The following is a 144179-nucleotide window of genomic DNA, read 5'->3' as shown; positions in this document are numbered from 1 at the left end:
AGATTTGGAACCAGAACCAAAACCAAACAGGTATGGTTATTTCCAGTATCAGAAAGGGGCAACGTAGCTAACTGAAGAGTCATCTACGCTAATTTCTGAATATTAGATTGCCTTTAAAGATACAGGGAAAACCCATGTCCCCAAAATCAGCCTATAAAGTAGCATCTGTGAGTTTCCGAATTCAGAAATAAATTTTAAGTGCCCAGTTTGTGAATTGATGGTTTAAAATTAAATAAATCCATCAGTTAGACTAAAGCCATGGTTTTAAAGCAAAACTTCTTCTCCCAAAGCAGACTTTCAGTGAATTTGGCTAATCTGGAAGATATCTGAGAGTGTGAGGGTCAGAAAAATTGTATTAATATGTTCATAAGCATACATCAAAACCAGGTTCACATACTAAATTGTATAACATTTTAAGTCCCTTGTGAATGTTAAAAAATTCAGTCACAACATTTTTTTTCCTCTTTTCCACACAAAAAAAGACCAAAAAAAAAAAAAAATCACACTGTTCCAATAAAAATGCATTCAGAAAAGCAAGGCAGATGTTACCTTGCTAGCATTTCACAATCCACAAACCACAAATGTTTCTGCATTTTATCTGACAATAATAATATATTCTCCTTTTATTTTCAGCTTTACTAAGTCAATAAGAGTCTTTTTAGAATATCTAAAATGAGATAAGAACTATAAGCAGAAGCTGATATTAGATGCCAAGCAATGTTGGATGTTTGTACAATATGACTTGCAGATCAATACACAACTAATATTTTAGAGTAAGATGGAATATAGAAGCTGTTTTGTTTTTCTGTTATACCTCCTGTTATGTTACTCTTATTTCTTCTGTTTTTCAGGAGAAAGTCTTTGAAATGGGATATAGCTTCTTCTGATAAAAATCCATATAAAACAATTAAAGTTTATGAAACTAGCCAGTTTCTGTTTGCTACATGTGCAGCTCAAAATGAGCTTTCCAATATTATTTTTTTTTAATTCAAAATTAAAAGTAGGCATCTTGAAGTAAAGGGTTTATCAGCAGTCTGTCTTAATTTTCTTCATCACCTGCTGCAATGACGTGGAATGACAACACTAAATATTCTTTTTGCCTCTATTCCTCTTACTCATCTTTTCAGTCAAGGAAGGCTGAAAAAGGAAATAAGAAAAGTTGACAACAAATTCACAATTCTTAGGGCTACCAAAAAAAAAATAAAAGAATTTTCCATCTGTCCTAACAGCTACAGACTTTGTCAGAACCCTGGCAGGAACTGTAATTTTTACTTTCTTTTTTTTCTTATTCAGTGGAATATTGAAGAGGTCCATAATTTACCATGATTGCTTTAAGAAATGATGCTGTGTAATGAAACATTCTGGCATTTTATTCTTTGAACACTAAAGGAGTAGGAAGTATTGTGGACTACCCATGCTTAATGAGAAGTAGTATATAATAATAGATCTGAAAATTGCTCCAAGAAAATTTTCAGAAAAACAGAATTATTATATGCCTCTGTTGAACATTATATAAGAAATTAACTCTATTCCTCTTCTTTTGAACTTCACTGCCTGATCACAAACAAAAAGGACAGGAATAAAATTAACCCTGATCTGGAAGCCAAATGCTCTTGTATAGGGCTGTGGGTGGAGGTTCAGTTAAAAAGCAATACTGCATTTCTAATAAATGAAAACATATCATAAGTATCTTTGATTTTTCCCAGTTTACATGCATAATTGAGCAATCAAAAAATTCTATCTAAATTTCTGTAACAATATTTTTATATTCTCTCTTTCTCAAGTTCAATAAGAATGATAAAAAAAGCCATTTGTGAACACCACAATATTTTGTACCTACAGCTGCAAACACCTCTTTCACAGTGAGTTTCTACAATCTCTATTGACAGCAAATTATGTTGGTCAATGTATAATTTCACCAAATTTGCAGGAATATTTTATAAGATTATTTGGTCACCTGAAGGCAGACAAATCTTGCCTTTTGTGGTTTCCTTTAGCATGAATATTTGAAAGGCTATTTTGAATGTTAGAGATAAAAATGTTTTATGAAAATTTTGGGAGAATGGGGGTGTCAGAGCACTCTTGGAGAAAAAATCTGATGAATAAAGAAACAGAGAAGTACTGCTTTCAGAATTAAACCAGCATTGTTCTAAAGTCAACAAAAGCACTGGGATGTCTAAATGATATATTGCTAGTCAGAATACTTTGTGCTACAGTACTTCCACTAGATGGAGTTAAACATACTAATTAAAAAGCTAGGTCAGTCAGGGCAAGGTTTAATTACCTTTCCGCTACAGACCATTTCTCTTATATTCACAAAGTATTATCCAGGGTTTTCTTTAATGCAAGCTTCAGAATAATTTTTATCATACTCAATAATAATGTATGGCAGTCACAGGAAGGATCATACTATACCAGTTGGGAGAAAAGATGACATAACAGGAAGGCATTACTTTTTTTATTTTCTTTCCTTTCTCTCATTCTCCCTCCTTCGTTGCCTAAAAAAAGGTGACAAGCTTGTGCATATATACAAACCAAAGGCATAAATACCTATCTTTTCAAATATATATTTACCCACAAATCCATTAAAGGTCCAATTTTTTATCTTTAGTACTTAGCTAATAATATTTTTAGTAAAAAATCTCTCTGCATCTATTTCTGAAAACATTCAATTTTTTTATCAAGTTTTCCTTCCTAATGCGCAGGGGCAAAAGCCTTTGTGTCCATCATCAGACATGATGTAGTATCTCCAGTTAGACTGTAGAAAATATTCAAGATATCCTGAAGCCTAATTTGATTTAGAATATAACTTCAAGTGTCTTTATGAAAAGAGTGCAGAAATGAAAACTTATATTTTACTATGTTCTTAAAGAGTAAAAAATATTTACCCCATATAAACAAGCTTGATGTTTTTTCCCTGCAACAAAAAAAGTTTTTCCCTCTACGTTGTTTTTTGTGTTAGGAAAAAAAAATCTCATTTCTTACAGAGGGAACCCCACTAAAACTGCTGGTGTGCACTGAATAACTGAGGTCTTATGGTACCAAATCCAAAAGAGGACCATAGCTATTATGCTTATTGTGCATCAGTTCCCAACATTTCATTGCACAAGCTGTGTATGTACCTGTAATGTCAAACAGAAATTTTAATCAGACTAATTCTAATTAATATAAACCATCAGAAAAAAAATGTTTCCTGCTTATTGTTTCATGTTGCTGGCAGGAAGTACAACTGACTTTTGAAACTACAAATAATTGAACTTATGTATAACAGCTCAAGGCCTGAAAGGAGACAAGGTAAAGATTCCATCATATGCATACTTTTGACTCACTTTTTTCAGACTTCATTTCAGTCTTTTAACATAAGTCTACACCACTTCATATCAAAAAGCATTATAAAAAAAAAAGGAGCATTTTTGCCCTTGGATGTTGGGTGTACTGCAACGGCAAGGAACCAACGTTTGATACTATCAAAACATAAAAAAAAAACCCCAAAACCCAAATAATAAAACCCAGCTGAGTCTACTTGGCTTTGTTTTGGAAAGTTTGCTTTATTATGTGTACTTTTATAAACCTGGGGGAGGATAAAAGCCCACTGAGATAATAGGTAGACAATCCAGCTTGCTGAAGATTCACTACATAAAGGATTATTTATTAAGTCTAAAAATTGATTAGATTTCCCAATTAAAAACAAAATAGAAACAGTAAGCATCATATGAAGTAATTAATTAAAAGATAAGCAAAATTATTCTCTTAAAATTTCATGAGGATTAATGCTCTGTGTTCACATTTCTTAACATTTACTTAGTAACTTATCCTTGAAGTAAAAACCTCAATTTTCAGGCAAGATAAGTTGTTACTTTTCCCATTTACAGTCAGATAAATAATAACAAAGGCTAAATAAATAAGCAGACAAATATCTTATTGAAGATACAGACCTGATTAAAGATATTACTTCTATTTGCACTACAGGAATTTTTACTTCTATACCTCTTGCAGCATAAATTATTCTGTGAGTAGTTCAAAGTCAAGTAAATTAGTCAAATTAGCTTTTTGGTATATATACTTAGCCAGCTGACTTCATGTAAATGAGGTTACAGGCTGCTCGTGTGATCCTTCTATCACCACAGCTGAAGATGACAGGCAAATGGGTGATGTTAAAAATTTTACCTGAAGCAGCTGTTTGCAAAATGAGCACTTGTTGATGGCAAAAGGGTGGGTTTTCACCTTCATTATTCTGAAATGTAGAGATAAGTGGCTAAAAACTTTCAGTGTATAATGAAGTCTAGAAATCTTTAAGCTCTACATTTGGCTCAAACATGCAAACAATCCCACAGCTTTTTGACTTCATGCACAGGCTGAAGCCAGTGAGTGTGATTTGAGAATAAAAAATACTCTTGGTGGAATCAAATAATTCAAAAGCAGACTGAGACATTCTCAATAATAATGTAGGACAAGGGAAACCAAGTGTAAAAATATGACCAACTTAGGATGTCCTTCAACGTTTTGTTGCAAACATACTCATGGCCAAATTAATATTTGCTGTCCTATCCAGTTTTCCTCTGTGAAGGTTAAGTTAGAGTTTTCTGTCTGTGTTGTAAAGAGAAAATCCAGGTCCTTTGTTTCCATCAGGTGACAATTCTCAACCCTTGAGCCCTCCAGTGTAATTTACATCCCCACAAGTTTAAAAAAGTCAAAGTGAGTGCAAAGGAAAATCAAAGTATGATGCTGCCTGATGTGCACTCTTCTAGATGCAAATAGATTGCATTGCAGAGCAGGATAAAATGTGATAAAGGAAGACAAACCTGCTGAAAAAAAACTTTTTTTTTTTCACTGAAACGTAGGACTAGTATTTACACAAAGGTTCAAGGTGTCATGCCTTTTGCACTCACAGGTAATGGTGGAGAAAAAGATTTAGTCCAACAAAATCTTCCCAGTTTCCACTGACAAATTTTAGATTTACAATACAATTGTAAATTGTAGCATTTACAGCAAAAGGTAGAAAGAAAACTCCTTCTCAATCTTAAATGAAACAGCTCAGTAGATACTTAAGGGCCCAAACAAGTCCAAGCGGTATCAAATTCTACTTGGATAGCATCATACAGAAGGCACTGAAGGCTTTCTTGTCATAGGGAATAACAGATAGAGAGCTGAACATCTGGGTCTGCTTCAACTCCTGGCCTTGCTACAAACTATCTGATTGACCACTGACAAAATGCTTAAACATTGTACAAAATGGGGATTATTCACACACAGTATCACAGTATCACAGTATGTTAGAGATTGGAAGGGACCTCGAAAGATCATCTAGTCCAATCCCCCTGCCGGAGCAGGAACACCTAGATAATGTTACACAGGAATGCGTCCAGGTGGGTTTTGAATGTCTCCAGGGAAGGAGACTCCACAACCTCCCTGGGCAGCCTGTTCCAGTGTTCCGTCACCCTCACTGAGAAGAAGTTTCTTCTCAAGTTTAAGTGGAACCTCTTGTGTTCCAGTTTGGACCCATTACCCCTTGTCCTATCATTGTTTGCCACTGAGTAGAGCCTGGCTCCGTCCTCGTGACACTCCCCCTTTATATATTTATAGACACTTATAAGGTCACCCCTCAGTCTCCTCTTCTCCAAACTATAGAGACCCAGCTCCCTCAGTCTTTCCTCATAAGGGAGATGCTCCACTCCCCTAATCATCTTCGTTGCCCTGCGCTGGACTCTCTCCAGCAGCTCCCTGTCCTTCTTGAACTGAGGGGCCCAGAACTGGACACAACATTCCAGATGCGGTCTCACCAGGGCAGAGTAGAGGGGAAGGAGGACCTCTCTCGACCTACTAACCACCCCCTTCTAATACACCCCAGGATGCCATTGGCCTTCTTGGCCACAAGGGCAGAGTGTTGGCTCATGGTCATCCTGTCGTCCACTAGGACCCCCATGTCCCTCTCCCCTACACTGCTCTCTAACAGGTCGTTCCCGAACCAATACTGGAACCTGGGGTTGTTCCTGCCCAGATGCAGGACTCTACACTTTCCCTTGTTATATTTCATCAAGTTACTCCCTGCCCAACTCTCCAGCCTGTCCAGGTCTCGCTGGATGGCAGCACAGCCTTCTGGCGTGTCAGATTCATCTTACCTTCTAATTCATCTTACCTTCTAATGACTACAAGGTCCTAATTCATGCATTCCTTAGGCTTTAAAATATGTTATACTGAGGAAAAATTATGACTTATAGTAATTGATTTGTTCTGTATTTTTTTATATGTGTAGAGAAAAAAAAGCATGCATAAGGGTATTAAACAGTTCTCTGAAATATATTAAATTTGTTTTTGGTTTTCAAATGTCTTTGGGTTTTTAGAAATAAACTGTTTTGTTTGGGGGACTCTTACCTGTTCATAACAATATAAAATGGACATGAATCTAACAGTAGGCATATATAACAACTGGTACTTAGGTTTTAAGATACAGCCATGCATTTTGACATTTCATATATTGTTTGCTACGTGATCACCTGTGGTAGCATCCACAAGAGTTAAGCCCAAAATGGTATTTCCAGGCATAGAGAAACTTTGTAATTAAATATGGTCAAGATACTGTGCTCAACAATCTTACTCTTTTCTAGATGGTTGGACATCTTTAATGACTACTCATCTTAATAATCTTAATTTTGTCTCCTAGTATTTTTAAAACAATGGCTGCTCCAACACCAGGCTGCATTTTCTGCCCTTCTGGATTCGGTGCTAAGCCAGAGAGAAGAGTGCCACCTAATGATCTGTAAGTAAGGACAAGTTACAGCTGGTATCTTTTGGTTCCAAGTTTTTGCATCCTCCACTGCCTGTAGGCTTACTAGAGATTCAGAGGTGGCTAGCTGATTTCACAGTTTGCATTTACAAACACAAATACAGAGCTGTTTGTATCTAAGAGCTGAATGGGGAACAGTGATCAGCTTTCCATTTAGCTTTCTAACTGCAAACAAGCTTGAAAGCATCTCAGCCTGCCTTTGAAGGTCTGCTGAGTGCAGCAGCCAGGGAAAGGTATCAAGGGAAAGAAAATAAAAATCCTGAAGTATCATAGTTTGCTTTACTAAATTCATGGGAGTTAGGCAAGAAAATAATGTCAGAAGGGAAGGGCACATGAATGAGGAAAATATTATAATGTAATGGTAGCTTTATAAAGAAAAGTGCTTCTCCCATCACAGATCTGAGAGTTCCTTGGTGGAATGAAAAGATAAATACTTTCATAGTACATTCGAAAAATGCATGTAAACTGCAAAGTTGTATTCAATAGGAGTCATATTTTTATGTATTGAGACATTGTAGGGGGTGTCAGTCATACTAATATATGCCTTGGGTGGTTGAATATTCAAGCACTCCTTGCTTCCAATTGCACTAGAGGAATGTGTTAATGAGTCCGTAGAACATAATCCTGTCATATTTTAATGCTATGTTAATTTAAATGCCTTTTGAACAAATCCTGGGGCTAGGAAGATCCATAGCATGGAGCCAAATGAAGTCATGCGTTTTGTCTTGATCGCCTGTTCAAACAAACCTAGTTCTCTTGAGTGAGAAATTTCTGAAGACACCTTGAAGAAAGGAAAGCTACTATATAGCTACCTTACTCTCAGCTACCTTGTCCTCAGGGATGGGTGATAATGAAATTGTTCTACTGAGGATTATTTGGAGATGGATTGAGCATGACTTTTTGGCAGCCTTACTTCTTTCACAGAAAAGCTGAAGGACATTTTATAACTTCTGTTTGTTGTGTGTTGTTAGCTAATAATTCCAAAGGAAAGAAGAGGAGAAAAAGGATTAAAAGCCCTTCACTTCTCAGAAGCTCAATTTCAGCCTTTCAACAAATGCTACAACCCCTCTTTTCAAAATGCACCTTATATTATAAAAATGAAAAGACCCTTTCTGGCTTCAGCCTTCCCACTGATGAGTAGGCATCACTGCTTAACTGGGCTAAGAACATCATGAGTTATACTGTGCTCACTGGACAGTGATAATGATTTGGCCAAATCTTTTTCTTGTAAAGAGAGATTGCCTACTCAGGGTTTAACTGACACAGGGAATACTTGGTTCCACACTGGTGCCATCAAATTCTTTCATTGTCTTGAGTGTACAAACAAGGATAGTGATTTCATCCCCTGCCCCGTCTCCTATATTGAAGCTCCCAAAGAAGTTGTAAGTAAATGCAGTGAACCATAAGAAATCTGAAAAAATTTCAGCTCCATTTTAAATTTAGAGAGCTGAACATGGGACTGAAGACATTTCCAAAGACAGCAGCAGTTGCCTTAGTTTGGACCTTTCCACCATCAACATGGAGTTCATGGAGTAGTTCTGAAACACTAAAGACCCTCTTGGTGCACTGCACAAGCCCTTGTGGCTCCACCTGCAAATACAACAAGCACTTACCCTGTAATCCACTTTGGGTCCTTACCTAGTCCCATATCTTTCCCTATATAGAAAGCTTTTGCACATTAGTGTCTTCACAGAACTTGTTGCACACCTTTCTGTGACAAACTGTCATTTGCAAAACTGCAAAAGGACAAACAGGGACAAGAAGCTGCAAGGTTCCCTATGAGTCCGGCCAGGCAGAGCCTGCAATTCTTATTGTGGATGAAGAAGCAGCATTGCTGTAGTGCCTCCTGCTCTCTTCTCTCCAGGATGAGAGAGATGGTCAGGGACACCAGCATGAACATCAATTGAAAAGCAGCCACTCTTCAGCCTTGGGATGGGCCAAGTGGCTAGCAGCCACTGTTCATCTCTCCTCTCTTCTAAGAGAAGTGCTTCCTGCTCATCTACTCAGGTGGACTGATGAATGACCATAGGTTGTATGCTGGACTCCCTGATGAGGACCTTCTGAGACATCCCATGCTCACAGATTAAGCAGTTTTACACTTTATTCTCTGTCATTGGCTTAAGTGTGGCTTCCCATTTTCCTGGAGCTCATTTAGCCCAAAGCTACATAGTAAATTCTCATGAGCCTGTCGAGGGTGCTGTTTCCAAAACTGAAGTCCTAAATTCTCCTTCAATATAGAAAAAACTGAAAACCTGTTCAGCACTTTGTAATAGATTCAGTTCTGTCAGAACCAGATTCAGTACCCACCATGGTGGTATTGGAGTGCTACACATCCTGCCTGTACTTGGGGTTTCTGAGTAGCACACAGTGATTACAAAAAAATACTAAGGCAGAACATGCACGATATTGCTATGTATCCTTAGGGTATGAATGGAAAGTGTCAGCACTCTCAGGACTCCCAGATTGTGCTGGAAATTTAGATAACAGAGATACTGGGAGGTTCATCAACCCGAGAAGGCAACGGATGCAAATATATCTGCTCTAAATGCAAGTAATGGGGAAGACCAAACTTCAAAATCATTATCACTTTGTCCCAGTTATCATGTCACTTCAGATTTGAATAATTTGGGACATAAACTTATGAACCATATTCTGAAATAATGTCTTGCACTTATCTTATTTTCTGTCTCCAATTTAGCTTTTTTTTTGGACAGATGACAAAATAAGTCTTAAATACTTTGATAGGTATTGCCAGCAGATGACCTGAACCCTCACAGCATCTCATAGTCATATTTCACCTGTTATTTTCTATCAGCTTCTCACACAAAGAAATGAGGAATGTCTTTCTAATTGTGTTCTTTCCACTACTTTTCACCATTAATTGGCTGAAAAATCAAACTAGCTTAATAAGATAAGGAGAGAGATGTGTGCGTGCTTTCAGAGTTCAAAAAGTAAGGAGGAAGGCATAAAATTTTCAAATGTGAACTAGGAATTTCCTTGATTTATTTTTCTATTTTTAGACCTTTTCTCCTGATGAGAAGCATACACAAATTAAAAAAAAACAACACTTTTTTTCCCTTCTTCTTTTTAATAGAAAAGCCTCTAACTTAGTTTAAACTTGCTAAACTTGCTATGTCTACAAACAAATCATAATTAGCTAAAAATCAATTAGTGACCAAATAGTTGTAACCACAAGAAAACAAGTAAAGGACATTGATTAAAATTCAAAGATATTTTAAGCTCTTTCAGTGACTTCTTGACATAACAAACAAGTTACAACCTTAGCTTTGATGTCTTTTTGTTCAGTATCCGTTAAATTGGAAGTTTATTGACAGACTATAGCTTAGTTAAGAATTTGTTCATGCCATGTCACATTGTCCTTTAGATGAGGAGGGAAATTAAGGGAAAGATTTTTAATTAGGGTGTTGGTTTTATTTTTAACTTGGCTCTTATGGACAAAGGTGACATCCCTGGTAAAAAGTGAGATCCTTTTATTTTGTAATTATCTTTGAGAACATCTGCAAATATGGCTGCAGGAAAAAAATTACAGGACAAGTGTCAAAATTAATAATCCCAAGTAATAAAACAGCTTTGAAGATTGCTAGTTTCTTCACAATGAAACAACAGCCATCGATGCCATTAGATGCCAGTATTATATCATATAGAAGTATATAATCTTCAGTATCATACCTAGTTAATGTGCAGATTCCTACAGTCTGTCACACTCCTAATATTGCAGTGATCATGTCTGAAGCTAGATAAATATTCTGAGTGCAAACGCCAGTTCAGTCTGGAAAACAGGGAAACAAAAATGTGACTTGATAAATATTTCTTATTGTCAAAGCTTTCAATTTTTTTCCCTTGTGCCATTGAATACTGCAACACCTTGTCACTTAGAAGTGAGAAACAAATTAAAATAGATTTTAAATCATTAAAACATACTAGCTAAAGTGACATAACACTGAAGAAAAGTAATAGCTGTTGATTATTTGACTACCTCCTGAGAAGTATGCACAAGTAAGAGATGCACAAGTCTTTCTCCATTTCTGGGTCTATTTTCTATCATCTCTGATATAGTTCAGATAAGTGTTTAGAATAACCAATAAAAGTTAAAGCAATTTAAGTTGTAAATTTGATGGAAATGAGGAACAATCCCATACAAACCCGTGTATTATTTAGTACCTGCTTTTCTGAAGCAAACCATCCATACAATGTGCTTTAACAAATATAACTTGAAATAGATGTCTTAAGCTGGTTTGTCTTAACTTCCTTGCACGCTCTGTGTAAACAAGCTGCTAACGGAATCTTAGTACAGAAGCTGAGGGCAGAATTAATGACATTCCCGGGCCATAGATAATTAAAACAAAAGAAATCAGGGAAAGTGTATCAAACAGCTTGTTCATGAAAAGAGAGTGACTTCAGTTTCTCCTGTAAGGCTTTGACCATCAAGGCAGATGTAATCATAAGGTATAGCAAGAGATCTATTTGTGAGTTTTAAAAAAAATATATAGCTTTATTTTTAGACCTGACAGCTATTAGTCACAATTCCTCATTTGCTCTTCAGGTGTTTAGAGATTTCAGGATTATCAGTATTGAATTGTTATTTTGCAAAAGTTGTTGAATGCCTATATAGGTATGCTATTATAAAGCACCATAAAACCAAAAGAAAACAGAAAAAATGTTGTCTTTTTCTATGTTCCTAGGCAAGTGAGTAGCTTTTTAGCAACCCCTTGAAATCCTTGTATTGCATGCAAGGGCACAAACATAGGATATATAATTTTTTTTCTTTTTTAATCTCCATAAATTTTACTAGTATTTCTTGCCACCACTATTGGAAAATAACCTTTTTTTTTTTTATTTATATGTAATGCCTTCTCTCTAAATGCACACACTCATCTCTACTTACTATTTTACATCCTCTTCACATATTAACATCAGGAATAACCTCACACAGCCTTAGGCATCTGTCATGTACCTTGTATTTCCAAGCTTTTCATGCACTTTCCTGTCTAGCTGAGAGGGTGAAATAGGTCCTTTAAAGATGAGATTCACTTAAGATGTCTACACTGGAATGACCTGAATCATTTGAAAACAGTCCTACTTCTCTCCAGTGCCTATAAGGTCTCCAGATGATGATCTCAGGATGAAGATGACAGCACCCTGAATGCCTGAAGTTATAGAAGATTAGTTCTGCCCTAATTACCAGACTTTTAGCATCACAAATTGCAGTGTCAGAAAAATTGTTTTAATTTGTTACAATACATTGCAAAGTTTTCTTGCTATTCATTCAGACAAATCTTTTAAAATCGATTTAAGTAACTATTCAATTTGTGATCTTCTGAGAGAGAAACTTAGTAGTTTCATGGCTATAAATGATAGTCATGCCTCTATTTAAAATAGAAAACTAGCTTAAAAATGTTTCACATTTTCTCTTAAGAAGCTGCCTTATAATTTCTTTTATATCTATATATTTATATAGATAGATATATATTTGGACTACACTGTAAGCCTTTGTGGAAACACCTGAAGCTATTTCCATCATTACTGATATAGCACTAAACAAGGTTTTGATTTGTGGAGGAGTTGGGTTTGGTTTGGGGTTTTTGTTTTTTGTTTCTTTGGGCCTTTTTTACCCCCAAATTTGCTTGGTGGTTTTACTGTAAGTATTCTTGTTTTAAAAATTCATAAAGATGCAGTCAAATGTAAGTCATAGATTAAAGAACAACCCAGCAGTAACATCTTAGTCATTTATTTCAGTGGTTTTACTTTCAATGTAATGTCAAACCACAAAAAATAAATATGTGAGAGACGTGGGATTTTGGTGAAGAACTGCAGGGAAAGGAAACAGGAGAAATAAAATAAATGACCTGAAAAAACTCTCTCAATCTGTAATCCTTCAATTTATCATTAATGCTAAATCCTTCTCTATTGTATCTTGGTGTATCAGCAAGAAGAGATCCCTACTACATAATATGAAAATGTGTGTGACATACTGTGAATGTGTGGACCAGAGATAGTAAAAGTATTGCAAATATACAAAGTGTTCATTAACACGTGAATTCCAAACCCACATGTCCTGAGAAAATGCACTGCTGCTCTGCTGTTTCTCCCAAACCTAGGTATAAGCTAGGTGCGGTCATAAAAAACATGTATATTTTCCCATTAGTGATTTATGCAATTGTTATCTTTTTTTGGGGTGCGTTGTTTTCTTTTTTTTCATTTGGTTGGTTTTTTGTTTTGTTTTTTTTTTTTTTTTTTTTTTGTGAATGGGATATTGCAATGAAGTGTAGTCAGCCTAGTAGGAATTTGAATTATCCTTATTATAACTTTATGTAGGAGTCATAACAGCAGACAATTTTGCCTTTGAACACAAATATCTGAAGTTGTCCTTCCACCTGCATGCACTCCATTCAAAATTGAGAATGTGAATAGGAATAATTCCCAAGAAACTGGGTTTGGTTTATGGTTTTGTTTTGGTCAGGGGCTTTTTTTCCACTATTCTCTTTGTCTTTGAAACATAGTTAATAACAAAGATTAGACTTTCCTAATTATCCTAATAGATTAGGGTTGCATTAAAATTAACAGCTTCTTTTATAATTCATGTCTTTTGCTCAACACAGGTGCGATCAGATTAAGGTACAACTTGGATACAAGGCTGCACTAATACTGTACTGTACTGTACCACATTGATCTTAAGCAAGAAAGGAGATAGAGGTGAGTTTAGGTACTTATAGTTTCTCCCAGAACAAATCTATGCGTAGTGGAATTCTTAATTTTGAACTTTATTCCCCAAAAGATGAGGGGCCCAAACTCAAAGCATTTCCACACATCCAGCAAACCTGGCTCTCCGAGGCTTTAACATGGCAAAGGATGAAGCAAGGCTACAGGCATTTTACAGTATCCATAAGTCTGATGCTCCTGACAACTGTCTACCAGCCAACAATTTTTTTGGGGATGTTCTAGCAAGTTTGCATCCCCTGCATTCATGTTTATTTTTTTGCAACTGCACTTAGGCAAATTGAAACAACATTTTAAAATGTTGAAATAACAGTATACACACAGAGATATATATCAAGATAACAAATCTGCTTTGGTTCAAGCATCTCAGTAAATTAGACTTTACTGCATCCAAGACCTACGGAATTTTGGGGAAACCTACCATAAGTGCCTTTGAAAAATTCTAACTGAGGTGTTCTGCCTAGTCCTTACTGTTAAACATGCTACAGTTATCAAATGTATTTTACCTTTAAGAAAAGCTACACAGGTATTAACTAACTAAAACTCATGACTTCTATATACCAGGAAAAAAATGTATAATTTAACTTTTACTCTTAACTTCTTGGTCAGGCAAATTAGCCACAAAAGTGAACATGCTTTTCATTGAACAGGTCAGGATTTGAAGTAGCACCTTGGTTTTCTTGATTGTCTTGATTGGTTCCAGTGAAGTCACAGTTTCCATGTAGCTGTACTACAGAGGTAGAAAAAACAAAAAAGCTTCAGATGTACTGCAAAAAGCCATTATACAGCAGGACAATCAAGACAGTACTAACTCAGATAGCATATAAACTTTAGAAGATTATGTTTTTATCTCACTGTAAAATTTTGTGGCTTGTATATTGCATACTTCACAATCTAATGACCCATTTAAGTCCATGTTACACACATATGGATATATGTCACTATATTTAGACCTACACTGTGAAAAAGTATTTGCTGGGAGAATACACACTGTTCTGAGCAACAGCCATGCTCATCTGCGGACCCTGATTCTTTGAAAACAGCGGCCATCAAAGCCAATGGCTTGATGGCTTGAAGGTGACATTTTTCCCAGTGGAGTAGCATGTGTTGAAGCAAAACTTCAGCAGTTCTTGGTGGACCTACCTGCTATAAATTTTATGGTTTCTGTTTTTTTAAGTTTGGTAACCTTTTATTTTCAAACATGGCATGTCTGGTTGGGATTTTTTTTTTTTCGTTTGTTTTCAAAACAGGATTTCCTCTAAGTACTGACATCCATCAGAGAAATATGTTACGTTATGAATACACTTAAATTATATACAGGTAAAATACCTAATGTATTTAACTATACTGTATGTTTCCCTGGAGCGTGGATATGAATTGTCAGTACCTCATAGACCTCCTTTTCTTGTAATCAACCTGAATTACTCAGAGAAGAATTCTCAAACCTTGATAAAGTCCAGTTCCATGGACTGAAGGGTCTCAGAAAATGGGGGAGAATGGGATGCAGCTGTTGAGCCCTTCCCCTAGCAAGTATCTGTCACAGGGCCTGCGCAACCACCAGCACTGATTGTGAATCCTGCTCTTTCCAGTTCTACAATATAAAAAGAGCGCAAAAGTGTGTCAACAGGACAGATTTTACACACTGGAAATAAGAGGGTGAGAGAGCAACAGAGAGAGATCTTTCATCTTGTCAATGCCTCCTCATCAATATTCAGATCACATTGCCTTCATTTCAGACTCTGCCACTCTCCTCTGCCTTTATTTTTTTCTTGTTCTGATTCATCTCCACTGCCGAAATCAAAACTTTCTCCTTTGCATTTACATTTGTCTCTCTTCTTTCAGGAAATGCTGCATCACCACTGTTGCTCTCATGAGGAGTAGCTTGTTGCCCTCATAAGAAGAAAGAACACTGACCTTTCAAACAAACTAGTATTTTTAAGATAAAGCAAGTCAAAACTACACATTGAAATGGAAGTTATGTTTCTTCCAGGTCCACAGAACACAGGTATAAAGGAGTGTTCTTGTAAATCTTGGTAATTGCTGGCCTTCCATTTTTCACTGCGTGCAGCTTGCTTTCTGTTCTATCATGGATGTCCTGTAACAATCATGCTAAAATTGTAGCATTTCTTTATGCTGCTTCTTATTTCAAGAGAATATTTAACATAAGAGTGGGAAATCTGCATTTCAGACTGTAGATAACAAAAGTCTGACAAAATCATTTATAGATTCACATCAGGAAAAGCTGGCACCCTTATAAAGCTGTGTGAAGCTTCAAATTTGTTGATGTTGTAAAGCTGTCCTGTAGCCACATAGCATTTCAGTAGTGCACAATACTCTCCCACTAAGGCTGTCATGTTTCTCTATAGAGATGAAGAAAGATTCAGATAGAAACCCCACAGGCATGTTAAAAACTAGTTTTCTTTAACCCCTTTACTGCTGATACATCAGAGGCCCTGCCATGCTGCCATCACCCACAAATGCATTTTTTTAGTCACTCCAAACCTGAGGGCATGTTAGGAAGGTTTCTGTCCGATGAACAACATTTTCAGCCTTCATGAAATACTAGCAGCTCTGCTAGTAAGGTTACAGCTTGTACAGCAGGAATAAACTAACAATAAAAGAACCCAAACAAACAACCAAACAAAAGAAAAACACAAACAAACCCAACCCAAACCCCCATGTAAGCTCCATGTGAAAGTGTAACCTGCACCATTTTGAACTGACTTGTGTACTTAATACAGCTCAGTATTTATTAACAGTGCCGGACAGACAGAACTGAAATTCAGCCTGTACTTAATGCTTTTTCAGGATCTCTTGCCCTTCTTCCTACTGCATTCATAATATCTGCTTACTTACACCTATAAGAAAGAGAATTTAATCAATGCAAGAATTCTTACCTGTTAGCAGTTTTTACTCCCTTTTTAGATAGAAGTACACAGCAGTGGAAACTGAAATACCTGTACACTAAACCCAGGAAAGTGACATTCCTTTCCATTTGTTTCCAGATTCTTTGTTGCATTAACTCTGCATAAGGTGCATTAACTCTTTCAATAATGCAAACTTTCACAGTCCATATAATGTAAAAGCAAAAAAACATGTCCATGGAGTCAGCACAAAGACCCAGCTAGCTCACTGTTTTGTCTCTAAAAATGACTAGAAGAAGTCTAGGAAAACGTGAAAGGAGGTTGTAGCAAGGTGGGTGTTAATCTCTTCTCCCAAGTAACAAGCGATAGGACAAGAGGAAATGGCCTCAAGTTGAGCCAGGGAGGCTTACATTGGCTATGAGGAAAAAAATCTTTACTGAAACGGTTGTCAAGCTTTGGAACAGGCTGCCCAAGAAAGTGGTTAAGTCACCTTGCCTGGAGATATTTAAAAGATGTGTAGATCTGGCACTGAGGGACACAGTTTAGTGGTGGAGTTGGCAGTGTTAGGTTACTGGTTGGATTTGATGATCTTAAAGGTCTTTCCCAACCTAAATGATGCTATGATTCTATAATCTTTCTAATCTCCTTTACAGTCATTGTAACAATCTTAGATAGGTGGTCCAGAGTGTAGCTGTAGTATGTTCTTCCCATCCACATATTTCAATCAAGGTCTGTCATACATCTAATGAAGATTTGATTTTCTCCTCTTTTTTTCCATTGTGTGCATTGTTCTTGTCTTGCCCCCAGGTAAATTATTTCCACATGCACAAGCTATACCTGTATCTAGAATTCTGAATATCCCCTGGCATCCAAATAGGAAAATTAAGCTGCAAAACATTCTGACTGCAGATAAATCCTAGTATCTTATATTAATAACTGGGATAAACCTTTGCAGCTGCTAAATTGGGTGTACTTGTAAGCTCGAAGTCAAGTACCTCTGTATGCACACATATGTGCATGTGTAGGAGACAGAAAATCAGCTACACTGAATAATAAACATTTCTAAGGTTAATTAAATTTGACAGGTATAGCTTTATTGTAATTGATTCATGAGCTCTGTGAGGTAGGTAGTTCACACAGCTTTGATTTTAGCAACCTCTTATTCTGCTTCATGACTTTCCAAAAGGATATTTTTATGAAGAAATATTAAACCAGTTAAATTTTAGTCTGTTCTTGTCAAAGTGTTTACATCTACACAGACAGTTTCTGGATTTGATTTTTTCAGTCACACTGATATATGAAAGTTTAGTACTTAATGTACTTCAGGATGGAAGTAACCATACTTCTTTGGGAATTTGCTGTGAACACCTTATTACCCTGCTTCTAGCATCCATACTGTTACACTGACCTACACGACTTCATGTTTTGATGGGTTTACTTGCACCAAAGCTGCAGCAGTCATTTCTGTAGTGACTGGTTGAGTGCTTCAACAGAAGACCCTGCAGTCAAAGGAAGAAAATTTGTGCTATGCACCCATTAGCTACATGATGACCACCTGAACCTCATTCATGCAAAGAGTACCAATAGTACATCTCAGAGTGACAACAGGCATGTTTTGATAGATGTCTAGGACTGCATAACAAATATTTATTAAACTGTTTATAATACCCTCTATGCATACCCAGGCACCTATGAGGACCCGACTGTCCCTGATCAGCCTCATGGCTCCCAGATTCACCTTGGCCTAACTCCAGCCCTTGCCTTTGCCTCATGTTTGCCAGACAGCTTGTAGATCTCGGTCATCTTCCTTGTCCAGGCTTGGAGGGATGGTGCTGCTGGAGGAGGTCCCAGCCACACTGTCCTGCTACTGCCTGCCCTGGTTTGCCCCACTGATGCTCACCTTGGCCTGCCTGTATGTGGGCAGGGAGACATAAAAAATCCCCTTCCTCCTAAGAAAATATTTCATTGACAGAGGGGCTCGGTAGGCGGGAGCAGGTGGTGGAGGAGGTGTGGGGCTGGGGAACAGTACAGCGGGAAGGGAGCTGTGGCCCATGGGATCTGCTCTCTTGGCACATAGAATCACAGAATGGTTTGGGTTGGAAAGTACCTTAAAATCATCTAGTTCCAACCCCCCTGCCATGAGCAGGGACACATCACACTAGACCGGGTTGCTCAAAGCCCCATCCAGCCTGGCCTTGAACACTGCGAGGGATGAAGCATTCACAGCTTCCTTAGGCAACCTGTTCCAGTGCCTCGCCACTCGCACACTAAAGAATTCCTTTCTTATATCCAACCTGAATCACCCCTGTTTAAGTTTGAACACATTACCCCTTGTCCTATTCCACCTTCTGGCAATTTTTAGAATAAAAAAAGAAAAACTTAACAGAAAGACTGAAAAACAGTTTTTCACAAAGCAGCTGGATGACTCAGGAAGGATTTACTTGCTTTCTTGATCTCTCCACTATTTTTTTTGGGTTTTTTGCAACTCAGATCACATTTGTCACTTAATTTTCATATCTGTGATTGGCATTTTCTCATGACAAAAAGTGAAATTCCCTGCACTGACAGTTGTAAGAAGTCAGGAGGTGTATTATGCAAGTATTGCTTTTGCATTTCATCAGCACTGCTTTTCTAACCCCCTGTTGTTCAGTTCTTGTCGCTGCTGGGCATACGCTGCTGGCCAATGTGTATTACTCCTAACTTGGGTCAATTGTTCTTATGGAATTTTTGTCTAAATAATGCTTATATTTAAAATCTCTAATTTATGATATTTGATTGGATAACGGTAGTGCAAGACCTGCTATAATGGCTGTTGAAGTAGTAGGAGCCTTTCTATTGACTTTATTTTGAAAGTAAACAGATCCTCAAAGGAAAATAATCCCTTATTACTGCCTACCATTAGATCTTTGGAAAAAAAAAAGAGCAGTAACTCTGAAACAAAACATGAATCTTTTTTAATGCATGACTGCACCCCGTCTTTTTTGTTTTCCCATTTTGTGATAGAGTACTGTTTAACTAAATAGATGAGGTATACGGTCTAAGTAGCTTATGGATGGATATTACCTTCTTTTGATATACCCTAATGAGAGACTAGAGGAACAGCAAGTAACCATTTTTCTACAAAATTAAAAATGTGCAAGAGATGTGCATCTAACTACCTTGACATTATTCTTTGCTAAATGAGGTTAAAGCAGTGAGTTGCAGGACAACCGAGCTATTTTTTATTTTTTAATATGTGTCTAATTCCATCTTCTTTAAACATTAAGAATCAATGAAATGCATGTTTTGGAGGAATGGCTTTCTGAATGAACGAATCCTCCCACTCAAGTAGTAACAAGATATTTAGCTTTTATGTAATGTCACTTTTCATCTATAGGTGTCGTAGTGCTTTGTTCAGGCCACCTACAACTGATGCCTTCCCGACACAGGAAGGCTTCTCTCAACTGCATAGAAAGCAAAGCCCTGGAGAACTGTGTATCAAATAGCCTGAGCTGTCTGGCATGCTCGGCACAAAGCTGCTGGATTAGTCACACAAAAGTAGTACCAACAAGAAAAGCATAGTAAAACTGTAGCATTTGGGACAACATAGCTCAGCAGTGAGTACAGCACCCTTATACTTACGGAAATGTGTATGTAGCTCAGGAAGAGAGAAATATAATTGCATTTAAGACTATAAACAAGAATTGTTGTGATTAAATCTCTTCATTATGAGATGAGTATTATTCCCTGACTAGATATTACTCCTCAGAGTCAGGCTCCTCTGCAAAGGAAATTGCTTTTGAAATTTTCATAAAATATGGAATTATGGATTATTCTTTTTGAAGTATTTGCTCTCTTGAACACTTTTGCCTGGATTTATTAGAAATCTGGAATATGTAATCTACAATATATAAAGCACATAACATAAATAAAATGTAATTTTATATAAATTAAGAATATAAAAAAAATACACAAGACTCAAGGAGAATCAGAGAAGTTAACCATATAGCAGTTTGCAGGTTTTACCTTGTTCTCTTTGAAGTAGTCCAGACTACTTAGTCATGACAAGCAAAGCTGTTTTTTAATCAGATAAATGCAATTGTGCTTGGAAAAGGGAAAAGAAAAAGAAAAAAAAGATAAAATGCTGACCATTTTGCTTTACTGAAACTGTTTAGCAATTAGATTGATACTGCCGTTTACAGAATTCAGATGTAGATTTTTACACGAGCAGGGCTTCGGTCTGGTGTTTTCAGTGGGGGAATGAAGGTGTATTTTGGAAATTTGGGGTTTCTTTCCTCATATAAAAAAAACTATGCTTGCTTACCATCCTGTTAGATCTGTATCATGTTGTAGTTCTATTACACGTGCACACTAAACAAGAGAATGTGTAAGTGCTGGTGTTTTGTATTGCTTAGCCTTTTTCTCTCATTACATTTCTTAAAAATTGGGAACAAATATACAAATGGAAACACTGTTCAATATCTGAAGTCCACAGGTAGGTAGTGAGAAATCAAGAACCTCTGGACAGACTTGCCAGCAAGGTAAACACAAGGCCAGGAAGTTTTAAGGGCACCATGCAGCTAAGGCATAGTATTAGATCTTGGATGCTACCCATCTGAGCAAATTGAACTTACTAACCAAAAGCATTCTGCATGATGTTAACACTCTTCAGAGCCATATACGCTGTCAGCTCTTTCATTTTAAATATGTATTACTTTTAGAAAAGGGAGTTTACTTCGACTACATTGTTTTCCTCTCCTTAAGACACATTAAATGGGATAATCCTTTTAAAGTCACTTAATGAAACATAGATGAGAATGTGGTTTGTGCCTTTTCCTTACTTCAAGAGACATGATGCCTCAAGATTATACACACAGAATAATAGAATGAGGGAATGGTTAGGATTGGTGCAAGTACAAGCACAACACTCATTGACATTACCCCATGCATTGAATGCCACAGAATTAAAACAATGTTTAGAAAAAATAAGATTATGCTTCTCTCTTTGATAAAATATCTTGAAAACACTCAAGTCATGATCAGGAGAAAGGAGACCCTCTTCTATATTATACATGCCATACTTATTGATGGGAGGACAAAGCCAAACAGAGATTCAGTATATGGCTGAGGAAAAAAGAGATCTAAAATCTCTTTACCTGTGTCTGTACAACTGCATTGCTACTCACAGCAATTCCATGATTGAGAAATGAACCCAAACCAGTTTCCTCAACCCAGGGGTGAATTTAACCAAGAACACAGGCGGTTTGTATTCTGCACATGTGAATGGTCTACATCCTTACTGTGTTATTAGTCTGGTTTCAGCTATTTTAGCAATTACATTGTATTTTGTTCACATCTTTTGTCTTCCACCATTTTTCATTTTCCCTTTCTTCTGCCAGACCCTTAAGCAGCCTCTCTGGGAAGCAACATAGCCCCATGACCGCTATATACAAACATCTCACAAACATTAACTTTTTATCTTCACTGCACCCTTGTGAATAAGCACAGTGTTAATTCACATTATAGAGAAAAGAAACAAAAGGATGGAGAGATTACATGACTTGCATATCAGTGGAAGAGAAACCTGTAAAACACCAGGAACTGAAGGCAAGTGCACCGAGTGTCTGGCTGACATGTTAACCCCAAGCACCACCTTCCTACTCTGACTACTGCAGAGCATGAACAGCCTCAAGCACTCATCATTCTGTCCAGGAGCAAAGACTCTTGATATCATGTAATGGAAGTGCCTGTGACGGGAGTCTGATACTGCTTCTCAGTGGTAAGAGAGCAGCTCTCTCAAAGGATAACAGAGAGAATCAAAGTTAGAAGCCTCTCTCGCTTTCCCTCTCTCCCAACCAGCTAGGATGCCTGGGCTTCTAAATCAAGCACCCAAACCAGCTCTCTGAAGTAGATAGGATGAGTCATTTTGCTAACTTAAAATGCCCTGTACTGATCCACAAAGAGAATCCCAGAAAGTTTTTCATATGTCTTTTAGCTACCCTCTCATATGGATCACTCATCATAGTAGTATCTGAATGCCTGGCTTAACCAGTCACATTAATTTCTGTGTTTTAAAATTTAATTTTGATTACTAGTTACTGCATTCATTTCTGGTTTATTCTACTCTTTTATCCAGCATGAAGAATGGCATTCTTTTTATCATAAGGAGAGGTGGTGTGGTGTGTGAGCAAGCTCCACAAATTCTGCAACAGCTCCCACCTCTCCTGCAACCCACTGACTCTGCACGGCACGTTATCTATCGATAATCCTTTATCATGTTCCATAATAAAATCACACTTTCCCACGTGCTGCTTTTCTTTCCTCTCTTGTCTTCTCTTGTAAGATGTTGGGGGTTTAACAACTGTAGCAGTTCGGATTCTTCTCTACAACCCTGCAAGGAAGCCAGGATGGATTTATTGGTAATGGAATGTTGCCTAGTCTCTTTGTCCCTGTTTTGGGGAGTACCATTTACACAGACATAAACAGATACACAACTGTATATGTTACTTCACAATGCTCAGACACTTTCTTCTCCTCCACCCTCCCACCCCATGCAATAGGTTGTAAGAGTAGGGAATGCCTCTTGACACAACTGTCTACCTGAGGACAGCCAACTCCATGTATATATTCCCAAAGTGCGTGAATGCAGGGCTAGTTCTATAGAAGAGGGGATGTCTACTCCACCTGCACCTTTGTGCAGGCATGTGATCAAATTTATTGCGGGGAGTGTCAGAATTTTAGAGTTAGGTTTTATGGAACATTTGTTTAGTATTATAAACATCTGCAAATTACTATTTATTTCATGAAGTAATTAACATTCTTAATTAGATGCACCTTGCAGCTGCTGTTAATTGGCAATAATGCAGTTACATTTGGCTACATATCTTCAGAAGAGCTACTGAGGAGAAGAGGGGGAAAAAAAATCTGAAGGGAAGGAAATAAAACTGTTCCCACACAGTTCAGAGAGTTCGCACAAAGAAGATCCCATGGCAACAGCGAGGCCCACAGTTTGCCTTATAAAAATCCAAGAATAGATAATGTATCATCTCTCCTAAAGCAACACTTCTCTTCGGAAACCGGAGGGGAACGGGAGGGGGGGGGGGGGCGGACGGACATAAATAAATTAAACCCCATTCGGGAATGAGAAACAGGCTGACCCCCGCGCATGTTGCGCACCGGGCGTTCAGCCTCCCGCTCCCTCCCCGGCCCCTGCCTCTGCCTTAGCTACAGCCCCTGCCCCGGGCGGGCGCGGCCCCAGCGCGGCGAACCGAGGCGGCGCGGACAGGCGGGCGGCGCGCGGGAAGGAGGCCCCGTACCGGGGAGCTTCTCCAGGATCTCTTCGAAGGGTCCTTCCCTCCTAGCTCCCTCCCTCCCTCCCTCTCCCAAACACCCACCCTTCTCCGCCTCCTCCTCATCGGCGGGCGCTGGCGGTGCGGTGCGGGCGCGCAACCCGGCGGCGTCCATCGGGTGGCGGTACCAGCAGCTGCCGCCGGCGGGCGGCCCGGCGGAGGACGCGCTCCGCCGATCGAGCGCGGCTCGTGGAAGGAGGAGAGCCGTGCGTACGCTGCAGTTCCTCTGCTTCTCTCCCTCCCGCTCTGCCTCTGCTCCTTAGGATATTTTGGGTGGATTGTGGTTATCAGTCAAGACCTCCTCTTCTTTGCTGATCACTTGTCATTCTCACCGGGGATTAGTATCGTTCGGGGCAAGCGGACAACCGATTTTTTTCCTCTTTCTTTTCCCTTTGGAGATATTTTCCCCCCACCACCCCCTCTTCCTTTTTTTTTTTTTTCCTTGGCACGGCGGTGCGGGTGCTAGGACCCGGCAAGCAACCTCCCCCCGCCTCGCCGCCCCCTTCTTCCCATCCGCAGCGCTTTCCCCATAGCCGCCCAGCACCAGTGAACCCCGCCGGACTGCTGCTCACTGGATACTCGTGCGTGGCAGAACCCGGATCCGGCCCTCGGCGGCGGCGTCGGGGAGCAGGGTGCGGAGGTGCCCGCGGGCGGCGCGGGGGCTTCCAAGCAGGCCGCCCCCTCCAACACACCCCCCCCCTCCGCCACACCTGGATGGTACCTCCCGCCGGCGCCGCGGGCACTTTCTGAACTAGGAAGGAAGGGGCGACTCGGGGGGGGGGGGGGGGGGGGGGGGCGGGGGGGCGCCGCCGAAGTCTGTATGGAATTACCTGCGCCCGCGGCGGGGCTGGCAGCGGTGGATGGATGGGCGCCGCGGCACTAGCGGCCAACTCAGCCCCAGGAGTAAACACGGGGCTTCTCCGGCCGAGTACGCAGTGTGGTGACCGGCACTCGCCTTGCTGACTGATCGCACAGGAGGGATATTGCGGGAGACTCCTGAGGGTAAGGTCATTTTATCCAAGAAAAAGCCTGGCATTGCTAAACTTGGTGGTGTGGGATTGAAATGATGGGTACTTTCGGGATTGCTGCATTATCCTGATACGAAGGGCTCCAGCCGGTATTGGCAGTTGAGTGGAATAACTGCAGTAGGTCTTCTGGTGAGTGATTTTTGAGATAAAAATATCCCCCTCCCTCTCTTGTTCTTGCACCTTCTTGATTTGGGAAGGAGTTTTGTATTCCCCCCCCCCCCCCCTTTTTTTTTTTCTTTTGCCTAGGTTGTGTTATTTTTGACTGAAAAGGTGATAGTGAAGAAGCTCTCCGTGATGGAATCTAATATGATGATCGGATACCATCCGCTGGTTAAAACAAGTGTTTCCAGCTCTGTGCAGCATTCTGCTGCATTTCATAGCTGCAATGGAGGGAGAGAAATCCTGCTTTTCAAGTTGTCAAACTTTAAGGTGGCGATCCTTATTGATCGTGGTACAGAGCTCTGGTGCTGAGGGTGTTAAATGCCACTGGTAATTCGGGTTACAACTGTGCCTGTAAATCCTGCAAGGCAGTTATGAACTGAGGGACGGTAAGGAAAAATCTTGATAGTAGAGAAATCTCGTTAATGCCACTAGCCTGAAAATATCTCATCCAGCTGCTTTTATATTCCCCCCCCCCCCCAACAACTTACCTACTGAAACCTCATACCACGTGTATGGGAGTTGAAGATTTTCAAACAGAGATGCTATCTTTGGTATTTCATACATACATGCATCTGGCTGAGGGACTGTGTGTGAATTAGTTCCTGCTAGTTTTGTGAAGCGAGACAGGGAGAAAAAGGAGAGAAAAGATTGTCTTCTTAAGAACAGAAGCGAGCAAGGGAAGCTTCTAAAGATTTAAAGGGATCCAAGCAATTCACACTGGTAATCTTTCTCTGCACGATCAGTTCTGATAGAGAGAATGGGGAAAGGTTGAGGCAATCAATTGTGATGATGTTGTGCAGTGCACCACACTCCAACACTAAAGTTCTGTAGTGTGTGCGAAAATACATACCCTTATGTACTGCTGCTGGGTTCATGCATAATGGATGGAAGAAGATATGCAGAGCTATCTGTAGGAAGATGGATGTATTTGTGCAAAGACGGCGATTATGTAACTTGATTACATCAGTGGCATTAGTCTCCGATAGTGGAATAATATGCTTATATAGCGTATTGATCACTTGGGTTAACTTTGTAGTGCTTCTGGCAGCGGGGGATGGAGACTTGGGCAGAAGAAGAGACATCCTTGCTCTGCTCCTGACAAGGGTCTTGCCTCTCGCAGGAAGCCTTTTTCTGCCTCAGCGTGCTCCTGGCGGAGTTTCCCCGGGACAGCATGCCCAGGCAGGATGAGGCTGCCACACCCGCGGAGAGGGCTCCAGCGAAGCAGCCCCTGCGAGGAGTCTGCACAATGGTACCATTCAGCAGGTCCGGCTGCGGGCTCCTTGACAAGGTCACTCGGCAACCTGGGGCTTCAGTGCATGGCAACAGCTGAGCGGAGGAGGAACAAACCCAAAATTAAAATCGATCCTCCTCCCCTCCTCGCTGTCGCCTGCCTCCAAACGTGGTGTTCTGCTGACCCCTCTTCTAGTGTTAAGGCAGAGCTGGTGCTGCTTCACCCCGAGGATATTTAACACAGGTAGGGTTGTCTCTCGGTGTGTGCAGTGACTGCGTCACAGCTTTAGCAGGATGGTACTTTAGTATTTTACAGTACAGCATGACTGATTTTAGAAAAAAGTATCGTCAGCTCTAACAGCCTAATCCACCTGTTACTTTATGGGGAACCTAAAAGGTGGTCCATTAACACGTTTCAAGCATCTTAGAAATGAGCAGAGGAAGAGCAAAGGTGTGACAGGATTCACAGCGATTTAACTTGGATGGACTTTTCACCAGATTATCCACAAAGATAGTAGTATCAAGATATACTTTATCTTAATAGGCATTTTAGAATCATAAATCCCTATTCCTGTCTGTTCGGGAGGCGGGGGGTGAGTACTTCTGGAATACAGTTAAGCTTGTAAGGGCACTGCTGAGGCCTCTAACAGATGCATTTTCTGAAAAAATATAAGCCTGATGAAATCTTAAGTCAGGTGAAATGAGTGATCGTATCATCACTGGCCTATGTCCTTCCTCACTTCACTCTGAATTTCTTCCAGAAAAAATTCACTAAAATGCTTTTCAGTTAAGAAGAGGTTAGGGCACAGTGGGTTTTACATCTCTTGATAAATGTGATCTTCACATACCTACTAGATTTAATGAACTATCAAACTCACAGTATTTTTACCATGGAACAAGCCTGAAAAATCATTTTTACCTCTGCTTCCCCTAAAACATCAGTGTTTTGAAGTTGATTCACCATTAGTTCATAACTATTTTCATATTTCTGGAGGATAAGTCTGGGCAAGCACTAATAAATCCTCCTAATGCAGTATAGAGTTTGACATTCATAGAGTATACTGAGTAAATTGGAAAAAAAAAAGGATATGAAGTTAACTCTGTTTTCATCCTTCAGGGGTCAGAATAACACTATGGCAACTCCTGTGCATTGCTACAGCTCTTACAGTTTTCAGAAATGTCCATAGCATTCTCTGTTCCACCACACATAATTACAGGCATGCTCTTTCCTTATGGGACTTCTCGTGACACATGGGCAACATACCTGTGCCACCCATCTTAGAGGAATTGCTACAGAAAATGTTATAAAACTGGTACCGTAAAAGAGTAGGCATTGACAGTGTGGGAATATATCACATGGTACATGTAAGCTGCCATGCAGCATGCAAGGGTTTGCAAATTCAGGGTAATAGCGAGCAGCCAAGCTTTATTAATAGATTAATTTCATTATAGTTAGTGATACCCACTCAGTAAAAATAGAGGGTTTCAGCTCCAATGCAATATCTGTTCAGTTTGCACCAAATATAGTATCTTTGAGAGGAAACTTTCTTTGCTGAAGTAAAACTGTAAATCAGTTGGACAAATGAAGAGAAAATGTGAAGAGAAATATTTACATAAAATATTCCCAGGCTCCAAATCTCAGACCACTGAAAGCAGTGAGAGTTTTGCCACCCACTCCTCGCTAGCACTGAAAAGCCGGCTTTTAAAGAAGACAGCAGTGCATGAAGAATAATCTCAGTGCCTCCCTCTGAAAGAGCAGGCTTCTAACTGTCATTATCACTGAAGACAGTAGACTTGTTTTGCTGCTGATAGGAAAATTTGAAACATATGGGGCAGATCTTAATGAAGCTTTTCTACTAGTGACATTTTTGTAATATATTCAGAGTACTTTCTGTGGCTATTATATCAAGCCCAAGTATTGGGAAACAAAGCACAAAAAGGATAACTGACTGAGGTTTTCATTTGGTATGTTCGCACTTGCAGAGAAGTGTTTGGATATACTTCTGTGTTTCATAACAGCTATGATCTTCAGTGGCTGGGAATCATCTTATTTTTATAGTGCACACTGCATGATAATATATGGCAACTGAAACATCCAGGATCTGATTAATATGATTAAAAACTAGCAACTTACCTAGTGATGCTCAAGTTGTAAAGATTAATTATAGCGGCACCATTTGCAAAGCTATAGATAAGGTTGTGTCAGCATTTCTATTATAAACCTCTATCTTGCTGCCATCCGTTGTGTCAGGTGTCCGTGAAGTAAGAATTTACAGTAGAGACCATAATGGTTATTTTGGATTGCCATCATGGCCTGTCAGGTCAGTAATCCATGTGTTTCTTTAAGTCTTTACATGCACGTCTTTACATGCATGTCTTTACATGCACGTCTACATCCGTTGTGTCAGGTGTCCGTGAAGTAAGAATTTACAGTAGAGACCATAATGGCTATTTTGGATTGCCATCATGGCCTGTCAGGTCAGTAATCCATGTGTTTCTTTAAGTCTTTACATGCATGTCTACAGCAGCACCAGAGCAGCCATCATGCTATATCAGTTTAAGTGTATGCTTGTTTTATTTTAAAATGTAATTAAACATGAGATCATGTAATTAAACATGATCACCACAATGACTCAAGAGAATCATTTAATCTACTGTTTTTCATGCACTTTTGTATTGTTTTCATATTAGACAAACAAGAAAACCCATTTCAAAAGCAGCAATGAATTTACTTGTGATAGCTTCAAATTAATGCACATTTGGAAGAAAGGTCTTCTGGAGGGGGGGAGAGAAGGGGGAAGAATGAAGATGAAAGGTTGTGGGGTCTTTTAATATTAATATTCAGGCTTTGCATGTTCCTCTAAGGTAGTCATATATGGAACTCCATCTATTGCAAAAGGGAAAAACCTTGTGTTATTTGCCAAAGCTATGTAAGACCAGGGCAAGGAAATCGGTTAATGCTGGTTCTCTGTTTTAGCACTGGATACTCTGTTTTTCTAGGTCTCACTGTACCTGTGCATTATAGGTACTCCTAGGTCATTTCATGGTGTTATACAGCACACTATTTATGCCTCAATAACTAGGTCTGAACAAATGAACCAAGGACATCAGTCTTAACAGCTTTCTGTGCTTAGAAATTTTGTGTTTGTAAGAACAGCACACAGACAAACAATAGTCCTTCAGTGGTCATAGCATCAACTGCAGCAGTTACCCACAGAGATTTTTTGTTTGTGGATGAAGAAGGAGAAAGGGAGGAAATGAAAACATCTAGATTTTTGCCAATGCAGTAGATACTATTTCCATTTTATTTTTAGTTCAGAGCATAATTTAGGTAATGCTCACTGTAGCTTTTGGAAAGGAATACAGAAACCTAATTCATGCATTGAAAAGACCAATACAATTTATACAAATCTATACAATCAGCAGGCAGGCAAGGGGTTGTACTACTTGGCGATTGGTTGGCTAGTGGCGTCAGAAAGTTTTCTGTTCTCTGGTCCTTCACAGCTGTCCTCAGTGAATAGTGCATTGTAAAAGAGGAAGAAGATGGAGACTAGCAGAAAGGGTTAAAAAGGGGGCAGAAAAGCGCATAAATATAAAGACATTGGAGATGTAGGTTCTGTTTCTTCAGAGATGGGATATATTTCTGTATTCATTTTGTCTGCTCTCCACTAGTGAGACCTGAATGCTTAATGTTTCTGTGGTTCCCAGCTCCCCCTGCTCAAGTGTTTTGAGAATCCTGAAACTCTTCAGTGTGAGGGCCATCACCTTTCCATTTTCATGCATGTTTCAGTCGCACAGTTGAGACTATGATCTTTCTTCTGAGGAAACTTGAGGTACTTTTACATAAAATAATAAATCAGTAGCAGGAACGTAAGAAAAATAGTGTTACCTGTTGACTATTTCAGAAGAGACAGATATATTACATAAATCAAATTCTCTTCTAGCAAAGCACAAACTGAGTGGAATCTCACAACACTCTTGCAAGTGTACTATGAAATCACAGTAGCGTGCATCATTATAATGTATGGGGAAAGGCATGTGCTGGTGAGGTTAGGAGTGCGTTTAACCGCCAGTGACCTGTCTGGGTTTCCACACCAGTTGTCTCAGAATGAGAATTGCGATGTCTGAATGGTGTAAGGGCCCTGCATGTATATTCATCCCTGCCTACATCCATTTATTTGGCAGTGCATCTTTACCAGATTTGACTCTGAACTCAGTGGATCATATGCCTCAAGGATAATTCCTACACCAAGAAGATATGTTGGTATGATGGAAGACTTGGGATGGAGCCACTATGTCTGCAGAGGGATGTGTTTGGCCAGGAAGCTTTTGTGTGGCAGTGATCCCTGGCAACAGTTTTAGACCTGTGTCTGTCAGGTTGCTGTTCAGTGTACAGAATTTCAGGATAGCAGCAGGGCACAGCTGTTACCATATAGCACCTTGCCATTCCTGCATCCTTGATTTTTCTTCAGTGCTTTCTGCTGTCTCCTCCCAAATTAAAACTTTTTTTTTCCTTTTTTTATCATTTTAGAATAATGTAACTGGAAATGCATGGTATTTCCTTTTCAGCAAGTTATGTGCATGACGGAGATATGTGTTTTTGTCGTATGTCAATCTGTCAGTAAGATCTGCATATGTGTTACACGTAGAGTTTATTTTATTCAACGTCTCCTCTTAGGAAACAGAGAAGGCCCGTGAAGTTTCTACTAGATATGTGTTTGGGGGGTCCCCTAGCTGAAGGTGGTGTGCTTATGCCAATGTTAAATCAGGTTCACTGGTTGGCACTGTTTCTGTACATATATATTTATATATATATGTATATTTAGTTATGTACATGCACAAATGCATATGCCCACTTATGTATATACATACCTAAGTATTTATTGCCATACATGCACATTTTCTCACATACATACACAGGAAGACTGAGAGCAAGCCATTGAGAGACAGTACTCTAGTTATTTCTTATACTAAATGTAGGAAACATAACATCATTCAAACATACCATGAGATGGTAGATGGGTTTGAGGGTTGATTTACTACTAATATTTTTTTTTTAATTATCTGTAAACACAGTTTATTTGAAGACAACACAGATTTATTTTGGAAAGCCAATACTATGTAAGGACTATTAAAGATACCAGTCAGGGCTATATGGTATCATCCATAATTTTAGAAATATACATGGTAACACTTTGGAGGGTGCAATCTGAATGTTTCTTGTATACCTCTCCAACAGAACAACAGGTACTCTTGAAAATCCCTAGTCCATTATTATAGAAAGGCTCAGGAGTGTTTACTCAGTTCATAGTAGAAGGAAGCTATGTATATTAAAAAAAAGAATGCAAAATTTTTAGTATTTCTGTGTAACACTTGCCTTACTAACTAATGACTGTCATATTCAGTATGAATAATGTGTCTGTCTTTGGTCACTTCCTATCCAGAAAGCTATTAAGGAAGGAAGGAAGGAACAGAGAATGACAGCAAAAAGAAAAACCTTCACATAAAAAGAGTACCATCTGAAGAAAGATATGAAGGTTTTGTTACTCAGAAAAGAGAGGAAGATATGATATTGAGAGCAGGGGAATACTGAAGGCGGCTGAAAGATACTTTGGATGCTCTTATATATTGTTTTCCTGATGACCAGTAAGATTTAATTGTGACTAATTGTCCTGGGTTCATCAGTAGCAGTCATTTTTTCTCCTTAGTAGCTGGTGCAGCGCTGTGGTTTTGACTTTTGGCCTGGGAACACCACTGATAACACTGATATTTTTAGTTACTGCTCAAATGTTTAGTCTGGCCAAGGACTTTGTGAGGCTCATGCTCTGCCAGAGAGGAGGGGAAGCCTGGAGGAAGCAAAGACAGAACACCTGACCCGAACTGGCCAAAGAGGTATTCCATACCACAGTATTTTATGCCCAGGATATAAACTGGGAGTTACCTGGAAGGGCTGGCTCACTGCTTGGTTGGGCTTGGTATCGGCAGGTGGTATTGTGTTCTCTTCCCTTGTTATTTCCCTTATCATTATTATCATTGGTGGTATCAGTAGTGATTTGTGTTGTACCTTAGTTGCTGGGCTGTTTTTATCTCAACCTGTGGGAGTTACATTCTTTCTATTCTCCTCCCCATCCCTCCAGGAGCAGGGGGGTTGGGGGTTGGGGTGGGGAAGAAAAGGAGTGGGAGTGAGCGTGAGGGCTGCGTGGTTCTGATTTACAGCCTGGGCTTAAACCACGACACTAATCTAAAATGAGTAAAGGGGAGCACTCCAGTATAGTTCACGCAAATGCTTTGTCTCCTACTGTCAAGGCTACAGTGAAGAAAAAGGTTTAGTAGAATAGAATAGCTTAAGTAAGCCCATGAATAAATCATAATTTTAGAATTTTGCATTGTAATAACTAGATAAGAAGATTATCAGAATGTGTAATAGATAGACTGGGAGGCTATCACGTTGTGTGCCTCAAGGACCAAGCTTCCAGTTACAGGGTAATCAGTGGATGTGCGTGTCTGTGATTTCTAGTGTTAAAAGATGCTTCTTCCAAAGGATTTGCTACTGGCTTCTTTTGGAAGTCTGCCGTCTGACTGTATGGACTGCAAGTGTGTTCCTGTGACCATAGTTCTTCACTACCTATTCTGTTTCCAAATCTGGCAACTGCGGTACTGCTTAATACTTTATTAGTGCTAACTGAGCAACTGAATTTGGCTGTTTAAGTCCTCATTACTGAAGTCCTGATCCAAAAGTTACTGAAGAAAATGGAAAAATGCCCTTGGTAGGTTTTGGTTCAGTCTCTAGCTTTATCATCTAATTTCCTCATTTTTGTTAGTTTCTATGAAAAAAAAAGCGTACGCTGCTTCTTATCTTAAATAGGTTACTATTGGTTAAAAAAATCAAATCCTGTAAACTTTTGTAGAATTCAGTAAAGCTTCACTTTGTTATTTACAGCATAGTCAGTCTCATCAATTTCCATCATTAGAAGATATGCAACCCTAGTATTTTGTTTCTTCATAGAAAGGAATGTCTAGATTTTTAAATGCTTGTTAGTCCGTCTCTGGTACTTTTAATTGCAATGATAGAAAACTCATTAAGCCCTTTAAAAATAATTACTAAAAATATATGCAGTATTGGTGTACATTCTCAGCTAGTTATTTCTAAAAATTGGGCAGGTTAATAAGATTACAGATATATTTTAATGTTTAGTTTGTTTAACGTATCCCCCATCCTAGTGCCTCTTCAGTGCTTTATAATGTATATTCTATTAAAGGACAATCATATGGCTCAGTGGACAGACACTGTGCTTCTATTTAAGACTGCTCACAAGAGACCTTCCTTAATTAGTGTTTTCTCTGCATTGTGTCCCTTTGTAGTAGCACTTAATGCTTAATTCTACTGTATTAGCTTATGTAATGTATGTCTTTTATTTCTTCAGCATCCTAAAATTAGTTTTGTAGGTCTGGAACAAAGATAGAAATAATTAGGGTAGGTAGCAAATGAAGACGGGTTTCCACAAAGGCTCGCAAAACCTCAGACCCTTTCTATCATTACTGTAGGGAGAGGTGCTTCCAGGGGCAGCTGAGAGCCAGATGTTAACTTTAATGATGTATCACTATAATGTTTCCCCTTTCTGAATGTTCCTGGTAGAACAAAGAAACAAGTCCTTAGTAATGGATTTTGAATACTTCAGTGTAAGACTGAAAGTAAAATTCAAGATGAATGGCATTTAATTCCAGTTGCTGCTTTGCCATACTACTTTCCCAGCACTGCTGCTATTTAATAAAATTGATTTGAAGTTATTGGACCTCCAAGCTCTAAAAATCAGTCTGTTTCACTAGTTCCAAATACTTCTTCTCTGTAAAACTTTACTAGATTTATCAAGTTTTATATATGTTTCCTGTTTCTAAACTCTGGAAGACAAACCCACCTTCTGCTTGTCTTTTGATGTGTTTTATCTTTTATAATATAAACTCTTAGTTTATGATTTCTATTATATATAGAGGAGTGTCTGAGGAAGATTTAATGTTAATTTCTTCTCCTTACCTTAATGGAAATTCAATGCCAGCTGTTGAAAATTGTGTAAAGTATTTGCTTTCCTCCCGAAAAAAGGTAATTTTCATGTTGGTTAGAGGGTGTTTTCTTTCATAATCTTTTTTTTTTAATTAATTTTTATTATTATTATTATTATTATTATTTATTTAGAACTTTGATTTGGGGAGGATTGGATCAAAATATGACATTTTGCACCAAAATTTTAAGGAAATGAAAACATTTTCTTTTCTGTTATCAGGCAAGTTCTTAGCAGAACAGCTAACATCTTTAGATGCTAAATACAATATGAAAATAGTACTGTAAGTCACCCTACTGGGGGTGGCTGGGTCAGCTGCAATTTTTAGTAGTCAGCCTTTTTAATTTAAGGTTACCTCACTATTCATCTTTTTCCATGTTGTCTGTATTGTGTACAGAATATGGATGGGTATGAATCAAAGGTAGTTTGTGGTTTTGTTTTTTGCCAGGGTTCAGATGTAACCCACCTAGTTACCAGGACAAAAATATTAATTGTAATAGGTCTTTCTGGCTTTGATGACAAACTTTGACCCTGTGTTTGCTCCTATGCATCAAATCTTAATACAGTGCCCAGAGAATTGTGGGAAAGACTACGATTGGTCTCGGTGTGTAGTGATTTATAATTTTAGCAGCAAAATTCTCTTATTTCAAGTGGTGAATTTGCCTGTTGCAGGGCCATCACCTGTTGTGTGCTCATAGGTATTACTGGGTTTGCGAAGAGCAGCTTTTCCAAAGGGAAAGCTGAAGCAGGGAAGTTGCCGTTTTGCTGGAAGATAATCCTAGAAGCAAGGAAATCTCTGCTTTCATACACCAGACCTCTGCCACTTGTTTCAAGTCTTGTTACTAGAAATGACAAGCCGTGCTCAAGTGCTGTTCTTTGGGCTAATTCCAGCTGACGGCTTTCGACCATGGCCTGACCACAGAGCTCAGCGGGTACGCCGGCAGCATTTCCCCTGTCACAGCTAGCCGCAGGAATATACCCAGCCAGTGGGCTCTGCGCCCGCCGCAACCTGTCGCCTAGAGGCTCATGGTCTCCATACCTTTGTTTAATACAAGACATTTTTCTCTTCTCTGAGTTTTGTTGATTGGTGATAATCAGAGCTGATGCTCTGGTGTTTGCTAATTGGAAATAATACTAAGTGAAGCAAAAATAAACTGATTTCACACAGAAACTCCTGTCAGAGCTCTGTGTTACATCAAGAATAAGCTTAGAGTAATTCCAGTGAAGCTGTTTCATTCAGCTTGCCAGATTGAGTCCAATATGAACCTTCAATGTAGATATTATTCTGCTAATTTTAATGAATAAAGATCACAGACACATGCCTTATTCAATTAACGTAGCAAAACCCATTGTCAGCCAGCAAAGAAGTACTGTACAGCCACTCTAATGCAATCATAAGAGTATACTTTATGGCTGTGAGGATATAATTTTCTTGTTAAAAACCTTTGATGTTTCTTTAAATATATAAAACCACAGGAAATGTGTAAATAAGGCTTGCCAGCCATCTCAAATGCCTCATATCAAAATTAATCTTTTAGCTTTAATCTGTGTTTATTTTGGTGTCTTTCAGGTAATGCTATTGTATATATATATATATATATATGCATATATACAACTATAAGCAGAGGTATACATGTATGTAAGCAGAGGTGTCTCTATATGCACATCTGTTTTTGCAGAATCATAGGAGTCAATACTGAAAATACAACTATAATGTCAATTTTCAGATGTTACATTTACCTTTTATCTTTGTATTTACACAGTTAAGGGGCATTTAACCACAAGAGTTTCACTTTTCTTATGCTTTAAGACTACATGTGTTTTTCCATCTGAACTCCTTCATGCATTACCACAAGAGCTGGTTCAAAGTTTCTTAAAATCAAGGAGTCAAGAGACCACCAGGCAGCCGAACGACAGTATCTTGACATGTGCAAGATAGGCTACTGGCTCTGTATTAGTCCTGAATTCATAATTCAGAGGGAATCTGTGTTTTGTGAGGGAAGGGAAGCTGCAGGCAGTACATCTCATAGGTTGGCAGGAGCTGTGTGCTGTGTAGATAGGTTTACATTACAGTAAGAGTCAAGATTTTAACACATATTTTGGTGTGCTTAACAACGCACTGATACAGACAATGAAAACCATTGCTTGAAAGCAATATATATATATAGTCAGACTGATGTTTATCTAATAATGAAACCTGAACATGAAAACAGACATGCGAATATAATGCAGTCCACCCAAAACAGAAATAAGTAAATTTATTTTTTATTTGGCAGGGACTGTGGTTCTACCATCCCTGCTTTTATTAATACTTTTGGTGCTGTGATTTTAACCCTGCACAGTGCTCCCATATACGCTTTTAAGCTTGAGCTTTATTGTGGTGAATGAGAATGAGTAAGTTTTCAGTTAGAGACAGTTTCCTATAGCATTATCTTGTAATTTTTTCTACCAAAATTGGCATCATATTCTCAGCTTAAAAAGGAAATTTTTATTTTTTATTTTACTGGAAATTTGTAGTCTAAAGGTTATTGCAGGATAGAGGAAAAATAGAAGAATAAGATGATGTTCAAATAATACATTTTTTTTAGACCCACAAACTTTTGATTTTGTTTTAAGGATTATCTACTAAGACTTCTCCCCCCCCCCCCCATCTTCTCCCCCCTGAAGACAAGGGAAAGGAGCAGGTCAGAAAAAAAGAGAAGTTTTTGTAATTAAATTTCGATACACATTTCTTTAAGCCATAACTTGTTTTTACATGCAAATTGTCTTTTTGCTTATCTTAAAGGGCAGAGAGTCCCCTTTACTATTTAAAGCTTACTTTTAAAATAGCTTCGTTATGAAGATGCCCAGTTTTTGTTCAGTCCTTATCAAATAAAATAATTTATTTAGTTTAATAAAAATTAAACAAAATGTGCTGTCCAGCAATTCTCACTTTCCTGTAGATGTTCAGAAATAGTTAAAATACAGAAGAGTATCAAAATAATATGTAATTCTAGGGGGTTCCAGAAAATTTAGTTTATGGAAGTGAAAAATGTTATAACAGAGCTGTTGGTGTTTGATATATGGAATCACTGATTTCAGCAGGAGGTTGTTTTGTTGATGTCTGGAAATCTAGCTCACTTTTACTGATTCATCATATGTATGGGGCATAGCTTTTTTCCATGAGCAAATGGGGACTTCGTTTTCTTTGGCTGTTCATGCCTCATTTTTAATGAACACTAAATTTAAGTTGAAAACAAAGCTGTAGGGGAGAAAATACCCTTAAATGATCTTGCATTTTGTGTGCTGGGATATACAAATACATGAATTATCTTTAGCAATGTGGAATCTATTTAACTCTATCAGTTGAGACATTCTAATTGTCATCAGTCCCTGGCAGTGATGGTGACTCCCTTCTGCATGCATCACTTATGTTGTATGGCAGTAGTGCATTTATGTAGTATCTTATTTGTGAGATTTCATAACCCAGATGGACAATTAGCTCTACACCTGCCAGTTAAAATAACAAGAGCTCTGCAATTAGATTGTGGGGCTGGTTTTGGCAAAGTTCTGCATCTTCCTGAAGGTAAGTTGTGGACTGGTATTGCCACCTTGTCGTTTCATTCCTGTGGTTATGTAGGCATGTGGAAGGCTGCTTTTGGATGGATATTTATGGCTATTAATAATTAAGAATTTAAGAAATCCTAGGTGTTGGTCAGTGGCCTCTGGCATGACTTTGGGTTGATCACATAATATTTCCAGTGGCATATGTCATCCTTAGGGAGAGATCCCTGCCTCCTAGGCCAATGTCAAGCCTTTCCTTAACATCAGCTTACAAGTGAAGAAGGGGACTTGGTTGGGGAAGCTGTCTCTCCACGGCAGCTCTCTGGCCAGGCGCTGAGAAAGTGGTCAGTGTGCTCCAGGCTGTGAGAGGCAAGTGGTTGAGAGCAGTTCAGAGCTTGGCACCCATCTTCTTTCCAGCATGTTGGCCAAGACCACAATATTTATCATTTGGCCTTGGGTCCCTTCTCAGCCACCTGAGGTGGTCCCAACACCGAGTTGTTATTATTACTGTTGTAATTTTCTGTTGGTTTTGGGGGTGTTTTTAGTTTTGATTGCTTGAACTGCAGGCTCTCCCCCTCCATGATAAGCTTAGGGATGGGATAGTATCAGAGGATGGTTCAATACAGACCAAACCAAGCCTGTCATTGTGGTATTAGAGGCAGTCCTTGGAGTGAACTGTCTTCCTTTTCTGTTGACTTCAAACAGAAGCCAGGAATGAGCTCGTGTTAAGCAGTGTAGGTGGTCTGCATGAGGGAGTTTACTCGGGGACTGTATTACTTGGCAGTGCAGGCATATTGCCTGACTTCAATTCCCATGAGCAGGATGAGGTGATTGATAGCACTTCTCACCTCACTGGCTCACTAAAGGAATAGATACATTAGAAACTGTGAGATGTTAAGATATGGTAAGATAGGGGGTTTTGCAGTGTGAGGAGACCACAAAAAAAAAAAACTTCTGTCTGAGAAGATGGATGGGGGTTTCCCTCAGTAAAGCATTAATGCATGCTGCATTCTTCCTCTGAATTGCAAGCTAATAACCACAGGTTCTGCAGTTGTTTCTACGGATTTTGTTATGTAGATGGTACTTTTTAATTATTACATTGTAAAACTCATGAACGTATGAAAGGGAAGAGTGAAATGGAGAGAGTTATTTCATAACTAAATATGAAAAGCATATTTATAAACATTTTTTCTTACACTTTGGAAGTATGTTTGGCTTTATTTGTGTTTATAGGATGCCTATGCCTCTTTTTTTTTTTATTTCCCGTTGAAAAGCCTCAGAAACCTGACTCCCATCATTAATATGCTGTTGAGACATGTCAGCACAGAGCTGTGCACCTTTCCTCTTGCCTATTTCACCCTGGCAGGATGGGGAAGTGTGCCCCTCTTGCTTGTAAAATCAGGACTGGGAAGGCAAATGGGTCTCCAATGCAGGTTCCCTTTGGGGCATCCCTCTGTAACACAGCTGCTCTTCAGAAGTAAGCTACAAAACTGCTTGCTGTGGTGCCCTCCTTTCCACAAATTGTCCTGCTAAAAAAGGGCTGATGAAATGAAGGTTTGGTAAAACAATTTTCTTAAAAGGCAGTTTGACACAGCTATATTTCACATTTGTAGGAGGACTGATATGTGCATGGCACTCCAGCAGATCATGTTTGTTCAACAGATTTCAGTTAAGGGTGTTACTGCTTTTAAAGGCCAAGCTGGACTTTTCCCATGGGAGATTTTTTTCTTTTCCTCTCCATATATTACTCCATACGATTGCTTTATACAGGCAAAATGTGCATCTACCTATATCGTTAGAAAGCTTTTACGATTAAGTTGTGGAAAAAATTCTTTTACCTTGCCCTGCCTGAGTCAGCAGCAGTGTCCGCTGTGGGAGGAGGCCAGCATTGTGTTTAGGGTTTGGATGGGATAGGGATTGTACTATTGGTGGAGGAATTACTATTATTTCTTTCTGTTACAAGATCACTCATAATCACTCGGTTTCCATTTCCCTCCATGTTGTGCACAATCAGAACATACTGCATGCAACTTACAAGAGAGAGAAATTGGATGGGGGCAGCTGGGGAGTACAAGGTAATAGCAAAACCATATTGGCCACACTATTGACAGTAGCTGTCAGTTGCCACTTCTCAATTTTTCATAGGCATCACAGTAGAGAAGGGATTTGAAGGAATGGAGGTTGGAGTTCACTGTCTTTTTAGTCTGCTTGAATGATTGAGGAAGGCTATAAAAAGCCGCCTCTGGCTTAATTTCATAGCAGCCGATTCTTATGAAGGGCAAGGTCTGTGCAGGAAGAGCAGAAAGCTTTTACTGTGCCAGCCCACCTGCAGATGTCACCTAAGAAATAACAATCAACAGTTCAGTTTTCACTGGCCTGTCAAAAGTATTAGCTTGCTCAAAGTCATGTTGATTCTTTAAGGTGATTTTACCTATAGAAGAAGAAATTTCTGCACAAATTCCCACGTGCTTTTCATAACTCTGTGGCATAAATCTTTCCACCATCAGTGAGATCTCAGCACTTCAAGTTTAGATAACAGAAAGCTGAACTGTCACTGAGGGAAGGTAAGCATAATTTCATATTACACAGTACTCAGAGTATTTAAATAGAATACTTAGGCTCTTAGTTTGAATTTGGACTTTTGACCTCCTATTTAATAAGCAAGTTTTAATCTATTTGAATTTGAAGGATATTTAATTTTTAATATAGACTTTGTGTGATTTTACTTTCTTAATAATAAGGTCACATGGTCCCAAATGAAACACCTTATGACAATCAAAATTGAGTATATGACTTTTATCACTCAAAATTAATTGTGAGAATTGCTCATAGATCATGATGTCTGGTTCTGAAAAATGCATTGACCTATAAATTGTCTTCCAGTAGCCATCTTCAGACGAGACAGTAGTTACTAAAAGAAATTTGTAGAAAGGTGTTTTATGAATGATGGTTGTTAGCACATTAAAGAATAAAGAGGCTATTCAAGGCCCCTTGTAAAAGTTTTTTTTTTTTTGTTAGATCTTAAAAAAACCCCACAACTCTAATATGACTTAGCATTATTCACATGAGATATATTTAATTACTTTTTCCTGTCTAGTTGTTTCCATGTAAGACAAGACACTGGTGAAGCATGCACTAACCACCACATTAATTTACAGATACATGTTGCTGCTGCCATATTAATTTTTACTCAAATGCAGCAAAGTTGTTCAGCAGATCAATAATTCCTGGAATGAGTTATCTTTGTATTTATTTTTCAAGATCTATTTTACAATGACTCATAAACTTTAATTGTGAATTGTTTTGTAAACGCTATCATGTGCTACTCAGGATATACTCCAGTTCTGAATATAAATACCCATCCTTAGGAGCAGAGGACAGGGCCTTATTGTTGCGCAGTCCCTACTCCCTCTTAAAACACTTTTCTTTTGGATTTGTCCTTCTACTCTAGTTTCTGCTTTCAAAGCCAAAATAATTGCTGAACAGCTGAGATTTAGTGCCTTTATGGCACTAAATGGCTTTTATTCCGACTCATGTCTATTCCCTGATCATATAAAGAAAGCAGTCATAACTTCCCTGGTACTTATCACAATAAACAAGCTCAAATTTTCTATTCTGGTTAGACTTTTATTCTTGTTATGTCCTTTAGCAGCTGTCTTTGCACTTTGTAAACTGAGTTCATAAATTTGGAGAATATTGGCGAGAAGCCTCTGCTTTATGCCAGAATATGTCTTGCTAGTGCCATATGCAGTAGCTCTCCCACATACCTGTCTTAAAATACAGATGCTAAATTTGCAGCTATTCAGTGAAATGCCATTTAGATTATTATACTTATTCCATATGGTTCTTCTGACATCCAACATGTAGCAGTGTTTGCTTTATTGGTGGTCTGTGGCTGTCTCAGCCAATTTTTAATGCTTCACCTCTTTAACTTAAGTGTTTATTCAATGCTGAGAATCTGCCTAGTAGCCAATCTGAACGTAGCCAAAAGTATTGCTCTCTCTCTGTTCTTGTAAGCATTCTTAACAGTGGTCTTTCTTCTCGCAATGTGGGAAAAGACATTAATTGTTCATAGCTTAAGCCTGCTTAAGAATTAATCCTAGTACTAGGTTTGCCTATTTCAGTGCTGTTTCATAGATACATTATACGTGATATCATGTAGCTACTAGTATATAGGTACGTAAGACTGAGCAGGTCAGTTTTACTCGCAGAATATTAGTACATTCACTGGATCACTGGAAACAGAGATGTGAGTGAAGCAGAGACCTCATAGAGTATGTCTTATCTTACCATATCAAGACACTGTATTTCTGATTGGTTCCTATAGTTATCAAATATTCAAAAATTCCCTCCTCTCAGTGGTAAAACCATGCCAGCAAATCTGGCATTCCAATGCAAATCTCAAATGAAGCTAAGAGAAATTTTTATTATTATTATTTTTTTTTAAATTTCAGACTTACAGAAATTTCACATGGCACATGTTTAGTTAGGACAGGTAGTACTCAGATACCTCATTATTAAAAAGTGAAGAAATAGAAGAATAATGCACCTGGCATGAAAAGAGTATTAACTTTCAAAAGAAAGGAAAGTCATGTGGTGGTAAAGTGTAATATCAGCATGATTTAAGTATAAAACCCCGAGTTGTGGCTGTGTTTTGATAGGAGTAATATAAATTAGCTTTTCTAGAGTATTGTGGCAAGTGTTGTGTTTAGTATCCTAAATATTTTATTAGCAGTTCTTTAGTCTTATGGCCTCATCAAGTACCAAATTTTTGTTAAAAACCCCTCCATCTTACATGCAATTAAGCTTCACTGAGGATGTAAAATTAAGGAGTAGCCAATGTGAGTTAGGGTCATCAATGGCAGTGACATCTGTCAGATGTAAGAATAAAACTATGTTAGGAACCCTGGCCCTTACTACATCATCTCAAATTTGCATAACCCGTGTTAAAAAATCCAATTATGTTAGGCACTTAGTGTTTCAGAATGGCCTTAAGTACAGGAGTAAGACTGGGGGGGGGGGTCATCTAATTTTAAATTGCAGGATTAAGGTGCTGGAAACCATTTGGAGAAGTGGCCGTGCTGAATACAGCGGAGCCATGGACCATTCCTGGCCCCTGAAGCCAAGTGGCTGGGCCAGGCTATACTTACGCTCTGTCATTTGTGGCCCAGAGGGATAATCCTGTGAGGAAGGCTTCTGTTGCCGTTGCCTAAAACATAATTATTCAGTTTTGTGAGTCTCTTGGGGTTCTTTCCAGTTGAAGATACTGGATGTGATGTGAAGGCATTGTGTTGTGTAATGGGGGTGACGTGCACCTGATGAGTGGCACATCAGGGCAGGGAGATACGAGTTCTCCCAACCCAAAGCCAAGAAGGGAGTGCGCTAGCAGAAAAGTAGTGGGGACAGCTGCAGATCCAGTGCTTGCACTTTCTTCCTGGCTTCATTTCATTTAGCAGTGGTGCAATCGGGAGTCTAGCTGACTGTAAAAATAAAATACACAATTAGTTTAAAAAGGACTACAGAGCACCAACCCCACACCACTTACATGTCAGAAGCTCCAAGCTAATAACTCACAACATCCTATAATTAATCAGAATAAAAAAAGTCCCAGAAATTACAATGTGCCACAGAGAAAGAGCAGGAGAAATCAAGGACAATTGGGGATGTCCTAGGATATATGTGGTGCAGCAGTGAGAATACTGATATAACATTCTTTATTAAACTAAATTAAGAAGTTTTAAACAAGAAATTACTAAAGATACAGAAACAAGTCCCATGTTGCATAAAAATGATACCATTTTTCTTCATTAATGTGTAAGATGGGAAAGGACAGATAGGAAAAAACACTCCAGAAACAGTATGTTCTTAACTACATCAGAGCGACGAGAGCCAAATGAGACATCTAGATGGGAAGCACCTTCGCAGGCCCTTCTGTTTCACTACTGGGCACACAGCAAAAATTGCTATTCTTATTAATCTCAGGTACATTTAATCAGCTAGGCAAAGATGTATTCGTCCTGTCACAAGATATAATAATTGCCCAAGGAAGCAACAACGGGAGAAAGGATTGCTTTGAGGCTGCTACTGCAGAAGTGTGGAGGAGCTAGCTAGGGCTGAAATAGTATTTCCAGGAGGGGAATGCCAGTAATTTTTCACGCTTATGTCTTCTCCTCCTTCCCTTAGTTAAAGCAGCTTTGCCACGTGCTGGTAGTAGTACAGCCAAGCCAAATGAATCTCTCCAGGCACCACCTGAAAAATAACAACAGAAAGAAATAGATGTTTGTTCAGTTTTATTTTTGATTTTACTTTCCATTGCAGAAATTGATATCATGGATTTAGTCAAGTTAGTAAGTGCAAGGTTATCACATTCATGGCATTTACACATCATTTTGAATATTTTCAAGGTAAAAACTATCCACATTTTCATATCACTAGAGAAAAACAAACTACATGGAGAATACAGAAAATGAGTATGTTTCCCCAAGCAGTAATTTCACAATATTTCTTTTCCAGCTTACAAAGATGAGAGAGGATTTATATTGCTCAATGAAATAAAAGTTTAAACCACTCTTGTAGACAAGAAGTGAATTCTTGTATTGTAGATGAACTGCAATGTTTTCTGTACATGAGATTCTAAATGGAATTAATGCACTTTTCTCTCAGAAACAATGTCTTCAAAATTCATAAAAACAATGAACAGACCATTCTGAAGAGCAACTATGAAAAAAATTATTGTTCTGAGTGCAGTGGGCTGACCCTGCCTGGATGCGCTATTACTCCCCTTCCTCAGCCGGACAGGAGAGAAATAATGTAACAAAGGCTTGTGGGTCAATACAAGGACAAGGAGAGATCACTCACCAGTTACTGTCATGGGCAAACCAGACTCAACTTGGGGAAAATTAATTTCATTTATTGTCACCAAACCAGAGAAGGGTAATGAGAAATCAAACCAAATCTTAAAACACATTCCCTGCACCTCTCCCCTCTTCTGGGCTCAGTTTCATTCCCTGCTTCTCTACCTCCTCCCCTCCAGCAGTGCAGAGGATGGGGAAGGGGCTGTGGTCAGTTCATCACATGTTGTCTCTACCACTCCTTTCTCCTTAGCAGAAGACTCCACGTTCTTCCCCTGCTCCAGCATGGGGTCCCTCCTACAGAAGGCAGTCCTCCACAGACTTCTCCAATATGAGTTCTTTCTACAGGCTGCAGTTCTTCGTGAACTGCTCCAGTGTGGGTCCCCCACAGGGTCACAAGGCCTGCAGCAAACCTGCTCCAACATGGGCTCCTCTTTTCATGGGGCCACAGGTCCTGCTGGGAGCCTGCTCCAGCATGGGCTTCCCATGGGCATTCTCCTTTGGGAGGGAACACCCTCCTTTGGGCACAGCATGCAGTCTTCCACAAGCTGCAGGGGGATCTCTGCTCTGGTACCTGGAGTACCTCCTCCCTTTCCTTCTGCACTGATCTTGGTGTCTGCAGAGTTGCTGTTCTCATATATGCTCACTCCTCTAGCTGTCTGCAGTTGCTGTTGTGCAGTTTTTCCCGCTGCTTAACTATGTTATCCCAGAGGTGCTATCACTGTTGCTGATACATTGGGTTTTGGGCAGTAGTGGATCTGTCTTGGAACTGGATCTATTGGACATGGGGGAAACTTCTGCCACCTTCTCACATCTTCTCTACCCCTGTAGCCCCTCACCTCCAAAACCTTTCCATGCAAACACAGTACAGCTGGGTCAGAGTGAATGTTGCTATGAGCTGAATTGTGATTAACCTGAATGTCACAAAAAAGTTTTCAATTACATGAGTTGCACTGGGCTCTGTCCACCTTAGCACTCTGGTTTGAAGCAGTAACACAGTATTGAAACAAATTTGTTGTCTGTTCCCACTTCCTAGGGACAGCTTTTGGAGACTGGCTCCCTCCATCTCTGCACCAAGAATTCTGATCCCCATGGGGCACATGTGGATTTAAACCCCTGACTGAATCTCCAAACAGCCTTGAGCTGGTTTCAAGGACCAGATTATGTCTATTCTGAAGTGCAGTCTACTGCAGTGTAGAAACTGGGGCTTCCATGCCACATGATTTGATTTAATTATTGTTTCACTCTCATTGCCATGAATTAGCAGATAAATAGGGGAGTGTTTTCTTTTTTTTTTTTTTGTTTTTTTTTTAATGAAAACAGGAAAGACCAGTGATAGGAAACCAGAATAAGTGAAAAGAAGGCAATTTATGGGTGTTGTGGTTTAAACCCAGCCCGACAGCTTGTTCACTCACTCCCCCCCTTTCCTTCCTCTTTCTTTCCTTTCCCCAACTCCTGGAGGGATGGAGAGGAGAACCGAAAAGAATGCAATTTCCACGGGTTGAGATAAGAACAGTTAAGTAACTAAGGTATAACACAAATCACTACTGCTACCACCAATAATAATAATGATAAAGGAAATAACAAGGGAAGAGAATACAACACCTCAGCACCAGCCAACCGATAGCTCACCCCCCCCAGCCCAGCCAAGCACTGACCGATACCTCGTCCACCCCTGCAGTTCTAGCCCTTCCGGGTAACTCTCAGTTACCTCCTGGGCATGATGTGCTGTGGTATGGAATACCTTTTTGGTCAGTTTGGGTCAGGTGTCCTGTCTCTGCTTCCTCCTGGCTTCCCCTCCTCCCTGGCAGAGCATGAGGTTCACAAAGTCCTTGGCCAAACCAAAACATCAGTGTTATCAACTCTTTTCCCAGGCCGAAAGTCAAAACACAGCTCTGCAAGGCTACCAAGAAGGAGAAACATTACTGCTACTGCTGAACCCAAGACAATGGGGATAGTGGTAAATGCATGAATGGTATCATGTGTGGTAAAAAATGATGTGAGTGAAATGAAGAACCATCTTTACCTTTATAGAAGAAATTAGCTTTCTAGTAAAAAACGAAAGTGAGCAATAATTAGGAAGTGCTTTCACCATTCACATAATCCATTAAACTCATCTGTTAACAAATTAAGTAAAACTTTAACAAAGTACTGCCATGTGGGCTAGACTTTTTAAAGTGCTCAGCCTGAAGTTGGTTTCTAGAGATGCCATTGGTCCTGTTAAAACAGGAGCATCGACTGTGTGCATGAGTGTTCCAGCCTTCCTCCCCCTTCCTGCCTTCCTAGGTTAAAGGAGGTTTCCTCTTCTTCAGCTGGTTTGTAAATCTGACAACCAAATTTTTTTTTTTAAGTTGGAACTGCTTACTGAATTTGACCTAGTTTTGCAAATAGTTTTAAAACAGCTGAAATCACATTTTGGCATGAAAAGAAAGAAAAAAAAAATTAAAAAGCAAGAGGAGATTTACACATTGTGTAGCACTATTTTATCAGGTTTCACAAGAAATTCATTATATAATATGGCCTTTTAATCCATAATGAGATTAAAAATAATTTTTTTCCCATTTTCTGCTTTCTTCTGGGGCTGGTTCAGTACATATCCTGGTGTGTGTGTAGCATTGCATTATTTAGTCAAATCCTCAGATAGTGAACAGCTGTTTGCTGTTTTGACCTGGAACATTAGAACGATAGCACTACAAAGGCAACAGATTTTGGCAGCTGTAAACTGTGTACAGCTGAACTTTGATATTTGCAATTAATATGTTAGTTGCAAAATTGCATTTGCTTATTTTCATTTCTGACTGCTTTTCAAGTAGCGCCACTTGTTAGGATCTACTAAGACGTAAGAAATTGTGTATGCAGTTACATAATATGTTTGGATTTATTTGCATTATATGTTTCATATCCAGATTTAAACTTGGAGACCTAAACTGGTCTGTAGATAAGGTCCATATGAATTTAAGACTTTGTCAGTGGTCAGTGCTGTCTTAATAGAAAATGACGTCATGTATTAAATTTTAACTTTTCTCCAGTAAACGCACATTACATGCATGATTTTTTTCAAATGGCCATTGTCCCTGTTATTTCAATTGCAGTAATTGCCTTACTGGATATCATAAGCAGAATCCAGATGCAATTGCATTAATTTAATGCTATTTTATGCATAAGAATTTATTGACAGAAATATTGTTTGCTGCCTAACTCTAAAATGCCATTTGTCTTAATAAGGTTAGTTGACGGTCATTCTTTTACTGAAAGGAAGCTGGGAGAAGAGATGTTAGAGTAGAAACTGGAAGACGCTGACTTGAGGAGACTTCGCCAGCTGCATAGACAAACAAGGCTTACTTTATTATTCCCTTAATAAAAGCTATTGAGCCCGAGTACATCGTAGTTTCTTGGCACCCCATACCCTGTGTGCATGGAACATCCGATTCTCCTGTTAAGTGGTCTGTTCAGTTACACTTGATTTCTCTGGCCCATTTTTTGTTGCTTTCCAGCCATCCTAGTCTCACTAAATAGATTCCTAAGCAACTACTATAAAACTCTTTCAAAAAAGAAAAACATCCAGAAGGTGGGCCCCACTCCTGCCCAGTACCGAGCAGTCTAAATTCCTGTGCAGCCCTGCAGGAAAGGGGTGTACCAGTCATGCTGGGAACAGGCAGGAGCTTGTTTGAGTGGACGTGGGTTTAGCACTGCATGCCCTCCTGCCTCTTGCTGGAAATCAAATTTGCACGCGTGTGGGATAGCACCAGGAGCTAAAAAAGTCTGCTCTGTGTGTGCCTTTTTGTTTGGTTTCTGAAGAAGATTTTGCATTAGTTAAACTGTATTTACACTGGCCAAATGTAAGTAACTTTACCTGGTTCATCAGCTCTTGAGCCTTTTTGTACTGCCATGTATATTGTTTAGTACTGTCAGGGTCGTGGATCTCCAGTATAATACATTTCCAACTAGGAAGCTGACCCATGACAACCATTTTAATAAGTTAAAAAATGCTAATTCATGGTGACAAAAAAGGAAGTTACTTTTTGAAAGTCTATTTTCGACAAAAGTAAGGAAAAAAATTGAACTATGTGAAATTCACGTAGTATAAAAGTGTAAACATATTTGAGTATTACACAAAATATTAAAAATAGTTCTTATTAAATAATAAATATTGAAATATTAAAATATTAAAAATAGTTCTTATTAATAGTCTTCTTTGTCTAGTTCACAAATTAAAAATTTAGAATCCATGCTTACCTAGTTCATAGCCATTCAGAGAAAGCTATGCCATATTTGGTCAATATTCTTGAAAAAGGTTGATGAATATTATGCTTGGAAATGACTGATCTAGAAAGAGGTGGTGAAACAAAAAATAATACTGTAGCAATCTGAACTTAGGCAGTATGTCTTACTTAATAATTCATAGTTAACTTTATTTTCAACTGTAATTGAGTTTGACTGTAATGATTGAGCAGAACAGGGGATTTTGTTGTTGTTCTTCCTACATGTGAAAGAGTGATTCTACAGGTTGCCAAGTGCTCCAGCTTTTATGCAACAAAGCACATGCTAAAATAATTAATTGAAGCCTTCAGGCATTCTTTGTGACTAGAGTTAAGCAGATAAAGACAAATTTTGCTGGGCAGAGATATGAATAGATTTCTCAAAAATCATAACCCTAACATTTATTTATGTAGTTAATATCCTAGAATAAGCTTATTTTATTTACTGTCTTAGGATGAGCCATTTGACAGAAACACTTTTTTGACTTTAATTGGTCAAGGATGGGGATATGCTTGCTGGTTCCCTGTTGGTATTACAAAGCAAAGTAAGTGACTTGCAGTATCTGATCATTGAGAAAACTTTTTTCTTTTGCTTTATTCAGATTGGAAATATCTTTTCAAAGACTTTCTCGAGCAGTTCTTACATTTTATATTTAAGACATTTTATGTTGAAGATGATCTGTTTATGCTCTCAAAAAATAGGCTCTTGCTTCAATATGCATTATTTTATAAGTTTTATTGTTTATAGAAAATAGACAAGGAAAATCAATCGCCCTTGATGAAACGTGAAAAGTAATGGAGACTTGTGTTCTACAGAACTACAGAGTTTATTTTAAATTCTGTTTCCAGACCTCAGAAGGTGACAATTTTGCTGATTTAATCTGCTGTGACTTTTTTTTTGGTGCATTGAAATGTCTGCTATAAAGTAACATTATTGAGAAAGAAGATATAATTCAATTTAAAATAAATAAAGATTGAGAGTAAGTTTTGAATAGTAGGCCCAAACAAAAGAAAAAAAGAATTGATTTTTGCAATAGGAAAAGTGTGAATTTCAATATTTACTGTTAGAAAACAGAGTAAGTGAATGCTTTTGTGGCTTATAGGTTCACAGGCCACAGGTTCACATACCTGCATAATCATATCCTGGTACTTTTTTCGATGTGCATTTGATTATGATAATTTTTTAAGGCTGTTTTTTTTTTTTTAATCTTAGGGTTTTTTTAAATTTCATTGGACACTGTCCTGGGTTCAGCAGTAGCAGTCAATTTTCTCCTTCTTAGTAGCTGGTGCAGTGCTGTGTTCATGACTTTCAGCACTGATAACACCAATGTTTTTAGTTGTTGCTAAGTAATGTTTAGTCTGACCAAGGACTTTGTGGGTCTCATGCTCTGCTAGGGAGGAGGGGAAGCCGGGATGAAGCAGACAGAGACAGGACACCTGACCCAGTCTAACCAAAGGGGTATTCCATACCACAGCATGTCATGCCCAGGATGTGGAACTGGGGGCAGTTACCCGGAAGGGCTAGATCACTGCTCTATTGGGCTAGGTATCAGTCGGTGGTTGATGAGCAGTTGTATTCGCTTCCGTTGTTATTTCCCTTATTATTGTTATTGGTGATAGCAGCAGTGGTTTGTGTTATACCTTAGTTACTGGGCTGTTCTTATCTCAACCCATAGGAGTTACATTCTTTTGATGCTCCTCCTCATCCCTCTGGGAGCGGGGGGTGGAAGGGGGGGTGTGGGGTGAGAGAGTGGGCTGTGTGTTTTTCTTTAGGTTGCCAACCAGGCTTAAACCATGACAGACACTGAGATGGTTCAGGTAGTAATGAAATATCTAATACTGAAGTGCAGTCCACAGTGTCATGATTACTCAATTTCAATTAATCAATGGTAATATGAGATTATACCCTTTATGGCAATCTCTCTTTACAGAAACTGCAGCTGAAGCGTTTTAGATTGGAAAGAGGGCCTGGACTTGCTTCTTGTGCTCATTTATGGTATCTGAGGGTATCAGACTCTTTTACATAGTATCGAAGGATAATGCTGATTAGAAACTAGCAAAACAGGTCAATTTTAGTTCATCTGAAAGTTCCACAATTGTGTATAACCCATGTTACCTTTACAGATAGAGCAAATTATTTTTCCTCTGGCTTCTTAGGAAAGTCTACTTTCGTCTGTGACCTTTAAGACATGAGCAAGATACCTTTATTTATATAGCACGGAACCTTTTAATTTTACTTGCTTGCTATTGTAGAAACTTTCTTTCACTTGCATATCCTGTTAAAATCTTTAAGGAGACTTGCAATTAGTTCTTCATGATGGTTTTTGCATCTCTGCACTGCAACACAATTTGTTATACATCCAAGTTTTACAGATGTATCTATATTTGCTGTTGCATTTTCTATGTAGACATATCTCCTTCCAGAGAGATAAGCAAGGCAATGAAGCAAGGTAATGGTAAAGGAAGGCAAAGTGGGAGGTGAAGAATTGATGACCATGCTGTGTGTGCCTCTTTCCCTCCACTTGACAGTGTGACAGAGGGTGGGCTAAAGGCAAACAGTGTCATAGGCTGAGCTGAAGGAGACCAGGCTTACTCCTCCTCCCACCACAGCAAGAGCATCCCCAGGAACTCTTTGGAGCTCACTCTTAGTATGGCAGATGATTTTTGAAAAAGACAGAGGTGTTTTAATTAAAACAAAATACAGTGTGTTATGTATCATCTATATATAGATTGTGTAAATACGTTCAGCTTTTCACTTGATGTCTTTAAAAACAGTGAGGATCATTACTGTTAACATACGAGTATCAGCTTGGCTTTCATGTTTTGGCTCAGAGCCAGTTTTATATGTTTTTAATGATGTTGCCAAGTTCATCAGGTTCTCTTATGTAATGGAGGTTATTCATATGTATGAGTGGTTACAGAGCCAAGGCCTGGTATCTTCACTAACACCCAAAGCCTTCCAAAACAGATTTAATGGCATGACTCATAGATGCAGTGCCTCCAGTTTAGGTTCTTCAACAGTCACCTATGTAGCTGAAGATATTTGATAATTGATGACATTTAGCAAATGAGAAGTTGCCTTTTATTCATGTAGTACAAATCAGCAAGAGTACAATATTGAGATTTTGTATTTAGTGAGTTTCTGTTTAGCTTGTGTCAATGGTAAAAGAAAAAAAAAAGAAGAAACAAAAAGATAGCTGTTCATTCTTCCCAATAACTTAAATGGTCTGCAAGATTAGTGCAACAGTATGGCAGAGAGTTCTACAGGCTATTTTTTTTTTTTTTGAATTGTAGGCTGGATTGCCAAAACAGCCTAATTGAAATTCATTGGAAGTTAGGTTTCTTTTATTTAGGTTTAAATTGGTAATGTTCAGAGTGAAAGGTATCTGAGGATGAGGACAGACTATTTGTATGGAGCCTCTAATGGTGGAGAAGAACCTGATGTACCGACAATGCAAATAGTAATATTTGAAGAAAGAGGGTAGTTTTATATATGTTCTTTATACTGTTATTGGTATTTTTTAAAAATAGAAAAAGTGAATTCAAAAATTAAGCACCTTTAGTTGAGATTCTCAAGCATTCAAACACGCTCACTTAAAATTTCAAAAAAGGAAAATGCAAGGGGTCTTTACAATGATCTCCATAGAATTTTTATTCTGCATCATATGTTTACAGCTGAGTTATCAACGAAAATATATAGCAAAAAAGCAGAACAGGTCAAGATATCTATGCTATCACAGAGAAATTATAGCAACATGCACTAAAATAATAATGAATCATGATGCTTCATTAGTTCCAACTTTATTACACTACTGCTTAGCAGTGTTTCCTGTCCAGGAATATGCATGTTTATCCTATCATAAATAAAGGTTCAAATAAATTATGTTAAATATTTAGCAACTGATTTAAAACATCTGTGATGTTTCATGGAGAACATGGGGTTCAGCCTTAACCTTTCTTAAAAGGCCTGCAATCATGTAATTTTTGAAAGGTACTTTAGCAAGAGTATTAAAGTATACTATCTCATAATCTTTTCCTAAATATTAGTTGGTTTTAAGAGAAATCGCTTCACTGTTCCCCTACTTGGATATTTATGCTAATGTTTTCAAAGCATTCAATGTGCCATATTACAGGATACAGTCTTTCACTTCTTTTGCTGTAGGCATATAAATCAAAGCAGTCATGCACACAGAGTATCATGAAACTGATGATGCAAATGTCTGGAAAGAGGGAGACATTTCTTTTGTTAATGCCCTATGCTGTAGGGTGGTACTCTCACTGGAACATATAGCATCATAGAATCACAGTACAGTTCAGGTTGGAAGGGACCTTCACAGCTCATCTAGTTCCAAGCCCCTGCCATGGGCAGGGACACCTCCCACTAGACCAGGTTGCTCCAAGCCCCATCCAACCTGTCCTTGGACACTGCCAGGGTTTGGGGCATCCACAACTTCTTAGCGCAACCTGTGCCAGTGCCTCACCCAGCCTTACAGTAAAGAACTTCTTCCTAATATCTAATCTAAATCTGCCCTCTATCAGCTATCTATGACATAAAGTTTATCAGGACTTATGTTATCTTCTGTTCTTTTACCACTGTGTATATTTCAAATAGGTGTCTGAGGGCAAACGATATGTTTCATGTCTTCCGAGAAGATGGAAAAAATGTATAGCTAGAACTCCTAGTAACTGACAGGTATTAATTTCATGAAAATTTCATGCAAATAATAGGAGGGACTTGTTCCCCACACTAGTAAAATAATACTTTTCTTCAGCATTCAGGAGTTTTAGAAAAGAAAGTACATTCTCCAGGCTGCTCTGGGTTACACAGATCACATCAAAATGAAAACAGAAAAACTAAAATCCTTTTCTTTTCCCAGTGTTAAGCCCCAACAGTTATAACAGGATTTTCAAGAGATACTCAGATAAGGTGGGAATTAGCCTCCCCCAAATGCAAACATTTATAGACCAATTTTCAAGGAGAAAATGCAGCTTTTATTATTTGCATACACATTGTGCATTTATTGCTTGTTTGGGTTTTTTCTTCTTTTTTTCCTTCTTTTTTTTTTCTCTCGCCACATTTAAATCATTTTGCTTTTTATTTTGAGCTTTCTAATTGTTTCCCTTATGAAAAATATGTACCTTTCCATACCAGAACCCATCAATTGCAAATATTGTACTATCTTCCATTAAATAAAACTTCAATTTGAACATTTGTTAACGTTTTCCTGTCTCCCATACTATGGCTAATTTTGGATTCAACATATTAAAATTTCACACTTACACTGTTTTATGCAGAATAAATATAATTGCTAATGTGGGGAATGAGGCTGTCAGTGCAGTTTTTATAGCTTCCATTAAAGAATAAGGATTTGTAAATGCATTAGGCCACACCCTTCTGCACAGGAAGGCAGCTCTCCAAGGATGGCATCCCCATAGCTTGGTAAACATCTTAGAGGATCCTTTGTGCTAACACAGTTGTCATCTTCATGGCTATTAAGGCTTGAACCTGTAAACATGATACATTTTTTTACAACTGTAGATAAGAACTCCACTTTGCCATAAGGGGTAACATTTTTTACTTCTATTGATTAAAAAGTTTCTCTAACAGAACGGCTTATTTTCATGTACTCATCTAAAAGAATTACAGTTAATATCTAACAAAATGTGTGCTTAACTTTCTTTGCATTCTGAAAAAGCATTAGCATATATATGAAGGAAAATGGGGATATAGGTAGATGGTAAAATTAAAAGTATACAAGAATCTATGCATACACGTAATGTTTGCAGAGAAAACATTTGTGAAAAAGGTAAGATCCTTGTAAGCGGCGAGGAGAAGCAGACAGGCCAACCCAATATGGGTGATGCTCAACTTCTACTTTATTTGTGACGCAGTTCACACATATATAGGAGTGGTATTCAGCCACTCCTCCTTGGCACAACAGTATTGGTTAGCCCCCCACAGCTTCCTCCACATTCTCCTCCCAGGTCCGGTCTCCGGCTACCTGTGGGGGCCACCCCCTGCCTTGCTTGCACAGTCCTCCAGAACTCTATGGTTCTGCTCTTAGAGTCATTCTGCAACAGATCCTGATAAACCTCACTCTTATCACAGAAACATAGGATGGTTTAAGTTGGGAGGGGCCTTAAAGATAATCTACTTCCAAGCCCCCTGCCATGGGCAGGGACACCTTCCACTAGATCAGGTTGCCCTGTCCAACCTGTCCTTGAACACTGCCAGGGATGGGGCATCTGCAGCTTCTCTCGGCGGCCTGGTCCACTGCCTCACCACCCTCTTCATAAAAAATTTCATCCTTGCATCCAACCTGTTTTAGTTTAAATCCATTCCTCCTTTGTATCTTTTGCTCCAAGTGGCAACATTTCCTGTCCTTGTACAGATAAGTTAGAGGATCAAAAAATAAATTAATGTTGGGTTGGTTTGGGTTTTTTTATTAGTAAGCCAGGATCATGCTCAGTAATGTATCAAACTGATCTTTGTTATTTATTGAATGCTCTGGCTTGGATCTGTTGCTGTAAGGAAGGGCTGCCTAAATAGTAGAGAAATTTCAGTAATGTGTAGCTTTTCCAGAATTCTTTAAGCCAGATCAGTTTAGTCTTACTCTTAGTGTTGGACCAATCTGTGTTTGTTCTGCAAGCTTAAAATCTCCTATGTACATGTATTTGCTTCCTAGATCTGTCAGTTATCTGGTACTACAAATACCATGTTGATATGGATTAAGACAGTAGCAATAGTAATTTTTTTCTAGAGAAATAGTATATTTTTCTAGAGAAGTATTTTAATCTTCCTTAGATAGATACTGTACAAATAGTGAATCTTCTACAACAGGCTTGTCCTTTGTCTTTATGTATGTCACCTTTGCTGACTTTGCTGAGACAATTTTGACTACTTTTCACTTCTAATGGCATTATAAATTCAATATAGTTCAGGAAAAACCATGAAGTTCTATTCTAGGCCACTGAAATTAACTTCTGGATAAGATACTGTTACAAAATCTGCAGAAGATGGTAAATGAGGAAAGGAAAGGAAAAAAATAGATTTGGGAGATGTGGAGGAAAGGAACAGCCTGACTCTCGGGTTCAGGAATGTGTGTGCAGGGCTGGCAATTCAAAAAGCCATGTTTCTAGTTTAAATATGAGAAGTTGACCTGGAAGTAATTAGTAAGAAAATTATATTACACCATTTTAATGACTTTTCACACTAGACATATATTTAAATTGCAAATGCAAGCAGCTGTTACCTAGTTACACTAAATTAGAAAAAGAAAAAGGTAAACTGCATATAAACATCTAAGCCCACAGCTACAACTTTCTGTGCAGAGTTCTAAGGTTTGGAGTACAGGTGACTCATCTAATGTACTTCATTCATTTACTTTTTCATTCTTTTTTTTTTTTTGCTTATTGTTTAAACATTTCAAACTCATCTTCTCAACTTTCTTGTGCGGATATCAATTGTTCCCACTTCCAAAGTTATTTAAAACATGCTTTTCTTTTATACACACTTGCTAGCTAGGGTTCCAGCATTTTCTTGTAACATTTACCTTTTGAATAAAATACACATTCTGAATGGAGAAATTATCATTGCATCTCCAGGTACTTTCTGCAGTAATGTCCACTGATTGCTTGTAAGAGCAAAGATGATCAACTGCACTGACTCAACAAGACACCCAATTATACTGCCAGATGCTTTTATTTTTACACAGTAAGAGGATCTTTGTGGACCACTGTTTTATTTTTCTCCCAGAAGGATTTTCCAGTGTACCTATAATTCCAGAAATGAATGGTGTATTACATGCTTAAAGAAATTCCTGGGAAGACCTGGAGAAATACAGGCTATGCTACACAGAAACATTCTTTATGAAAGTACTAAGCTTTCAGCATGTCCTGAGTTCAGCAGTAGCGGTCATTTTTCTCCTTCTTAGTAGCTGGTGCAGTGCTGTGTTCATGACTTTCAGCCTGGGAACAGCACTGATAGCACCAATGTTTTCAGTTGTTGCTCAGTAATGTTGAGTCTGACCAAGGACTTTGTGAGCCGCATGCTCTGCCAGGGAGGAGGGGAAGCCGGGATGAAGCAGAGACAGGACACCTGACCCAGTCTAACCAAAGGGGTATTCCATACCACAGCACGTCATGGCCAGGATATAAACTGGGGGCAGTTACCCGGAAGAGCTAGATCACTGCTTGGGTTGGGCTGCGTATCAGTCGGTGGGTGGTGAGCAGTTGTATTCTCTTCCCTTGTTATTTCCCTTATCATTATTATTATTGGTGGTAGAAGCAGTGGTTTTGTATTATACCTTAATTACTGGGCTGTTCTTATCTCAACCCATGGGAGTTACATTATTTTGATGCTCCTCCTCATCCCTCTGGGAGTGGGAGGAGGGGGTGGGGGGGTGGTGGTGAGCAAGTGGCTTCCTGATTCTGGATTAAACCAGGCTTAAACCAGGTTTAAACCAGGACACAGCATTTGTGTGAAAATATAATTCTGGGGAAAATCAACAACCAACAAAACCAGACAACCAATACCCTCTTCCCTCCCCTTCCTTTCTCATGATAAATATATATTACCTAATAATTGTTGTTTTTTCTTCCTGAAAGATGACAAAAGCACTCATTGTCTTTCATGTCTCACTGTATGGACACAAATCACAACAACTTTCCTAATATCACCCCAGAGAAGTTATTTCTGTGCTTTCTCTGTGTTTACAAACTAAGAGTGTTGCTTTTCCTGACACATATATTACTCTCATTCTCTAAATGCTTGTTACAAATCCACTGATAATTCATCAAGTGTGTGTAGTGGATGTTGCATATTTGAGACACGGTTGAACTTCTAAAGGTTGTGTTTATTCATTCACCTCTTTGGAAAGCTCATTGCCAAAGTTTGTCAAAAGCCTTTCAGACCTTCCAGTTGGTGTGGAAATATCACTGGGTTACTAATGCATTCTGCTTTTGTTGGTCTAGTTAACAAATGAGAAATGTACAACTCTCGTATTTTGTACTTCAGGTTGATGCTAAAGCAAGAAGCACAGAGTAAGCATGTTCTAAAAAGTAGACCATGTCTTGTTGAATGCTAAAAAGTAAACAAACATGGACTGGAAAGGTATTGGTTGAATCATTTTTCTATTCAGTTGGGCATTTTTTCCTGTATCACATATAAAATTTTTAAGTATTCACTCATGATTCTTACTATCCTCTATAAAATTCAGTTTTAGTACAAGAAATTCTGTCACATTACACTAAAGAAGACAAGGAGAAAGCTAGATTTCCACATCTTTTAGAGAATTTCTAGAAGCCATTAGAGGTATAATAGTGTATAATTATATAGGACTGACAGGAGTCAGAATCAAGACCAGTAGATGATGATATGCTAATAACATTAAAAAAAAAAAAAATCCTAGTTGTGTTGTTGTTTTTGTGTTTTGTTTTGTTTTTTTTTTGTTTTTGTTTTAGTTTATGCTCATTAAACAGGTCAGCAGCCATGTATCAGTGTAACAAACAGAGGAATGTGTAAAAGCTCCCTATTTGCAGACTAGCCAAATGATTTGTGTGTCACTGTTTTAACTTCCAAGCAAGCGTGATGTTTCTTGTACTTTTTAGAAATGGAACCAAATTCAAAGTACTGGCATGAAAAATACTTCTAAGAATGCTTAACCAGGAAATAGAAATTAGCTCTGCCTTGTTTACCTGGAAGAAGTGTCTCTTAGATTTATGTATTTACTCTCTTCCTATAAAAGTGAAGGGTGTTTTTATCTTACAGTGTCTAGCAGCAGAGCAGTGATTGCATAGCACCACACAGAAGGCAAGTGTATTCTTTTTCATGCATCATTTAGTGCTCAGTGCAGTGATTTTGCAGTGAGTTTGCATATCCTTTAAGTAATCAAGGTATACAGAGAGAAAGGAAGAAAGAAAGAAAAACATAAAAGAAGATGAAAGGAAAGCAAGGAAGCAAGCAAGAAAAGGAAAGAAACTTCAGCAAATCAAGTAACTATTGAAACATTGAGCATCATTGACATTGTCACTCTCCCACACTGATATCAAGTGTCCTCAAGTTTCAGACATAATTTGTGTCCGGTAATGCAGAGGGGAAAGGAAATAACAGCAGACAATTACGTTCAGGCCTTGGTAATTTCAGCTGTTGTATGTATCCCAACTTTTATGGGATGGGATTTCTGAGACAGTGAAAAGCTGAATGGAGGAGAGGTCACAGTCAGGTCTGTAGCAGCCTCTCACAGCTCTACAAGTGCTATGCTCTTTCATTGCCTGGGGGATGACCAAAGCAATAGTGTCTCCCTTACAACAGTCTGCCTTCAAAATTCATTGTAACTTTAAGGTCATTTCAAGTAGTGCATGTTAGTTCTTCCTCAGCTATGAAACCTACTCTCTGGTCTTCTCATTAATGTCTATAGTGCAGGCTAGCAAAAAGGTGACTAACAGAAGAGCTATTATTTCATTTGTTTTGACTGAAGACACTGCTTTAAATTATTTAATTTGATCCAAGTTGTCTAGGAACTAGCAGAATGCTTAGAAAAGCTTCATAATGTTTCAGTTCAGATTAGACAGTAAAAGAGACATTTACTTTTTCCCTTAAATATGGATATATCAGAGAAATAAAATAGTGTGGAAACAAAGAGCATGCATTACAATTTTCTGGGGAAAAATCCTTTCTTTTCCCTGAAAATGTTCTTATGGAATTTAATGTGTAACAGTTTCGAGCAATTTTATAGGTGTTTAGTTAGATAATGAATAAATGGTTGGAGTCATGGAGAGCTGAATATTTCAGTGTATCCGCCTGAGGGCTAACAGACTGAAAGAAAAAGCTTCCCCAGTTGGTAGGTCAAGATATAGTCATTCGACCCAGTAAAAGCCCTGGATACTCTCTGTACCTAAATCTATAATCCTAAAACCAAGAAATAATCCTGAAATTGGGAGTATTACCTAACAATTTACAAACATATCATGTATTTTGTACTTTGAGTTTTAATCTCCTTTGATAAGCACTTTTTATGTAATGGCAAAAGCCAATCTAATATGTTTATCTTCTGATGATCTTGCTGTTGTCTTTACTGCTAAGGAGCCATGATGCAGCAATTTCTTTTGGAACTGTGGTTTGTTGGTTTTGTGTTTTTTTTTTTGTTTGTTTTTTTTTGTTTGTTTGTTTTTTTTGTTGTTTTTTTTTAATGTAAGGTGAAGAATATACCAAGCCACTATTTAAAAAATGGCCTTAGGCTAATTTTGAAAACTAAATAAAGGAAAACAAAAGTAGGTACTAAATGGATTATTTTGAAGGGTATATTTGAAGTTACTGTAGAAGCGCTATGGTTTTAGAAGACTTTTTTAGCTTCATGTAACTATGAGTAGGTATGTATCTAGCACATAATGTATCTACATCCTGAAGTAGTATTTTTTAATTATTTTAAGAGAAACTGGTCACATGTCCAGTATTTAATTTTGAACTCTTTATAGGAGTTTCAATAGTATAAAAATAAATCCATTTTTTCTTTTTTCTTTGGGTGCTGATGTTATCCTGCCCGATGAATAAATTTAGCAAAGAAAAGGCTGAACTTTTCAATGCTTAAAGGTGATCTCAGGACTTAGAGGAATAGGGACAGAAAGATTCAGTAGGTGGCAGTCTTTCCTTCGAATATTATCAGCACCAAACTCTCTTAAGTTGCTTCTGAAAGCTGTTGTGTTTTAGAAGGACTTTAAAATAAAGACATGCTCTCAGGTGGTTAATGTAGATTGTATGAGTTGCTTTAGAAAAATAGTGCTTGCCAATTACTATGTCAGAAAATCACATTCTATTGACTTTCATTTCCTCAGTTCTTTCAGTTGGGTATCATTCTTTTTCCAAAATGTGGAGAATTTTTGTTCTCTTTGACACAATGGCATTATCTTTCAATGCAGTTATTGCAGTGAAGTTGAGAAAATGCAGGTCCTTGCAACACTGTAGTTCTGAGACTATATTGGCTGTTTCTAAGATCACAGAAGAATTAATGGATTAGAGAAGCATGATATTTTTGTCTGGATAGGAGATTTACAACCTTGATTCACCTTTTCTTAGCAAAAAAGAGTGTTTGCCTCAAAAGTAATCAGAGTGATGTGACATTTTAAGAGTTGAGAACCACTTCTGGTAACTAGCAGAAATTCAGGCCCAAACACTTTGGAGATAATTCATATTCTTATTTAACTAAACAAGATGTAAAAGATAGTATGAATATAAAGACAGGATATTTTGACTGACCAGATCAGACACACAAATCTTTAGTGCCATTAGCACTAACTGATACATGTATTCTTGGAAGTGAATGCACATTTGCACACAAACAGCTTTGAAATATCATCTGTTAAGTTTTGTTGTCTTCTGTCTGTTCATACCTTTACCAGTGGTAAAAGAACAAAAGAAACATACAGTTTTCCTGCAGTGATGCACATTGGGATAAGATGTGACCTAATGGAGTCTTCTAAGGGGAAAACAGAAACTCATCAAGGAGTACATGAAGTGTCAGTGTACAGCATAATCATATTCCCAGCATGGCTCTTGTGTACCTCTCTGTCTAGCTCTCCTGGTGGTTGCCAGCGTCAGACTGAATGTGACGGTTGGGCATGCTCATCCATGACAAAAGCTTTTGCAGATTTGCCATACCATTTCCTTATTGCGTTCATTTTGTACTTTACCTGAATTACAACTTCTATACTAGTAGTGCTAAAGGGAGAATGAGCTTCATTATATGCTCCCATCTCTTTTTCTCTTGTAGGCATTGACATAATTCTTCTGTTGAAGAGCAGTTTTTCTCTAAAATCCATATTGTAAAGATGGCTCTCTGTTCTTTTGATTTTCAGCCCTATCATTTCAAGAACAAATACACTTGTTCCAGTGACAGTATGGTTTGAAGTGAGATATATTCCTTCCCTTAAACAATTAGTATTATATTAACTAAGTTTCCATGCTAAGATCTAATTTTTCCCCTTCATATGAGAAGAATTACATTGAACTGAATAAATGTTAAGGCTGGGTTAGTCCATTTTTATTCCTCGTAGTTGTTGTTCTAGCAGCAAAGGATGCCTCTTGATTTCCTGGCCACAATTTGTAAGAACCAGACTTTTTTCAAAATAATATACACTATATGATCTGTGTGGTACTTTCATACTGTAAGAATTGAGTTGAATATACTTTTAGTGCCTTTTTCTTTGTACAAAGTGGTTATATATATCTCTTGGCACTGTCTGGGAAATAGAACTAATAGAGGATACAGAAAGCCAGTTTCTGAGGTCTACTTCATATAATGCTGTGTAGCTCTCAGTGACTGACACTTAGATTTTGGATAGAGGTTAAGAAGCTGATCTTGACCTATAGGACCCAGTACAATTTTGGGCCTGATTTCAGGGCTATACATGTGGTATGGTTACAGCTGAAATTAGTTTCCCTGCTTAAGAAAGGATAAGGTGGTGCAAGCTATGATCTTTTAATCATTGTTATTTAAGGGTAAGAAGGAAAGGCTTGCTTACTAAGGAATTTGCTCCCTGAATCTTTTGGAGCCTGTATCTGTTTATACGTAGGACTCAGCAGTACCTTGTCCTTTTCTCAACATTTTGAGAGAGAAGAAGACGTATTTTAATACGTTGCTTTAGGGTGGTGCTTTATTATCATGAGATATATTAATTTATTTTGAGGGAAAACTGTGATTTACAGTTTTTTATGTTGAGCAAAGATTCAGAATATGTAGTATGGTTTCCCATCCTTAATGGGAAACTATTAACTAAGGACACATAAAGAACATGCAATTCCTGCAGGTAATCCTGTATTTCTTCCCATTATTCTACTCTTTGAGGGAGCAGCTCTCAAATGATGCTGTTGTTCTGAGCTGGGCAAGTAAAACGGTATGTGGCTCCACTGTGAGAGAGATTTTTATGTTGAGTGGACCTTTTTTCCCTATCCTCCATATGATGACTTCTACTGGTAGACATGATATTCATAACATTCTTCTTTCTTTCTTGAAGTTTTCCTTCCTTTAATGCTTTCTTTCCTACAGAAGGTTGGACCAGATGATCTTTTGAGGTTCTTTCTAATCTGGCCTGTTCTATGATTCTGTGGTTCTAAGTCTTGAGGAGAACTATGGTAACTAGGCCGAGAAATTGGATAGACAGTGCCATTACCTGAAGTTCAGCTGTGATATTTGATAGAACCTGGTAGAGAAATGAAGGTAGGGTGGCTGCCCATGGAGGAGAAGGTGAAGGGGGGCTCTTAGGTGCTAATCAGCTGCCCTTTTGTACCTGTCATGGGATTCCATTCACTTGAACATTAGACATGAAGTTAACACTTCGAATACAGACCGGGCAAGATACTGGAACAGAAAGTGTTTGACCACAGGAAAGAAAGGTGGGCCAAGAAGAAGCAGGATTTCAGTGAGGCATAGTCAAAAGAAGTGGATGGCAGGAAGAGACTGACTTAGCAATACCATTCTTAAGAGAATGTATAAAAGGCTGATGCTTAGGATACTTGATGATGTGAACTGGCCACCTTGTAGTTATAGGGGGCTTACTTGTATCCAGATACCTTAAGTAATTTTCACTCTCAGCAGTTATTCCCAGCATTCTCTGAAGAAGCTGGAAGATGGGGAGATGTAGCTAGATATTTTGCGAATTCTGCTGTTTGGGTGCCTGCCTGCCCACTCCTTTCACAAGCATTTCCCTGTGGCAGGCAGCTCCCCGAAAGCTTGTAAAAGGCTTGAACTGTTTTACAAAATGCACTTGGCAGAGGAAAAGTGCTTTCCATCAAAAAAACTGGAGCACCGTATTTTCCCAGCTGCTCTAAGGCTCCATATGTTTGCTTCATGGCTATTAATGCTACTCCTTATTTCTTCAGGGGACTTCACAGACATAACCCTCAGTAGTGATACTTGTACGCAGATAAGGAAACTGCTGGTATGTGGCAGTATTTCACTGGGGTTAATGCCAGGGTCAGCCCTGTCAAAGTAGCTGACACAAAGTGCCTCTAGGAGTCAAAGACCATCAGTATTACCAGTCACATTTGACACTATAAGACCTTGGGAGCAAGATTTGCAAATCTTTCTGACTTGGTCAGCACAACTGAGATTCAGAACACCAGAAGGGTGTTCTTCAAATGGTATTTTAGATGTGGTCATTTCAATTTCTATTAACAATATCTGTAGAATTTAGCACAGTAAAATTGCACAGTGTATAACCAGCTGAATGTGCCTCCCCCATGCCTCCAGATCTTTACTGGGACAGCTGTGCGTCAAGCAGCCAAACCATTCCTCCTCAAGGTGAGAAAGGTAAGCTTTTGTGCCCCAATTAGTAGTACAGACAACAAACAGGAAGTCAAAATGCCAGGTGGGGAATAAGGTGCTGAGCTCAGTGCTGAGCTCAGTTTCAGAACTCTCCCTGGTGGGTGGCAGAATGACAACCCCCAGGAAGAAAAAGGACAAGCAGAGCATGTGGCTGAGTCAGGGTTAGTGGCAATTGCCCAGGATTTAGAAGAGATAACAGCCTGGAGTATATAGACAAAAACAATGTGCTGGAAGGAGCGTTGACAGAAGTCTCTTAAAAATTTGCTATCAAAACCAGACACACAAATCTTCTCTCTCTTGGTAGACTTTGAGACAATATATATTGTGTAAGGTGAAGAGGTCAGATGTCACATACTGGCAGTCAGTGGAAGGGCTAAAACCAATAGGACACCAAGAAAGTATGGGGAGAGGTATCTGCAGGCAGGTAAATTTGTCAAGGTTTTAAAGTTACAAGCCTCTGGTTGCTAGAGCATTCATTTCTAGAATGACACTGCCAGGGGTGCCCACATCCATTTGTTGCCTCTACGGATTATCAGTAAATAATAGCATTAATTTACAGCTGCTTAAGGCTATTACTCATCATTCATTGATTTGGCTACGTTTGCAAACAAAAATTTGGGTTTTGGGGAAATGCATTTCTATGTCTGTTCTGCTTCCTATGGAACCTGACCATGGTTTTGGCTTTTAATCTTTTTGAATGTCAGATCTTCAGTTAGCATTCTGGGAGAAGGGCTGGGCTCACTGCAGTAAGAGCACTTCGGGAGGAGGAGGAAGGAAAATAGAGAAAGAAGATGACAACTCTGAGGAGCCAGCACAGAAGCAGATGTCCAGAGCAGGGTTGCATTGAACACTGGATAAATCCCACTTCCTTCATGGTGCAAATGAAACATCTGACTTTCAAGCTGGAAAGCCGTTAGAAAACTCTTTGCCAGCCACGGAAGAGTGGGGCATTTGCCTGGTAGTGTCATCTCACCAAGGCAGTGTGTGCAGATCACTGACTACAGCTGTTGCACAGGGATACATTGTCATCTTATTGTGACCAGAACTAGGAAGGTACTCATAAAAGGCCATCAGTAAACAAGAGAATTAGAGGTGGTTTTCTCCATTTTATAGCATGGATATTGTCCTCTCAAAAAATTTGTTCTCTTTTTCCTAAAACATAAAATAGTGATGTGGCTATATGGCTACATAGGGCTGATGAGATCACAGCTGTATCAACTCCCTCATGGGCTGACAGGACCACTAGTATTTACTGCCGCGAAGTACTATACTCTGACACAGAATTTCAGTGGTATGAGAAAAACTTCAAAAAGCTAACTGGTACAGAATTAAGTGGGAATTCCTGGATTGCTTTGTGTGGGTTACGTTAGTGCTATATTTCTTATCTAGTCAGTGATGCAATTGAGAGAGGTAGGTACTGTGCTGGATGAGACAGATTCACTGTCAGTGTGACAAACACGCAATACTAGATTGTGAACATGGCTGAGTACAACAGTTGTGTGCAAAGAAATATCCACTGTATTTGGCTGGGTAAATTTAGTAATGATGGAGTTCATGTGTCAGGTGAACATTAGCAAAATTGAATCTCTTTAAATTGTGTAAGGACCAATTGAACTTAATAAATACAAGGAAAAAAAGAACTGAGGTTGTCCAAGCATAATAGCAATAAGGGGGTCTTTCTGTGCAGTATAAAATGCATTTGAGCTGAATGACAAAGGGCCAGACCTAGGAATTGAAAAATTCAATAACAGGCTTATGAGCTGAGATACAGACAACAGAATAAAATGTTGTGAAGTTGGGTAGTGGACTTTAAGTTTTGCTCAGAGGAGAGGAGAAGAAAGGAGAGGAGAGGAGAGGAGAGGAGAGGAGAGGAGAGGAGAGGAGAGGAGAGGAGAGGAGAGGAGAGGAGAGGAGAGGAGAGGAGAGGAGGGAAACCTCAGGAGACACACAGATCAGCCTTTAAGCTGTGTCTGGCTTTTCAGTATGTCATCTATACTCATTCCATAAGGCACATGAATGCATGTCTAGCATTATAAAGTTGCAGACTGCAATATAGCCAGACCTCAGTTTCTGTCATTCAGTGCTTGGGTGTCTGAGTCAATGACTGTGTAGACTTAAATTTAGTCACATAGAAAAGCGTATTTTTCTCAATCAATTTTCTAATGAGATTTTTATTCAATTATTTAAGACTGGCTAAACCGGATAAAAAATAATTTGAAACTGTTGTAGTTTGCTACACATATTAACAGACCAGGAAAAACAACCAACCAAGCAATCAAACAAAAACTCTTTATGTATTTACAATGAGCTATGATACTAAGAGACACAGATATCCACAAGAAAGACACAATTACGCACTAATACATTTTGTTTTCAAAACCAGAGTTTTTATGAAAATAGCTTGCAGAACATACTACAGAGGTATTAATCTGTAGAATTCGTAATTTCAATAACTAAATCAAGAATAAGATACTCAGAAGATAGAATTTGCTTTAGAAATGTAGGAAGGATATCTTGAAGGGTAATAGCGACATACTAATGAGAATGATGAGTAATAGTGTGAACCTAGTGAGATCTAGAAAAGCAAATTGTCAGTCAAGCTAGGCAGCGCTATAAAAGCCCAACACAACAGCTTTCAGTGTGTAGGTTCACTGTGCTGATTCTCAGTAGTTAGAAGTCCTGAGGTACTATACAGAAATGAGATGGATTGTTTCAGCAGTGGTACATGGGTATTTTAGGGCCTCTTATTCTTTGTATTGTGGCCCTGCTGCCCCACTGTAAAGGAACATTACATAAGTCATGTAATATGTAACCAAAGGCCTTTATAGGTTGACATAATGTTAATATGTAAAAAACACAGGAAATAAAAAATCAGCTAGTGGATTTAAGCCCAAGGAAAAAGTATCAAACTGATATAACTTGAATATCTCAAAATTAAGAATAAACAAGTAATGTTAAAAGCTTTACTTGGAAAACTTTGAATTAGATTTTTGTAAGTCTACTGACATGAACATGCTTTATTGGTGAAGTTTTACTGTATTTAGGAAAGAAGGTGAGATTAAACTTACAGTCAAAATAAATGCAAAATCTTGGAGCATATTCTCCTGGAAATCATGCTAAGGCACATGAAAAACAATGAGGTGGTTGGTGACAGCCAGCATAGCTTCAGTAAGGGGAAATCCTGCCTGACCAATTTGGTTGCCTTCTATGATGGGGCTACAGAACTGATGGACAGAGGTAGAGCAGTTGATGTCATCTACCTGGACTTGTGTAAAGCGTTTGACACTGTCCCACATGACATCATTGTCTCTGAATTGGAGAGACATCAATTTGATGGATGGACCATTCGGTGGATAAAGAACTGGCTGGATGGCCGCACGCAAAGAGTTGTGGTCAATGGCTCAGTGTCCAGCTGGAGACCAGTAACGAGTGGTGTCCCTCAGGGATTGGTGTTGGGACCGGTTTTGTTCAACATCTTCATCGCTGACATGGACAGTGGGATTGAGTGTGCCCTCAGCAAGTTTGCCGATGACACCAAGCTGTGTGGTTCGGTTGATAACCTGGAGGGAAGGAATGCCTTCCAGAGGGACCTTGACATGCCTGTGAGGTGAGCAGATGCCAACCTCATGAAGTTTAACCATGCCAAATGCAAGGTCCTACCCCTGGGTCGGAGCAATCCCAGGCACAGCTACAGGTTGGGCAGAGAAAAGATTCAGAGCAGCCCTGCAGAGAAGGACTTGGGGGTGTTGGTCGATGAGAAAATGAACATGAGCCGGCTTCAGTGTGCGCTTGCAGCCCAGAAAGGCAACCGTATCCTGGGCTGCATCAAGAGGAGCGTGACCAGCAGGTTGAAGAAGATGATCCTGCCCCTCTACTCTGCTCTTGTGAGACCTCACCTGGAGTATTGTGTGCAGTTCTTGTGTCCTCAACATAAAAAGAACATGGAACTGTGGGAACAAGTCCAGAGGAGGGCCACAAGGATGATCAGGAGACTGGAGCACCTCCCATATGGAGACAGGCTGAGGAAGTTGGGGCTGGTTAGCCTGGAGAAGACAAGGTTGCATGGAGACCTCATAGCGGGCTTCCAGTATCTGAAGGGGGCCTATGAGGATGTTGGCGAGGGACTATTCATTAGTTACTGTAGTGATAGGACAAGGGGTAATGGGTTCAAACTTAAACAGGGGAAGTTTAGATTTGATATAAGGAAGAAATTCTTTACTGTAAGTGTGGTGAGGCACTGGAATGGGTTGCCCAAGGAAGTTGTGAATGCTGCATCCCTGGCGGTGTTCAAGGCCAGGTTGGACAGAGCTTTGGGTTGACATGGTTTAGTGTGAGGTGTCCCTGCCCATGGCAGGTGGGATGGAACTAGGTGATCTTGGGGTCCTGTCCAACCCTAACTATTCTATGATTCTATATGATAGAAAAAGAATTGAAAACAAACAACCAAAAATAGATAAATACAAGTCTTGCTGAGATTATCTTTCATAATGAAAAACTGAATGAATTTGTTTGGAAAAAACATGGTAAGTTATTGATGGTACATAGTGCTCAGTTTTGAAAAGCTGAGTGCTCTCTCCTGTCCCTGAGTGAAGTTGAAAGCAAATAATACAGCCATTACTGTGCAAAATCTGTTTTTTTACTTCATGCTGTCACTGCTCTATTGAAGCTTTCTTTTTTAAAGTGTTGGGTGACCATGTACTATTGTTGCTTCATGCTGCTTCAGTCTGTGTGGGTTTTTAGCTTCTATTTGATGTGCTATCTGATGTCTCTTTTCCTGCTTCTCACTTAAGTCATTTTACTTCTTTTCTCCTCAAAGAGATGTGTATCTTGATCACTCTGCTAAGCATCAGAAAAGTTAAAAAGAGAAGGCTATGAAAAGTCACATGCTGGATATTTGCTTATATCCCTTCCACTGAAAAACATACTTTCAAAGTGTCTTGAATCACATTTAACTATCCAAACCCATTTGCTCCACAAATAAGTCAGGCATACAAATGTACCTGCATTTGTGCATGCACGTTTGCATATATCTGGTTTAGGTTGGTAGATGCAGCTGACCCACTCCTGAGATAAAAAGCCTGTTAAAAGCAGAAATAATACATTTGACTGCTGAAGTGTTAAAGCAGTAAACTACAAAAGTCGTGGTTTAAAACCAGGCAGAGGGCTCGTTCACTCACTCCCCCCCCTTCTTGCCCTCCCCCTACTCCCGGAGGGACGGAGAGGAGAATCGTAAAGAATGCAACTCCCACGGGTTGAGATAAGAACAGTTTAGTAACTAAGGTATAACACAAATCACTACTGCTACCACCAATAATAATAATGATAAAGGAAATAACAAAGGAAGAGAATACAACACCTCACCACGAGCCGACTGATAACTCCCCCCCCCCAACCCAACCAAGCACTGACCAATACCTTCTCCAACCCCGCAGTCTACCAGTCCTTCCGGCTAACTCCCAGTTACATCCTGGGCATGACGTGCTGTGGTACGGAATACCTCTTTGGTCAGTTTGGGTCAGGTGTCCTGTCTCTGCTTCCTCCCGGCTTCCCCTCCTCCCTGGCAGAGCATGAGGCTCACAAAGTCCTTGGCCAAACCAAAACATCATTGTTATCAGCTCTGTTCCCACGCTGAAAGTCAAAACACTGCACTGCACCAGCTACCAAGAAGGAGAAAAATGACTGCTACTGCTGAACCCAGGACAGCAGTAAACTACAAAAGTCTTTTGCATGCTAATCTGAAACATAGGCTAAGGGTTAATGATTATGGGGATATTTGAAGTTGGGTCAAAAAAGGGCTATTAAGCAAATAAAAATATCACTATGAAGTTAGTTATTGGCATAATACACAAATAGGAAAATAAATTAACTTTTCCTGGTAAAAAGCAAAACACTAATAGCTCTGACTGCAAGCAGATAGGCACGCTAATGCTTACAACACTCCAGTGGTATACATGAGCCCTGACCTGAAAATGTCTTAACATTGAACCTCTGTTGAGGATATAGTGCCAGAAGAGTCAAGCTGAGACACATTATGTTCCTGTCTTCTGAAAGTGAGTACATGGGAAAGAAGCAGAGAGAAAGTGACCTAAATTAACAGCTGAGTTTTGGGTTTTCTGAAGTGAAACCACTGTGCACTAATTTCTGCATTTACCTTTCAAATTAACTGGCTAAGGATACTCAAAAATTACAAGGATTAATTAAAAGGGATACTAAACACTCTTTCCTGTCAAGTATTTACATCTGGGATGGTTGGCCCTTCTGGCACAGTATCTCAATTTATAAGAGCCAGCATAATTCATTCTTTCACGTAGGTATGTTGAATATTCTGAAAGTGAGATTCTTACATTTTAAATAATATTTAATTCCTAGAGTAAATGGCTGCACAAAGGGAAATCTTATATAGCTCTCAGGTGGATTTGTTATTTCTGGATGACTTGAAGAATGAACAGGAATGTAGATAGTACATTGGTAGCAGTAGTGTGGATTCAGATTTTCAGATTCAGTCTGATAATACATTTTGTAATATCATCAGTGTTATGCCAATGTTATTATTTTCTCCTACCTTTCTTAAAAAGGAAAGGATTCTATCTCTCTGTCCTCAAGGTAACAGTAGATTATATTTGGTTGGTTGTTTTTTTTTCTTTGGTTCAAAAAACACAACAACTCAAAACTTCCCAAACTTGTGTGCACCCTCTGTTCTGTGCCAGCTGTTTGAGAGAGCTTCTTAGTGACTTTGCTGCACTGCTGATCACCTCCTCAGTGATCTTAGTAATGATACTGAACTCTGTTCATTCAAAATGAAAGGTTCCTTGCTTTGGTATCTGAACATTGTGAAGCAATATACCTTAGAGACAGACTAAGATTTTTTTCCAGCTGGTGGAATGGCAATGTCAGGTGTTTGACACACACATGTCTTCACCTCATAATCTTTTCTCTTTTTTGTCAAATATATGCACATTTGAGAGTCTATTCAGATCAGATTAAACTAGGCGATCACTTTTGGGCTTCAGAAATAATACAAGAAGTTAATCTTAAACTATTAAATTCAACATTCTTATCACTTGTAGTGCTGTGCAGGTAGATTGTAAACTATGGGGTGTAAAATGACTGCACAATGAATGCAAGGAAAGGGAGCTTGACTGTAATCAGCATCTCCCATTTCCTTGAGGGTAGTTGTGTGAAATACTTCACGCACTGCTTCTTTCCACTGGAATTGAATTCTAGGTGTTTCACAATTTTAAACCTTCGAAAGATCCACAGAAAAATGGAGGTGATTATGTTTTTTTTTATTGTGATGAACAGGAGGATTTAATAATAAATCAGCTCTTCTTCCTGAGAAACAGATATGACAAAGTTTGAAGGCAATGTATTGAAATCTCCAAACTCAAATAATGTTCATGATGCCTGATGCTGCTTAAGTCATACTTATGAAAGTCTGAGAGAGAAGAAATATTTTTGTCATATATTAAAAATATGTGGGGTTAAGTAAATTCAATCGGATTTTGAATGCATTAAAAATTGGTATCTAAACAATTTATATGAGTGTATTTCAACTTAGGAAGTGTGATGCTATCTTAGTTATAATACTAGACTGTTTTTGAATTTGACACTTGTTCCTATATGAGTAAATCATTTATAGGAATATTCAGTGATTAGACAGTATTGTAAATAGCACAAAAGTCTTTTTTTTTTCCCAAAAAGAGTACAAATGCCCTGTATATATTTTTGTCCATCTTTATTGCATTTTAACACTAACAGTTACTGATAAAGCAAGGAAGATTTATAAAGTAACTAAATAAGTCATTTCCAAATGAATAGATAAACAGTTGGATGTATCTTCTCCATCTCTACATATCAATATTTTAATAAATGCTTAGAATATCACATGATTGTAGTTTAATTATCACAAAGTTCATATATAGAATTGGATATATAAAATCTTTATGATACATGCGTTGTAGACTTCTAGAAAACAGAAGTGCTCCCTAGGTAGAAACATTTAGAGAAAACTCTTTAATGTGTTACTCAATTCAAGAATAAGTAAGAGTGTTTGAAAGCAAACCTGCCTCAGTAGAGTGTTTCAGAGAAGTAAAGTTTAACAGATGAAGTAATTGCATGATACTCAGTCCCTAGTTGAAAGCATCAGAGCTGTAACATGCAGGATAGATTGTATCAGGTGGGAAGATATTTTTTATGAGTAGAGAAAAAAAAGTGAGATAACGAGATCCAGAGTGCTTGCTGGAAGACATATGAAGATTTCTGGTGCTTTGCGCAGTAGTAGATTACTCTTGTAGCCTCTTGACTGCTCACATCAGTTCTTCAGAAAAGTGGGCTGAAGTGTTTCTAATACTGGATGTTTATGTATGTGTTTGTTTGTATACACCTTTGCATTGCCTGACTTTGAACCGCTTTGAAATTTGATGCACAAGAAACAAGAAACCCTCTAACTTCTGGGGGTGGGAGGGGTCTAGGGATGAAATTTAATCATAAGATACAAATTGCAAAATAATTTAGAATCCTACATTTGAAGTGCAGTGATGTACTAATACGTCTTTGGTTAGTGTATGGGAAAAATGACTTATTTTGATCTCTGTATGAGGGCTGGAGAGGTGATGGCTCATGGAAGATATCCATCTCTAATTGATCCTTTTAGGGCAGGATGGAACTGGCAGAAGTGTCTTCAAAAAAAAAATAAACTTTTATTTTACATGATAGCAAAAAAAACAAAACAAAACAAACAAACAAAAAAAACCCAAATGATGCCTACCCTTGTCACTGAAAATAGAGAGCTTCATTTGCCAAATTCTGAAAGATGATCGGGGTAGACTTAAAGATAATGTGAAAGACTCCAATAAATGATTCCAAAAGATCATCTGGAATAGACTAAACTGGCATTATTTACATGAATATGCATCCTGTCAAGGTAAAAACTTTGTTTCTGGATATTATAAAGAAAACATCCTTTTATGTAGATACAGAAGTATATAACTATTTATCCAGACAGACAGATATTGCAAAAACCTGTGAATTTTAGTGATTTCATGACAGACTAACTAGTAATAATGTGACTGTCCTTCCACCCTGAAACCTGTAGTTTCTGAGGGCTGTAATCATCCGTGCAGGATGACCTCAATAAGCTGGAAGAATGTGCTAACAAGAACCTTATAGCATTCAACAAGGGCAAATGTCAGGTCTTGCAACAGGCTAAGCGCAATGCAAGAGTGCAGCACAGGCTGCGATCTACTCAGCAGGGGAGCATCTCTGTGGAAAGGTATTGAAAGTATGGGTACAAAGAAGATGGGGACTCCCATTTGATAAGGAGTCACATGAAAAAGACAAAGTTTGTTTTGAAGATTAGATTCTTTGGGGTTCTTCTCATGTGTTATGTAAACATAACATCTACTTACTGGAATAAAAATGACAAGTTATTTGCTGTGTTATTTGGAAGTGTTGGTGATGAGTGACATATACTAAAAGAGGTGATACCTGACTTAAGGCCAATTACAGGCCCTTAGTGATGTGGTTTAGTGGTGGACTTGGCAGTCCTGGGGTAATGGTTGGACTTGATGATCTTAAAGGTCTTTTCCAACCTAGTTGATTCTATGATTTTCTGATTCTAATCAGATTCATGGAAGAAAAAAAGTGATCAATGTCTAATGACTGACAAAACCAGATGAGGCATATTCAGAATGCTAAAAAAGTTGCAGCAAGCTTTTTGAGTTACTAATATATATGACATTTCACTGGCGCTAAACAATTTTCAGGGTTACGAAGAGCTGCAGTACAGTGAAAGAAATACTCAGTGACCACAGTATTTGAACCCCCTTCCTTAAGGTAGGATATAATTAAGGTGAAGAGGTACAAACTGAACAGAGAGACTCATGTTTAATAAAGCTTGTGTGTAGGTGTGTGCATGTGCCTGTGAAAAGGGAGCAAAAGGCACAGGAGATATGTGGACTTTAAAGAGCACAGTGCATTTTTGTGATTCAGTGCTGCACAAAAGGCTTGTATGCCAGGCCGGGAAGTATTGTATCAAGGATGAACTGCTCTACATCTAGGATAACTTAATGGAGACGTATTTCATTCATAGGTCTGAATAAAAACTTTATTGGATTGTAAGCATAGAGAAATAGAAGATGACTGACGAAATGTCAAAAGGATGAATATTACAGTCATCATTTACCTTCCAGAAGAAAGGCAAGAAAAGCTGCATTGTTCAGCAAGCTTTGTGCTTCAGAATAGCTAAACAAGCATGGTTGGCAGCTGAAATACAGGTTAGGCTTGGCTGGATTCACATCGGAACTCAGATTTGAAGTGCTCATTTGTGGGTTTCAGGGTTGTCCCCAGTGGGATCACGAATAGCAAAGAGAATAGACTTTTGGTGTTATTCTCACAAAAGATTAGTATGTTCTCAGATTTGAATATAATTTAAGCTTCTTAACTATGCACGTCTTCAGTAGGTTATGAAAACCAAACTGAATTTCCATCACCATTATGAGCTCAGCTATAGGTTCCTATTCTCACACAGCAGTGTGCATGAGTGAAGTCATCTCTGGAAAAGTTTTGTCACAGATTATTCAAAAAAGTAACATATGGAGAGGGAGAAGTGGGAGCGAAAGAAAGAAGTGTATTACCAGGCAGCACAGTGATAACAAAGATGTATAAATTTTACATGTTCAAGAATAATTAATATAACAAATAAGTCTTCATGGGGAGAGAAAGGGAAAGAACTGTTCTGACCAACACACATTTCCACAGAAAGATGCACTGTAGCACTTTTAAGCATAGAAGAGCTTTAAATGAAAACAACAGTTAGTTTAGTTTGTGTGTTTGGTTTTCTTTATGTAAATCAAACATCAAGGAAATGTATTCAAGATTTATACAAAGAGAGAGCTGTAGAGAAAAAAAAATAAGTGTCTGAAGCTCATAAATCTCCTTTTGGTGGAAAAATTTGACAAGAAATTGACACAGGAGTAAAAAGCCCCTTGATAGCTACCTGTAGCTCAAAAATTGTTACAAAAAAGAACCAAACATGTCTACTGCTACAACTGACTTGCTTCAGCTTATAGCACTCAGCACCCTGGTGATTCTGTGTTCATGAAATCAGATACATCATTCTCATTAAAATATTTTGAAATTTATATACAATCATAAAACATAACATATGAATGTGCTGTTTCATGAAGAAACAGAAAAATAATGGGTTTGGATTTGCAGTATGTTACTTGGAGAATGTCTTACTTCTCAGCCAGAATTTTCTCAGTACTTCTGAAGTTTTCAAGAGGTACTGAGCATTCAATAGTAACGGCAGCTCCAGTCAAGAGACAGAAGAGCTCAGTATATATCAGGATTCGGCCTGGTTTGAGTTGCAAAATTCAGGTGTTGGTAAGGGTCTTGTTTTTTTCTTTTTTCTATTTTTTTCCTATAGCAATAGGGAATAACAGCATCACACTTTTGAAAGTGTCTGTAAGGAATAGAAATTAGTCTCTTCTCCCTCTGTGAAGACTTTCTGTACATGTGTCATATACTGATAACGTTTAGTCATCATTATCTCTGAGCAAGTGTTTTCAAACCTTTGATATCTTTTAATAAGGCATAGTGCATTCTGTATGAGGGAGCTGGCAAATTTCAGGTGCTGCAGTTACTCAGGAGGAGAACCAGGGGAACAAGAGAAGTACTGGGGATTAAAAATCAAGATAAACAAGAAAGACATTCTAGGCAGAAAAGAAGACCACTCCTGCATGGCATTGTTGATTAATAAACATCATAATGTTCTCTGGAGATACTTACCTATTCAAATGTGGGATCATTTAGGATAGAACATTTTAGTCATTTTTGTTAACTGAGTGCATCAGAGTGCTAATTAGGTGTGTAAATCCTTTGCTGCTATAAAAAAAGCAGACTAAGGATCCTCAATCTCTATTACAAGCAATTTTGTCCGAGGCAAGGCTGTTTTCCATTTTGGTTGTGTCTTTCTCGGCCAACGTGTTTATTCTTTCTTTGCCTCCTTGAAAATACTCTGAAAATATTCAAATATCCAGAGAAAGATCCAATCACCAGTTAGTGGAGAATGTCCTACTACTAAGTGGTTGATAAATTTGAATTAAGTTATAAATACATACAGTTTCAATCTTTTATACTGTTATAACTTACTGTGCTCATAGGAGGTGATAATAATTTTCTCGTGGTAAATAAAGAATATTAAACTGATTCAAAAAGATAATTTAGACATTGTGTAATGTAGAATTACTTTGTATTATGCATAATTACTCATTTATTAATGTAAAGAGTAATTGAAAATGTCATTGGAATTAATGAAATGCAGAAAACAAAAACTTTTTATGCTTATCTCTTTCTTTGTATAAACTATGTATTTGGATACATGTTCTATGACTTCATGTTTTTTATTGAAATGTTTCAAGTAGTAACATTAAAATCACCATTGCATAAAAGTGTTGGATTTTTTTTTCCTCAGCCTTTTAATTAAAATAGTTCATACATGGAAAAATGAAAAAAAACAACCAACCCCCAAACAACCTAAATCCAAAATATTATTTTTTTTACCAGCCCTTTATTGTTTTTCCAGCTCTTCTGTATACCTTAGCTGAGATCTGCTAAAATGCATGACCAGCACTGCGTGGTCAGTTGTAAATAGCATTGAACAGACCAGACCTGTGAAGTCTGCCTAGAACAACATAATCTCATGAGCTTGACCCTGGAATGCTGAATCATAAATTCTCATCTCCTTCTATGGAGTTGCTGTGTATAGGTTACTTGGGTTGTTTAAACCACTCAGAGTTAAAATAAAAGATAATAAAAAAATAATCACCTGCACCAGCTCTCTTTATAAGGTAGAATAACAACCACCTGTCTCATAGGGTTACTGTACAGATTAAGGAGTGAACTGTAGTTACCTACTGGATGTAACTGTAAAATATAATTCACAGAAATGTAAAACAGTTCACAGTGGAGCATATCAATGAACTAATAAAATACCCAATTCACTGAATATATGTATGACACCATTTTTAAGTTTTTTTCTTCACAAAAGGGCTATAACTGTTTTTCTTTAATTATTTTATTTCAGTTTTGGCATAATTTTGAGTTTACCACTCCAGCTGCAAAAAATGATTAGTGAACCTGTAACTAATTCATGTAATGGTACAAAATACTAATGTATAAAATAGTGTGTAAGCACCACACTTCTTTTACCATGCTCAACAGAGGTCAGGCTTTCCTGGGAAAAAATTTACAGTATATTAACTTCCTGGTCATTGAGAATTAATTATGAATTAATTTGTCTTCCTTTGCCTTTTCCTAAACCCACTACAACATTAGATGTGCTGCTACAGAACTGTGATTTGCAATGATATAAAGGAGTGCACCAGACTTCTGGTTGCTCTTTTTCTTCAAAACTGTAAGCTGGTATAGTTGTAATTTAATTAGCTGAAAAGAATAGTTTAGCATATCTTATCTGTTTATATTCAGGAACACAGTGAACATCTTGCTATCATTAACAGAAAAATACTGATTTTTTTTTTCCTCACTATGAGTAATCTTGCCACTTCCATAATTAAATAATTAATTTTTTTTTTAGTCTCTGGGAAGGAAAATACAGTGTTTTTTACATCTTTTCAATCCTTTGCAAGGTCTGAACTTGATGGTGAATCAGAATAGGTTTTCTTCTGGCACTGTTACTATCTAAATAGCAGTGAGGTGGATAGTACTACAGGAATGCATACATTCCTTTTGATGTAGCTTTAAAAGTTTGGTTGAGTAGGGAAACTTGAAGGATTTCCTTCTCCTTCTGTTGTGTGTAATAGCAAGTTTGAAAACTAGCCTGTCCCATGTCAGCTTTGTCATGGCAAGGAAAATACATTCCTTCAGTCTTGGTCTCAACCTGAAAACTTGCTATGAGTTTCTTGTTTCAACAAATGCAGTGCTGTGCTTCTCACTTGATTGGAATCTCATCTGCTTTTCATTGCCTATGAAAATTTGCTGTAGATCTGCTCCCTACTGCAAGCTCTACGCTGTTTCCCTCAAAAGTCTCCCAGCTCAGATAAGCAGCAGCAGGTTTAGGAAAATTTTAGCTCCTGTAGCAGTGTAGTACTGTCCACACCTCTAATACAGGCCACCTGCTTGTTGTACCTCCCAACCAGGTTTTTCCAAAGGAAGGATGTACAGACAAGCTCTCAGGGAGCCAAATTGTCCTCTTTGGCACTGGAGTAGAGTAAAAGGAGCAAACCAACAGCCTGCATTTGGCTGTTCTATTCTCATCTTTTCCACTGGAATGAAACTTACAATAGAGGTACAATGAACTGTAAGCAGGCAGCTTGTTATACTAAATGCTGTACCATCTGATCCAGATGCAGCTTGTTATACTAAATGCTGTACCATCTGATCCAGATAACAATTCGCTGTGGATTGCTGTTTATAACACTGATTGACACACCACCTCTGAATTAAATCTTGCCACTGACATCTTGCAGGACCTAACCCTTAAAATGCCTGTGACACTGTACAGCTATGACTAAGCCTTTCTAAGAGAGAAAAGGTCCAGAGGCTGCCAGCACTGCCCATTTACCAGGCCCCACTGTTAGCTGACTGTGTTTTCCTGATAAAAGTCTTGGGAAACATATGGAACTTCCTGTATTTCTTATTTTCCTATTGGGGTGGGTGTCTTAAGTTGTGAGAAGGTATTTCAAAAAACAGAGTTCAGTGGGAACTGGGGATGCACAATTGGGGTTTGTGCTCTATTCTCTGGGTACTAGTTTAAATAACATGTTTAAAGGCTTTCTGTGTTCTTGCTCTTCTTTCCTGAACCTCAGAAACAAAGACAGCTTTTCACATAGGTAGAAGTCACTGGGAAAGAATGTAAGTTTAAAGTGCACTGACTCAGGCCTTTCAGAGGTAGAGGAAGGAATGAAATACAGTGCTCATATCTTTGTGAATATATATTGGGTGAAGAAAATCTGACAAATAATAACAAGCCCTCTCCTTGCTTGCCTTAAGTGCTGTTGAGGTGATGTATTATCTGTTCTCAAGAACTTTGTTCTTTTGCATATATATAAGCTCTTCCTAATGAACAAAGACTGCATCACTCCTAATACTGTCTACTGATCCTTGCCGTCCTTTTGCATTGTGTGCTAACCTGCTGCAGTTTAAGATAAAGCTCTGTTATTCTAAATCACTCAAATAAAAAGTGAAACTGTACAGCAGGGAAATGCAAAAGACGAAAATGTTTTAAATAAGCTTTGTCTGTAAGAATTAAGCTTGCAGATCCATCCAGGTGTGTGCAAACCCCTATGCAAATTATTGAAGAGTGCAAAAAGCCTTACAGGAAGCCTTAGGCTGGCCTTACCCCCTTTTGTTGTCAGTGATGAGCATGGCAGATTGCAATAAGCTGCAGGCTTAGTTAAAAAAATAAAAATTTTTAGTGTAAAGAAAACATTGAAGTAGTGGCAAAAATAAGGAGGAAGTATGTTTCCCTTCAGGGAGTAAAGCTGGCTAGAAAGTTACCCGTGCATCATGAACTGATGACAGAAAGACCATGAATGCTGACTGACCTGGAAAAAAGGCATTACTTCTAAATTCTCTGCTTCCTCCTTCTGCTCCCTTCCATCCAGCTTCCACCTCCACAACCTGGAGAGGAACTGGAGGAAAAGGGAAGGATATCTAAACATGATTTAGGAACTCAGTGAATTAGCTTCAGTTACAACTCTAAGTCTTGAAATGCTGAGGCTCTGAAAAAGGGAAAACAGTATGGAGAGAACAGATGTCATCCTCAAAAGGACAAAATTTATAAAGCCTAAATGGAGGCCAAACTATGTTTATGAAAATCTGGTGACAGCTCTTAAGCTGTAAGGAAAGAAAACTAATTGCATTCATTTGTTTGCTTTTCAATAAACTTATCCTTAAAGCAATACCAGGCTGTATGTGGATGACTTCTTATACAAAAAACAGATTTTATATATATACAGAATGTGTTTTCTCTATATGTGATTTCAACTATTTCTGTCTCCATCAACCACTGCAGGTTGATGTTTTCAGATTCCAGGTTTCATATTTTGAGCAATAACATAAAATATGCTAAAGAAAATGCTTAGAGCACTCATGCCTCTACAGGTACCATATAAAAATCTGTTTTGGTTCCAGGAACTGAATGAAATCATTATGCTTTGTATTGCTTTGATCTCTCTTGTTACTGCTGATTCTCATATTAGAGGAAAGAAAACTCTCTATAGGTTTATTGTATTGAAAGACTAAGTTTAGAAACAGGTGACAGTGGAAAACATTAAGGAATTACTGGTTTTGCTTGCATGTCAACTCAGAGTACGGCTTCTTAGTTGGTATGACTTTTATCTCCAGTTTATGCTACAGAGTGATATCTGATAGCCTGGACAGTTACTGCTTATTAAAAATTGCTTATATTGAGACTATCTTGAAAGTGAAGATCACTTTTAGTAAGTCAATGCAACACTGTAAGTTAAAAAATAGTCAAAAACTACATAAGTTTTTAAATATTCTAGTATTGCTATTCTTTAGAAGAGGAATCTGAAATTTGATGTGTGGTTTCCTCATTCATAGCATGTCCTATGTGAAAATGCATATTACATTTTATCAGTCTACATATGCTACAGAGCTACACAGACTTCTAGCATTCTAAGTGTCTGAAAAATGTACTGACGCTTCATGTTTATAGAACATTTTTATGCTGACCTCACGTGGCAATTCCTTGCAGTTCCCTCCAGGAAGTCCTGCATTGGTTGAAGATCTAGGCAAGGATATTTGTGGTAACAGAGAAAAACTGTAGTTGTGTAGTGGCAGAAGGAAGGGAGGAAATACAAACAGTATGGTAGATGGAGACACATGAGATCAGTAGCAAGTACTTCTGGGAGTATGGACGGAAGTACAGAAGACTAAGAAGTATAGATGGCAGACTAAGCAGGAGCTATGGATGTCATAAAAGGTTAGGGGACAAGAAAAATATTCTATAAATAATAAAATACTTGCAAGTCATGGAAGCATGAATTATGAATAGCTGCATTAAGGAGCTGTAATATGTACTGGTGAAACTCATGTTGCTACTCCAGTAAATCTCTATGAAGAAGCTGGCTACTATGTACTGCTGCCTTTTACTGCCTTTTTGATATAAAGTTCACTGACTTGATTATTCAAGGTTAGGATGTTTCTATGTCAATGAAGTCATTGCTTCATTCTGCCTAAAACAGAGAAAGAGTATAATTTTTTTGTTGTCAAAATCTTTTTAAACAACACCGAGATTTCCTTTTAGCCTGAATAATTTAATCTTACACTGTTATACAATATAGACAATTGTGCAATCTTCATTTGCATTTAGTATCTATATCCATCATGGGAAAAAACGTTACATGTTTCTAAATAATTTTTGCATGAGATCAGTGGTTTTACAACAAATGTTGGTTTTACAAGCACTATTTACATGGTTTTGGAGAGCCTGGCCACTGAAGTAAGAAGGCTACATTTTGTATAGTGCCCCCAGTCTGCCTCACTGCTGGAGGGATTTGGAGGGAGAATTTGCAGGGGTGCTCTGGTGGGAGCTTGAGAGGGGTACTGTAGGGAAGCCAGGTAGTTGTAAGAGGTGATGCTGAAGCAGCAAGGTCAGGTAAAAATGAAATAAAGCTTAGAAGCATGTCCTTGTTTTCTACTTCTTTTTTCAATATTCATTTCAGACATTGTGTTGGTGAATTTTTAGTAACAGTCATCTTTGATGCATGTTGATAAAGCTATCTGTGAATGACCTGATAAACTCTAGAGTATTCAGTCCTTAGGATACAGAAAACATAGGGTTTACTGAATTTGTCACACAGCCATAGCTCAACTCAGCTCAGCCTGGACAGATTGAAGGAATACTAAGCTGGAATTTCATTCCACCCCATCACACACACTCAGCTACATAGTGACACTGGGCTTTTTTGTTTCTCAGCTGCTCCAAGCTGGAACAGGAAGTGTCATGGAAGTAACAAGGCATGTCTCACAAGGGGATATGAGAGTGCGAGAGGACTGGGAAAATAATGGGTCATGCAGACATGAAATGATAGATGTGAATTTAGATGTCTGGAGACAGAATTTCTCCAGGAATTGTAAGAATTCACTTAGGAAATATTTTTATTTGCCTTTTGTGTGTATCAGGGAGAATTGGAGTTCTTTGAGGTGTTCCTGGTATTTGTTTCACTTGCCTTTGTAGAAGTGCTTCATGACAAATATTTAACTTCTGCAGAGAGAATACAAATTGTTACATCCTAAGTCTTAAAAAAACCCACAAGCAAGCTTTATCAACGGACAAGGGAAAATAAGACTTTGGGGAAAACCCTGGAAAAAATGAGAGCTATACCCCAATGCATACTAGCTTTTGGTTCTAATTTTTCTGTCTGACTGCATCGATATTTATTTTTCGCCTTTCTGTTTACTCACCTTGTGTTGCTGTTTCAAGGTGAGAAGTTTACTTTCTGTTGAATGCTATACAGATTTTCCCAGAGAAAGCACTGATTTATTCTGTGCTAGAGGGACACCATATTTTTAGTTTAATTTTCATTTAAATCTTTTGCTTTGTTATCAGTGGTAATCTGAAAGCTGAATAAAATCAATGTACACAGAAAATTAAATTATTTACTCAAGGCTCATTCAGTGCTATCTGTCTTACAAAGATTCATAACGTACACATCAGATATGTCTGTTTCCCTTGCCTAATTGCTTTCAGAAGCTTTATTCCTGTCTCCTTGATGCTATCATATTGTGCCAACTGAATGCAAAAAGAACATATTTTGTGCTAGTTTATATCCTCTGATATCTCACTGATACAGGTGGAATTCTGGAGATCTAAATTTGTCTGAATAGCTTCTGTAACAGTAAAGTGTTAGAGAATATTTTTAACATGTTTGAAAAAGTATCTCTGTGGTACAGTTTCTGATAACATGGTAGTTTCATGTAAAACTTCTGTTTTTAGCGCATCTTCACTGTTTCAAAATAAAAACTTACACTTCTGCATGCAGGAGATGTGTTCCCAGGTCTACTCTAAAAATGTATGCACTACAAAGAATATACATTCTGGGACTGATTTGCCAATGCTCATTCACTTGTAAAATCTTTACTTGCACAAGCAATCCTGTTGAAGTTAAAACTCCCAGATACTATATCATAGATTATATATAATCATAGATTCTATGATTCTATACAATGCAATTACTCACATGCTTTAAAGCTGCATGGATCTTGATGACTGTGTTCTGCCGAAGAGCTAAAGGCTTGCTTCAGTTGCATCTGATAAAACCTTCCAGCTGAATGCTTCCCTGCTGTGAATATATATTTTGAAAGCTGACAAGTATATAGCTTAAGAAGTAGAGAGCCAATTATAAAACTGACAAGCAATTTTTATGAAAAAAGCAAATCTAGCTTGCTTTTAATATTATAACTCTTTTCAACCTTTTAGAATGTTGCTGTTTACCTCACTTTACAGCATTTATTCTGAAGAAAGACATGGTGATTATAGATTTCTTGCTGATGGTAGGAGAAAGAAGAAAGAAAAAATGTGAACATTGTCAATACTACCCTTAGCAATGATCTTTGTTGTCGGGGCAAGAACTGAGGTCATATTTGGCACTTAGCCCCAGACCGTTCTGCAGTAGTGTCTGTTCCAGCATGGATTTTACCAAAGAGTTCTGCTCTTGAAACTCAAGACAACTATTTGCAAAAGAGCAGTGCCAAAGCTGAATTTTTTAGTCTCTCAGGGACAATACATAGGCTGGCTTCATTCTAGGTTATGTCGTGTTACAGCTTCGGGGTATCTACTGTATGTATGCGTACTGGGTATATGCACATAATATGTCTTCCCTATGATACTAACAGTGATTAAACCTTAAAAGTGAATGGTGGACAATATATTGCATTAAACTGGCTTGGCTTTGCTAGGATAGCTGGCATAAATTGGTTTTACTATGTCAATAGTGGCTATTAGCTAATGATATAAACTGGCTTTTTGATGTGCTTCACATGCAGCCTTACTTTTAGACAAAGTTTCTGACTGAAGAAGAAATGGATTTTCATTTTTTTTTTCCTTCAAATTATTTAACTACATACCATACCCTCATCTTTTACTCACAGTAGTTAAATGATTCTTAGAAAATTATAGATTCAAGAAGTCTTTGAAACACAGTTGTGCTTATGAGTGAGTGTATGCATGACAGGGAGTGATGCGGGTAATGAGGGTATTATCTTTGTTATTTGAGTAAAATGGGTTAATGAATGGTTTCCCCACAAATACCCCATTCTACAAGCCAAACCCATGAAGCATTTCCCCTCAGTGTATTATTGTAATAAGCATTGTGTTTTGGAAACTCCAGTTCTCCTTGCTGAATTTCTCTCCACAGTACAGTGGGATTTTTGGCAGGAGTTAGCAGGGAGCATATGGGATCTCAGTATTAGACAGAGATGTGCTGCTGATGGAGGAAAGTACTGAGCCCTTGTCTTGCAAGGGTATCTTATGATGCATGGGAGTTATGTTAAGGTATCTAAACACTATTCTTGATGTGGTCAGTTGCAAAAGAAGGATAAAGAAATACATCAGACAAAATGTTATGGAAATTAATTTAATGTTTTGCTATCTATTTATGTTCTGTAAAGTCACCTTATGGAGTGTCTGTTGTCTTTGCATGTCTATCTGAATCAAATGTTTATTACTTCACCATAAAATGAGCATGTGCTTCAGCTTACATTCTAGCTCACAGAAATTTCTGCAACTCCATGCAAGTCAGCAGAATAGCACAGACTTATACCAGTAGCACTGTGACCCAAATATTTGTTAAGCTAGTACATGTTACCTCATTAGATGTACACTTTCTCTAGTGTATTTTTAATATCAGCTGGCTGCAGCATGTTTTCTGCTGTTTAGCCTAGATACCTATTTAGCAGGCTATGTAATTACTGCTGTATGTGTCAAAAATGTCCTAAGGTGATAATATCTTGTTCTCCTATTTCATTTACCCCTACAAGAAAAAAAAAAAAAAGTTTTCACAGCAAGGATCACTTGATTTGTGTTATTCAGGGAAGCAAAATCTTTTGATACAGTTGACACAGCATCATTTTATTTTTAAGTTACCGTAACTGTCCTTGCTAGTCTGCTTTAATTCTGGTAAACTACCTTTTCTTTCTCTTTGTTTGTGGTTCTGAGTTACCAGCTGGGCTTAAACCACAACAGTGTGCATGTGTAACACTGAAGAAGGTGCTGTCCTTATCTCATGCTGATACACATCAAGAACAACATTCCTAAGGTGAAACTTCCATGTTACAAATATTACAATGGTGAAAAAAATCACAGAATCACAGAATGGTTAAAGTTGGAAAGGACCACCATGGGTCATCTAGTCCAGCCTTCGTGGTCATGTAGAACACATTGCTCAGGATTGTGTCCAGTCAGCTCTCAACTATCTCCAGCAACCCTCTCTGGGCTTACTTCCCTTTGCCTCTGTCACTGCTCTTCCTAATGCAGCACAGTATACCATTGACCTTCTTGGCCACAACTGCATATTGCTGCTGACTCATGGACAACTTGTTGCACACCAGGACCCCAAGGTCCATCTCCTCAGAGCTATGTCCCAGCAGGTCAGACCCCAGCCTGTACTGGGACCTGGAGTTATTTCTCTGTAAATGCAGCACCCTGCACTTGCCTTTGTTGAATTTCAAAAGGTTCCTCTCTGCCCATCCTGTCTAGATCTTTCTGAATAATAGCACAGCACTTAGGGGTATCAGCCACTCCTCACAGTTTTGCATTGTCAGCAAACTTGCTGAGAAGACACTGTATCCTTTCATCCAAGATGCTAATGGATAAACTATTGGACCCAGAACTGGCCATTTCTGAGCACTGCTAGTTACAGGTCTCCATCTAGACTCTGTGACACTGATCATAACCCTAAATGTACCCTCCTGCTCCATGTCTCATGCAGTACTATTACCTGCCTCTCTTTTCCTGTTCTACCCACAAGTGTTTGTAACACTTAAAAAAAAAAACCACAAAAGGACATAAATTAAAAGTTTCTAGCTTCTATTAGAGGAATTTAGTAGTAAAAAATTTGCTGTAACATAGGAAGGAAATACTGTATAAGGATAGTTAAACAACATTGTTTACAAGCATCAGGTCTCATTTATTGTTTGTTCAATACAAGTCCTTTATATGTATTAAAAATCATTTGATACTGCTTTTTCTGGTTCATCTGCACTGGAGAGCTTGTAAAATGTAATTTGCCAAGCTCTGTGACTGTCAGAATTGCTTAAGCAGTCTTAGCATATTTTTTTTTAATGACAGCCAGCCACCTAGCTTCACCAAAATACTACTCTATCTTTTTAATGGTTGTGATGTTGAGCTCTATCTAGCTGCTGTTAAAATATAAGTAAATACCGTAGGCCTGCAAGAATAATTTGAGAAAGAGTATTTATCTTAACCCATTCTTCTTGCTCTATTTTTCTTTTTCTTTTTTTTTTTTTTTTTTTTTTAAGAAGATAAGGTGTGGATACTAAACAGGAATATTAAACTGTGTGTAAGTTAAAACACTGGAGAAAAGTTCATTGTTTCAACTCTGTCCCCACTGACAGCTGTATCAGCTCAGTTGTCTACTGCTTCACCTCCACTTGTGCATCCCCCTAATATCTTCTTTAGGTCTGCAGCTTGACCAGGGTGATTTTCTGGTCTGAAGTGTGGTGCTAAGACCCAGTGCTATGTCCTTCCTTACATCACATTTGATACCGCTGCCAAGTACAGTTCATAGCATGAATACAAATAATGCCATTAAACTAGAAAACCTTTTAATGATTGCTGGCTATTCAGTAGGCTTAGAAATTTAAGCTAACACTTAATTACAAAAAATACCATGGTTACTCAAAGTTCTAAGCCCAGAAATCATTTCAGGACAATGTGGTAGCTTTCTTTTATAAAGTGGGTCACTGGTGATTTTATGAAAGCTTACCCACGTAATATTTGTATTCTTTTTATTGCTATGTACATGAAGAAGTACAAAATGTGATCTGGCTTGTCAAAATGGTATAAAATTATTTCAATTTAGCATGGACTGTCTAGGAATAAGGCATACCATGGAGGTCATTCGTAATTCCCAGGAGCACACTTGCTCTGAGTTGACAAATACATACTTTTCCAGCCCACCATTCTGCTCTTTGTAATGTTTAAAGAGCAGATTAAAAGGACATGGCTTCTCTGTTGCACCAAGCAAATTCTGAGTATAGATTTTTTCTGTACTCATTCTGGTTTTTATTACGAGCTATGCTTTTTGTCACCGAGTATCAACAAAGTAGAGAGAGTACCGCTTAGCTTTCCTTTTTACACCTATATAGTAAACATTTCCTATCTAAAATGTACAAAATATATGTACTTTGTAACTAGAGAGATGTTCAATAAATCTTAAAGTGCAGAAAAGCTTTTTAAGGTCATAGAGAAACATTGAAGGACACAGTTTTAAAATTAGTAACTGATGGGTGCACATGTAAATTTAACCAGAAATTAAAACTAAATCCTGCTGTGATCCTAAACTTGAAGCTGAGTTCACTATTGATTCATTTTCATTTCAACAAGCAGGAAAAGGGAATAAAAAGTTTGAAAAGAAATTTGGCTTTTTATTATTATTTTGCTAAACATAGAACATCTTTCCTAAAGTCACATGAGAATTTGGCAATTTAAAATGAATTTAAAAATCCTCTTCCATTTGCAGAATAGGACATGTACTCAGGATTAGGTATAAAAGGTATAAATATAAGTTCAGTGCTCATTCTTGGAGACGCCTTAGCACAGCCTGCAGGGAATTATGCACTGTAGTGGAGGTTCCCTGCAAGGCTCAGCAGGTAGTTCTCCTTAGGTCCTTAGCAGATCTGACAGATGACATCCTTTCTTTATTTAATTTCTTTCTTTCCACACACACTTAATGCATTTCTAAAATCTAAGCAAGAATGGGTAATTGAATTCTTTGTTTTGCAATCATTACTTCATCAAAACACTTTTACAATCTTGAAACACATTAGCTTTTAATTGAAACTTCGGATAATTTATTCTCTCTTGTCCACTGTGCTGTAGCACTCAGAATTTATTAGGCTGGTATTAAACACCAAAATCGTGTTTATTCCATCACTTCCTAAAAATATAGATGCAATTGTAAACAAAGAATTCACTCTTTCATAAATAATTGATTTAGTTGAAAGGTCAGGGATTGTTCTGAATGTCATTATAGCAGAATTTTTCAGGATTTTCCAAGTTTGCCCTTGTAGAAGTCATATGCCCAAACACTGAACCACCTGACAGCTTGCAAAGGTTTTATTGCTCTGATCTTTTTGAATTTAGACTCCAAAATGACTCACTGTTTTTTTTTGCTTTTAAAAATAAGTGATGCTGTTTGGCAAATGTATTTTTCTATGAGAATGAGGTCTCTAAGTGAGTTGATTCTCAGAGAAGAGAACATGCACATGCCTAAAGCATAAAAATACAAAGGCATGGTGCACATCCTCTGTGAAGGTTCAATATTAAATCTCCCGGACTCATTTCAGTTCCTCATAATTGCTGTTATTTGGAATATATTAAAATAAGATTAGCTAGTATTTTGCAACCTTTGAATAAGCATGAAGCTGACAAGAAAAAAAAAAGCTGTGTGGGTTTTTTTTTGTTGTTTTTTTTTTTTAGACTGTATTAATTACAAAAGGTGGTCATGACAACAAAATAAAGTCCTTGAGGTTTTATGTCTGTGCTTTCATTCAAAGTGGGTAAATAATTTCTGGTGGAGTTTATATAGGTGTTTGTCTTCAGAGATGTTGGTAAGCATGCAGATTACAGGAATAAAACAGGAGTTCTCATCTTCCGGGAAATGATTTGCCTTCAGAAAGGGGTAAGGGAAAGAAAGCACGAAGGGGGATCTGTTAATCCTAAAACTGGTCTCTTTATATTCTTAGAAGTGATATGGTTAAGATGAGATATAATCTTCTGAGTAAGGAATTCAGATTTTATCTGGGGGTGGTAGTGAGAGGGTGATAGTATTAAGTAATCTGGCTCCTCTTCTTGCCTGTTTTGGTAATCAAACTGTGATGAGAGTAGGATTACAAATTGAAGCCCTTTTGTTTCAGACAATATTACACAAGCATCATCTGTTGTTAGGGAGATAGTCATCCAGGGAACAGTCATTAAAAGATAGCATGATGTCTTTACCAAATTCAAGCCCGCAAAGACTGCTTTGTTGAAAGCAAAATGGTCCCTTCCCGTTTTATTTTAGGCTTCACTAGCATCTGCTCCAATACATAAAACAGCTAAATGATTTCATGACAGTATTAATGAATTTAAATGAGAGTTGCAGTCTGCTTTTCTCCAGTCTAAATTTTCAACTAACTGGGATGAGCAAAGACTACAATTTGAGTCGTCGTCCCTTATATCTATAAAACTCCCATTGATGATCAGGCATATTCAGAAAGAAAAGGGAATTAACCTTATTGAAAACATTGTAAACCAAAATATTTTAAACTGGCAATAGTCACAGGAAGGACTTTCTTGGCTGTAATACCAATTTTTTTACGGGGGGGGGGGGGGGGGGGGGGAGGGGCAGACAAAATTGTTAGTGAATTGGTGTGAATGATAAATCGGAGATGATACATATGAATGTGATTTTTAACTCTTAAAATCAGAACTAACCTTTACTGATGACATTCATGTGGAAGAAAACTCTTAGGATAAACCATTCAACCAAAATCTTAGCTAATATTTAACTAATATATTTAACTGAATGTCCAGCAGCATACAAACTGTGTATGCTCAGTATACTTCATGTATGCAAAGCTTCCATTCAGTTTGCAGAGTTCAGAGGAAGAGATGCATGAAAAATTTCAGCTAAAGTAAATGCAACACAACAAAAATCTTGTACATTTTAATTCTAATACATATTTTTAATACTTCAGTACTAATTATTTCAGTAAAGGGATTATTCCATTAAATTATTCTGGGAAAGTTTTTGTTGTTTATTGGCATTGTAAGAAAGTGTGGAATATTCTCATAATGCTTCTTGTAACAATAACAACTTCAGACATGTTGTGAGTCTATCCTCCATCTAAATAGATGTTTATAGTGATAAGCAACTGTTAAATGTCTTATTTGAGTTGTATATATTATTAGAAATTAAAAAATAAATCTGACCTGAGAAGCATTCTGATTTGATCTTATTCATACAACTATAAAATTTCTTTAAGCCACATCTATTGGAAAATACTTTGTCTCATCTACTTACAAATTGGAAATACTGTAGATGAATAGAACTAAGATTATTTAGTTTGTCTAATAGGGGTCTCATTAAGCATGCCCTTAAATTAATGCTAAAGGGCTTTGCTCAGTTGTTCCAAATGAAATAGAACCGCTAAGTAGGTATTTTTCAACTGTAGGATCAAATGAGGAAAAAAATAAGGTTTAAAATCAACAGAAACATTGCATGTGTTTAACACCATGCTTGAAAGACAAATGTCTAATGAAGTAAGCATAGGGATATACTTACACTACAATCTTGATATTGGATCTGATTTAACAAATTGATCTTTTAATCTGTGACAATTCAAATGATGTTTCTTTTGGTGGACGCCTGTCAAACTCCTTTAGATTTCCATCATATATTAACTCTGTGTGCTTTAAAGAACTTAAAAATTTGAGTGGCATCTTGCATTGCCTTCTGCCATGCGTTCTGTCACATACAGTGCTAATTAGCTACTCTGAAGTGTGATCTTGCAACCTGACCTTCCTGCCTTCCACCCTCTCTTTAGACCTCTTTGCAAAGCTTTGTAATTGCCTACCACACCTTTATCCCTGTTGCATCTGGTGGAGACTTGCCATGTCTTTGGGGATGAAGCACAATGCTGGCAAGGAAAATATTTGCAAGCGGTTGGAACCACAAAATGCATATACACAATGAGGGAACCAGAGGCAGGGGGTGATGGAGCAAAACACCTTTTTTTTAAGACTCCTTCTTAACTGTGGTGTCTGCAGCAGTGCCTCAGGCCAACATCTGTGCCTCCTCTGATTCTGCCATATTTGTCCCTACACTGTTAAGAGTCCTTTCTTTAAGCCTTTTCTAATGGAAAATAAATGAAACATGCACTTAGCTTTGAGATCCACCTCAGAATATCTTATCCCAAACTGTGGACAAACATCAGCAGTGCCAGTATCTGTTCTAGGAATGCTTTTTGTCTTTGAATGTTGCTGAATAGGTTAGGCAAAACCAGTAGTTCAGCCCCTAATGTCTGCATCAGTGGTTGAATAAGCCCTTTATAGCACCATCATTTCTTTCTAAATGATACATTCTGGGCTGCTGCCACTGCCAGTACTGGTGAACTGATAGTTATCTGTATCTGACACTCTTGCTCTCCCTCTTAAGAACTCTTCTGTTCCCTGTTTGTTTGTTTGTTTTCAGGTTATGTTCCAAAGCATGTTCACTTCATAGGCATCCCACTCTTATTTTCAGAGGAAGTTTCAAAGAATGAAAAGCATAGAATAAAACTGTTCCACTGCCCAGTGTCAAGGTCAACTGTACTAATGTAATGTGTGTAAACTTTAAGTTCCTTAGATCTTCAAAGGTAAAGATTTCACGATTACCCTGCTTTCAGCACATCTCAGGTTGGCATTTAACTTCTTAGTAAATGTAATATGAGTTGTAGTCAGCTTCTGATCTACTGTAATTGATAGTTTCTTTTCTGTAGAACCAATACATAGCCAGCTGTTCTTCATCCTATTTGTATTTGGTTCATTACATCTTAATGTGATAATTTATACTTGTTTCTCTACAGTTTTGTCAATTTTATTGTATTATTTTTGTGGTCTGTCAAGATAATTTTGAATACTGTCCCTGACCTCAAACAGTTATGCAATTCATCCCACTGTATTTAATCTGGAAATGTAATAAACAAAATATTTTTTTCCCATCATGTAAATGATTACTGAGTAATACTGAGCTAACAACAGGCTGTGTAGAAGCCCACTTGGTATCTGTCCTTCCAAACTGTTGCCCTTTGGTCATCTTGATGAAACAGTGGCATCTTTCCTGCCATAATTGGTTTTTGGAAGCCTTAGGGTCAAAATCTATCCTCAAAATAACTGCCTTCCTTTAAAGAGATGTAAAAAGAAATGTGAAAAAAAAAAATAGAAGGGACTGGAACCCCATAAACTGTTCTACTAATAACTTAATAACTGTAATAGCTCTGATTAATATCCTGGTGCTATAACCAATGAAGATTTAATAGGATATATGTGCGTGGTATCAAATTCACTACCTATGAAATAAATTTAATCTTGTATATATGCCCAATTCTGATCCCCCCATTGATATGTGAGCACAACAGCCTCAAACAATCGAGATAGGAACAGATAGATGACTGTCACTTGTGCATCTTCTACTTCTGCAGGAACCCAAAAAGTACTGCCTTCCCAGTTCATTTCTGAGGCTTGGGATGACTGCTATTAGAGAGTGGGAGATCATGCTCCTTCTTAGTGTGCATGAGTGAGTATGTGCTTGAATTCAAAATCCTGTGGAAATAATTTAAGCATCGGATGTTGATACATATAATAAAATAATATAAAATACCTAAAATCTTACATTTTGTACATCCATTTTTCAAAGAGGTCAAACCTCAGAAGTATTATCCTGAATATAGATTTTGTATATGTAATTTATTGGTATGATAGTAGACAGTCAACAGGGTGGATTCACAGCTAAATACATTTATGCTCAGTTTTGAATTCTGTGGAAACTAGATGCATTTCTAGTGAGCTTTTAAAACTTCCTGGGGGCTTACACAATGAGAGTGGATAATTTTTTATGGAATGCTCTACTTTTATATTTAATCAATATGATGGGAATCATTCTACCCTGTACAACAGGGTAGAAATTAACTGAGTAGTTTTGAATGAGCTACCCATAAACATTTGCTGCATTTATTTTACACCATAATATTTTACTGGGAACAAACTACTCCTTTGAAAGCATGCAATGTGTCTATGTGTTAAGGAGTTACAGCACATGCTCAAGAAATAAGAGCATTATTTTATAAGTCTTCTTGATTTGAAGGATTTGAACTTACATTTCCAAATGTCTCATCCAATTATTTTTGACAACAGCAATCTCTATGATTTTTGGGTAAAACAGGCCACCATGTAGCTATGCATACTAAATTCAGGGGCCTGGAAAAAAGAAGCAAAAGGGAACAAATTCTGGCTTAATAGTTATAACACTTCTGTGGGAAAGGAACAGTCCCAGGATTCCAGTCACTTCTGTTATTTCTCTTAGGCATCTCATCTATTTTAAGAAAAAAATCTTTGAATTAGGGGCTTGGAATCCCAAGTCTGGTCTACCACAGCTGAGACCAGAGTGGTTCTTAGTGTCCTTCTGATCCATGAGTATTTGAAATCTGAGTTTTTAAGGGGGAGGTGAGTACCTGTCATGGTGGAGGACACTGTTCCTAATTTCCAGAGGAAGGTTATTTTTGACAGTGCTCTTTTTCTGCTTTTGATCATTATTCTCAAACCAAGGTTTTGAAGAATCTCATTATAATAGCTCCAGCTATGAAAATGACAGAAACATACTGAATGTACTGCAGAGTATAATACTCAGCCTGTGACCTGCATATGCATAAATCTTTATTTGATTTATATTTTCCACAGCTAATAATCTGAAATTAATTTTGGAAGGGTTTGGAACAGACATTATCCATCAGACTGTTGTTGAAGCTTCAAGTCTGTATATTATGTATTTCATCGCTACACACTGGTTCTGGTGTCCTCAACATAAAAAGGACGTGGAACTGTTGGAACAAGTCCAGAGGAGGGCCACGAGGATGATCAGGGGACTGGAGCACCTCCCATATGAAGATAGGTGAGAAAGTTGGGGCTGTTCAGCCTGGAGAAGAGAAGGCTGCGTGGAGACCTCATAGCAGCCTTCCAGTATCTGAAGGGGGCCTATAGGGATGCTGGGGAGGGACTGTTCATTAGGGACTGTAGTGGGGAACTTAAACGGGAAGTTTAGGTTGGATATAAGAAGGAAATTCTTTCCTGTTAGGGTGGTGAGGCACTGAAATAGGTTACCCAGGGAGGATGTGAATGCTCCATCCCTGGCAGTGTTCAAGACCAGGTTGGACGAGGCCTTGGGTGATATGATTTAGTGTAAGGTGTCCCTGCCCATGGCAGGGGGGTAGGAACTTGATGATCTTAAGGTCTTTTCCCCCCCTAATTATTCTATGATTCTATGATTTACAACTTCCTTGGGCAACCCATCCCAGGGCCTCACCACCCTAACAGTAAAGGACTTCCTCCTTATATCCAATCTAAACTTCCCCTGTTTAAGTTTTAACCCATTACCCCTTGTCCTGTCACTACAGTTCCTAGTGAAGAGTCCCTCCCCAGCATCCCTATAGGCCCCCTTTTCAGGTACTGGAAGGCTGCTATGAGGTCTCCACGCAGCCTTCTCTTCTCCAGGCTGAACAGCCCCAACTTTCTCACCTATCTTCATATGGGAGGTGCTCCAGTCCCCTGATCATCCCTGTGGCCCTCCGCTGGCCTTGTTCCAACAGTTCCATGTCCTTTTTATGTTGAGGACACCAGAACTGCACACAGTACTCCAAGTGAGGTCTCACAAGAGCAGAGTAGAGGGGCAGGATCACCTCCTTTGACCTGCTGGTCACGTTCCTCTTGATGCAGCCCAGGATACGGTTGGCTTTCTGGGCTGCGAGCACACACTGAAGCCAGCTCATGTTCATTTTCTCATCAACCAACACCCCTAAGTACTTCTCCACAGGGCTGCTCTGAATCTTTTCTCTGTGCAACCTGTAGCTGTGCCTGGTAACAGGAAGCAAACAGGAAGTAAACAGGAAGTTCTGCCTCTTCTGAAAATGTCTTCTTCCTCTTAGTGTCATGTTATAAATTGCAGCTATTAATAAGCAGTAATATTTAGCAGCACTTAGAAGTTGTAGTTGGTTAGGCCTGCAGCACCGTTTTCTGACCTTGGGTCTCAGTGCACTTTCAGATCACAGCCAAAGTTAAGCAGTAGAATCATAGGTCTGCTACTTTGTACTCAAAGAAAGAAAGATTCTTTAGCATTGGAATTATTAGGTAGCTGGTTGGTACTAGAGCACTGAAGTAGTGAGCAGAGTTTGGCTAAGAAATTATGCTTTTCAAAATCTAGTCAAACAACTTCAACACTGAAAATGAAGTAGGATTAAGGAGTGTAATCCCAAACTGAATGATGGGCCTGGGCAGATTCAAAGTTAAACACTTTCCAGTTTTAATGTGAGAAGCTTCATAGCATTATTTACATTATTTTAACCTTCTGCTCTTTTTTATAATAGAAGATCAGAATTTATGAATTTGTGATGTGATCATCAGTATTGTATGCAATCTGGCTCACAGGATGGGGTGTAGAACAAAGCAAAAGACCTGCTGTGATAATGACTACACTTACCATTATTGTAGGAAAATAAAACAAAATTGGGGACTCCCTCTCCTTTGAAATAATTACTATCTTCCTGCCACTGTGCTGGGTAGACCTGTGTAGCATAACACATTGTCATGGAGTTATAACAAATTGTAGTCTTGAAGTTTTCTCCCTGAAACTTTTAATAAACTACAAAGGAAAATACTATGTATAATCAATGCTTGAATCCTTTACAAACCAGTTTAATAATGATAATCCTTGTAGAAATATTTCTTCTTTTATTATACAAAGATGCTGTATCTGAATGGCAAAGCTTACTTATCCTTTGTATGTGTATTTCTCTTCAGGTCCTTGTTGTTCTTGTGGAAATGGCAAATCCATTATATGAATTCTTTTGTCTTTATCAGGTAGTAGCTTGACTGTGAAATCTCATACAGATACTGAATTGCTGCTACCCAAATGCTTTTATATGTTATATAGTGGGCTGACATATTAAAATAATTTTATCATAGATACAGAAATCTATAAAATTGTGAACTTCTAATACTTTTTATTATCATTTCTGTACACAGAAATCTCTTGTAATCTCTGCATTTTCAAGGGGAAGTAGTGACTCTTCCCAGATTATTTACAGCATTAAAATGTGAGAAAAAAATCTGTTGGAAACAAAAAGATGTGAGGCAGACACTGGTGAATAGTTATTCTGGATTTCAGACCCTGTTAAGGAGGGAGGTGCCAGGGTGCAGTGAGAGCTGACTGCCCCCTGAAGTGGGAAGCCTGACCCCAGGGGTGACACTGGCACCCAAGGTTTGCAATTCCACAGCATAGGGGCTAGTTACGGGGTCTGTTGACAGCGCCTGGCATGGCAGGTGGTGAGACAGAGCCGGAGTCTCTCCTGGCGCTCTAGCCAGTATGAGTAAGTCCATGCTGAGATGGACCCCTTACAGTGTTGGTACTGTCCAAGAGGCAGGGCCAGAGCTAGAGCTGGAGGCCAGCACTCCTACAGTGTCTCTGAGCAGTGACTGACGTCTCTGGGATAAGATGAAATGGGGTCCTGGGCTTGTGGGCGGGGAGGCCCCAGGGGAGGCTGGGCAGAGACAGTCAGGCATGGTAATGTTTTGGGGTCTGACAGCAGGTTTTAAAAATTTGGTTTGAACCAGCGTAAAGGGCTTGTCAATCAGCCTGTGAAAGTGAAGGGATAAACAAACCACTTACTTATTTCTCCCTTTTCACAACTCTAAAGTACGGAGTGAGCTCCTATGGTTTGAAGTATAATGTGAATTACAGACCACTAGCTTGAACATCTAATATGGCATGGTCGAGTAAGCATTAAATGAGAGGCAGATTGTTCTCCAAGGGCCTGAGATTACATTGCATTTTTAAGATGGTGTTACAAATGTCAACTGTGGAAAAAGGAAAATACATACCCTGCTGTATATACGTAAAACCACTGATGTTAGTGTTATGTAAACTGATAGTGGTGTTGAGTGGGTTTATTATACTGCATGTAAACATTCTGTCAGAATATCCACAGTGGAGCTTCATCCTCCACATTCTTCTGTCCTTCTTCATTTTGAGGGAAAATAGCTCTCTCATTAGTGAATCAGATGGGAAATACTATTTAGAATTTTTTTTGGGAATTAAATCATTCTTTTAATGTGTGTTGCTTGTCAAAGTACCTAAAATCATCTGCGAGTGTCTGAGGAACATCACGCTTACTTTGTCAAGTAACTATTCAGAAAATTTCAGGAAGACTTAACTTCTAAAAAAGTGCTTTTGTCCTAACTTAGGCTCAAAATTAGAGATTTCTTCACTTACTTTAAGTTGCATCTAGTGATTTTTTTTTTTCCTCAAACATGTTGTTATGTAACTGCTACTCTTCACTAAGTAGAAAGTGGGAGAAAACAACACCCATAGGAATCTGAAGTATCCCAGCTTTTCTGCTGTTGGTTTTGCTGTAAATAGCTAGTCTTTGAAGATTTACCATAGATAGAAAAAGAGTTTGAATATACTTAGTAGAGCAAGGTTATTGTTATGCTGCTATTGTCAATATTTCAGGAGTTAATTTAGTTGCTTGAAAACACAGACAGAATTATCCAATAAAATTATATTTGCTGTATTAAAAATCTGTCAGTTTTGTCAGAGGTAGCATTTCAGCTAGATATAAGAACAAAGCTATCCATCTGCAAAAAGCAAAGATACAGAATGGTCAAGAAACAATCCAAGAGCAGATAATTATGATTAGACATCTCACATGCCAAATCCATGTCATAGTAAGTTGAATATTGGTTACCCATACACACAGATTTGGAAGGAAGACCTTTTTTATTAATTTTGGAAGAATGGCATGTCAAAGCTTCTCTGAAGATAATATTTGAATTTTGTCTCTTTGTCTGACTTTACATACTTGAGACTGAAAAGGGAGAAGTGTTTTATTTATCCTCTTACACATTGCTAGTCTAACTCCCTTTAGAAAGTAAGTAACAATACAACCGTTTTCAATCTAGCTTTCTTTAAACATTGCTATAGAGCTAACGTTTTTTAATATTGTCTGCCAGGCTGTTATCAGTTTTTTGTTTTCTTTCCAGAAAAAGAAATTATAGTTTTATATTTTCCATTAACCAGTTGGCCTAATTAGCATCCTGAGTACACATTTCTTATGCATTCTACTAGATAACTTGTTTTCATCTAGTATTTCAGTTCAATTTGTTCATGTTTTGTTGCAAAAACCTTTCTTCAGTTTCAGATTCTTTGTGATCATGAGTTGTTAGTTATTAAGAGGGAGGCATGTACTTGTACTAACAATACTGGATTGTTTCAAACCTAGGCTGATGCATTTCTTTCGCTAATGTAAAGGCTCCCAGGGATGAACTCCTGTGTATCCACTGCTGTGTTACCCCAGGAGTAAATAACTCATTGGCACACTGTCAAGTGCTTTCCTTTCCTGCCCTTTGTGCACCAGCACTTACAGAATCATAGAATAGTTAGAGTTGGAAAGGACCTTAAGATCATCCAGTTCCAACCCCCCTGCCATGGGCAGGGACACCTCACGCTAAACCATATCACAAAGACTCCGTCCAACCTGGCCTTGAACACCGTCAGGGATGGAGCATTCACAACTTCCTTACGCAACCATAAGGAAGAACTTCTTCCTTATATCTAACCTAAACTTCCCCTGTTTAAGTTTGAACCCATTACCCCTTGTCTTATCACTACAGTCCCTAATGAAGAGTCCCTTTCCAGCATCCTTGTAGGCCCCCTTCAGATACTGACGTCTCCACGCAGTCTTCTCTTCTCCAGGCTGTACAGCCCCAACTTTCTCAGCCTATCTTCACATGGGAGGTGCTCAAGCCCCCTTATCATCCCCATTGACCTCCTCTGGACTATCTCTGACAGCTCCATGTCCTTCTTATGTTCGGAATACCAAAACTGCATACAGTACTCCAAGTGAGTTCTCACAAGAGCAGGATCACCTCCTTCAACCTGCTGGTCAGTCTGCTTTTGATGTAGCTCAGGATATGGTTGGCTTTCTGGGCCGCAAGTGCACACTGAAGCCAGCTCATGTTAAGTTTCTCGTCGACCAACATCTCCAAGTCCTTCTCCATGGGGCTGCTCTGAATCTCTTCTCTGCCCAACCTGTGTCTGTGAACTGTGTAGCTGTGAACTTCTGACTGATTGAGCCAGCCTTGATGAATTATCTGTAAGTGAGAAGGACACCCTTCTGACCGTGGATCCCACAAGGTTCTATGAGACCATTGGAAAGCCACTGGCATTTCCCTTTTTTATATTTCTCCTGAATTAGTACTTTCTTTTCTTAGCCACAACAGCTATCAAATTATGTGTCAGATAGTTTTCACCTATGTAACTATTTTAGCCTATAGTTCAGAGGGACAAGATAGTCATCTGTTTCTTCTAGAGAATTCTCAAGCATATGTATTATATTTCAGGCATCTGCAACCTGCTGCAATTTATTTGTCTCTTACTAGATAAAGCACTCTCCAGAAATCTTCTCCATTACCTATCACATAAAAAAAAGTTACTTAATAAAATAATTAGGAACACATTAAGAGATGTAAACAGTATGCAAAATATGAATGTTTGCTAGTCCATCAGGTTAAGTGCAAATGCTATTGTTGACATTACTGTTTTATAAAAAACTGGGAAAATAAATACTGAACTAGATACCAGGATTTTTCTAGTTCTGACAGAAGGTTTCTTGCTTGTAAAATCATTTTTAACTACTCTAAATGTTTAAGCAATGCATGTTTCTTAACGGAAACTTTTGGGAATGGCAGATTGTATTTTTATATAGAGATACATGAAATGAACTTAAATTTTTCCAGCCAAATTGCCATGTGTACTGTACCATGCATGATGGATGGAGTCTTAAGGAGATGAAAATCTTAACAATGAAAAGAATCTTTAAAAGAAAGCAGTAATGAGTGCCAGGTATAATGTGAAATGTGATGATACAGTTGGTTGGAAAGCTATCCAAAGGACTCTACTGAATTACTATTCACAGCCTGCTTTGCTGCACAGGTGGCGTATTGGCTTTTGGTTATCACTGCTTAAAGCACTGTCACCATTCCTTCAACACTTAGTGCTTTTTTAGTCACCTCTGTTTGTTTTATTTTTTTCTCATGACAGTCACAACTTTCTTGAACTTGGGAATGCTGCTTAGCATGAAGAGGGTGGTTTGCAAAGGAGAACCAGTACCTTATTGCCTTCCTGGTGCTTATGACTAGTTTCTCATGACTTCTTCAGAATTTGATTGCTGAAACTTTCTGTTTCCTGGGACTTCGGAAAGGATTATTTTTATGTCTTTGAAATAGGTGTATTTTCTTCTAGGTAATGTTTTGAGTATTGTTAGGGCTTTCCCTCTGTTCTAGAACAGTAATTGTAGAATCATAGAATGGTTAGGGTTGGAAAGAACCTTAATATCATCTAGTTCCAATACTCTGTCATGGGCAGGGACACCTCCCTGCCCATGTTGCTCTTGACCATGTTGCTCAAGGCTCTGCCCAACCTGGCCTTGGAACACTGTCAGGGATGGAGCATTCACACCTTCAGTGGTGTCATGGTTTAAAACCAGTCAGGCAGCTTGTTCACTCACTTCCCCCCCCCCCCTTCTTTCCCTCCCCATACTCCCAGAGGGATGGAGAGGAGAATTGAAAAGAATGCAACTCCCCTGGGTTGAGATAAGAACAGTTTAGTAACTAAGGTATAACAGAAATCACTACTGCTACCACCAATAATAATAATGAGAACAGAAATAACAAGGGAAGAGAATACAGCACCTCACCACCAGCTGACCGATAACTTGACCTCCAGCCCGACCAAGCACTGACCGATACCTCCTCCGACCCTGCAGTCCCAGCCCTTCTGGGTAACTCTCAGTTGCATCCCAGGCATGATGTGCTATGGTATGGAATATCTCTTTGGTCAGTTTGGGTCAGGTGTCCTGTCTCTGCCTCCTCCTGGCTTCCCCTCCTCCCGGCTTCCCCTCCTCCCTGGCAGAGCATGAGGCTCACAAAGTCCTTGGCCAAACCAAAACATCCTTGTTATCAGCTCTGTTCCCAAGCCGAAAGTCAAAACACAGCGCTGCACCAGCTACCAAGAAGGAGAAAAATGACAGCTACTGCTGAACCCAGGAAAATTGGGCAGCCTGTTCCAGTGTCTCACCACTCTCACAGTAAAGAATTTCTTCCTTATATCCAGCCTGGATCTTAACCTGTTTAAGCCTGAACCCCTTACGACAATGAAGTGATACTTATTTATGAAATCACACTGGTAAAAATTTACTTTGTCCTTGCAATTTAAGAATTCAAAGTGATTGTTTTCAAGCTGTTTGAGTTGTGTTCTGACTGTACCAAAGATAGGTTCTATTATTACACTAATATCTTGTACTGGTTTTTACACTTTGGGAGATCTAATGACATGCTGTTCAGGGATTTTTAAAGAACTGCTACATAAAAAGAGACTGTTACTGAACAGACATTTTTGTTTATTTGTTTGTTATATATTCAGGTTTTGTTTCTTTGTAATTTTGTTACTCATTCATAATTTATCCAGGACAGTTTTGTGCCTTATTTGGTAGTACTCGCACCAAGAAAGAAACTCTCAGTGTATACCCCAGTTATCACTTGTCAAGAAGGGAAATTGAAAACTGTGAAGTTTTTACTGCTGTTTAAAGTCTTTTCTGTCACGTGAAAATACACAGGCTTAAGGGAAGTTTTGTCTTATTTGGGTTTTTTGTTGTGTGGGATTTTTTTTGCCCCCTTTTTTTTTATTTTATTTTTTAAGTGGACTAATCTTCCTAGCAAACATAAAACTTCCATGATGTTGCCATAGAACAGTCATGAAGTGCTTTGCAGGGTTTACAAGATCCTGCAATTTTGTAATGGAAGATAGTGAAGTAGTTTTGAACATGTGTAAAAGAACGTTCTTCAGTGTTAGGAAGCACGGGAAGAAAAATGATTTTCAGATAATTAGGTAATGGAAGCTGCTAGCATTTATAGGCTAACTGAGAATCAACCCCAAAATTATTGCGAGGGAGTAAGCCAATGGAAAATTTCTTACTTCAATTAAGCTTAATTTGGGTTTTGGGAAAGTCCCAAAATGAACATAAGTAAAATTAGGAAATTAAGAAATGAGAATTTTCTTTTTCATTTTCCTGTCTTATCAGGAATTGCCTTACTATTGTTAATATACTCTCTGCTGAGCTGTTTTGGGAAGCATGTGTGCATGTGTCTCCTCGCAGTGAGTATTCATGACAATTTAAGGAAAAAAGCTTTCTTGGCATTTCCCCAAAGCCTGCTAGTGTTGAGATACAGCTGTATTTCTATTTCTGCATCAATTGAAAAATTAAATACTTGGTGATACAGATGCTAGAGGCTTTCTGTATAATTCTTGTGATGATCAATGACACCCTGTACAGAAAACACTTAAAAAAAAAAAAATATATATATATATATATATATGCCCTGTTAAAATTTGTGTGGAATATGTTTATCCAGGAATATTCAACATGTTTTCAGCGTTGTGGTTCATGCAGACAAAAAACCCACTACTGAAAACCTGAATTTGTGAATACTGCTTCAAGATGTAAATTATTTCAATTCTTGTTATCATATAAAGAAAAAGCAACTAAAATTCCCTGATTCTTAAAGATTTTGCTCGTTGACTATTCACCCATGCAGTATAAAAGCCAAAAAGTATGTAAAATATGCTAACATTGATGCAGCCTAAAAGGAGCAATTAAGTTTATAACTACCATACATTGTCTCAGCTTTTTGGTGGAGGTAACCGAAAACCAGAACAAAAAAAAAAGTAAAAAGGATTTACGTATATGTCTATGTAGGCTGATTATCTGCCTATCACTTAAAAAACAGCAGACTTGTTCCACTTGTTAAAATAGAAATTCCTTAATGTTATTAAAAAAAAAAAAAAAAAAAGCTAGGTGACTAAAATAGTCTCATATTAAAACAATTCATTGCCGAAAGGGAATTATTTCTAATTCATGGAGTATCACAATCCAGTTATTCTTAAGAATTTGACTTCTCAGAATTATGACTTTTTATGTCACCTAAAACTTAACTGAGTATGTTACAGTGTCTAGGCCTTAGGCATCTTCATTGCAGCAGTGAAGGCATTTTCTGTGGACTTGTGTGATCCCCCTTGGGATGTTATTTTTATTCCTTTCTGACTTGCTTATTTTGTTTTTACAACCAATTTCACTAGGGTGACATTTTCTAGAATAGTCAGTTGCTCAGGCACTCACCTGGAACAGGGGACATGAGATGTTAAGTGTCTGCTTTGAATCAGTCATATGAATGACGTGAAGCAGATTTTCCAACCTCTCAGACAACTTCCAAAGTCATAAGGCACCAGCTCCCTCCGCTTTACTGACTGCTGACTCTGTTTTGTTTGTTTGAACTTTTGATTTTAACTTTTCTTAACTGAATAAAAGACCAGAAAAGAAATTTCTCTTACTGTGGAAAAGGGAATGGAAGCAGGAGAGAAGGGTTGGAAAACTCTGGGAAGAGCCTATGTAAGATCTTACTTGTTGCTTGTATTATTGCAAGGAGTCAGTAGCTGCTGCTGGGAACCATCCCTCCCCTTTTAAATCCCCATTAGCAGTTAAGTGTTTTCTCATATCTCAAAGACAGTAGCAGACTTTATTTTCTAGGGATTTACCGCAAGCAATGTAGGCAACAGCCAATTTTGCTTATGCCTTTAAGCTAGAGCTGAATCTCTGGGAATAAATGTACATGAGAATGGCTTCCATAGTGGTGTCACATGTTTAAAATGCAATCCATACTATACCATTGTAATAAATATATTTCTTCTTGTTGACAAGTTAAATGAATGATATATGCATGGACCAGGAGAAGAATTTAATTGACTGAACTGTTTCTTACTGATAAATTTGTATTTACTGAGGCTTTCTTTGGTAACTTCAAGCTTTATAGCTACTGCATGGTTTCACAGAAAAATACGTCTAAATACATATGAATACACACATATATATACACACATATATGTGTAGGTATGTATGCATGCCTTTTTATTTCTGTCACAGTAATCTGCAATATTGTGTTTTGATATATGGTCCAAAAGGGTGTGTGTGGATCTGCTTTCACAGTAAGAACCTATTATTTAGTGAATTTGTAATTGTATAGTGAGATCCTGTGGTTCTTTGGACAGTATTCATTAGGCTTATACAGAGCAAAGAGCTGATTCTTGCTAGTACCCTGGAGGCTGAAGGTACCAACTTCAGGATTCCCTGCAGCACCAGTTAGTGCAGTGACTGAGAAATGAGATTTTGACTTCAGGAAGTCTGACTCAGGTCTGCAGTAAAATGTGGCATAACACTTGGTAATATCTACTAACTGTGCCCCTGGAAAATGAACCTTCATTTCTAGCTTCTAAAATTCCAAGGATTCATATTATTTATAATTGCCAGTGATCATGAGACTTAGTTAAACTTTAAATTTAACTCAAAATGTTAACATACGCGTAATTTAACTCACAGTAATTGGATATTTCACACTTTAATTGCTACATTGGTAGGCAATTTGTTGCCTAGCGTTTCTTCAGTTGCACATGGATGTAGGTAAATGATAGACCTTCATCTGTGATGCTGAAATGCTAGTTTGTTTACAGCCAATGAATAAGCAAACATATTCATGCTTGTATGTTCTTCTAGGAGTATAAATATTGCTATATAAAGTAAGATATCACAAACTGTTGTCATCAGACTGTATTTCCACTCTCTCATCCTCAACAAAGTCATAATGCAGTAAGTTTGCATTTAGTTCTCAAACGTCTTGAAACATAAAGCTAGAAGATGGATTCTGTATGAAGTCATTATTTAAGTAATTCTTCCCATAATGTGCTCTTTTACACCCCCACTATTTCATTTCTAACCTGTTCTTTTCTAAGAAGAAGGTATTTTAAGCTACTGCTTTCAAAAAAAAAATATCTTCGGTACTCAGTAACCTGGCTGTCAGTGAAAGTGTAAAAGATTCATAGTCTCTTTTGAAATCAAATCCTGTACCACGTGGTTCCTCTTAAGAAATTTTTGTTGCTGTATGCTGCTGTGATTAACAGAGGTCAATATGAAAAACATTAGTTTTGTGAGTCTTTATTTGTAATACTAAAAAAACATTGATCACAGACCATTTTTTCTCCCATTAGATAAGAATATTTTTGCATAAAATTCTGTAATGACTATAGATAGCCTCTACTGTCTAGCTTGACTAGACAGAAGATTTGTCCTCCCTTTCCCCTTTCAATACATTGAAATGTGAGATGTTAGTCTTATCAGCCATTTCAGAACAAAGCTTATAATCATCATGAATAGATGACACCCTCCTGGTTGTATGAGGAATTAACAGAAAGTTTATTCCCTTCTTCACCAGTTGCTGATACCACCCAATCCTCAGAGGACACAAGTAATAGAAATGCAAAACTTTTATTCACATCTGTTCTGCTAAAAGGCAGGGTACTCAACAAACCAACCACACACTAGCCATATAATATGCACAGTTTGTTAAACAGGCACACTAAAGCAAATAAGCACACTAAAACAAACAAGCACACTAATGCGAATCAGATATATATGTGTATATATAGAGAGAGTAAATAAGCACAGTAAAGCGAATCAGAGGTACATATATGTATAGCACAGAGGAAAATTAGCAATGCATCGAATCTTTACTGCATAGAGAGAATAGTGATTAAGAAAAAAATACATCACCAGTTACTTCCAAATCATCATCCAGTCCCACAATTCAAGCTATTAAGCCCCATTGCAGCTGGTGCTAGGAGTATCAGGTAACTGGGAAAATGCCTGCATGGTGCATTCCCCCATAGGTGAGGTTTTGGATTTGGCTACAGGAGGATCCGGCTTTTATATCCTTAGAAAAACTACTGGCTTTATGCCAGATCTGTAATTGTTCACTCGCGGGGGAGCATGCAGTTTCTCATTATCTTGCTGTTGTTCATACCAAGAACATTGGCTAGGCACCCTGGTGTAAGAAGGTCATAGAACAGTTGCACACCTGTGTTTTCCTGCCTCTTTCTGACAAACGGTTCTGAGGAGCATAAACATATATACTCTGCCAAATACACTGACAAAAACCTTACTTTGTTGTGTGTCCCTGTCATGAGTGGGAATCAAAGCTAGGTTCCCATCCGTTATAACATATTAGAGGTGAAGGATGAGCCACATCCTGTGACTCACCTCTCTCCCATCCTTATATCATCGTCTTCTAATTTAGTGTTAGTTTGAACTTGCTCATGGGATTTCAGCTCATCTAAAAGGAAGTCTCTGCTACATCTGTGGGAGTGTCTTTTGCTTTCTCTCTTATTTTTCCCATTTCACTGTTCCTAAGAAGATGACCAGATTTGCTTTTTATTAATTTTTCATTTCATTGTGATTCTTGTGCTCAATCTATGGAATAAATAAATGGAAGCAAAACTAATGAATAAGGGCATTATTTTCTCTTTCCTGTTTGGGGTGGGGGAAATAGATTATATGATTAAAAAAAAAGCTAGACGTTATTTTGCAGGCTTAGTGGAATGATCACACTTTTTTCATCGAATAATTTGATAAAACTGTTTCATTCTGGAGATCTGTTAGGAAGTTTTAACAGGACCCAGTGAATTTTCGATGAGTAGATAAAACTCGAACTTAAGCACCAACATTAAATGTAGTGTGTGCATGTGTTTGTTTTATGGTGATTTTAGTTTACATATTTTTTGTCAGGAACAGTAGATAATTTTTTGTGCATGAAATTGCTCACAAACACATATTCAACATTTGCACAATGTCAGGATTATCATTAGTTGCTTCAAGGTTGTTTCAATGCCAATATAAAACCAGTGTTTCTTTCTTCTTTTTGATATTCCAGGAAGCAGTCACAGAAAGACAGAAGATGAAAGTTCCTATTCCCAACTTGATTGTCTTGTATGCTACTGTAACTCAGAGCTTGAAGGTTGTGACCAAAAGGGGATCAGGTAAGTAAATCTCTATCTCTGTGGTTACTGTGTTGTTTGGAACAAAGTGCTTAATACATACGAAGAAGTACAAATATAAACTGAGATGTTACAGTGATTTGTAACAAAATTAAGAGGATTTCAAACTCTGCAGCAAAAATATTTAGTAGCTTCTGTATCTTTTCAGACTGTATTATGGTGTGTAAACTTGATGCAAAAACCCCAAATATATTAAAATCAGATACTTAATGTGAAATCAATGTTATCATTCATCTACTGAAGGAAAGTTATTTCCAGAACTATTTAACTTACTTAAAAGACTTTGTTGCAGTCAGTGTTGTTAGTGTGAGCTACTAGATTAGCTGTTTGACTATATACTTTATTGTGAAGAATCTCTTGGAAATTCAGATAATACAGTTTTGGTTTAGGCTACTGTTTTTTGTAATACAACAAAGAGATTGAGCACAGCAAATTTAATAACCATGAAAAGTGAGCAACAAAATATATTTTTGAAAGGGCTACTTGATACGTGGTTGAAGAGTTTAATTCAACAAAGAAAAACCAGGCAGTTTTTCAGAAACCAAGCAGAGGTTGCCATGTTTACCAAACATCTTTCATACTGTTACTATAATTATCTTCATATATAAATGAAGGGAACACCAATATTGAGACAATTGAATAGGTTTTTTTTTTTTTTTTTGTCTGTGACCCTGAAATTCTGATTTTTCATTCCTTCACTTTTCACTGGATAATAATAATAAAAAAAAAAGCAGGATGTTGCTGCTCTAAACTGTCTTGCTCTTTGGCACCAAAGGACACTAATCCTTAATGGGTGTCTTGATCCCATGTTGTTGTAATTAGTTAATTAGGTTTGTTGTTATTAGTAGTTTTGGCATTGGAATGGTTTAGGTAGCTTTTGTTGTACTGTTCCAGAAGTCTGGCTCTGATTTCTTTTTGTATTTCTTTAAATTTGTTTCCAGATGGTGTTGGTTGTTGTAAACTGGTGCTTAGGGAGGACATAGGTCTTCATACATTCTGGACAACAGCTTAAATCATATCTTGTATTTTCAATGGATTATATTTGTAATAATACTATAAAACTGATTATATGTTCAATATTGTAGTGACTGGAAATGTAGATGGAGGGAAGGCAAGTAAGTACCACTATAAACTACGGCTTGAGATTAGAATATATTTAAATTCAAGAAAACTGGAGTTTACGGAGTGTGTGCAAGCAAAGGAGTTGGTGATCTCTATATCATGATATCATCAAAAGGTGTTTGTAATACGATGTTGAAGCCTAGATAGATATCACAGATATCCTTTGAATGTGTGTCCTGGGTTCAGCAGTAGCAGTCATGTTTTTTTCCTTTGTGTTAACTGGTGCAGTGCTGTGTTTTGACTTCTAGTTGGTTCACCAACACTGTTCTCAAACTAGAAGTCAAAACACAGCACTGCACCAGTTAACACAAAGGAAAAAACATGACTGCTACTGCTGAACCCAGGACAATGTGTCTGGGTGAGGAGGTTCTGTTTGATTAATATTTAATACTTGTAAATTTAAGATGAGGCCTCTTAATCCAAATTTAGTATAAACTTTATTGATTATCTTAAAGTAAATTTCACAATGACATCCATTTTTAAGGAACCAAAAAATAGCCAGTCATCAGTTACCTTTACTTGAATGTGACAATAATAAGAACTTGGGCTGGTTTTTTGCATTTTTTTTTTTTCATCATTTTTGTCTGTATTGTCTTCCTCTGATTAACCAATGCAAGGAAGAGCAGTAAATATGCATTTTAATTTTTGTTTGGTAAAGTAATGTAGTTGCTATAATAACAGCAAGAGAAAGAGCATACATTACTTTCTAAGATGTACAGAATGTATTCTCATACTGATGCTGTCATAAAAAGGAAAAGCTGTAATGGAAATCTTTGGATAATGCCTTACTACAGTAAAATGTAACATGGGGTTTTTGATATTATCACGTGAGATCTGCTTATCCTGTATATAGTTTCAATTAGCTGTATCACCAAGAGGGTTGATTATCATAATGTAAGTGCAAAGGAAAAAGCTGATTTTCTGAAATCTCAAATCCTGCTGCCTTTGGTCATGTCATGTAGTGACTTGAGATCGGACTTGCACAGAAGTAGGTGGAATATAATAACGTGTTGCTGCTTAGTTTGTTTTTTTTTTGTTGTTTTTGTTGTCCTTTGGTTTGGTTTGGTTTGGTTTGTTTTCCCTCCTTTGGATGCTCATGAGGCCTATTCAGCAATCCAGAAGTGTTTTTACAAAGAAAACTTTATTTACTTTAACAGAAGTTTTAGCAAAATAAGATGCACTTATCTGTACTTTGAAAATAGAAACAGTTTCCTGCACGTGATGCAGCATGTAATTGGAAGCAGGAAGGAAAAATCAACTTGGAAAACAGAACTCTAGTTTTGTTAACATGTTAACCAGAGGCAGAGGGTGGTGACAACATAGTTAAGTCTCTTTAGTTAGTTCTACTTGTGAGTTTACTTCATCCTTGAAATGTCAGCATTAAAGTACAATTAATAGCAAAATAAAGATGTTGGCATATTTTTATACTTATGAGATGATATAATTATAAACAGGGAGTAGTAGTATAAACCTTTTAGTGATGTCTTACTTTTGTGCACTTTCTTCTGTTAAAAGGAATATATTTAAAGAAGTTGTTGCATTAATATGCTAAATAGTTATCTGAATTGTGACTTATTCCTTCTCATCACTTATGTTGAATTTATTTCTAAGCACCAGACGTGAAACCACAGATTTTGTGTTCTTTATGTATTTAACTTCATTATTTTATGTTAAAAAGAGTTCTATTCTTCGAAATACATATTTTGTATACTGTCATTTAGATTTTTCCTAGTAGAGTGCTTCAGCTCTAAGTTTGTTATCAACTGTACTAAAATGATAGTGATTAGTAAGAGTTTCTCCTTCCATTAGAAATACACTTCCAACCACTTCTCTGATCTGTCAAGAACATGAGAACCTACCTTCATAAAGTCATGTGGAATACTTCACAGACTCAATTCCTGGTTTTATTTCTAAAAATGGATAACAGCTCTGACAGTCTATTGGCTTTTAGGACTGACATTATATCAAAGATTTAGCTGTATGTGTAAACAGTATCAATCTAGTATTCTTTTTTTTTTTTTTTTTTGATTGAAAAGCAGGTCAAAAAAACATTACAAGAGATAGTCTAGGTTGTGCTCATTGGATTAAATCTCTGATCATGAGAGCTGTCATTATGAAAGGCACTTAAATAACGTTACATAAAGGCAGGTCTTGAATCATTCTACCACTTTGTGCTATTTATCAGTTAAATATAACAGTACAGGGCATAAAGTGAAGAGTATTAATCAAATATTTATTACATTAGCAGGAAAACATGCTTTAAATTAGCTTGTTCATAACTGTGTGATGTACCTGTTTAGCACATTATCTTGTATGCATGATTCTGCTTCTATCTCTCAGAAGATGCATTTTTTTTTTCCAGTTGATATTTTAAATAATTTCTGTAATGCAATGAACCGTTTCAAATTACTCCTTAACATGCAGTGGATTTATTTTACATTAGGAGTGTAATTGTTTGTTACATAAGAATGGTTGGGTAAGCAGTTCCAGTAGCAATTCCATTGCTAAATATAAATGATTTAAGAAATTTCTTCTAATATCCACATATAAAAAAAACTAAATTGGTCTTATTCACACCTAAACTTTTCCTGTCAATTGTGGTTGAAATTACAACTCTAAAAGTTATAGTTTTTTTCTTCTCAAAAAAAGAAAGAAAACATCCTTTGCCTTAAGCTTTGCTGTTCCAGCCACTGATGTCAGAGTAGATGTAATGTTTGCTAATTGTACATTTTAGCTATTCAATGAAGTCCACATGAGCTTCTCCAGAGGTTTCAGAGCCTGCAACAGTAACTGCAAAGATGAACTTTAATTTGGCACACAGTGGATATCAGATGTAATCTACTGAATGGGAAGCTGATTCTAGCATTACTTCTTGGCTTTTTGAGATATCTGAAAGCATCTTGCTTCATGAAACAATTCCTGTCTTTGATCACTATGTCCTGCTTGATGCAAAGGAAGAATAAATACTTAAAGCATTCATACTTTGATTCATTCAGCACATGGTTTTACTGCAATGGTCTTAAACCTCAAAAGTGTGGGAAATAATGCCTGGTATTTAACATGATGCCAAACTTCATATAAATTTACAAAATGCGTAAAAATGTGTAGATGTATTGTTTGTGCAGTCTGCCGACTATCTAGCAACTAATTGCTAAGTTCAGTCTTTAATAGTATTTTGATAACTTTATGGTAATGCATTTCTAAATGTTTTCCTTTCAGTGATTTTTCCTGAAATTATCCTGTTTCATAGTCCTAAATAAAGTGATTTTTTTTTTTTTTTTTTTAGCTATATGGTTTTACATCCTTAGAAACTCACGTTTCTTAAAGTCTGTTCTTTTCAGGTTGAGTGGTATTTGATCACTTGTGGTGAATAGAGTTTTTGCTTATGAATTATTTAATATTCATCAAAGAGGAAGTAGGTTAGGAAAGAGCCTCATGCTGATCGCTACAGATTTTTTTCCATGTAACACGTATATAGTATAAAATACTTGAACACTGCATTGCCACCTGGTGCTTTTTTCCAAGCATGCTCAATAGACAAAGGAAAGAAATTTTTTTTTTATTTTTGTGTTTTTTTTTGTGTTTAACCAGATCTGATAAAAGGGAGAATGGGGTGAAAAGTATGTAAAAAAAATTATCACATAAAGAATGGTATCATATTAGTATAATTAGATAATAGTAGTGTAGTGGCATTTTATACACTCACATTGCCTAATGGCAATCTGGTGTTGCCTTGTATCAAAAAAGGTGAGAGTTGTTATTACTGTTTGTAGTTCTCTGTTTTTTTTTTCTGCTCATTATCATGCATTACAAGTTAGTTGATATTCTGTGTTCAGTTCTGCTGAATGGAAATTTTCTTTTCTAGGTTAAATTTATTCTATGATTGAATAATTTAACTGGAAAAACAATCTTTCCAGTGATGGTTTATTAGGATATGTATGAGATCCGTCACATCATTATGATGACATTAAAGTCTATAGACGTATTTTGTTATGTAGTAGATTACTTCTCTTTTTAAGAAGTAATTCTGTGCCTTAGCTGTTACAAATGAATATGGGTGGTTCTAGTTGTTGCACTTGTATGGAAGATCCACACTGTGAAAAACAGAAGGACCTTTGACATTGTGACATTGGTATTTCTGAGTTTTAGTTTGTTTTGTAAGAGCAAAATATGAATTTTAACTAGGTAAAGATAATCCAAGACTTTTTTTTTTGTTTCTAAAACTAGTAGAATTCTGAGGAACAGATTAGAAATATATATATGAAAATTCTCATGTAGTTATTTTATTTGACAAATTCCATACTTGTTAAGAACTATGAGCAGACATTTTTCTAAATTATGGTCCTCTATAAATTTTTTTATTAATTGTTTCTCATGTAAGGATAAGTGTATTGTAGAAAATAATATCAGATGTATAAAGAATATCTCTTCACAAGTAAGATGGTTTTTCAAAACAATTTCTTTTAACTGCAAAAGAAACACATGATCAGTGCAATGTAGGCATTAGCATCAGCAAAGCCAAGATTTTACATCTCATGACAAACATTGTAGTGAGAACTCATTAATGTATCAATTAATAAAACAGAAAAAAAAATATCCATGGAATAGACATTACTCACCTGGGCCATATGTAAGGAATATATCTACAAAAGTCAAGACAGTTTGAGAACTCTTTTCAGGTAGGAAGAATTTTTAAGTTTAGTTTAACCGTTTGTACCTTATAATTGAATTGTCACTATTTTACAGAAAATAATTTAGTATATATATCTAGAATCCAGCATACATGACAAAAATACCTTGAGAAATTGCACACAAGTAAGTGCTGAGGCTTAGCAGAGGTCTGATACCCAGTATTTGAGATTTTGTATTTTTTTTTTTTTAATTTCTTTTTTTATAACCCTTCAGGGTGAGACTTGGTGTTCTAAGTGCATAGTACTACATAAGTCATGCTATTCTTCTTAGAGTCTTTCCTTCAGTGGAGCCATTCTGCCATTCTCTTTCTCATTCTGCCTGTGTCTTGACTACCTAAGTATTTTCTTTTTGGATTCTTGTCAAAAGGTAATTAGTTGATGAATGTCATATTGGATCTGATATGTACTGAATAGTAATCATATGGGTCAAAAATAATTTATCTGTTGTTCTCCTTATACAGTTTATAGGCAGAACACTCTCATATACAGTACTCCAGCTATGCTGGTCTTGGAGCAAAGCATTTGCAGCAATTAAAGCATATGCTTCTTGCAAGCCATAGGACTTTATGTCAATTGATATTAATGGCCCCTAGCTATTGTTTTCACTCTGTTACAGAATGTTAGTTTTCCATTATTAATTGATGAGACTTGTGGCTTGTCGGGCAGTTACACAGAACCTGAAATAATATCTGTCTACCTGATGTATAAGATTAACTTCTGTGAGGAAGGAGTTTTTAAGTTGGAACAATTAAGATTACTGTTATTACTATGAAAACCTTTTTCTGTTTCTCTTTGGTGACAAGAAACAAAAAGTGAGAGTCCTCAGAAAAAAAACCATATATATTATTGCACTGGGTGGGGGTGGGAATATTTTTCATCATGACTTGATTAAGAAGTTTACCTTATTTCATCTGAGAATTGTTCAAAAAAAACCCAATCATCCTGAATTGCCATATAAATGTTCAGCCTTGGTTGTGGTTTGCAGCTGTGGGGCTGAACTGGGAAAACTCTGTGAAACATTTTTTGTTTTTAGGGAGAAGACAGAGGAAGATAAGGGGAAACCTTTATGTCTAAACCCGCAGTGGAGATAAACAGAAATCCCTGAGCTTCATTCTGAAGGAACTTTATCTCCTTATCTAATAATTTGTTCCATATTGATTTTATTAGCACTAATATTTTTCTGTTTTTTTTTGGTCTGATTTAAAGATGGTTGTTCCTCCTCATTTATTGTATAGTAGAAATCAGTAGCTTTTATTTTTAATAAAAATACATGCTTCCCATATACAGTTGGCATAAGCAAAATAGTTGAAGAATTAATTGTGTGTATCCACTTTCTTGGATTTTACCTAATTACTTCGCAAGATATAAACCTTGTATATCAGTAGAGGAGGGTGAATTTGCTTTCTTAGGTGCACATTTCTTTTAAAGATAGAAAATCTTCAACAATACCCTTGAATATATAGTAAGTCCTGTGAGATGGTAAATAATACCACAGTATGTGAAAAGCCTGTGCATTAGCAAAGGGTCAACATTTTGTAGTGTGTAATACATACTAAGAAATGACTAATGATAGTAAAGGAGACAAAGCAAAATCTAAAGCCAAAAGGACAGTAATAAATATTCTTACATAGTTTGATCATTGAGTTTTAGTGGAGATTCAGATTGACTCTCTGCTTCCACAGACTCTGTTTTCCCTGGGGAATGGTTAGCAGTTGTTTCAGTGATTGCCATCTGTTGGCAAATGGCCTAGAAGATGCAAAAAAAAACAAGTGACCTTTGATCAGAAATAGCTGTTGCAGAAGATTTATTTATTTGAATATTATGCTGTCAATTTTATGTAGAATAATGACTGTGGAAAATAAGGAGAAAAATAGCCTCAAGGGCAAGTAATAGCCAGCTGATAGGTTTTTCTTTTTTATTTAAGTGTACTCAGTTGTTAAATATTATTAAAATCCAGAAATAAGGGCTGTGATATGAAGTTTCGCGCATTAGAATATGTTCTGTTGCTACGCCTAAAGAAAATAAAAATCTATGCAATCTGTCCTAGATTAAAATGCTTTCTGACTTTGTCTTCCTGAAAGATAAAGGGAGAAAGTGCTCTCAGTACTGCATACACAGACATATGGGAAGCAACTTAGCATGAAATGAGAAGGTTGTCCTTTTAGATTGCAGTTCTGAAATTTTCAGCCATTCTTGCTCATACTTGGTGTTGCTGTTATGGTCTCTATTTCAAATGCAAAATGCACATTGCCCATCATTATTTTAAGATGCATACTTTATCTGTTTTCCGAAAGCTTCTTGCAGTTTTAAGTAAAATTATCAGACTGCGATAATGGCAAATTATGACACAGTTGTGTTAGTTGAAAGATGAGTGCTCCATAATTTGATCATCTTGTTCTGAACGCTTAACTCATTTCAGGAAACTGTCAGGTGTACAGTTCCAAAGCACATAATTGTGTTCAAGCAATCTGCAACTGCATTTGGAGAAGCACAGTTCCAAAAATGGCTTTTTTGCATCCTTGGCAAAAAAAGAACAATTTTTACTCTCTTTTAAGTCAAATTCGATTCCAGTTAAAATGCTTCCAATTGATAATTCCAATTTTAATTACAGAACCACTTAAGTTGAAAGGGACGTCTCAAGATGATATAGTATGATGTCCCTGGTTGAAGCAATGTCAGCTACAGCAGGTTGCTCAGGACTGCAAGCAGTTGAATTAAGTGATTTCAGGACTGTTTTTTAAGGAATATATTTAAGGTGCTTAGGGAGACCTTTTAGAGGCTGTATGTTCATGCTGTAGTCCCTGACCCTCAGTTTTTCCAGTTTGCAACTTTCCTAAACATTTCGTTAACTGGGAGTTGTCTCATTTCCCAGTGGAAATTGTGGCATGTTTAGGACAGTAGCTCCAAATTGCTCTAATGTGGAGTTGCAATATACCAAGGAAACACCTGGAACTATTGTCATGTCAGGTTCTAAAACGTGACCTAATTGCAAGCAGCATCAGTTAAAATTACTTAATACCTGTTCAGGATGTTCAGTTTCTTTCACAATAAGATTATTTATTTTCTGGAAATTAAAAATGTTTCAAAACTCTATTGAAACATAAGCCAGTAAATGAGGCATGTGTGAAGCTATGTGAAATAATGAGTGTACAGAATCTGTGCTTTATCTTTCTCTTGCCATCTTACTTTTAACCATAGTTAATATTCTTGATAATACAAGAAACATAGTATTTTCTTATGGGAAAAGTAATTGGGTAATACTAAGCATGTTACCTTCATGCATTTTTACATAATTCAGTATGATCCTTTTTCTAATGAGGTTTGTCATATTAGGTAGAACAAAGGCAGTGGATATAAAAATTTAAAGAGCAGGCCATAGAGTCAACAGCTTCAAAGAAAATCTGCAACCTACGTGGGTTGTCTGCATAAGAAGAGCGCAGCTTGAAGCAAAGCTGCTCTTAGTGCTATGTTTTGTTTTTTTTTAAGTGTAAGTTTGGCTTGTGTGAAACTCCTGAGTTTTCTGCTGAATGCCATTGGCCATGTAACTCAGAGTGAATCCTGAAGGCAAAATAGAGAGATAGGCAAGGAACAATGAAAAAGTAACTGTGCCATGAGGGAAGGCTTAATTCCTTCCCAGGGATCATGAAGCCTATAGAGAAGCTGTTAAGCTGTTGGTAAGTGATCACTTGGGTGCACACAGCAAAGGAGGAGGGAAAAAATGGAGCAATATTGTCAAATTCTGAGCCCTTTCTAATCAAACAAGTTGAGACAGGTATGACAAGGATTCAGGATACCTTTTCTAGGAGTGACCACTGCATACCTCATGATTTCATGAGGGGCCTCCTTGAGACGAGCAAATGCCCTGCTTTTATTCTGCTGACTATGCTAGGCCACTTTAAGCACCTTGCAACAAAATCACTTTCTCATATTGTAAGTTAATTTTTGCCATAGGCAGTGTTTTAAATATAGTTTGCATATTTATAATTTGAGACAAAATCAAATTTTAAGCTTTGTAGTTTTCTAAGAAATTGAATAAGGGTCAGTGACAGAACATTCTAGTTGGGTAATGTTTTTTGAAATAATTATTCAGCAGAATTGCAAGTAAGTATAAATGTACAAATAGGTATGCATTCATTTTATAGTATGCAACTTGCTGTAAAGTTTTAGCAAAGTGATACTATTAAGGATGAAGTAGGAAGCTTAAAAAAGGCAAAGTCTGGGAAGAAATCATAGCAAACCATGTTTTTCAGAAAATGCATTTTTATTGCAAAAAGTAGTTTTCAAGGAGTAGAGGAACAAATTGGGTCAGAGTATGAGGAATGATGGAATAGGATGGCTTATATTTTAAAATTGTAATAATTTTTCTATATATATTTGAAATTTATTCCATAAAACACTTGAAAATAATTCATATACAGATTTGAAATAAGGTAAACACCTATTATTTTTTTTCCTAAAATTTTCAAAGAAAACAAATCCATGATGAATGTAGTGTGGTCTGTTAACAAATTTTATTGATTCCCTTGAAATAGCTGCCAAATGTTACTATTATCTGAACTTTTTTTTTGTTACAACTCCTAGTTAAATTATCAGAGGTCCATGCAGTGGCATAGAAATAATGAGATGATTAAATAAAAAAATAGTTCAGACAGGATGTCATTTAGCAGCATAAAAATTTGTTTGTGTAAGAGTTTATGACAAGAGTACGTCAAAATGCAAGAGGTCATTGCCCCCACCAAAAAAACACATCAACTTACTCTGCTGCAAAAAGCAGAGAATAATTATTAGGAGGTAATGTAGTGATTGAATTCCAGTGTGATTACACTTTTACAGTGCCCGTAGAAGCTGTTAGCTCTGTTTCACAATAAGATTCCCCTAGAAAGCAGCTGTCCTTGCTATTGTCTGACTAGTATCATGCTATCTGTAATTTGGGGCAAATTTTAAAGTACTAAAATTCATATTTAACTAGGTAGACGGCTTCATTCGTGGTTTTATTTCACTTTGTCAGTGTTCAGTAATGCATGTGCAATAAACCTGCATTTCGAAGTAGGTCATGCTATTCTCATACATATACCAAGCTGACGTGTTTTGTATGAGTTTGGTATTGAAGATGGCTATGTTAAGATGGTGCTGTTGATACCAAATTTAGAGTACATGCTGCTCTTAGGATTCAAAATAACTCATACCTAGAAATACTATTGTTTCCAGTGGGGAGACTCGAGTCATTAATTTCAAACTGTGCTTGAACAAGAAGATGTGGAAGATGAGGAAGAAATTCACATTCCATGCTACTAAATGACTTTTTCCCATTTGCTTCCTTCAGTTATAGATACACAATGTGAAAGATGTAACAAGGTATGGTAGTTGCCTGTGACTGAACAGCAAATTGTTAGATGTTCCTAGGCTGAGAAACTCAAGAAAAGGCTTTAAAAGCTGTTTTTCTGTGCCAAGATGTATTCATCAACTTCAAGGTATTGACAATTGTGATAAACGGAGAGAAAGTGGCCTCTGTCTCCTGCAAATAATTTCCTACGTAACTGCAGGTGGTGAAACAACCGTCCTCAAACACATGGCTGTTTAGAATTTTATGTCCACGTTCTGAATCCTGTCAAGCAGAACCTCAGTTTTATTTAAACTGAAAATCACAGGAATCTAATTTTCTGATAGAGGCTCTTGCAATTGTTAGTAATATATAGGAACTCCTGGAAGTGAATTACTGTGTAATTTTAAAAGTATCCAACTGTTTATGTCAAAGCTGCTCTGCTACTCTCTGAAAGCTGCTCTGCTTCCTTTTTCTATATGAAATTATTAAAAATAATTAAATTTCATTTATGTTTTAGGCTGATTTCATTAATATGTCATAAAAAATAGCTCTTTATTTTCTCTCCCATTTTTCTGACCTCAATTTCTAGGCTAAAATGTAGTATGAAGTCTTTCTTTAATGGGAAAGATCAGGCATCAAGTTCCATCACACTCAAGATAGCAGAATAATGTTATCTCTGCTTTGCTCACATCCCTCCTCTGCTGTGATGAATTCTCAATGCAAAGCCACATGTGAAAGTAATTTCTGTTTATGTTTACTTCAGTCAAAGAAAAAGGTAAACTTTTTTCACTTCCTCCCCCCCTTCCCCTTCATGATGACCTCTTTCTTTACTGTATATTCATGGATTATTTTTTGATTTGGATTTTTTTTTTTTTATTATAGTTAGTTTTGGTATAAACAATACAGTGCTGTCTAGTTTGCTCATTTTGGGATGAAAATGTAACACCTGCTGAATTGAGTCTCTGACTTACAGGAGGATAACAACCTAATGTAAACAAGAATGATTAAAGTTGTCCATGTATATGTGCAACTACAATATAAGTATTACATATGTACACATATGTAGTTGATAATTTCCATTTGAATAAGAGCAAATGGAGAAAGCACTTAATCTACCACAAATTATTTAATTTTAGCTACTATTTAATCTGAAGTTCATAATTTTGTAATGGGATGGCAGGTTCTTGTGTAACGTTACTTTTTTTTTAAATATTTTGTACATGTGATGGCTAGTTGGTGCATTTTCCCTTCAAAATACATTGGAAAACAGTCATCTCATACCTATTGATAAATTATACATACTGTGTAGCTTTCAATCTTGAACCTAGAGTTGTGATTAACAAAAATTCACACAGCAAGATTTAGGACAAAAAGATAAGGTATACAAACAGCAAATATTCTGAGAGAGTTCATGGAGATAAGTATTTTTTTCAGTCATTGATAACCTTTTTATATTGGTTTTTTCAGACAGAACTGTAGGTTTTCCATTACCGTTTTTTGAACATCTTTGATTAGCTTTTCATTTTAATAGATGCAGACTCATTTAATTACCATTGACCTGTTTACTTTGTACTGGTTTTACTGCAATAAGGCTGGTTTTTTATTAGGATCAGATAATTTTTAAAGTATTTAACTTAACTTCAGTAGGATTGTTTATAGTTGATTACTTAACCTGAGCCATAGGTCTACATTATGACCCTGAAATTTTGTTTCTAATATTTATTAGTAATTTTACATTAACACATTGTTTTTATTGTGTATTCCAATTTTCATTCTAATGAAGTTAAAAACAACTTTCAACATTTTGAAAGACTGCAACTGTGATTATACGTACTTTTAGATAAGGAAAAACAGAATACAAAAATATGGGGTTGGTGGAAAACTGTACAGCTTTTAGTATTTCAGACTGAAAGGAGTTATATATCTATTTATGCTACTGCTAGCATATTTTATACATAATGCGCAGCACTTTCATTGAAAGTAATAAAAATGCTAGTTTTAATTAGAATCATAGAAGCATAAAATGATAAGGATTAGAAGAGACCTTAAAGATCATCTAGGTCCAACCCCCCTGCCACAGGCAAGGACACCTTCCAGTAGACCAGGTTGCTCAAAGCCCCATCCAACCTGTCCTTGAACACTGCCAGGAATGGGGCAGCCACACCTTTTCTGGACAGCCTGTTCCTGTGCCTCACCATCCTCACACCCTCTTCCTAATATCTAAACTAAATCTCCCCACTTTCATTTTAAAGTCATTCCTCCTTGTCCTGTCACTATGCCCTTGTAAAAAGTCCCTCTTCAGGTTTCCTGTAGGCTCCCTTCAGGCACTGAAAGGCTGCTATTAAGGTCTCCCCAGAGCCTTCTCCAGGCCAAACAACCCCAGTTCTCTTGGTCTGCCTTCATAGGAGAGGTGCTACTGCCTTATCCTATAAAGATCCTCTTTGTGCCTCGCTAGACTTGCTCAAGAAGGTTCATGTCTTTTTTGTGCTGGGTGCCTCAAAGCTGCATGTTGTAATGCTGCTGGACACATTTCTTTTCATTCTTTTTATATTGATTATGATGGCTTGGCTTCGCAAGCAAAGATTTCGGAAGGGCTTTACCCATACTTACTACAAGCACAGTGACCAAGGGCATGTGGGATAGGCAAAATTGTAAGGAAAAAAGGCTGCTTAGGCAATCAGGAAGTTTCTGACCAGGACTGTCATCTCCTGAGGCAAACTCAAGCAACCAAAGTCCTGATCCGCCCGCATGCAAGGCTGGATCTGCTTCTCAATATGAGTCACAATGGTGTTAAAGAGAAAACCAACCCGGTGTGTTAAGGAAATTATTATAATACTCTCTGAGAAACTGTTCAGAAAAAAAAAAAGATATTAATGTTACCTATATAGAAATATTAAAAAAATACTAATTTTAGGTGGAATATATTAAATTTTGAAAATATCTTCAAGAGTTGTTTATAGAAGTGCTTTATTATATGGTGAAAGAAGAGGTTTTTTTTTTTATACATTGTACTGTTCTGTACAATGCATCTTTAAGTTTTTGTCATGAAGATGCGTTTAAACAGCATGATATAAAAATATGCCTGTGAGGAACTGCAGCTAAATGTGAGATATGTAACTGATGTGGATTTCCTGTGCTACAGTTGTTACCAGAACAATATTGAAGTGCTTTTTGACCACAATAGAAGATTTTTTTTCAAATCTAGTTGGATTTGATGGCACAAAGATTTTTGTCATGAGCTGAAGCTGGCTTAGTCAAGTAATACTTTTGATTTTTCAGGTTTCTTCTGTAGGATAATTGAGGTCAGAAAAGACCTTCGGAGGTCTCAAGTTTAATGCAGGGCCAGCTTTGATATCAGTCCAGATTGCTCAGAGCTTTATCCACAAGGCTTTTAAAACCTCCAGAGGCAGAGCTTGCACAAATTCTCTGGGCAATTGACAGAATTACTTTGAGACTCTTGCCTTCTGCTAGGGCTCTCTTGTTACAAAATATTTTCCCATAGATCAGAATAAGCTAAAGCATGAATTAAAAACTATGCCTCATGTAGACACTAAAATGAAAAAAAATAAAAACACCAAAGAAAACATGCAAAGTTAGTTAGTTGATAACAGTCTTGATGGTAAAACTTATCTGAAGTAAAATACTACAAAAGAATTAATATAAAAATAAGTTAACTTTTTCCTTAAAAAAGCTCTATGATTAAACCAAAAGAGGTAATTTAATATTTAGCTAGTTCAAATTTCTGCATAATTTGTTTCCATATGTATGCTTTCTTTTGTTTATATTTTTTTGGTTTTCTTTTTCCTAAAGGCAATTTATTGCTCTGTTAAAGACTACTGTAAATTATGTCCTGATGTGGATAAAAGTCTGATGGACCCTTCTACTTTTTTTTTTTTTTAATATAAAGTTATTTAATTTACTTTCAATTCTTTCAAAATTTATTGTATGAAATGTGTTTTTTTTTAATAAATCAGAATTCTGATTAATATATTAATGGCTAAAGTAAGACCTTTGTGTGATTGGGAAGAATTTTAGAGAATTTTCAAAAATGGTTAAAATTTCATAATTATTTTGATCACTAGAATAAATATCTTCTTTTTAATTCCACGAAGTGTAACTAGCTCTGTCAATGAAAACTTTACTGTCAAAACCCTGTTTTTAAGTTGATACATATTTAGTGTATTAGAATACCTCATTGAAACAATGAATGACACTAATTATTGAATAGCAAACTTAAGTTTTCATTAGCTAGCTTATATAACATTCTGAAAGAGGGCAGTAATAAGCATCATTGTATTTTGTCCTTTGGAAAAACCCTAACCTAAAGATCTACAAAACCAAAACCTTTTTTTTTTATATATGGGATAGAAACCTTGACTGATATTACTGCTTTTGATTAGGAAGCCACAAAATCCTAAATCACGCAGTTTTAATAATTGAAAAGGACTCATCATCCTAAGAATCCAGCAATAATGTTGTCCAGCAATAGTGTTGTCAATAAAGTATTCAGTTATAATAGTTGCCTTCACCTGTATTAACACCATTGCTTACTATTTTTTCACTATAGCTTCTGTTCATAATTTTTAACAGGGCAATACCTGTTACTCTTTTGAGAAATCCATTACAGCTCTTGATTAAACATGTAAAAAAAAAAAAAAAATCATTTAAATTTGTAGTGACACTGTTGCAGCATTTGTTTAATAATATAGGCATGGAAAAAAAATTGTTAGGAAGAAGAACATCTTTTATTAGATGAAGGGGTTCTTTGTTGAAAAAGGTCTTTTTTGTCACTGTCAGGTCATGTGAGGAAGCAGATGTACTGAGAAATAAAATAAATTGTTAAGCATTAACCCAAATTCAATAGAGACAATAATTAAGCTTGACTATCATGAAACTATTCCATTTCTGTTGGGCTTTATAATTAAAAAATAACCATGATCATTTACAGTTCCTTCAGAGAACGTTATTGCTATAAGGAGGACCTTCTTGTCCCTAAGAAACAAAATTTCTCATTCTTCAACATGCAGAAGCTTACTTATCTTGAATATTGTATAATTTATGTTATAATTACCTTCATCTCCTGTATATAGAGAGTAAATATTTCTGAATGTTATTTTTCTGCACATTATGTTTTTTTAATAACCTCATTATTCTAATAAAATATTATCTCTACCTACATGCCTAGGCTTCTTTTTTCCAATGTTTGACTTAAAGCTTAGAATTAGAAGGACTGATGGAAACTGGGGGAGGGGTGAGAAACAGAGACGTTCTAGCTTAGGGAGGGATGTTCACTGTTTCAGATAGGATTAATGGGTAATTTTTTTCATGGCAAGCACTAAACATTTATAAGTAAGTCTTCTTGGTTACAATTGACTTCTCAACAACACTTTATAAGTTAAACTTTGTCTTAAAGGGTAAAAAGAACACATTTTGGGTCTTGTGAATGGATGTTCCAGCCTCTAATGCCTTCTTCAGGACACCGATGGGTATCTATAGGATATCATGCTCAAGGACAGACCATTGAGACAGTGGTCAAATTCTTTTGGGTTTGCTTTTGTTTCTTAGTCTTACTTTCCTTCTGAGGTTGACATCCAAAGGCATTAGTGTGTCAGCTCAGAAGCTAATCACAGGTAGTTAAATTGATTTATATATAGCTAAACTCAGAGTTTTAAAGTAGGGTTGGCTTGCTTCCACTGAAAAAAAGATGTAAAGTTCTGGCCAGAGGTAGGAGAGAAGGCGATTTTAAAACAAAAGTCAAAAAAATGAAAAAGCGAACTCTGAATTCATTTTGTTTTCTAACATTTTGTAACATTTTGTGTACCATTCTCTTTTCTTCAGTCCCCAAGACAGTTATAGACCTATGTCTGGAAAGACTTTTTAAAATAAAATACATATGTGATCAGAAAACCGTCCTAAAGCAGAGTAGTTTACATTTAAAGCTGAGATTTCAAACTGGGTTCTAAGTTACTGACTTTCTCTCAGTCTTGGCTGAATGCAGCTTAGCATGAGATTGTGTAGAGATGAAGCACTCTGATATGAAGGGAAGATTACTTTTTAAAACAAAATTTGGATGAGCCGCTTTATACTCTACTTGTATTGAATTGCAAGTCCCACAGAGAGCATCAGTGGCATGAGTCTGCTTCACGATGAGAAGGATCTATATAATGAACCAGCTGCCACTTCAGAGAGAGAGACAAAGGTGCAGCATCAGTTTGAAGAATTTTCCAAATAATTTGTAAATAATTTTGAATCTTTCAATCAGTTATGTGTACCAGCCAAATATTTAAAGACAAATACATTAGCTTATTTCAGATGCTGGAAGATATGGGAAACAGTATTTATCCTGAGTAAGTAAAAGACATAATTTACAAGTTAACTTTAATGTAGCCAAAAATGGCAAATATTTTGCCACATGAAATATTTTGTAAGGAAAATGTTAACTTATCAAATTGGATGTGTCCATGGGGAACGTGTATTTTAAAACAAATTTCTAAAAAAGTGGAGAACATAAACCCTTCAGTCTTTAGTCTACAAAGATATTTTCTTAGCTTTAATTAAATGCATGTTAATATTCTTTACCTTCTCAATTATGCACTTTCCTCCTTTCTGGATACTCACTTCTTTCTTTCCAACAATAGCGCTATCCACAACCCAGCTCTTTTGGCAAGTTTCCCTCTTCACTTTTGAGTTGTTATTGAGCTTCTCAACTTGACAATGTCTGAGAATAGAAAGTAGTTCCTCTAGTTCCTTTTCAAGACCACTGCTTTTGACAATCAAATTTCTCAAAAATCTTTAGAGTATGTTCAAGATGCAAATATTTTCAGTTTCCTGAAACTCAGTAAATTTCCAGGGAATTGCATGTATGCCACTTTGTTCTTCTACTTCAGAAGCAGCAAAATGGCAAATAACTCATCAGTTATAGCCCTTAGGGATCATCTATTTTAAAATAACCTGAACTTCTATGTACTTCCTCCTAATAGTTCTAGGATAGTATTTCCTTTATTGAGAACATAAATGCAATTGTTGAAATGCATTATTTCATGAGATGCCCTAGAGACATCAAAATTTGGACACATATCTGAGTCACACCTCTGTCATTTTTGCTTTAGGCAGTGAGGGTAGTAATTTGCTACTGGCCTAATTTTACTAGCACAAAATTTCCAGTTTTTCCTCTACCATCTCTTCCTATATGTGTAGCTTCATTTCTCTGTACAGGAAATGCTCCCTGATCCAAGTTTTTGAAAGACTGAACAAAAAATGAGGAGAGATGTTGCATTGCATTTCTCTTGTGCTGTTCAGTTAACAATAGAGCCCTTCAATTTTCATCTCTTTCCAGTAGGAGCTCTACCGGGTTTTGACATTTATAAGTGTATATCAAAAAATGACAAATAATCATGGAATCTAGGCAGGAGCTGACTACTAAATACCTTTGTCTTCATTTGTTCAGCCACAGTTCTCAGTTTGCTTACTCTGAATATGTGATATTTAAAAATATTTTCCTGGACTGTGATTATGTAATAACTACATTCGTTCCTACTTGCTTAAATGTAGTATGCACAGAGTGAAGAAAAGATAAAAATCCCTGGAAATATTTTAATTTTAACTATCAGGTATTCAAACTCTCAGAAGGTGACTTTAAATTTGTAAAATCCCGGCTTCTTTAAAAGGTTGAGAAAGTAAGTCTGTGTTTCTTTTTTTTTTTTTTAATTACTTAATTCATTTATTTTTTAACAAAATGTACCTATAAAACTGTCTTTAAAAGCTACATCTTTCTATCAACATCAGTTTTTAAATTCTGCATCTGAAGTAGAAAACAAATCACTTTCACAAAAAGCATCTTTTCTTTTTTGTGAGGATTGATGCTTATAGCTATCTCTCTACTTCCAAGCACTCTAAGTATCTTCATAGGGTGCTAATGTATTTAAAATCCCTATAGGTTTACAATCCACCCAGATTTCTGTCACTTGTGCATCCTTAGCATTATGTTGCCCAGTCATACCTATTTTGGTGTATTCTGGGAGTATCTGGCCAGTCCTCTCTCACTGCTTTTGGGAGAAATAGAACGCCTTTAATTCAATCTTGTAATCTTGTTCCTTAGAAAAAGAAGCATATATTTAATTTTGTTTTCCCAACACAAACTTAGGTGACATCTGGAGGTAATAAAATTCTGGAAGCAAAGTGATTTTTTTTTATTCTTATTGTTTTTTTTTAAATTTAGCCTGATTAATGTAGACATTTACCTTAAAGTTTCCAGAAGAATACATCTATCTGTGATTATGTACTTCCCCTCTATATGAACGAAGCAATACCATTCTTTTCAATAACAGCTACGTGTGTTTAACCTGTAGACATAGAGAATACACTTGAATATTCACAGGCATTTTGTGCCTTCTCCAAAGAACTAAATCAAAGGAAAAAAACCCAACATCTGATCACTGCTGCAAATAGAAGAGATAAACATTTGAAGCTACAAGTGCTTTCATCAGAGAACCACTTGGCAAATTATTTTACTCAGAAGTAAAAAATTATGATTGATTCAGTTATAACATACTCTTTTGCATTGTCCACAGAAAGCTCCCATTCAGTTATTGAATGGAGGACACCTCCCATTCAAATTTCCACTAACTTCTTGTAAATCTTACTAAAGTTATCTTACTAACTTATCTTTAGCCAATTTAGCTTCATCACAAGACTAATGTTCATCTGAATCATTCCTGTGGAGATGATTTTTTTGCAGTTAATTAGACATTCATTACCTACTAGCCAGTAGAAAGCAGAAAGTTTCTTGGTTCAACTGTTAATCAGTAAATTAACCCTGTTTTTCCTAGTTAATTTTTTAGACACTGAAAAATTCATGGAAAGATCCTTTCAATCTTCTTGTAAAAATACTTATACTTTAAACCAAATGCTGAAGAGAACACGGTGCACATTTCTTCCACTGACGTGAAAATCACTGTGAAAAATTCACTGAATTCTAATTTCTTTAGGTTTAATTTTTCTTCCTTGACTATGTTGACATTATGGAAATTGAGTTTTATGTGTCTTATTCTACATCTCTGAAAGGGGCCTCTAAACATGCTGGGGAGGGACTCTACATTAAGGACTGTAGTGATAGGACAAGGGGTAATGGGTTCAAACTTAAACAGGGGATGTTTAGATTGGATATAAGGAAAAAGTTCTTTACTGTAAGGGTGGTGAAGCACTGGAATGGATTGCACAGGGAAGTTGTGAATGCTCCATCCCTGGCAGTGTTCAAGGCCAGGTTGGACAGAGCCTTGGGTGACATGGTTTAGTGTGAGGTGTCCCTGCCCATGGCAGGGGGGTTAGAACTAGATGATCTTAAGCTCCTTTCCAGCCCTAACTATTCTATGATCATATGTTTTGATTCTGTATTCTGTAATCAGTCAGTATTAGCACACTCTTCCACTTAAGTACATTCACTGAAAATAATAGAACACTTTGTTTTTTCAGTTGCACAGATTACTTATAAGGTCTAAATATACTCAAGTAAGTTTCAATCATTTCTGCTTTTATTTCTGGCAGCTTTTTATTTCCAATATTTCCGTTTCCTTCAACACATGGGGATTTTTCATCTTTATTATGCTATGGTGGAAGACTAATTTAGTCTTCTGTTTTCTGCTTTCCCTAGAGCTTCAGAGGGTTGAAAAGGAAAAAAATTGAGACTTGTTTTAAAAGACCTAATCTAGTGTGGGCTGAATCTCCTCATTTGCAGCAATTTAAAAGGGTCTTCCTGACTCTGATAGTTACTATCTGCTGATTACTCATGAGTCAGACCCTCAGACAAAGGTCTGATATGACAATGCTAACAGGAAACTAAATTGTTGTATTATGTATTTAAATAAGTGCTAGTGACAAGTTAATGGAAATTACTGTGATACCAATGAGATACATATATATATATATTTAAGTCTAACCTGAATCTTTATTCTTTTCTTTAAAGTAGTTGAATTGCTTGGAATTGAATTACATTCAAGTGAGTGTAATTTAAAAATTCCATAGTGCATTTCAGTGGTTTGGCTGAGATTCAGAAGGGCAAATAGTACAAGAAAGAGGATAGTGAGATGGAATATGCATGTCTAAGACATGGTCCTCAAAGAAAGAACAAGACCTTTTTAACATAGGTACATATTTCTTATTATTGCTACTTTTAACGTCTATTTTAATAAAGTCTGAAGATTACGCAGCTGTTCTGTTTTGTAGTTTAACTCGAGTCTGATTTTTCTCCTTTTGTATACTTCTGTAAATCCTTTGGGAAACTGATGCTTTTATTTAACTGTTCTGACATTCTCATATTTGATTAGAGGCATTTATATGCTGCTTATTCAAAAACATATCCTAACAGTGAGGACTGATCCTGTGCCCTAGGAAAACACAGTAGAAGGTGTTGAAAGTAATCAAGTAAGCACAGTTCTACTACATATTATCAAGCTTTCAAAGGTAAATGAAGACTTATCCTCTGTGTGCTGTAGTTTGCTCTAAATGAGACAGGCTGGAGGTAGTTCTTCATAACCATGTGCAACCATCAAGACCTTTTATGGTGTAAAAGAATAGTAGCTGTATGAACTTTTCTGCTATGAACAGGTTTAGTTACGGTTACAGTATGGCACAGGTTGGAGCTCCTTCCTCTGGATCTTTCGAACTTTGTGTTGCATAGTTCTGTTTTGGGCAGGAAGATCTTGAATTTTTAAGCTGTTTCTTTTACCTTCCACCCCCTCCCACCATGCAGGAAATGTATCTTAAAATATCTATTAATCAGCAGATACAACACTGCTGGGCTACCAGTGCATTTCCAGTGTTCTCGTATTTCTATTCACCAGTGGTAATCTAAGACGTTTATTGTAAATATCTTCTAGCAATGATGTTTAGTTTCCAGAATTTTTAGAAAACTGGAAAATCTCTTAAAAATATCCAGTTCCCTTTTTAAACTCAAGTTAGTTAAAAGCCTCTAGTTTCTGTCTTCTATGCTTTTTATTTCTATGAATTTCATTTTAATGTGCATAAACCACACATGCCAAAACAGGAACGCTGTATTTCCTGTTTTACTTGGCTACTCTTTCTTGAAGTCCTAAAATAGAATGGCCAGGGATATGTGCAATATTATTATTTACTCATGCTAGAATGTTGTTATTTTGTTTACTGCTGATACGCATTGTGCAAAAATGTAAATTTTGCTTTTAATCCAAGATTCCTTTTTCTGTCTTCCAGTATCTGTAGCATGAAGAATGTATTCGCCTTCCTTCCCCTTTTTCCTCCAGTCTCCATTAATTTCTTTATCACGATTTGTATAAACTGCTTATTTTCCTGTACTGTAGAAATCATTGTGCTTTACTGCCTCCTCTCTTTTCTTGGTGTGACTGCTGCTTTAGTATCATTGGCAAGTGTGATCATTTACAGCATGATCCCTGGCGCAACTTTGAAGTGATGCACAGATTCGATCGCGCTTGATTCAGTCTTTAGTGTCTTCACATTTATTTCTCTTTTTTTTTTTTTTTTTTTCCCAGAGTTGCTTTTCCTCACATGCAGTCTCTGTAGCATGTAAAGCATTGGTAATTCCTATGCTGAACAATAAGAATGAATTCTATAGTTTTCTGAATAGATCTGAATTAAATTTTTCCCCACATCCATTAAACAGCATTTTAGAAAAATAATTGCTTTTGACATTAGCTTCTGTGTGTTCAGAAACATTTACAAAAGCTGCAGTCCAGTGTCCTTTCTGTCCACACATTCATAATAAAATATATTTGTGTGCTTGCTATAAGTTTCTAGAAGCTGTTGGTCCTTGCTAACTCAAGCTCCAAGCATCTATGTGTACACTTGTGCATAATCCTTTTAAGAAGGATAAATTTAAGACTAATAGCAATCAACAAATTACTCTGTGGGATTAATTTTGAAAGCAACATAGTGGTTAGGAAAAGAAAGCGAAGTCTGTAAAGGGTACTTTAATATAAATGTTTTCTTACTATACAAGCAAATAAATCTTTGGTAGTATGGTGTTTGTTGTTTCCAACAGATTTAGGTATACAAACAGTGTATAATGCTAGAAATAAAGCAGTTCTCAGCTCTTCTCAGCTGTTTAGTTGTTTTAGTGAAATAAGAGATGCTACAATAAATACACAATTTTTTTTTTAGAATAGAACGTTTTTTTTTATGTCTTTCAAAGCTAATAGAAATTGGAAGACAAAACAATGCGGCACCTTTACATGTTATTCATTTAAGGTGAAGGAAAAATAAATAAACTTGTTCTAATAATTTCTTCATTTCATTTCTTTTTGTAAGGTTATTACCTGATAAGGTTATTTATTTTATGTCAGAATTCCTTATCTAGAAATATGGCAAGTCACACAACCAGTACTATGTCAGCCATGTGTGTCAAATGCATTTTTTTCCCGTGTTAATAATTGTTTGTAATTTTGACAATATAAATAATTTAAGCTTCAAAATGGTAAAAGCAGTGTTGCAAAAAAATCCAGGTTCCTCTATAAAATGATCTGAGGGATGGAACATGTCTCCTATGAGGAAAGGCTGAGAGAATTCATGTTGTTCAGCCTGGAAAACACTCTGCGGGGAACTCACTGAGATTTTTCAGTACTTAAAAGAGGCCTATAAAAAAAATAAAAAAAAAAATGGGGAAAGACTTTTTAATAAAGCCTGTTGCGACAGGACAAGGGTTAATGGTTTTAAATGAAAAGAGGGGAAATTCAGGCCGGACTTGAGGAATACATTTTTTACAACGGGGGTGGTAAAATATCGGCACAAGTTGCCCAGAGGGGTTGTAGATGCCCCATCCCTGGAGACATTCAGGGCCAAGCTGGATGTGGTTCTGGGCAACCTGATCTATTTGAAAATGTCCCTGTTCACTGCAGGCCATGGGGGGTTGGATCTTTAAAGGTCCCTTCCAAACTGAACTCTTTTCTGATTCTATGATTCTGTGCTTCTAGATTCTATGATTCTGTACCTGATAAGTCTCAGAGATCTCATTAACTGAGGACTGGAATGACAAGTGTTGTAGTCTTGTCCACTTGAGTTAAGCAGAAGTGTTTGCAGATTTTTTAAAGACTCTAAGGACAAAATCAGATATATTTCTGTGGGGCTTTTTTTGTGCTTTTAAAGAGATCATACTGTTGAGCGTAGCACCTTGCTATTTGTATAAATGACAGATTCTTTCATAAAAATATTTCCTCTCCAGGATTTAATTAAAAAAGGATTAAGGAGAAGAGTAAAGCAGTTCCTGTTTGTTGTTTTTTGTTTTTTTTTTTTTTCAGCATAATTGTTTTCAAAGTTAATTTCTGAAAACAAAATAGTGCTGTATTTGAAAAAAAAAAGACATAATAATAATATGGTGTCAAAATAATAGAATTAGTTGCATTTTTTCAAGAATTGGGATTTCTTTCTTTCTTACCTACAGATGCAAAACTCTGCAGTAGTCATAGAACAATTCAGGATTTGTCTGTATAGTTCTTGATTGAAGCATGTCTTTGCTTTTGTCAGTTATTAATGTTCATATTTCAAAGTAGAATTCAGCTCTTTGTCTCAGTGAAAGCATTAGAGAAATGGAAGGAAGCTGAATATTATAGTAACTGCAGTTTAATATGAGCCTTATACCTGACCTGGAGGTGGCATTTATGGAGTATGAAACTAGTAGAACAGTTTCAACTTTATTTTTTTACCAAGAAAGATCCTTTGTTGACAAGTACATTTTCAAGATTCGTGTTTATCTATTATTAACAAGATCTCTGCTCAAAAAGGCATCTGCAGTTTTTTGTCAGCATTGAAATCTGAAACTATTGATTTTTTTTTTCTGATGGATCAGAAAAATTAAAATTAGTGGAATCTTTTTACTGTTTGTTTGAACTCCATATATTTACTCACATATTTACTGAAAGTTGCTAAAACCCTTCCCCAGACTGTTTGAAAACTCTTTAAGAACTTTTATTATCTTGACTTGAGATTGCTTTTCCCAGTTGTCCATAAGACAAAGAGAAGAGACGAAACTTCTCAGTTTTATCCCTAGTGCAGTGGGAAGTTGAGTTGCCAAAGTTGGGGAAATGCCCCAGCCTTGAATCATCTACCTGCTAATCTGCCCTCTTAGAATTATTAAAGACAGATTTCCCCCAGAGAGCAGAAATCCTGTGTGAATGATCAAAATAACTGAATAACACCCAGGAAGACCTTGATTTCCTTTCGAGATGGCAGTGAATATCAGGAAACTGGCCAGGAAATTAGGTGCTTAAATACTCTGGAAGAGCTCTTCTTTCACAAAACCATCCCTTATCATTTCATAAACTGATAGAAATGACTTTACAAATGTATAAATGCACTTTTTTTTTTTTTTTTCCCCATTAGTACTGGCTATTTCCCTCACCCCAAACTTGTGCATAAGGGTAGACTAAGACTGAATATAGAGAGGTATGTAAATCACTTACTTTTCACCCTTATGTTTGAGGTCTGTAACTGAATTGGAAGTGAAAAGAAGCTGCTAGTCATGGACCACTTTTCAGAAAGTCAGGCTGTGTATATAAATATTAAGATTTTGTGCCAGGAAACTACTTGAAGGAAACCATAAAAAACAATCTAGCTTAATTTGTCATTCATGGAACTGTTGCCCAACTGTTAATAATAGATAAAAGGTAACAGGCCTTGTTGAGTAAGCAAAGACATGTTTGAAAGTATGCAGCAAATCTAATACCGTTACTTGTTTTCTTTCATTCTTTTTATGATTTTCCTAAGTGTAAAAAGTGACTTAAAATATGACATTATAGGATATGTATTTAGAATTTTTACTTCTTGTATCAACATGTTGGAATTCAAACAATTTTTCTGCATGTGCTTATGTGCGTATACAGATTTCTGACCTGCTAGATCTTATTTTTCCACACTGACTTCTTATATTAAACTAAATCCACCACAGTAACCCCCAGATGTGAGTGTAATTTTGTGTATTTAAAGGTTCTGCCCTGAAAATAGAAGATACTTTTTTTTTTTCATAGAATAGATGACATCTCCTTCTTACCTATAGCAAATAAGTGCATGCAGTGAAAGAAAAACAATAAAGTCTATTTGCTGAGCTCAAAACCATCTAGATCACTGGTAATTTAGCTTGTCATCACAGGGGAATTTCCTTTTTGTATAGTTTAAATGAAAATCATTCCAGAACCCACACATAGTCTACCTTTTTCTCTCAGATTCTTTGTCAGTCACACATGCTTGGCAATTGTGTATAATAGAAGGAGGAGCATGTTTTTCCATTATCGATATTATACTATCTTTTTCTTTTTTCTGTTTTATACAATACTAGTAACTCCTGTTTTATGGAAGCTTAAGTGGTTATTCAGCATCTTAAGGAAAAACATCAGAGAGTAACAATCTTTGCTTACACCTTTTTGTAGAAAGAGGGTACAAAACCATAGTTTGAAAGACAGCACTCAGTTATTGATAGCCCCTTCTTGTGAACCTCTGAAGATGTTTTTCTCTTTTTTACACCCTGTTAATACAGTTCTAGGAATAAGGCTTGACGTTTTACTGCTGACTGTGCATCAGCACAGAACAAAACATTTTGTTTTGGTATAGTTATTTGTTACTTAACTTTAAAAGAGGCAAGAGGAAATTGCTGAATAAAGGTTTGGAGGTTAAAAAATGCACTGCTTCACTGAAGTATACAACTACAATCTTATTCATAGTGCTGCTTAGTAGTGAAAAGGACAAAAGAAGGAAGATAAAGCTCTTCCTGAGAATTTCTGAGTGTTATGCTGCCCTATATGAGAGCCTAAAATACTTACGTTACCTTTTACTTTTCAAAATATGTTTACTTCACCTTTTCCTGATAGAATACAATTCTGTTATTTGCAGTTGACTCAAAATGAAGGGATACTACCAGTGCATCTTCTAATTTTTACTAGGGTTCTTCTACTAGTTGATGGGGACTAAGGAAAGAATGAAGGAAAGGAAAAAAAAAAAAAAAGATGATTCAATATATGCTAACTCTGAAGGTTTTCAGTTAAGGTAGAGAACATTTAGTGGGTTAAAAAAAACCCACCTCAACATATATGAATACTGAGAAAACCACCAGACTGTATGTGTTATATCAAAATTGTTAGGAAACAGTTACTAAATGAAGATACAATAGTTACTTGTTTTTTCTTTTTTTCTTTCATATTGTAAAAGAAAATTTTTAAAGAAAATGTTATTTACTTTTTTAGAAAGGGCTTACATGAATATGATTTTACTATAAAATTTGATTATTAATAAGAGTTCATGAATGCAGAATGAGTTATTTGCTTCATTTATTTTATTCATTGTGTTTTCAAGAATAATTTTTGGTACATGGAGGTGCCGTCAAGCTTAGGGTAAAATTAATTACCACAAGGGAAAATTGGAATCCGGATTGTTCTGATTCCCAGATTTCATCCTTAGTTGTTGACATTAAAACCATTCTAATAATTTTTATTATAAAATTTATATCAAAATTTCCAATTAGAAACAAAATTTTTTTTTTATACTTGACATAATTCCACCTCTCCTGTTCCTTCTCCTTGATCAAGAGAACAGTGAGGGTGCTGGTTTGGTTCTCATGGTTATGCCACAGCTTTGTACATGTTATTTTCAAGAAGCTGACAAGGTAGCACTGTAGAAAACTAAATGGAGGATAACTTTATTTTTCTTTTCTGCCTTTTGGTTTTGTTGTGTTTTTTTTCTTTAAACATGCTGTATGAATTTTCACCAGCTCACAGGAAAAAAACGCAGTTATAGCAAAGACAAACATCTCCTGAAGTATTCTCAAACTCGTAAGGAATTGCTGGAGGTGCTGCAATAAAAATATTTATAGTCTGTGCTCTTGTTGGAGATACTGCATGATTCTGTGTTTGTGAGTGGTTCGGGTGTTATTAGTTTTCTGGACTGTAGTTTTCAGAGAACTATGAGCACCAGTAATCAGGAAATCAATTTGTGAAAAGAAATGAAGCATGGGCTTTTATTTTCAGCTTTAGAACAAGCAGGACAATAGTGTGAACTGCAACCAGAGAGTACTTATGGATCTCAGAATCTACTGTTAGAGAGAAAAAGCACAGTATAAACTACTTGTAGCACTTTGTTTTGTAGTTGTTGGAGAGGGTAGAGGGTTTCTTTTCATTAGGACCCTGGGCCACTCCCAAATCATATGGGATATTTTCACTGATGCTGGATTGTATAATATTCTTCAAATGACACTCAAGAAAACAGATTTATTTAACTTACAGTGTTTACTATATGGATGTTATCCATAGTATTGCTGTGTCAAATTAGTTGTTATACAGTTTTCTGGAGGTTGAAAAATTCCAGCTATTTCTAGTTACATTCAGTGGAAATAAAAATAGACAGTTGGTGCTTGGTCATGTTTTAAAATATTTTATGCTTTTATGTTTAATGAATACGTAACTTGAAGGTAAGGGAAATAAAATAATTCTTGGCAGAGCTAAAATTCATATCCTCGTTAGCAGCATCTCAAATGGTATGCAGCCGGTTAGGTGTTGCTACATGATCCTCGTATTCTTTCTTGAGACATAATACATTTTAGGAGTATTGCACTGCAAACCCTTACTACCGTATAAAGCATTTTCTTCCACTGGAAAACAGCCAATGCATTGTCAGAGTATTATTCCTATGTAAGGCCTGATACCCTGAGTTAGTCTATAAAGAAACTAAGTTGTAACCAATATGTTTTGAAATCCAGATTTTTAATTATATTTTCAGGAGATAAACAAGTTTGTTCAGAAGTACTTAAGGACAAAATCAAAGTAGCTTTGCATAAAAATTTATCTTGAGTTAACTCACCATAGTGCAGTTTTTAACACCTACTTTAGACTGTCTTTGCAAGAATCAGTATCAGAATCAGTTTGCGTATTACTATTCTGATAAAGTTTATTTGGTGAGACTGAATTTTTAGAATTTCTTAATCTGTAAGTATCTTAATTTGTGTGACAACTATGCAATAGCAAATTAGCCTTTCCTGTCCTTTTAGACTTTACCACTATGATACAAAATCAACTACACATATGATTACTAATTAAAGACTGTTTACTTAGGTTTTAAGAAGTTTGTTTCAGATTTCATGTATAGTAAGATTAGATTCAATATACAGTGCAGAGAGCTTGCAGGACCTAATTAACTATTCAACTGTTTGTTAAAATCAAATGTTATGAAGGTGCCTTCATCTTTTTTTCATAATTTCCCTGAAATGCAGAGGGGAAAAAAATAAAATAAAAAAATGCTTTAACTTTACATTTACTTTCAAGGCCTTTGAAAGCATTTTATATTATGCTGTAGTGATACATTAATTTAATTAAATCTACCTGTCAGAAGAATTGAAAAGACTTATTGATAGGTGCAGCTAGGATAAAGTTAGGGAAGTAATTACAGTGCTGACTCTATAATCTTTTACTACAAATACTGAATGGCATTAACATTTTAGCATATCTTGGCATATCTGTTTTTTTTTTTCCTAGCTTAATTAAAAATAATTCACTTAAGCAGTGCTTGTCAGATTCAGTAATTAAAATTTCATTAAGTAGTAATAAACCCTATAATGACCATGTTGTTTTATTTTGTCTTGTCTTTTTTTTTCTGCATGTGAAAAAAATACTTGTGTGATGTCATCTTTTCCTGCCTGATCTTGCTAATTAGACTGCTGTCATCTTGCATGATGATCAAAATACATTTATTGTTGCTTTTCTCAACTAATAGTGCAGAGGAAATGGATTTGGACAAACTCATTTTTTGAAAAGTCTTCAGCTGATGCTTCACTTTAAAAAATAAAACTCTGTATGTAAGAATTGAAAAGTAACCTTGTCTAGATAACTGTGTGAAATGCCAGTGATTGCTATGAGACAGGGAAATATTTTTTAGGCAAAAATCTATGAAATTAAAGGCTCAAGGGGAGTATTACTTTATCTGACCTTTTATGGTGAAACTCTAAAATTCCATGTAGTCATTTCTGTACTCCATTTCGTACTTCTGTAATGACAATGTATTTTCTAGAATTAAAGCTACTGTTTTGTCTTCTTCTGGTTCTGAATTTTCAGATTTTGATTTTTAAGCTCTTTTTTGTAATCATACAGCCAGTTCTTTGGGTTTGCTTAACAAAGAAAAGATAAAATAAGACAAAAGCAGTGTTTCTTAAAACTGATGATCTTTGAGGAAAAGGAAAATAAAGAACTGATGAATCAAGGGAGAAGGGAAGTGTGCTCTTTTCTCAGTCTTCTAATGCTCCACTAACAAGTTTAAAAAAGAATAAAATATAAAGTCACAAAACATCAAAATGAAAGAGTGCTTAACTTCTGTTTATTTTGATGGGAGGATGCATCTACTGCCTTTGGTGCAGTAATGTCTTGTATGAATAGTAGCAGAAAGTTAAAGTACCTTATGTTACTGTTTTCTCAATACGTATCTTGTCAGTAATCTTTCAATTAATAAGCTGCTGAGTTTTCACACTTGAAAAACAAATGCATTGTTTTTTAAATTGATATATGGCTATACATAGGTCAATGTATGAGGATTTGAATTATGTTGTTACTTAGGCACTTCTGTCTTGCTCTTTGCCTTTCTTTTTCTTTTCTCTTGAAAGAAAAAGAAAAAACAACAAAACATACTTTTCCCCTAAGTGCAATAGGAAATTTATATTTGTCATTTGAGAAACTAAGAAAAAAACCTTCCCTATTTCTAATTCTAATCGTTTCAAGAGTATATTGCAACCAGTGTGCTGTTCAACTTACTACATTCCCAGCTCCAAACCAACTTCTTTCATTTTGAAATCAAATAAAACTCTAAACTTGTCAGTATCTGAAACCCAAATTCTTTAGTAGTATCAGTTACTTTCTTCAAACATAGAAATCCATAAGAGAATCAAAAAGTTCTGAAATACATGTAATATTGCAGTTCAGTGAAGTTATTTTAACTTATAAAATATCTGAACCATGTAGCTAGGACCTAAACACTGTTTTACTGTTGAGAGTTGTACTTAATACTCAAAGTACTCTAAAACTGTGCCTTCCTTAGTATTTTCTCTTGGGGTGCATATGGCTTTAGGGAACAGTGTATGATGCTAACATACTCTGAAATTCTAAAATCAATGGATTTAAACCGATTTGACCTATCTAAGGAGCAGGAGCTCATTGTTTTTAAATCTCCCAAATTCACCAGTGGTTCAGAAACCTTTACCATAGGCTGTCGCAAAGAGAAGGGTTTCATTTTCTTTCTTTGCAATCACTTAAGTCACTTCCAGAAACACTGTAATACACCTGTTTTGAATGTACTATGAGAGTATGACTGCATGTCAGGGTATGACTTCTGGAGCAAAATCACATACATGTATGCATGTCATGGATGGAGTAATGCACTTTTCTCATAAAAGAGAAGTAGCAATACATTGTTTGATAGTAAACGTGACACTGGTTTAAAAAAAATCAATGGCAAGGTAGACTTGATTATTTACTGCATATTTACTGCATATGGGACAGGGTCAGACAAAAATTATCAGAGAGACATGTTGAATCAAATTATCAAGTCATGAGATTCAGAATGGACCACCTTGCATCCTAAACTCTTTCTCAGAGAGGAGTCTTGGTGTGGATGGATCCAAAGTTAGTCCCAGACTTGGTCAGCGGTTTATGTCTAAAGGATTACAGATGCACAATCAATCCTTTATATCACTTATCTAAGATTTCAAAGTGTAGCATTCTGTTAATCACTTACCAAGAATCTGTTCTGGCAAGGAACCTTTCAACCTTAAGGAGTAACCTTGAGAAGCTTCAAGGGCAGATCCTGATGTTCAGGAGAGCTCAATAGGCCTTGGGATATCCACTGTTTATGGAGTAAGATAATTGAGCCACAGTCATATTTGCATACCAACTACAAAAGTTAGTTTCTTTCAAATTTGGCTTGAACTGGACCTTGACCAGGACTATGGTTAGGGGCTGCATTGCTTAGATTAACCTGAGGCTGTTGTGTTGTTACCTGTCTCATCTGAATCCACTTTGAGTCAAATGCAGCCATTATGAGCAGACACATTCACCAAAGTAAAATGATACAGATAAGTTACTTGCAGCATTCCCAAAAGATACTGAGCTTTTTGAAGCAGTCACCTTTGCATCAGTTCTCATACCGTTCAGCAAGACTAAATGATTTGTTTCTTTATCTTGCACTCCAATAGAGAGCACTGGTTTAGTATTTTTCATGTTTAGTTCTAGATTATCTTTTCTCCCAGACACATAATAAACGTATTTTGAGAGCTGCTGAGAATAGATTGAGTATAGTTTAACTGGGCCTTTTCTACAGTGCTATTACACTTTTGGCAGTGCTTAGGAGCTGTGGGATGTCCTCCACACTCCACTTCTGAGGCTCTCAAAACTTTTTAGATCTGCCATATGCTGATATTTTGATTTAAATTAGGTAATGTAACTGAACTTGTTTAATTTATGTACTCTTTTTCATGAAACATGCATTACTGCACTCACAGACATTGTAATTAATTATTATTAGAGCTACTTGAAGTAACAAGCTCTGAGTTTAGCTGAGGTGTTCATGAAAGAGCAAAGTAAATATAAAGCTTTTTGCGAAAGGGTGCACACTGAATTTAGTTCTATAAATAATTGTTTTGATTGATAACTGATGATTTTTTTTGTCCTCGGTATATGCTGCAATAGTGGTCTTGGTTAGGTATGTTTTTATTGTAAAATGAAACATCCCCAATTATGATAGTGTAAGCATAAGATACGCTGCCTAATTATGTGTTTTTTTCTTTTGTTTGTATTTTTTTTAGACAAAAGAAGGCAAGACTATAAACTCTGTGTTCAGAAGAAGTGTTCTTACTCAAAAAATGAGTAAGATTAAAGTTTTTGCATCAAGAAATTATACTAAAGCTGCTTCGTGTTATGCATATTGTGCCTAAAATATTTCACTGCTACATTTATTGTACTCACAAAAGTGTTTCAGGGTTGCCTTGAACAAATTAGGGTTTTATCTTTCAGAAACTTTTGGGTTCTTGTGGATGTTTTGCAGCATTTTTTGTGAAAATTTCTGTCTAGAAGGTTTCCAGTGCCATAAAGGGGAATAAAATCTGAGGGTTTCAAGAAAGATTAGGAATTTAAGAGCTTAACTCAGTACCAAATGCGTAAGATTCGTGTTATTTGTGGGCATAATTGTTATCAGACTTTTTTCTGGTGGATTTTTATTTCCTTTTGCTTTGGCTCCTTGAAACTGATACTTTTTCTGCCTTGAAGATTGTGCAGGTTAGAACAGTGAGAGATAGATAGCTTTCTGTGAACTCAACTCGGGGACTGAAGCGATTAAAAATGTTCACAATCAGTTTGAGGATGCTTTAAGTAATATGTGTAAAGTTGTAGAGCTGAAGTAATCTGTGCCTCCAACAGATTTTCCAGAGCCAAAGAGAGTTGTTTATCACTTGTTATGCAAGGTTTATATTCTAAGCCAAGAATATTCTTTTTGGCCAAGGAAGGATGCTTTATTGGATTTCTTCAAAATGGAAAACAAGATTTATTTCTGCATTTCTATTTATGGTGGATCTCACTTAATACAATTACACATTTACAAAGATAGTATAATTAAGATAATCAAACGACCTGGTAAAAAGTTTTTGCTCTTACATAAATCCTAGTAATAAAGTCAGTGCTTAGCTCACATAATCAACTTCTTGTCTTCCTTTACTTTTCTTGTGTTAAATGAAGTGCCTATACTTGAAATACTGCTTTTTCATTTAAGCAGTGGTACAATTTAATTTTTTCTCCATGCTGAAAGAGCCTTAATATTGAAGGATTTTTGTAAGTAAAAGTGTGTAGTGTACCAGCATAATTCCTGTTTCCTCATGAAAATACCTGTGCTTCCATAAATCACTATTTAATAAAAAAAAAAAACCACACCCCCTCTAGGAATTGTAGCTATGCTGGGAAAGACAAAGTAAAGTTATGTTTTAGTGTACAAAGCCATAGGGGGAGATGGACAAACAACTATTTTTCTATGTTCATTCTCCGTGTGCTGTCGGGATGAATTAAATGCTTTGTCAGGATACCATGCTGAGTGATATCCGTGCTGACTGAGTCTCTTTGCTCTCTAATTCACACTGTTAAATAGCAGTGCTAGAGCAGGCTGCACCACCCTCACAGGAGGAGGCACTGAGATGATAGCTGTAGAGTCACTCAGACCAGAGCCAGAAGTGATCAGACTGGAGCTGGAAAGCTGCATAGGTGAATATGGAGTATTGTCATCTCAAAAAGAGTGAAAGACAAATGCTTCTTCTGAAACAGGCAAATAAAAACAAATAGACAGTCAATGACTAATAAACGAAATAATTACATAAAAACTCTTCTGGGTGAAGCAGATTGACTAGTACTCGATTCCCATCGAGAATCATGTACATAGTACCATCTGCTTTTCTATATGTGACTTCCTTTTTTTTTTGTGTTTTTTTTTGTGTGTTTTTGTTTTTTTCTGACATTTAACTGTTTGATCTTGTTTTGTGAAGGTTAAATTTCTTGCTCTAGGCTGCCATAGAATTTTATTAAATTTTATCAGCAAAATATCCTTTTGAACATGCCAGAGAAATAAGAAGAAAAGCCATGCATATTAAATCCCTTTAAAAATTTCAGGTTCAGTTTTTTCATCAGCCTAGGAAGACAGCATATACATTTAAAGGTTATTTTCAGTAATATAGGGAGCAGGAAAAATCGTAATTTTAAACAAAACTCCATGAATATGCTCTCTTCTGAAGCCACCCATGGGCAGGTATTTTATCATAATCATTAGTTTCACCCAACAAAGATTTTTTCAAAATATAATTTCATGGTTGCATTACAGTTGTACAAAAAGAGCACTCAGGTCACCAAAGTGGATGTTTTAGAAATGGTGCACACCCCTCAATAGCCATATAAAATGTAATAATTCAGTAATTTAATACAAAAGCTTGTTTATGTAGATTCAGTCTGATGCAGATTTTTCTGCTTTTCAGTATATTGTTCTTTAATAGCCTGTTCCTGTTATCATCTGTTGAGCTCTTTCATGTTATCTTGTTGTACTGGAGCCAAGTTAGGAGAGCAGTGACCAGTGGTGCTCTGACTGTGAAAAGCTTGTAGGTAAAATACAAGAGTTTCATGACATTCAGTTTACTAACTCTTTAGTTAACATGTTAGGTGATTTCTTGAGCTCTTAAAAATCTAATTTAAGATATTATATGATGATATAACAAGATAAAATTTGGGACGATATTCTTAACAAGCAGAGCACTTTAGGATAAATAAGTTTTTAAGAAAACCCTGAAACAAATAGCTCTCATATGGATATGCTACTTTGAGGTTAGCAACTATAAGCACATAGATATTTGAGTTTTATCTATCATCTATCATCTATCTATCTATCTATCATCTATCAGCATTTAAGTGTCTTGCACGTAAGAATCAATAGGGTACTTAAAGCAGCTGCTTTGAGATTGATTAGAGAGAATCCAGGAAGCTGAATGTAACTCCTCTGTGAGTGTGGTGAAGGCAATTCAGACTAAGTATAGTCATCACCGGAGACTTCCAGGAAGTGTGCCACAGGGATGGATTGTTGTAAAACTTTCTTCTTTCCTAGTTTATAGACTCTCCTCTCCTCTTTATTTCCCTTATCATTATTATTATTGGTGATAGCAGTAGTGGGTTGTGTTATACCTTAGTTACTGGACTGTTCTTATCTCAACCCATGGGAGTCACATTCTTTTGATTCTTCTCCCCTCCCTCTGGGAGCTGGTGTGGGGGGAGGAAGTGGGGGCAGTGAGCAAACGGCTGCATGTTTTTTCTGGGTTGTCTGCTGGGTTTAAACCACAAGTATGTAAGTAGATTCATGCATACGTAACTTACTGAAAAGTGAAATAACAGTTTATGATTACAGATTAAGGTTCTGAAGTAGAAAGTGTAAAAGAAAGAAAGAAAGAAAGAAAAAAAGGCAAATAGGGAATGCTTTACATGGCTGAGGGTTTGTTCTGAGGTTTGACATTTATATTTTTTTTTCCTCCAGGAAATACTCATATATAAATTTAAAACTTTGACTGGAAATATTTTCAGAGCTGAAACAGAATATTAGTTTAAAAGAAAGCAGTATGGCACAGAATAGTAATACCTTAGTTCGACTTTTGGCACTTATCCAAGATGTAGGACATTTTTAATTGACTAATTTAGAACAGATACATGAATTTGAGTTTCCTATGTTTTATGCAAATGATTGAGGCAGTAGGCAGTAGGCAGTAGCCTTTTTATGGAAGGTCAAATTCAAGCCAAAACAAAACCCAGAAATCTGTTTCTTGTTTTATTAGTTATTTATAAAAAAAAAAATCTAAAATACTGTTATTTCTTATGTGTGCCGAATATTTTTTTTTCTGGTCAGTTCTACATCTAAGCCTTTTTCTTTTCTTTTTTTTTTTTTTTTAATTCACATGTTTCTAAGTAAAGCTTGTGAATTCTGAGGTTTTGCTTAACTGTGTATCTGTGCATCTGTGTGTATATGTGCACTTGTGTTTGAATGTTCCTCTGCTAGAATATGCTAGTCAAAGCTGGAAAAGAATTCCTTGTGAATGTTTGGCAGTTTATAGGGTCTATAATTCCATATTCATCACGTACACCCTGTCTTTTACTCTGAGTCCAGAAAAATTCTTCGAAATGGAAAATTGTGCATCTCCAGGATTTTTGAATGGGTAAAATGTAGATTACCTAGAAAGCAGATATAAAAACACAACAACAGCAAAAAAACCTTACATGTTTCTTTGCAAACTAAATATTTGCCATTGAAACAAATAATTGGAAAATCAGTTGGTAGGGCATTAGCCCATTTTTT

General features: G+C 37.1%; 1 long non-coding RNA gene across 1 annotated transcript; it reads left to right on the top strand.

Moving 5' to 3' along the window:
- The first annotated feature begins 24511 nt into the window (after positions 1-24511).
- LOC130605834 (uncharacterized) lies at positions 24512-108284 on the top strand. The gene is made up of 3 exons (XR_008973802.1): positions 24512-24716; positions 107054-107159; positions 108119-108284. It is a non-coding gene; the product is annotated as an uncharacterized LOC130605834 (long non-coding RNA).
- The last annotated feature ends 35895 nt before the right edge of the window (positions 108285-144179 follow it).

This window comes from Pezoporus wallicus, unplaced genomic scaffold (assembly GCF_028554395.1).
Source record: "Pezoporus wallicus isolate ANWC-B61680 ecotype Strahan unplaced genomic scaffold, APGP_CSIRO_Pwel_v1 contig_6950, whole genome shotgun sequence".
Classification (NCBI taxonomy): Eukaryota; Metazoa; Chordata; class Aves; order Psittaciformes; family Psittacidae; genus Pezoporus; species Pezoporus wallicus.
This window is presented reverse-complemented; position numbering and strand designations above follow the sequence as displayed.